The sequence below is a fragment of the Panthera pardus genome, unplaced genomic scaffold (genome assembly GCF_024362965.1).
Source record: "Panthera pardus isolate Hobbes unplaced genomic scaffold, ASM2436296v1 HiC_scaffold_8, whole genome shotgun sequence".
Lineage (NCBI taxonomy): Eukaryota > Metazoa > Chordata > Mammalia > Carnivora > Felidae > Panthera > Panthera pardus.
This window is the reverse complement of record NW_026527013.1, coordinates 18,058,733-18,179,634: the sequence shown is the minus strand read 5'-3', so window position 1 is coordinate 18,179,634 and position 120,902 is coordinate 18,058,733. Positions and strand designations below refer to the sequence as shown.

General features: G+C 40.7%; 1 protein-coding gene and 1 pseudogene across 1 annotated transcript; one reads left to right on the top strand and one right to left on the bottom strand.

Moving 5' to 3' along the window:
* The first annotated feature begins 3,151 nt into the window (after window positions 1-3,151).
* On the top strand, window positions 3,152-114,818 carry PRKAR2A (protein kinase cAMP-dependent type II regulatory subunit alpha). The gene is made up of 11 exons (XM_019416755.2): window positions 3,152-3,683; window positions 62,377-62,412; window positions 74,366-74,418; window positions 77,084-77,167; window positions 83,004-83,110; window positions 84,792-84,945; window positions 94,345-94,446; window positions 94,615-94,689; window positions 106,982-107,047; window positions 110,059-110,200; window positions 110,899-114,818. The coding sequence occupies exons 1-11, from the start codon at window positions 3,431-3,433 to the stop codon at window positions 111,030-111,032; spliced, it is 1,206 nt and encodes a 401-aa protein (XP_019272300.1). The 5' UTR covers window positions 3,152-3,430; the 3' UTR covers window positions 111,033-114,818.
* Window positions 11,491-11,815, bottom strand: LOC128775525 (40S ribosomal protein S20-like; annotated as a pseudogene).
* Window positions 114,819-120,902: the final 6,084 nt, after the last annotated feature.

The following is a 120,902-nucleotide window of genomic DNA, read 5'->3' as shown; positions in this document are numbered from 1 at the left end:
CTTGGGTGATGACAGAGAAAACATAACCTATTTCCCCAATTATTCCTGTCAACAAGGATCATAAACACTTTTAAGGCAAAATAGAAACTGATGGTGGTAGATACTAAATGAGCTGGTATGACTGACTGGACCAGTGGGGCTGGTGTGCAGAGGTGATCAGGTGACCAATGGGTCCCTGGAGACAAGTAGGGGAGTGGAGTGGCTTAGAGATCCCCTTTGGGCAGAGAAGAGGGAGGTGTTGTTGCTGGGGCTGAGTCTCCTCCCCCACCCCCAGTGGGCAGAAGGTATCAGAGGGCAGAGGAGTATAAGCTGGGAGGTCTGAGCCAAGAGCAGCCTTCCAGAGGAGTCTGGGAGAGTTTGGGTATATCCCTTCTTCCTGGAAAGAGAAAAAAAAAAAAAAAACAACCAAACTTTAAAATAACAAACCTATCAGGGCACCTGGGTGGCTCAGTTGGTTAAGCATCTGACTCTTGATCTCAGCTCGGGTCTTGATCACACGGTTGTGAGTTCAATCAAGATTACATGAAATCCACTGTTTTGTTGGACGTAATAGTTGGTGCCCTACCCATGTTCATTTTCACCAGACCCACTACTATGGGGCTAACCATGTACCCCACCTGTATTACTGTGTATCCATAGTTGTAAAATCTCTGATAATTGGCCCCATTGTGTTCATGTCTGCCTGTGGTTGGTGGTGTGGCAGTCTGCAAGATTTGACTGCCTGCTGGGTAGTGACTCCTAGGACTGGCTTGGAGCTGAGTGCCTGTCATGTCAGTGCTCTGGGAACTCCTCTTCTCTACCACAGTCTCTGTATTTCTCTTACTCTTGAGAGTCTCTGTTTTTGGTCTTTTCACCCACCATCACATGGTTGGCAGCTGTTTCCCGGTTACTGGCTGCCTGTGGGTCTGGTTGCCACAGTAACGTCCAATGGTGCAGCTGGACAGGCTTGAACAAAGGCAGTCCTAGGAGGGTAAGGGTAGAAGATGTGGGATTCAGGGCCCTAGTATTCTTTCTCTAGGGTACCCTTCTTTGGCCAGCTCAGCTAGGCATTCATGAAGGCCCTTGAGACTCCACTTACTACAGAAGGGCTTCTTGGAAGGTGCGGGGATGGATCCCTGCTCTTGGACCAGGTGTTAGGGGAGGGGAGCCAAGTAGGGCCTCGAGGCTGGCTGGCTGTCCTTCCTCTCTCTCAGGCTGGTTTGGAACAGCTATGGGTTTCCTGCTTTCTGTTGCTGTCATTCCTTCCAGTTCCAAAGATGCCCTTTGAATGTCCCGTTTGCTGGATAGATGGTGAAGCTTTGGTGCATCTGAGAGCAAACCGACCTGCTCCTGGCAGAGGCTGATGGAAGTTCCTTGGTGTGACTGGGAGAGCCTACCCACACCCAGCTCTGTCATCAGCCCTGGAGTAGCCTTCCTCTATCTTATTTTGTAATTGAGGTCAGAGTCCTAACTGTACAGGCACCTGTCCCCCTGTAAAACATATAAAACCTGAAGAATGAGCAAACTAGGGAGTGGAGTTATGAATTCGCCTTTCCAAAGGGTTGGTTGTAGGATTGTTTGAAGCAGGCAGATCCTCAGGCGTAGTGGTGCAGTGGGAGTCACACCCAGGTTTTCTGGGTATGTTCTGACTCCTGGAAAACTTGGAAGGGTCGGTTTACTCAAGAGCAGAGAAGAGTTGGGGAACCCTGCCCCTTTAGCTTCTTACTGCCTATCCTTAGTGCAGTGTTCATATGCTGAGATCAGAAACACAGCTTTGAAGAAAAGTATCCTAGTTCTGAGACGGGTCAGGAGAACAGTTTCACTGGCTTTGCTTGGTGTGTGGAAACCATTCATTCATTCATTCATTCATTCAGTAAATCTTCTCTAAAGAGTGTGCAGTAAGGACCAGCAGGAAACAAGTTGGATACTATCCCTCCTCTCACAAAGTAGAGGACCCAAGACTCTTTCTAGGGGTCCAGGAACATGACCAGGGAGACACTGCTGTTTGGAATCACAGGCCTACCTGGCCTAGAGCGTGGGTGGCTTCTGTACCAGTGGGGATCGGTTGCTCTTATTTCCAGAAACTCAGTTCCCAGCAGCACTGAGCTCCTGGGTGTGTGCCAAGCCAATATGAGAGGTCTTAGTGCTGATTTTAATTAATACTAGGTAATTACCAGGTGGAGCTTAACCATCCTAAATGCCTTTGAGGTTCCCAAGCCTACAGCTTGTCACTTTCTGGCTGGGCCCAGCAACGAGAGGCAGGACTCTGTCCTATGCCTACCCAGCCTTTTGTCAGCATTGTGACCCAGGGCAGTCACTTTTCTCTATTCCCTTCCAATCTCGTGTGGGTGAAGGGGGCAACTTGGGAAATAGCCTAGCCTCTCCAATTCACCTATGCCCCCTCCCTAGGGGCAAAGGATAACAGTGCCTTGTGGTCTGCTCAACACCATCAGTGTGAGTCCAGGGTGGAGTGTGGGAAGAGAAGAGGTGCGCAGGCCTAGTCCTGGGAATCCTGGTGGGAATGCTCAAGAGGAGGAACAGGCATAGAGGTTGTTCCTGCCCTGGGCCTTATTCCAGTTTCTCCAAGTTTGTCTTAGTGACTCTTCCAGGCTTATTTCTCTGCCTGTGGCTCCCAAATTACTGTATCACTGAAACTCCTACTCCTATCACTGAAACTCCTACTGGGCCTCTACAAGGCCTTCGCCGTTTGACATTTTGCAGATCTCTTGCCAGACTTCCGAGGGTCTTGTGGTCATGCCACCATTCCACCCAGTGACCAGGGTGGTCCTAACTTTTTACCAGGCCTCCGAGTCAGCTTGAACGTCACCTCCTAAAGTGGGCCCTCTTGCTCTCCACCACAACTGGAACCACACTGAGGTTTTAATGTATGTGCCTGCGTCTGGCTATCTGGCTGTAGGCTGTGTCCGTGGAGCCTACCAGGTGTTGGCAAACAGGAGGCTCTTAGCGAGTGTTGAAACAATACATGAAAGGTCTTAGGGACTAGGTGAAAAGCACTGACGACTCCCTTTGGCGGGTAGACCACTCATTACCGCGACTCGATCTCGACCTCGGACGGCTCTGAGCCAGCGGGCTGCCCAGCGGCGCACGCGCACTGAGGGCCGGCGGGCGGCGGGGGCGCGCACGCCCGCGGCCGCGTGCGTCACAACCCGGGCTCCTGCCCCGCCCGTCCCGCCTGCCCGCCTGTCGGTCCCTGAGGCGGCGGCGGCTGCCCAGTGACAGCGGCGGCGGCGCCAGGCCAGCCGTAGTAGCGTAGGGTCGTGCGGCCTGGAGACGCACACCCGGCAGAAGGGCGGCGCGGCGCGAGGAAGGCCGGAGCCGGGTCGCGCGGGAGGAGACCTTGCGGGCACCAGGCGAGAGGCCGGCGTGAGGGAGCGCGGAGCTAGTGGCCGCCGGCGGCCCGGACCCGCCTGTCCTCGCGGCCGCCGCCGGCATGAGCCACATCCAGATCCCGCCGGGGCTCACGGAGCTGCTGCAGGGCTACACGGTGGAGGTGCTGCGGCAGCAGCCGCCCGACCTCGTCGACTTCGCGGTGGACTACTTCACCCGCCTGCGCGAGGCCCGCTTGCAAGCCGCCAGCCCGCCCGCTGCCCCTCCTTCCGGCTCCCAGGCTCTAGAGCCCGGCCCTGGCCTGGTCACCGACGCGAAGGCGGAGAGCGAGTCGGAGGACGACGAGGACTTGGATGGTAGGCGGCGGGCTGGGCCGACGTTCGCGGTGGGGGGACGGAGGGGGCGGTGCAGGGGTCTCCAGCGATCTAGAGGGGCCGCGGGGGCCGAGCACACTGGGCCGGGACCTTGGAGCTCTCCAGCAGAGTTTGCCCGGGTTTCCCGAGCCGCGGGCGTGAGCCCCGCGTGCTCCACTTCCCAGCTGCGCTCCACGGTGCTCTGAGCCCCGAGCGCACCGAGTGAGTTGTCAGATTCAGCCTCGGAGCAAATGTGCGCGCCTTCGGCCCGCGTGGTGGCGCGGAGCCCACGTCGGCCTCGCCTCTACTGGGGGACACTTCGCCCGGTTTCGTGCCGAAGACAAGGACGCTCACATCCACCGACTCGCTCGTGTTCAATAACCGGGATGGTAACTTTGGAAATCATTCGTTTTGTGAAAAGTTATGGTGAAAACTAAGCATAGACAAAAGTAGACAAAGGGTGAAATGAACCCCTGTATGCCACTATCCACATTCAACAGTTTAAATATCTGTCACAAATGTTTCATTTCTACTTTTTTTTTTTTCTTTGCTGAAGTATTTTCAAGCAAATACCAGTCGGGTCATTTCGCCTCTGCATAACTGGACATGCATTTCTTAAAATATTCTTAGTATTTCTTAAAATTTCTGAAAATATTTATTAAAATATATGTAGTATATATTTAAACTTGACTAAAACGATTGGATCACATTTGGTGAGGGTAAACGATAATTATCTTGTTTAGCATATAGGGTGTAGGAAAAAAGACAACTCTTTTCTATATCTGGTTTAAGCAAGGCTGTCAAAAAGCAATTCCGTGTTCCGTGGTTGCTTTAACCTAAGCTTGGTCAGTTTAACAGTAGAATAATCCTAGTTTTGAACCGCCAAAATTTAACAAAACAATGAAAACAGAGACCGAGTTAGAGACTTTAGTGTTATTAGAGCATACTGGAAAAAAACAAAACAAAACTAGTTCTGAGTTGAATCCACATTCAGGTGACACTAACAAGGAGTTAATTATCGGTCATTGCTGTTGGAGGTCGTAAGCTTCAGTGTTGTGGACAACTGCCCGTAGTTCATTCACCATTAAGAGTAGAAATGGTTCTTCTGTGTTTCTTTGACATTGCATATTAAGTTATGAGGTTTTTGCCTAAAGTCTTGAAATCAAGTTGTTATTTTCCAAATCTCCTGCACAGATTTGCTTTGTGGTCTAAGAGAAGTGGTCAGACCTGTTTGATTTCAGATTCACTTTAAAATGGGGACAGTGACAGTGATCTCCCAGGGATAAATGTGTCTTTAAAAGTTTTATTTCAGGAGTGTCTGCTATGTTTGTTTCATTGACACATCTATGAATCACAAAGCTGTAACCTGTTTTGTGAAATTTTTATGTATACACGTTAGTATTTTAGAAATTAGTCCCAGATGAGTGAAAGTTTACAAGTTTTGTGTTATCTTTGTCATCTTTGATATCTTTTTAAAAATTGAGTTGACTTAAATCTTTGTAACTCTGTGCTTTATTTTACTAACATGTAAATATTTGTTATTTATATTTCTAAAGTGGCTGTGCTACGTATAATTATAGAAATCAACACAAGGTGAACTTTTATTTACAGATAATAGACTAAAAATACATTGCACACAATGAGATACCACTTCACACCCATGAGGATGGGTATTATGAAAAAAAATAGCAAGTGTTGATGAGAATGTAGAGAAGTGGGAGCCCTTGTTCATTACTGGTGGGAATGTAAAATGGTCTGGGGTTGTGGAAAACAGTTTGGTGGTTCCGCAAAAAGTTAAACATAGAATTACCATATGATCGAGCAATTTCACTGCTCTGTATATATCCCAGGAAATTGAAAGCAGGGAGCCAAACATATAGTTACAGCCAGTGTTCACTGCAGCATTATTCACAATATCCAAAAGGTAGAAACAACCCCTGTCCTATTAGAAGATGAATGGATAAGTAAATTGTGGTATATACATACAATGAAATACTATTCATCCTTTAATAAGAATGAAATTCTGATACATGCTACAACATGGATGAACCTTGGAAACATTATGCTACTGCAATATGCAAGACACAAAAAGACAAATATTTTATGATTCCACTTATATGAGGTACCTAAAATAGGTAAATTCAGAGAGATATAAAGTAGAATACAGGTTAACTGGCAGCTGGAGGTTGCTGGTAATGGGGTGTTATTGTTTAATGGGTGTTGAGTTTCTGTTCAGGATGATAAAGTTCTGAAATTGGATAGGGGTGATGGTTGCACAACACTGTGAATCTACTTAATGCTGTGAGTTGTGCACTTAAATGTGTAAAATGGTAAATTTTATGCTATGTATATTTTACCACAATTTTTTAAATGTTTATTTTGAGAGAGAGTGAGCTAGCAGGGGAGGGGCAGAGAGAGAGAGGGAGAGAGAGAGAATCCTGAGCAGGCTCCGCACTGTCAGTGCAGAGCCCTACTTGGGGCTCTGTCTCACCAACTGTGAGCTCATGACTTGAGCCAAAATCAAGAGCCAGATTTTTAACCGACTGAGCCACCCAGGCACCCCTGCCACAATTTTTAAAAAGACAAGAAAAGAAATACATATCCAGTGATTAGGAACATTAGGGCAATAAGCCTATATAATACTTAAAATAAGAAATAGGATATGTAGTGTTAGATATGTATATAACAAAGAGATTTTGTTTAGTATGGCTAACCACCAATTCAGTTTATAAAATTATATGCTATTTGAAACACTCTTTTAATAACAGTTTTGATATCAAATAGCACATTAAGTATGAAGTATTATAATGAATATTTAACTCTTGGGAAAACCTGAAGAGTTCGGATTTATTTTTTAATTTTTTTAAAATTTATTTATTTATTTTGAGACAGAGAGAGAGAGAGAGAGCAAGCGCATGCGTGTGCGTGCCTGGGGGAGGGGCAGAGAAAGAAGAAGAGAGAATCCCAAGCAGGCTCCAGTGCTACCAGCGCAGAGCCTGATGTGGGGCCTGAACCCACAAAACTGTGAGATCATGACCTGAACAGAAACCAAGAGTTGGATGTTTAATCGACTGAGCCCGCCAGGCGCCCCAAGAGTTTAGATTTATTAATATGTTTCCGTAACTGCATCCTCATGAGGACAATAATTGGTATCCAGACTTGATTCACTTCTATAATTATCATAAAACATACACCTGTGGGTCTCCCAGCATATATATATGTATATATATATATATATATTTATATATATACATATATATATATATACACACACACACACATATTAATATTATATTGTATTATATCATATCATATCATATTAGTAGTATATTTATGTGTTATATATATATTTGGTAACAGCTTTGTGGAACATAATTCACATACTATATAATTCACCCATTTAAAGTGTATAGTTCAGTGGTTTTATTATATTCAGAGATATGTGCAACCATCACCACAGTTAGTTTTAGAAGTTTTTGTCACCGCAAAAAGAACCCCATACCCTTTAGCCATCAACTGCCAACACCTCCATTCCCCTCTCATCTGCTTTCTGTCTCTATAGATTTGCCTATCCTGGACACTTCATATTAATGGAATCATGCAGTATATGGTCTTTTGCCATTAATATGAAATGTCCAGGATAGGCAAATCTATAGAGACAGAAAGCAGATGAGAGGGGAATGGAGGTGTTGGCAGTTGATGGCTAAAAGGTATGGGGTTCTTTTTGCGGTGACAAAAACTGTTCTAAGACTTCTTTCACATGGCATAATGTTTTTAAAGTTCATCAGTGTTGTTGCATAAATTAATGTGTCACTCCTTTTTATTACTGAATATTCTATTGTATGGATATACCACATTATTTTATCCATCAGTTGATGGGCATTTAGGTTGTTTTCACTTTTTAGCTTTTATGAATAATGTTGCTATGAATATTTCATGTGTACAAGTTTTCGTGTGGACGCATGTTTTTCTCTTTGATTGTATACCTTGGAGTAGAATTGTTTGATCATACGGTAACTCTTTGTTTAACCTTTTGAAGAACTGCCAGAGTGTTTTCCAAAGTGGCTGCACCATTTTACATTCTAACCAGCAGTGTATTAAGGGTTCTAATTCCTTCATGTCCTTGTTAACACTTATAGTCTTCTTTATAATTAAAAAAAATTTTTTGTGTGTTTATTTACTTTTCAGAGACAGAGTGTGAGCAGGGGAGGGTCAGAGAGAGAGGGAGACACAGAATCCAAAGCAGGCTTCAGGCTCTGAGCTGTCTGCACGGAGCCCGACATGGGGCTCGAACCCATGAACTGTGAGATCATGACCTGAGCCGAAGTCAGGCCTAACTGACTGAGCCACCCAGGTGCCCCTACAGTCTTCTTTATAACAGCCATCCACATGGATGGAAAGTAGTACCTCATTGTAGTTTTGCTTTGCAGTTCCTTAAGTGATGTTGAGCATCTTTTCAAATGGTTCTTGGTCATTTGTGTATCTTTTTTTTGAGAAATGTCTATTCAGGTCCTTTGTCCATTTTTTAATTGGGTTGTTTTTTTAATTTTTGAGTCGTGAGAGGTCTTTATGTATTGTAAACAAGTCCTTTATCAGATGTACAACTTACAAATATTTTCTCTCATTTAGTGAGTTGTTTTTTCAATTTTTGATATTGTTTTGAAGCAGAAAAGTTTTTTATTTTGATGAAGTCTAATGTATCATTTTCTTTTTTGTTTGTGATTTAGGTGTCATATTTAAGAAACCATGACCAAAAGCAAGATCATGAAAATTAACCTCTGTTTTCTTTTAAGAGTTTTATAGTTTTAGCTCTTGCATTTAGGTATTGGTACATTTTGAGTAATTTTTTGTGGACAGTGTCAGGTACTTCATTCTTTTGCATGTGGTTATCCAGGTGTTCCAACACAATTCATTAAAAGATGGTTTTTTCCCCCATTTAATTGTCTTGGTATTTTTGTTGAAAGTCAATTGACTGTGGTATGTCATTGTTTCTAACTCCATTCTGTTCTACTGATCTGTGTATCTGTCATATCCCACTACTACACTGTCTTGATTAGTAAGATTTGTAGTAATTTTGGAATCAGCAAGTGTTAGTTCTCCAACTCTGCTCTTTTTCAAAATTGTTTTGGCTTTTGTAGTTCCTTGAATTTCTATATGAATTTTAGAATTAGCCTGTCAATTTCTGTAAGGAAAGCAACTGGGATTTTGATAGAGATTGCATTGAATTTGTAGATTAATTTGGAAAGTATTGCCATCTTAACATTATTAGGTCATCTAAATCTATGAATATGGGATGTCTTTCCATTTGTTTAGACCCTCTTTAATTTTTAAAGATAACAATATTTTGTAGTTTTCAGAGTATAGGTTTTGCACTTCTTTTGTTAAATTTATTCCTAAGTAATTCATTCCTTTTGATGTTATTGTAAATGGAATTGTTTTCTAAATTTCATTTTCACATTGCTCATTGCAAGTGTGTACAAATAGTTAATTTTTAAAAATAGTGACTTTGTTTCTTGCAACCTTGCTGGGCTTGTTTACTAGTTCTAGTAGTTTTTTTAGTGGATTTTTTAGGATTTTTCCCCAGCATTTTTACTGTACAGCATAGACCACATAACATAGGAGTTGGTCCAAACAACATTAGCAGAACTTTTTTGGAATTGCTTAATAATAATATTCCCGCAGTTCACATATCTGGATCTCTCAGCAAGATTTTGACACTGTTGAACCACCTTCTCTTGAAATTCTCTTCCTCTTGGCAGCTGTGTCTTCATTCACCCGGCTCTCCGTCCACCACTTGGCCTCTCTGCCCTTTAAATGATGGCTTATGATCTCCAGAATTTAGTTTGTTAACTTTTTTGCCTCAGTGAACAATTCTTTTCCTGAGCATTTTTACTGCCTTGAACCTGGATCTTCAAAATCAAAACTTTTCTGCTCATACACATACCTATTTATGCTTTTTTTTTTTTGAGCGGGGGTGTGGGGGTGGTGGAGGGTAGGAGGTGGGGGTGGGGGGAGGGCACAGGGACAGAGAGAGGGGCAACACGGAATCCAAAGCACACTCCAGGCTCTGAACTGTAAGCACAGAGCCTGATGAGGGGCCCAAACTCACAAACCATGAGATCATGACCTCAGCCGAAGTCGGACACCTAACTGACTGAGCCACCTAGGCACCCCTTTCTTGTCTTATTCTTTATTTTTAATAGAAAAGGTTATAGGCATTTAAAAATTTCTCTACTGTGTTGTCATAATGACTTTTTTTATTGTGATAGACTATACATAAAATTTATTATTTTACCATTTTAAAGTATAAAATTCAGGGGCATTGAATACATTCATTATTTTGTGCAACCAACACCACTATTTTGTTTTTCTTTTTAAAGGTTGTTTTTGACGAGGCTTCTGGGTGGCTCAGTTGGTTAAGCTAAATCCGACTTTGGCTCATGTCATGATCTCATGGTCTGTGAGTTCAAGTCCCATGTCAGGCTCTGTGCTGACAGCTCAGAGCCTGGAGCCTGCTTCAGATTCTGTGTCTCCCTCTCTCTCTGACCCTCCCCTGCTCATGCTCTGTCTCCCTCTTTCTCTCAAAAAATAAACATTAAAAAATAATAATAAGTAAAAGTGTTTTGGGGGAGCACCTGGGTGGCTCAGTTGGTGCCAACTCTTGATGTTAGCTCAGGTGTTGGTCTCCGAGTTGTGAGTTAAAGTCTCATGTTGGGCTCCATGGTGGGTGGAAACCTACTTAAAAAAAAAAAAAAAAAAAAGATTATTTTAGGTTTTTGAGGCTCCTGGCAATTCAATATGAATTTTGTGATCAGTTTTTCCATTTCTGCCAAAAAGCCTATTTTCTGGGGCACCTGGTGGCTAAGTTCAGTTAAGCATCCAGCTCTTGATTTTAGCTCAGGTTATGATCCCAAGGTCATGGGATTGAGCCCTATGTTGGATTCCATGCTGAGCATGGAGCCTACTTGGGATTCCCTCTCTCTCTCTCTCTCTGCCCCTCCCCACCCCCTTTTGCAAAATAAATAAACGTTTTTTAAAAAGAGGCCTGTTTTTTTATTTAATCATCAGAATGTTGATTGTTAGTATATACAGCTACAGCTGTTTTTTTGTGTGTTGTCTTGTACCCTGAAACCTGTGGATTTTTTAGAGTTTTCTGTATACAAGGTCATGTAATCTGTGAATAGTTTTGTTCCCTTTCATTTTGATTGCCTTTTATTTATTTTTCTTGCCTAATTGCTCTGGCTAGGACTTTCAGTACTATGCTGAATAGACGTGAATCAACAAGGCATCCTTGTCTTCTTCCTGATTTAGCGGGAAATTTTTCAGTCTTTTACCATTGAGTAAGATGTTAGTTGTGTTTTTTTGTTTGTTTGTTTTTGTTTTTAATAAATGCTGTTCACCATGTTGAGGAAATTCCCTTTAATTCCTGGTTGTTGAGTGATTTTATCATGAAAAGGTATTGAATTTTGTTAGATGTTTTTTGTGCTTCAGTTGAGATGATGTAGCTTTTTCCTTTCATCTTTTAATGTGGTATACTACACTGATTGATTTTTGTATGTTGAACCACCCTTGCATTGCATTTTTGGGATAAATCCCACTGGGTCACATTTTAAGGTATAATCGTTTTGATATACTGCTGGATGTAGTTTGCTGGTATTTTGTTGTCCTAATGATTTCTTGCTGCATTTTGTAAATTAAGTGAATATATTATACTCTACTTAATTATTCTCCTTTTAGGTTGCCTCCAGATGTTTGTTTGCATGAACTTTTTTATGTATATGGGTTTTGATAATTTATTAAAGTAATTAATTTAAGCATTGGCATTGATGACTTCATCCTCAGTTCCTGGCTCAGATGGAAGTAATCTGTTTAACAATCTCAGAAGGACCGTGCAGGTCAGTGAGTTGCTTGTGGATCCTCATCTGAAAAATATCCCAAGTCTTACTACCATCACCACAAGGAGTTTTCTAAGTAGTGATTCTCAGGGTCTTGTTAGGCATCTGAACTGGTCCATCCATTTTGAGGTTCTTTTCTTTTGCTTCAAGTCAACACATAACTTTTTTTTACATTGGTTTTACATTGTGGCTGGTTAGGGTAACTGTAGTTTGGTGAATCACTACCTCTGGTTCCTGGGGTGATTATTCTGTTATATTTAAGAGCCAGGGCTGCAGCTGAGCTTCCTGACAGAATTGTTCCTCTGGGAGAGCCAACAGCAGTGAGTCAAGAGCAGGAGCCAGCACCCCAAGCTCCACTGCAGCTGTGACCATGTCTTCCTCAAAGATTGCATAAGCCTTTTTAAAATTTTTGGCTTATTCCCCTAGAACAGATTGATAGAAATATAATTATTAGGTCAAAATGTACTTTTTTTGGTCATTTAATAAGTATAGTCATATGCTTTTCAGAAGGATTGTTCCGATCAGTATACACAGTCATCAGCAACATATGTGAATACCAAATTTGCTGTGCCATTGATAGCACAAGGTATTAAAATTCTTTAAAAAGTACTAATTTGGGGAAATTTTTTCTCAATGTTTTAATTTCAGTTTTATTCATTGTAGGAAGGTTGAATGTTCATCTTCATCTAATGTTTGCTCACGTTTCATGTAGGGCTGTATACTTCAGATACTTTAACTGAATTGGTAAGAATTACTCCTTGCTTTTGTTTTAGTTTTTTTTTTTTTTTTTTTTTTTTAATTTAATTTAAGTAATCTCTACCCCCAATGTGGAGCTCAAACTCAGGACCCCAAGATCAAGGGTCACACACTCTGCTCTACTGACTGAGCCAGCCAGGTGCCCTGACTCATAGCTTTTGGAAGGTGAGAGAGAGAGGAGAGTCAAGATTTACTCCTCCTCACACCATATCTGGGGTGAACCTGGTATTACTTTGGAATACCAGAGGGATGGTGCTGTTAATAAAGATACTAGATAAAGAAAAGCTGTTGTTTCTGTTCTTAAAGCACTTCTGACACTACCTGGAGTTAGTGCAGACCTCACAAGTTAAAGGCTCAGTCCCACAAGATGGCCTCCCTACTTCAGATGCTAATCACAAGTCCTGGCCTCCTATATTTCTAACAGACCATCTATAAATTTAGGGGTTTCCATAACCCCCTCCTGGAGTTTGATAATTTGCTAGATTGGCTCACACAACTTAGGAAAATGCTTTACTTACTGTTACCAGTTTATTATAAAGGATACAAGTCAGGAACAACCAAATGGAAGAGATACATAAGGCAGGGTATATGGGAAGGGGCACAGAGCTTCTGTGCCCTCTCTGAGCATACCACCCTTCCAGCACCTCAGTGTGTTCAACCTGGAAGCTCTGAACCCATTTATTTAGGTTTTCTGGAAGTTCTTTTATGTAGGCATGGTTGATTAAATCGTTGGTCATTGGTGATGAGCTCAATTCAAAGCCCTTCTCCCCTCCCTCTTGGTCTAGGGACTGAAAGTTCCAATCACCTGGTTGGTTCCTCTAGTAACTAGTCATCTCATTAGCATAAGCTTAGGTGTGGTTGAAAGGGCCTTATTATGAATAACAAAAGACATTCCTCTCAATCACTTAGGAAATTCCAAGGGTTTTAGGGGCTCTGTGCAAGGAACCAGGGCCAAAGACCAAGTAAATATTATATCACAGTATCACACTGGAAAATTTCAAAATTAATCTTTCTCCCTCCCCTCTTCTCTCTCCTGTCCTCTTCCTTCCTTTCCTCTCAAGGGGAAGACAGAGTTGGACCTATTGCATGAATTTGAAAGGCTTACAGGATGGCCTGGTAGAAATAGCCAGCAGGCCTGAATCCCTGGGTGGCTCAGTCAGTTGAGCATCGACTCTTGATCTTGGCTCAGATCATGATCTTCAGTTTGTGAGTTGGAGCGCCCATCGGGCTCTTCACTGACAGTGTGGAGCCTGCTTGGAATTCTCTCCCTCTCTCTCTGCTGCTACCCCACTCGTGCTCTCTCTTAAAATAAATGAATAAACTTAAAAAAAAAAAGAAAAGAAATAGCCAGCAGGCCATGGTAATCACAGGCCTGGAACTGGAAGACAGGTCAAGGCTAGATGAGAGGTGTGAGGAGCCATCAGTGTGATATGGGAGTGGATGAGGCTGTCCTATCCAGTTTGAAGAGAATAAGGCCATGACGGTGATGAAGTTTTGGAGGTGATGATGGGGTTCATGGGGTCTGGAGCAGACTGCCAAGAAAGAATTTTCAAAGACATCTTTGGTGCCAAAAGGTAATCTTATTAAAGCATGGGGACAGGACCATGGGCAGGAAGAGCTGCACTGTAAGTGGGGGGTGGTGGTGACTGTTTTATGGAGTCTGGGGAGATTAAGTCAAGAGGGAGTTTCCAAAGAGACTTTCACATGCCAAAGACTTACTGGATCCAGGCTCAGCTATTGTCAAGTTAAGGTTGTTTTTCCCTCTAGCAAAGCATTGACATTAAGACAGTAGGGAGTTCCTGGACTTTAGGCTGTTGATGGGATTGCCTTTTTTGGGTAAACTGGTGGAGTCCCTTATCAGTTTAACCATTTGTTTTTTGTCCTTTCTTGTTTTGGGGTAGCTGGGAGTGTCCAAAGAATATGACACCTGTCCCACCTGGGAGGGGGGTGGTGCTAGCTTGTGTTTTGCCCTCAGCCTGCCTCATCAAATGCTCCCTCATCCACACTGATCCTGGGACCTCTGACAGACATTCTGGTTTTTCGTTTGTTTTTTGAGAGAGAGGGCACAAGTGAGAGAGGGAGAGAAGGAGAATCCCACCAGGGGCAGAGAGGGAGAGAGAGAGAGAAGCAGGGCTCACCTGGGGCTCGTGTTTTGTGCTCATCACCCGAAGTGGGGCTGTGCTCATCCAAAGTGGGGCTCATGCTCACCCGATGTGGGACTCGTGACCTAAGCCGAAGTTGATGCTTAGTGACTGAGCCACTCAGGCACCCCTAACATTCTGTGTTTAAAAAGTATGGGTAAATGCCAAGATTTAAGACAAGATTTAGTCAGGGTGAGAATGAGACCCTCATGTGGATGTAGTTTCTCCACATCCTCTTATTTATTTATTTATTTGTTTGTTTGTTTATTTGTTTATAAGTTTTTAAATGTTTATTTTTGAAAGAGAGAGAGAGAGAGTGAATGAGCACGAGCGGGAGAGGGGCAGAGAGAAAGGGAGACACAGAATCCAAAGCAGGCTCCAGGCTCTGAGCTGTCAGCACAGAACCTGATGCAGGGCTGGAACTCACAAACTGAGCCACCCAGGGGCCCCATTATTGTCTTTTTAAAAAAATAATTTGAGGGGCTCCTGGGTGGCTCAGTGGGTTGAGTATCCGACTTTGGCTCAGGTCATGACCTCATGGTTCGTGAGTTCGAGCCTTGCGTGGGGCTCTGCGCTGACAGCTCAGGGCCTGGAGCCTGCTTCTGATTCTGTGTCTCCCTCCCCTCAGCTCCTCCCCTGCTCACACTCTGTCTCTCTCTCAAAATAAATAAAGATTAAAAAAATAATTAAAATAATTTGAGTGAAATTCATGTAACATAAAATTCATCATTTATTTATTTTTTAAATATTTATTTAGTTTTGGGGGAGCGCAAGCAGGGAGGGGCAGAGAGAGGGGGGCAGAGGATCCAAAGTGGGCTCTGTGCTGACAGGCGAACAGCAGTGAGCCTGATACGGGGCTTGAACTCAGAACCGCAAGATCATGACCTGAGCCGAAGTCAAGACACTCAACTGACTGAGTCATCCAGGTGGCCCCCTTATTTATTTATTTTTAAATGTTTATTTATTCTGAAAGAGAGAGAGAGAGAGGACGAGTAGGAGAGGGGCAGAGAAGGAGAGAGAGAGAATCCCAAGTAGGCTCTGAGCTGTCAGCACAGAGCCCAATGCGGGGCTCACTCTTACAAACTAGGAGATTATGACCTGAGCTGAAATCAAGAACCAGATGATTAACCACCTGAGCCACCCAAATGCCCCAAAGTTCATCAATTTACAGTGAACAATTCATTAGCATTAAATACACTTAACTATATTGTGTAATAACCATCTCTGTCTTGTTCTGAAACATTTCTATCACTCCCAAGTAAGTGATAATCCTCCATTAAACAGTTTGTACCCATTTCCTCCTCCTGCCTCCTCCCACCCCTGACAGCCACCAGTCTGCATTCTGTTTCTGTAGGTTTGCCTGTTTTGGACATTTCATATAAATGGAGTCATACAATATGTGATCTTTCGTGTCTGCCCCTTCCTCTTGGCATTGTGTTTTCAAGCTTCATCTGTATTGTAGCCTGTATCAATCAATACTTCATTCTTTTTTTATTGCTGAATAGTATTCCATTATATGTATGTACTGTAATTCGTTTATCTGTTAATCGGTTGATGGACATTTGGGCATTTTCTACCATTTGGCTATTGTGAATAGTGCTGCTATTGCATACCTGTGCATTTCCTTGTTTGAGTACCTGTTTTTAGTTCTTTTGGGTATACACCCATGAGTGGAATTGTGGGCTCATATAACAATCTGTGTTTAGCTTTTGGAGGAGATGCCAAACTCTCTTCTACAGTGGCTTAACCATTTTACCTTCTTACCAGTGTACTTGGATTTCAATTTCTCCATGTCATTGCCACACTTGTCTTTTTGATTATTGTCATCCTAGTGGGTGTGAAATGTATCTTATGGTTTTCATTTGGATTTCCCTAATGACTAAAAATGTTGAACATCTTTTATGTGCTTGTCCATTTGTATATTTTCTTTGGAAAAATGTCTATTCAGCTCCTTTGTCCATTTTTAAATTGGGTTGTCTTTGTTGTTGAGATGTACGAGTTTTTTACATATTTCAGATACCAGTGTCTTACCCAATATGTAATTTGCAAATGTTTTTCCCTATTTTGTGAGTTGTCTTTTTACATTCTTGAAGAACACAAGTTTTAAATTCTGATGAAGTTCAATTTGTCTATTTTTTTTCCTTTGTTGCTATGCTTTGAGTGTCATACCCAGTCTGCTTTTTATGGATCCCTACCCCAAAAGAGCACCTTGTCCTCTCTAGTCCATTTTCCAGCTAGTAGCCAGATACTTTTTTTTAATGGAGATCAGATCATATCATTCTTCAGTTTAAATCCCCTCATTGCAAATGGAATGAAATCTGCATATCTTCCCTGGTCTACACAATCCTGCAGGATTTTGTCCCAGTCTTTCTCTCTACCTTTTCTCTCTAGCCCTACCCATCCTTGCTTGCTAAGCTTATTTCTACATTTGCCTCACTCTCCCTAATTACTGTATGATTGCTGCAGGCCCTTCCTGAATCTTTCTTTCCTGGCTCTGACAAGCTGGCTCCTCTTCTCTTAGGATTCAGCTTCAGAGAGGCTTTTCAAATTGTCCTGCTTAGAGTGGGTCCTTTTGTTGTTGAGATTAATAGCACCCCAGGTAGTTACATTAGAACTCTAGTAATGATCTAGAATTCTCCTTTGCTTTTTGTTGTTTCTCTATCAGTAGAACAGAAGCTCCTTGAGGATGGGAAGCTGTCTTATTCTTTGTCTCCAGTGCTTAGCTTACACTTGGTCCATAATGGATACTTAGTGAGTGAGTTTCTGACAGCTGATTTTGGAGACTGGCATCATAGAGTACACTGGGGGAGCACAGATATGGGAGCAGCAGAAGGGACTGGTCAGTCGGTGGTGTTGGAAGCAATGGAGAGGTCAGCAGAGGTAAGGCTGGTGTTGAAGTGGTTGCGCTCAGCTGTAATTCTCAGGGTGTTATGTGCTGGTCACAGCCTGTGCTGTGGTTGGACTGGCCCTTGTGCTTATTATAATTGCAAGACACCCTTCAGCAATAACCATCAGGAAACTTTGAAGAAATTAAGGTTTATTATTTACAGGATGTGGAAATTACACAGCACACGTGGAGCCACACAGCGAGGACGTTGAGGGTGGTTAGCCGGGGAGGGGTGGGGGGAGAGTGCACATGCCTGGGAGTGAGAGCAGGAGCACACACAGGCCCAGGGTTCTGCTTTTATATTGGGAGTTGAGGGTAGGGGCCTAGGGTTTTCCGGCTCACTCTTTATTGGGGAATTTAAAACATAGGAGAAAAAACAAGTGTTCCAAATCATTTATCAGAATCAACCAAGATCTCTAAAACAAAGGAGGCTCAGTGAGGGAAGGCAGCCTGGCTTTTTATCTAATTAAGTGGCTGGCAATGTGTTTATTCAAGATAGCCCTCTAGAAGTAGATGCCTCTTTGAAGTGAATGCCTAATCATTGTTTAAGTCAGTCGCTTGCGTTACAAAAAAGAACAAAAAACTGCATACACTGCACAGGGATAGAGGCTCCAAGTGGAGTTGTGGTGGAAGAGGTCTGGTGGCAGCAGCACTGGGAGTGTGTGTGACAGCAGATGGCTGCAGAAGGTGCACATAAGGAATGGGGAGTCCATTTTGAAGAAGTGAAGAAAAAACCAGTGATAACTTGAAAGAGAGGTGGGTGTGAAGGAAGGTTTTTGTTATTGGTAAGACATAGTCCCCCCTAGCACGTTCCTGTCAGAGGAAAGGAGCCAGTGAAGGCAGCTGATGCAAGAAGGCCTTAAGGCTGGGTGGGTGAGAACAGAAAGAAAGTGGGGACATCTTTTCAGAGAGTGGAAAGGAATGTTATTTGCCTTTATTTTAAAAGATAATTTAAGGTTTTACTTAAAGGCCTTGTCTTTTACTAGTTGAATCTCATAGAGGTGAATGTTTAAGAAGGGAAAATTATCTCTTGAAACGTGTTGTTATTGATTTTTCTAAGCTTATCTGTCTGTTGGCTATTTTTAATACCATGGATCCATGAAAGAGAAATAAATGCATTTTTAAAAAAATGTTTATATATTTTGAGAGAGCTTGTACCGCTCGTGCACGAGAGTGAGCAGGGGAGGGGCAGAGAGAAAGAGAGGTAGAAGGATCCCAAGCAGGTGCTGCACTTCCAGTACAGAGCCTGATGTGGGGCTCAAACTCAAGAACCGTGAGATCATGACCTGAGCCAAAATCAAGAGCTGGACGCTTAACTGACCGAGGTCAGTTAACTACCCAGGTGCTTCTGCATTTTTTTTTTTTTTTTTTTAAGATTGCTATAATGTAGACTTTATTTGGGGGAAGGTTCTTTTTAAAAAATAACAACTTCTTCATACAAAATCTTTTAACTAGAAATTAATGAAAAGACAGCTTATTGGAACTTCGTTCTTTTTGGGTTTTTTTAATAAAATTAAAAAAAAATTTTAATGTTTATTTACTCTTTGAAAGAGAGACAGAGTGCCAGCGGGAGAGAGGCAGAGAGACATAGAATCCAAAGCAGGCTCCAGGCTCTGAGATGTCAGCACAGAGCCCAACGTGGGGCTCCAACTCACGAACCATGAGATCATGACCTGAGCTGAAGTCAGACACTTAACTGACTGAGCCACCCAGGTGCCCTTATAAATTAAAAAAAAAAAAAAAATTTAATGTTTATTTATTTTGAGGGAGAGAGAGACAGAGTGCGAGCAGGGGAGGGGCAGAGAGAGAGGGAGAGAGGGAGAATCTGAAGCAGGCTCCAGGTTCTGAGCTGTCAGCACAGAGCCCGATGCAGGACTTGAACTAGACAACCGCGAAATCATGACCTGAGCTGAAGTTGAACGCTCAACTGACTGAGCCACCCAGGAGCCCCGTAAATTTTTTTTTTTTTAATGTTTATTTACTTTTAGACAGGGAGAGACAGAGCATGAGTGGAGAAGGGGCAAAGAAAGAGGGAGACACAGAATCCAAAGCAGGCTCCAGCCTCCGAGCCGTCAGCACAGAGCCTGTTGCGTGGCTGGAACCCACAAGCCGTGAGATCATGACTTGAGTCGAAGTTGGACGCTTAACCAACTGAGCCACCTAGGCGCCCTTTGAACTTCTTTCAAGTCTCACAACTTTTCACTATCTGATGAGAAATGATGAGCTATTGGGAATTTTCCATATGTTGCTCTTATAAACTTCTTACTCTGTTAAAAAAATGAAAGAAACTAAAAGGTCACTATTATAATGAAAATACTTAGGAAGCAATTATGATAATGAGGAAATCACTAACTTTCACATTGTGGTTTCTGGAAATAGCCAGATATTTTAAATCCACAGTGAGGTGATTGAATTATCCTTGGATTAGTTTTTTTAATGGAGATACTTGAGAATACTGAATTTTAAGTGCTTTTTTTTTAAGCCCTGCTTCTAATACTTACTGTTAAAATATTGTCAGTTTTAGAAAAAGAATGATGTCCCTCAGTGATCTGCTCACACACTGTTTTTATTATAGAAAAGAATAGAATAGTCTCCAGTTAGAGAAGTGAGCTACACAGTACTATGAATCACACACTGCTCCTCTGCCTAGTTTTCCTCTTTGAGAGATACGTTAAGTCCTGTTTTTATCACATGGTAATGAACATATCTGTGACTCTGGTGAGGCTCCTGTGGCCTGTATTCCCTGTGAGGCAGGTGAGGGTGGGGCGTGGCACTCAGCAGCTTCCTGGGTGTGAGAATGTGGGGTTACTGCTCCTTAGGAACCCACTTCATTTGTGCGTCTAAAAGATGTGTGGCCTTCTTTTTTCTTCCAAGCTTTTAGTCAAACTGAGAACCCTACTGCTCTTTTTGAAAGCAGCTATGAGAAAGGTGTGGAAGAAATAATTTTCAAATACCGTACAAGAGAAAAAGCAACCTCTTTTTGCATGGTGGCCCTTACTAAGGAAATAGGATTATTAAAAAAATAATTAGAGGACACTTATTCACAGAACACAAAAGATTTACGCTAGCATTAATACAAAAAACTGAGCCTGGGTGGCTCAGTCGGTTATGCGTCCGACTTCGACTCAGGTCATGATCTCATGGTTCGTGAGTTCGAGCCCCATGTGGCACTCAGTGCTGACAGCTCGGAGCCTGTAGCCTGCTTTGGATTCTGTGTCTCCTCTCTCTCTGCCCTTACGCGCGCGCTCTCTCTCTCTCCCTCTCTCTCTCAAAAATAAATAAATAAACATTAAATTAAAAAACCTCAGCTTTAAAGCATTTTTAGTAATCTACGGGCAGCTTTGAAATGTCCTCATTGGAAGAACCAAATGCATTTGAGGACACCAGTGTGTAATATGTAGGTAAGGACAGGTTGGGCATATGTGCCCATTCTGGAGACTGTGAGGAGCTTGTTTTCATCACCTGTAGCACAGAATAGCTTTAGTTTACAGTTCTGGTGAAGGATGAGATATTATTTCAAGATTAAATGTTTCCTCAGTAAAAATGGATCAAGGCTTCCCCTTCAAATAAAAAGCAACTTGAGGGAAATAATAGGGGAAACATTTTGCTCATTAAATCTTTTTGTAATAATTTTGGATGATGTGGCTCCAGACTAAAATAGGTGTTGGCACAGCTATTTTGTCTCTAGAAATATGTGGTCGGCTAGGACTGTTCTTGTATATCGTATCTTCAAAATAAGTTTTTCTCATGTCATTTTTCCTCTTAGGTGTAAAACTTAGTTTATGATTCTTTGGAGTTAAAAAAAAAAGGGGGGGGAGTGTTCACAGCCCAGTAACTAAAACTTTTAACTTCTATTATTTATTTTGCATTTAAGGTTCCACTTAAATGAATTAAAATAAAAAAATAGATGCCTTGAGTTTTTCTCAGTCCAAGTCCTAATACCTGCCTGGGAGGTTGTTAGAAAGAGTTTTAAGATGTGATACCCCCACAAGATACTATGTGTGAAGACAATGATTAATGATGTTGAAATTTGGACAAAAAGTTTTTGGCTAAGCCAGTGGCTGGAGAATTACTGTTCAGTTTGCAATGTTACAATTAAAGCATTTCCGTTTTTTGAGACATCAGTATTTTTATTTTTATTAAAAAATCTTTTTTAATGTTTATCTTTGAGAGAGAGAGAGAGAGAGAGTGCATGAGCATGAGCTGGTGAGGGGCAGAGAGAGAGGGAGACACAGACACAGAATCCCAAGCAGTCTCCAGGCTCTGAGCTGTCAGCACAAAGCCCGATGCGGGGCTCGAACTCACGAACTGCACGATCATGATCTGAGCCGAAATCGGACGCTTAACCGACTAATCCACCCAGGTGCCCCAAGACATCCAGTATTTTTAAAGAAAAGTAAAATTATTATTAGAGGAAGATTTGTTTCATACCATAAATAGGCATACTTGTCACCTTTTGCCATAGTCTTGATGGCTCCTTTGGGAAAAATTATTGAGGCTCTTTTGTTTGGTGATTCCATTATTATTAACAAGGAGGTGATTTGTCTTGCCATTACCAGGCCAACTCTCAACTACACAAAAGAGAAAGAGAAGCCCAATCTGGTTGGTGATGTTACAGAGTTTTGTTGCAATCACTAGATAACTCTTGGAATGTAGTTAAATTTAATGTATAAAAAATTTTTTTTAATGGTGTGTAGTCTACTAGATGAGTGGTATCTGAAAGGCTAATAAATGAGAATGGGATTAATGCTCCTAAAATGAGTGAGCATCTGTGGTCTTAGATATCTTTACATTTGTCTATTTTTGTAACTTGGCGAGAGAATTTTAGCAGTTTGTTTTTGTTGTATAATAAAGAATGTGCTCGGTCTTTGTGCCTTCCAAAATTCTTAGACTTTCCCAAGGGATGGAGTGTCTTTCTTATTCATGAGTCCCTTGGATCACAGTTGAGTTAATGTTAATGCGATAATTCAGAATGGGGCCTGGTTACCAGAAGGACCAGCCATATAGTTAGAGGATTGGGACTTTGAGCCAGTCTGACCTCTGGGGAAAAGTGGGGCTGGGGATTGAGTTTAAAATCATGTGGCCCAGGATTCAATCATGAATATGGAATAAAACCCTGAAAAAAACCTTTGAACTCTAAAGCTTAGTGGAGCTTCCTTTTTGGTGAACACGTTTATATTCTAGGAGGGTGATGTGCCCTGATTCCAGAGGGCATGGAAAACTTTGTGTTCAGGACTCTTCCAGATCTTATCCTGTATGTTTCTTCATTTGGCTAGCCCTGATTTGTATCCTTTATAATAAAATTGTAAGTATAGTGCTTTCTGGGGTCCTGTGAGTTGTTCTAACAAATCATACCTGAGTTGTGGGAACCTCTGAATTTGTAGCCAGTAGGTCAGAAATATGATTGGCCTGGCGACTCCCAAAGTGTAGTTGCATCTGAGGCAGGGGCAGTCTTGTTAGGGACCATGTTCTTTAACTGTGGATTATGATGCTACTCTGGGTGGTTAACATCAGAATTGTATTGAAATCCACCAATTGGTGTCAGAATAGTTTTATATTCCTTTTACAATTCTACTTAAATTGGTGGCCATATGTGAGTTGGTGCGAGGATATATACATCAGAAAGGAGATTTGGCTTTTAGTCCTTTTCAGCCTGGATGATAGGAATAATTCATTCAGTCCATTTATATTTAGTGTCTATGTGTGCCAAGGTTGTGCTAGACAAAAGGTGGCAGGGAAGTCCCTGTCTCCACTCTTAGGAGATTTTAGTGTGATGTAGTAGACATATGGGGTTTTTGTGTGTTATGATAGAGAAGGAGTGCTCAGCCCTTGAAATGGAGCTGTCTTCTTTGAGTCTTGGACAATGGCATTGGGTTAAAGATGGATCTTTTTAGTCAGTAGGCACTTTAGGAGCAGAGAGATATCACATCTACTAGTATACGTGGGGCAGGGGTTGTGTTTGGCAATGGTTATTTCAGAATAAGTGACTGTGTTTAGTGGCTGAATGTGTTAGGGCAGTGTTTTGTAAACTGTGTAAGTGAACCATCTGTATCAGAATCACCCTGCCCACAGAACTGCTGATTTTCTTTTTTTTTTTTTTTTTATGATGGAAAATGTTAATAATTGACAATAGCAAGAAGAATAGTGTAATAAACCCATCTACTCATCACCCAACTTCATGGTACTGATACCATGGCAACCAGCTCTGATTTATAATGCTTGCTAGTTTCCCTCGGGGAATATTTACCCACGTATTTACCGTGCCAATTTCAAGCTCCCGACACAATTTCATTGAACAAAGAGTTGGGGAAAGATTCTTTTTTCCTTCTTTCTTTCTTTTTTTTTTTTTTTTTCAAATTTTTAAATGTTTATTTATTTTTGAGAGACAGAGAGAGGCAGAGTGCAAGGAGGGGAGGGGCAGAGAGAGAGGGAGACACAGAATCCAAAGCAGGCTCCAGGCTCTGAGCTGTCAGCACAGAGCCCGATGCAGGGCTCAAACTCACGAACCGTGAAATTATGACCTGAGCTGAAGCTGGACGCTTAACCAGCTGAGCCACTCAGGAGCCCCTAGCTGAGGAAAGATTCTTGGAAGCAGTTCTCCTGATCTGGTGTGAGCTTGCACCAGTTTTGAGTCATTCCTACTCAAACCACCTTCCTCCCAGATAATTAAATAAAATTATAGGAATAATCGTATCCATAAATATTTAACCTTATATCTTTAAGGACTAGTTTTAAAAATATACCCATAAAATTTTTATTACCTCTAAAATAATGAACAATATTTCCTTAGTATCAAATAGTCAATCTGCATTCAAACTAAAGTCTCCAAATGAGGTCCATAGGTTACATTTGGCTGCATTATCTCTTAAGTCTCTTTTAAACTATAGGATCTCTCTTTCTCCACTCCCCCATTCTCACTCTCTTTTTTTTTTTTTTTTCTTTTGAAGCTTATTTGTACAAGGAAGTTTATTTTGTAGATATTTTTCAGTCTGGTGTTTACTGATTGCATCCCCATGATGTTTGCATTACAGTTCCTCTCTCCCATTTTTTTCTCTAAATTCATAATTAGTACTAGAGCAGTGGTTCTAAAAGTGAGGTTCTAGGATCAGCAACATCAGCTTCAACTGGGAAACTTGTTAGAAATACAGATTCTTGGTCTTACTCTGTTGAATCAGAAACCCTGAGAATGGGGGCCTGCAATCTGTATTTTAACAAGATCTTCATAATGATTTTGATGTACCCTAAAGTTTGAGAGCCATTGTTGTGTAGGCTTGATCAGATTCAGGTTTGTTCCCCACCTGCTACCTCCCACCACCTCCACCAACTATTTCATAGCTTCTGATGTGTTTTCCATTAGAAGGCACATAAGGCAGGGTGCCTGGGTGGCTTAGTCAGGTAAGTTTCTTGACTTTTGTTTTTGGCTTGGGTCATGATCTTACAGTTTATGGGTTCGAGCCCTGCATCAGCCTCTGCACTGACAGTGCAGAGCCTGCTTGGGATTCTCTCTCTCTCTCCCCCCTCTCTCTACCCCTACTCTACTTAGTCTCTCTCAACATAAATACATAAACTTTAAAAAAAAATAAAGAAAAAAAAAAGAAGGGACATATGGCTAACTGGTCTCTCATTTATGATGCTGATAAGCATGTTGACCATTGCCTGGATTGTATCCATTAATTCACTCAAGTTTCAGATGGCATTAATTCTGTCATTCTTTCTTCACTGCATACTGGAATGTTTCTGTAAAGAAAAACTTCCTCTCATTAACTTTGATCACTCTGCAGAATAGTTTGTTCAGGAAAGACCGGATAAATGCAGAGTCTTTTCTTCTATTTACCTGTTTTCAGAATAATAAATTGATTCTCTGGCATCCTCCAAAGATGACCAATGAAGTCTTTGACAAAATACCATATAAACTCAATTATTTTAATTGTATTTGGTGTTTTAGTCCATTGCTATATGTTCTTATTTGATGCTCATCCCATTTTTTGTGTAGTGGAAACCTCTTTAAGTATAATTGTTTTGGGGGTTGGGGGGGTGGGAGGGCACGTGTGCACTAGCACACAAGCAGAGGAGGGGCAGAGAGAGAGGGAGAGAGAGAATCCCAAGCAGGGTCCAAGCTGCCAGCGCAGAGCCCAATGTGGGGCTCAAACTCACGAACTGCTAGATCATGACCTGAGCCCAAACCAGGAGTCGGGTGCTTAACCAACTGAGCCACCCAGGTGCCCCAATCTTAGCAGTTTTTTATAGCATCTGTGATTTCTGGTAGAAAATTTCCCAGTCTTGTTACATGTTTAGCTCCAGACCAGCAATCAGCAATTTCTTCAAGGAGCCTTGTTTCCTTTTAGGCAAAAATGGTGGAGACCATAATCTGGATGGTAGAGATACTCATTGCTACTGGGTTTAGTTATATTTCCAATTCAAATTCAGGACTATACTGCTTTTACTTAACCTAATGTATATCCTTTCTCTAATGCCAGAAAATTCCCGTGTTCAGTAACATAATTACTCATTTTCTTAATCCCATAATGCACATGAAACAGTCTCAGAATCATAAGGCTGGAAGTAACGATGTTTGAAACAAACTGTTGAAGATTTTCTTGAGTTCTTATTATCTTTAGGATATATCCCACTAGGGTATCCAGTTCAAGTCTCTTGAAATAGTTATTTTTATGGTTTTTCTCTCAATTCAATACACAGTTTGCTTTATGTTTTGGGGATTGCTTTTTCAAATTCAAAGTTAAATCTACAAAAAAAGGTATATTCAGAGAAGTCTGGCTTCTACCCTTAAAGCCTCCACTTGATTCCCTCCCTCCTCTGTAGTAATGGTTTTCAACCTTGGGAGGTTTTTTTGTTTGTTTTTGTTTTTGTTTTTTTTGGTGTTTATTTATTTTGAGAGAGAAGGCAAATGTGCGAGCGGGGGACGGCAGTGAGTTTAGAGTGAGAGAATCCCAAACAGGCTCTGTGCTGTCAGCCCAATATGGGGCTCAGTCTCACAAACCATGAGATCATGACCTGAGCTTCAATCAAGAGCTGAACACTTAACCTGAGCCATTCAGGGTGCCTCAAGCTTGGGTGCAATCAATTCATTATTTGGCGAGAGGAATTGAAGGAGAGTGAGACCAAGCATCAGTAATTTTTATATGATTCCAGGTGATTCTCATGGATAGCCAAAGTTAAGAGCTACTGACATTTAATTTTTTTAATGATATATTGTTCCATTAAAATGTGTGTGTGTGCGTGCACACACATGTGCACATATGAAAATAGATCTATTTTGATTCCTTCTTTTTCTTTCTTTTTTTACTTTGAGTATAGTTGGCATACAGTGTTACATTAGTTTCAGGTATGCAACAGTGCTTCCATAAGGTTATGTATTATGCTGTGCTCACAAGTAAAGCTACCATCTGTCCCCATAAAATGCTATTACAGTATCATTGACTATATTTCTTATGCTATCTATGCCCTTTATTCCCATGACTTAGTCATGCCATGTCTGGAAGCCTCTATCCCTTCACCCATTTTGCCCTTCCCTCCCCTCTGGCAACCATCAGTTTGTTCTCTATATTTATAGGTCTGGTTTTGCTTTTTGTTTGTTTATTCACTCGTATTTTTGGATTCCACATATGAATGAAATCATATGGCATTTACCTTTATCAATCTGGTTTATTTCGCGGGACACCTGGGTGGCTCAGTTGATTAAGCGTCCGTCTCTTGGTTTTGGCTCAGGCCATGATCACATAGTTTTGTGAGTTTGAGCCCTGTGTTGGGTTCTGTGCTGGCAGTGTGGAGCCTGCTTGGGATTCTGTCTCTCTCTCTCTCTCTCTCTCTCTCTGACCCTCACCAGCTTGTGGTGTCTTTGTCTCTCTCAAAATAAATAAACTTAAAAAAATCTGACTTATTTTGCTTAGCATAATATTGTTTAGGTCCATCTGTATTGCTACAAATGGCACAATCTCATCCTTTTTATGGCTGCATAATATTCCATTATGTATATTTATACACACACCCCACATCTTCCTTATCCATTCATCTATTAATGGACACTTAGGTTGCTTTTATATCTTGGCTATTGTATATAATTTTGCAGTAAACATAGCATTGCACAGATCTTTTTTGGGGGGGAAGGGGGTGGTAGGTAGGCTTCACATCTAGCATAGAGCCCATCATGGAGCTGGAACTTATGACCCTGAGATCAAGACCTGAGCTGAGATTGAGTCAGATGCTTAACCGACTGAGCCTCCCATGTGCCCCACATATATCTTTTTGAATTAGTGTTTCCTTTTTTTTTTTTTTTTTTTTTTTTTGGTAAACACTCAGGAGTGGAATTATTGGATCATATGGTATTTTTATTTTGAATTTTTTGAGAAACTTCCATACCTTTTTCCCTTCTTTCTGAAACACAGGGAAGTATACTGCTGTACTCTTCACTGAACAACATGACCCAAAGGGAAGTTGTGACACACTGTGCAGTTTAACAAGCTCCTGGGTTATCTTGCCACCTGCTAAAGCTGGAGGGAGAATGCCCGTGTAATAGATGTTATAGGACTTAAAAAAAGAAAAGTGACAATTGAGTAATTTTTATTCTAAAATGTATTTTTAAAGTACAAAACTAGAAATTCTAAACACATTTATATAATTATAAAAGTTAAGAATACTGGGACATCATGAACACATACATGTGTGACTTGGAATCTACAGCTTACATTGCATGATTAAGATTTACTAACTAGCATGATATGTGATTTCCATTCAATGGCTAGTCTGTGACATTTGTTTTGTGTTCTTATAACTTGTGAAATTTTGTTTATAAGAAAATTAAAATGGCTTAATTTTTAATGTTTTTTAAATTGATTTATTATTTTTTTGAAGTAGACCTCATGCCTAGTTGTAGGGCTTGAACTCATGACCCTGAAATCAAGAGTTGTGTGCCCTACCAACTGAGCCAGCCAGGGGTCCCAATTTGTTTTTTATTTGACCATAAAGTTTGTTTGTTTGTTTGTTTTTAAATATTTTTGAGAGAGACACACAGCACAAGCTAGGAGGGGCAGAGAGAGAGGGAGACACAGAATCCGAAGCAGGACCCAGGCTCTGAGCTGTCGGCACAGAGCCTGACATGGGGCTCGAACTCACAAACCGTGAGATCATGACCTGAGCCGAAGTCGGACGCTTAACCAACTGGTCCACCCAGGCGCCCCATTCATTTATTTTTGCCTCAGTTACTGAGGCCATGTTTTCCTCTCTATTCCAGTCCAAGAACTCAGTAGATATTGTGAGTGCCAAGTGATGTTCTTTTAGTTTGAAACAGTCTTTGGCCACACAAGTTTGGAAAATGCTGCTGTGGTTTGGTGACCCACTAGTAAAGCTTTGTAGGGGCGCCTGGGTGGCTCAGTCAGTTAAGTGGCCAACTCGATTTCAGCTCAGATTGTGATCTCAAGGTTTGTGAGTTCGAACCCCACATTGGGCTCTGTGCTGACAGTGCAGTGCCTGCTTGAGATTCTCTCTCTGCTCCTCCTCTGCACTCTCTCTCTCAAAAAATAAATAAACTTAAAAAAAAAAAAAGCTTTATAAATGGGAGGGACACCATCATGTTTGTACCCTAGGCAAGCAGTGTGAAGAGCTGGTTTGAAGCAGAGCCAGAGTGGATGCTGGGAGACCCCCTTATAATCCATTATAATGATACAAATGAATAGTGATTAGGGCCTGAACTGAGCCAAGTGAAAGAGAGTTAGTGTTACGGGTTAGCAGGAATGTTATAAAAAAAAAAAAAAAAAAAAAAGGATGTTTTCCTTAGTTGAGTCACCACTTCTAAAATTTGTTATTCTGTTTTTCAGGTCCAGAAAATAGATGCTTTAAATATGCCCATATATGATCAGTCCCTTGATGACTGACTCATGTTAATTAAATTCACTGGAAACTGACTTACACTAAATCAGGCAGACCTTGGTTTATACCCTTGCTGTGTCACAGCACTGACCTTTAGTATTTTCATTCTTTTTTTTTTTCTTAAGTTTATTTATTTTGAGAGAGAGGGAAAGTACAAGCTGGGGAGGGACAGAGAGAGACAGAGGGAGACAATCCCAAGCAGGCTCCACGCTGTCAGTATGAAGCCCAACGTGGGGCTGGATTTCACAAACTGTGAGATCATGACCTGAGCCAAAATCAAAAGGCAGACGCTTACCAACTGAGCCACCCAGGTGCTCCTTCAGTATTTTCATTCTTAAGAAGGGAATCCTTGACTATCAATCGTGGTGAACATTAAAGATAATGTATACTATATAATTATCATAGTGACTAGTATGATAACTATAATTGGTTGGGCAATCTTTTCTGTTGATCTTAGAACTCATATCCTTGAAAACCAGGGAATGTGCACATATTAAAATCTTTGGTTGGACGATCAATAAGAACTTTTTAAAAAATATTTATTTATTTTTGAGAGGGGAGGAGGGGCAGAGAGAGAGGGAGACAGAGAATCCCAAGCAGGCTCTGCATTGACAGTGGGGCTCGAGCTCACGAACCATGCGATCATGACCTGAGCTGAAATCAAGAGTTGGATGCTTAACTGACTGAGCCACCCAGATGCCCCACTACTAGCCTTTTATCAGCCAGTTCAAGGGTTTCCTTTTCTGCACACCAGCAACCCTATAAGGTAGGTTCTATTACTATCCTGATCTTTTAAAATTTTTTTTAATGTTTATTTATTTTTGAGACAGAGAGAGACAGAGCATGAACGGGGGAGGGGCAGAGAGAGAGGGAGACACAGAATCGGAAGCAGGCTCCAGGCTCTGAGCCATGAGCCCAGAGCCCGACACGGGGCTCGAACTCACGGACTGCGAGATCGTGAACTGAGCTGAAGTCGGCCGCTTAACCGACTGAGCCACCCAGGCGCCTCTATCCTGATCTTTTAGATGAGGAAATTGAGGCACAAGGGTTAAGTAATTCATCCAAGGTCACGCTGCCAGTAAGTGACATAACACCGGGATTTGAACTCAAGCAGCAAGACTCAGACTTTATGCTCATAACCTCTTCATCTTACTGCTTTCTAGGAACTCAGTTAAGTACTTCCTACATGAATCAGGTGTTCACAATGCTCATCTCTACCTGTGGGGTTCAAAGAAAACAGGTTTTTCCTTTTAGGAAAGGAAATTGCTTCCAGCAATTTCCAGCAAGGTAGAAAGCAATTTCAAAGTGTTAACTTTTCTCTATTCCTGTTACCATTGTCTTGGTTTCAGCCTTCCTCTCTTGTCAGGACTATTATTGTAGGCCCATTGCTGGTCTTCCCACTGTGTGTCTTATTCCCTTGGTGTCTTGTTCCTTGGTTATTACTGGAATCATCTTTCTAAGATGCATATATGACCCTGTTACTCCCCTGCAGAAGACCCTCCTTTGGCTGTCCAGTGCCTATAATCAGTCAGAGAATGAGCAATTTAAAAAAGCATGAGCAGTTTTTCTGTCCTTGCTCCACTTGGCTTGGGACAGGTTCCCATTCTGGAATAAGTCATTGTGCTTCGGCAGTGGAAACACTATGATTTTCCCAGCTTGGATCATCTACCCTGTCCTGTGGCCTATTTGGAAATGAGAGTGGGGGGCAGGGTTGATGTGAAGCCCCACAAGGACTTGAAATATTGGCGAGGCCACTCCTAAGTGGTAAGTCCAGATACCTAGATAGAAAGAGGAAGGGGTACTAAGTGATGCCATGGGGGTGAAGGTGGGCTTACAGTTAAACCCTGTTGCAGCCTTCAACTCCTCCTCTGCGTTCTGGCTTTAGTTGGGCACATGCTCATTTTGCTGGGCAATGGGCTACAGAAGAGAAGAGCATTCATGCCTGCAGGAGCTTATCATGGGATGGGGGTAGCAAACAGGCAATGTGATGCGATGATCCCTTTCCAGGTGAAAGCTGGGGAATTCTAATATACGGTATATTGCTGTGGTTCCATAATTAAACAATGGTGGATTTTTTCCCAAAAAAATATAAACAGGCATTGTATTTAATGACAGCTCTGCTTTTAGTGAGTTGTCCAATTTAGATAAGTTATATCCTGGCTTAACCACTTCCTAGCTGTGTGACTTTCTGTTTGAGGGCACTTCTCTTAGTCTCAATCTCCTCAGCTACAAAATGGAATGGTAATAGGGTTGTTGAGACAATTACATTCGCTGATGCATTTCAGATTCTTGGCACAGTACTTGCACATAGTGGAACTAAAAAAAATTGTAACTAAAAAAAAAATGTATGAACAGGGTACACACGGTGAAATAGTAGCTGTGAAAAATGTGAAACTGAGTTCCAGTTTTTAAAAGATCTACAATTTTGAAAAAATACAAAACAAAACTATGATATCCCTAGCATTTTACCGTCATAGCACCTTCATACATAGGGTCATTGAGTCCCTTCTCAGGTCATTTGTGGTGAGTAAATACTGTTCTCATTGAATTTGTGAGGATACCAAGGCCTCAGAGAGGTTAAGTTCTGAACTTTAGAATGCAGACCTGTTTTTGACTTCAAATCTTATTATGACTCTTATATTTGTCTTGTTCTGCAAAGTCTTGTTAAATATTAAGAATAGGGGCGCCTGGGTGGCGCAGTTGGTTAAGCGTCTGATTTCAGCTCAGGTCACGATCTCGCGGTCCGTGAGTTCGAGCCCCGCGTCGGGCTCTGGGCTGATGGCTCAGAGCCTGGAGCCTGCTTCCGATTCTGTGTCTCCCTCTCTCTCTGCCCCTCCCCCGTTCATGCTCTGTCTCTCTCTGTCTCAAAAATAAATAAACGTTAAAAAAAAATTAAAAAAAATATTAAGAATAAATGACTGATATTGCAAAATGACAGATTAAAGGATGGTGGTACAGCTTTTGTCATGAAAATATGGCAGATATTCCTTGTGTAAAGAATTTGATAGGCTTAGATCTTTGGCTTTCACTTTTCTTAACAGGTTAGGCTGATATCTGTTGGAAAGGATGCCTGGGGTGTGGTAAAGGTGGAAATGAATGTTGGCATATGAAGGAAAATAAATAAAGAACCCTGACTTGCATCTTTACACCTTTGCATTGGGGCTGAGGGTAGACAAGACAGAGTCTGTGTTCGGTGGTACCTCTTGGATGCAGTGTGTGTTAATGTTTATGGAATAATCAGTGCCTTTGGGAGTGGAAAATGATTTGCTCCCCCTCTTCTAAACTGCAACATTTATGTACTTGGAGGATTAAGAATCTTCCAGTTTCAAGGTACCTGGGTGGCTTAGTCGGTTAAACATCCACCTTCAGCTCAGGTCACGATCTTGTGGTTCGTGAGTTCGAGCCCCACATTGGGCTGTTTACTGTCAGCTCAGAGCCCGCTTTGTCTCCCTCTCTCTCTGCTGCCCCCGCCCCACAATAAGTAAACATTAAAAAAAAAAAAAGAATCTTCTAGTTTCTTAGTAGCATACCATCTCTAAATACCAGTGCTTTCAAAAGAAACAAAAATCTGAAATGGAATATATAATATTCAATCTTTCATGTAAATATGCCAACATTTCTGAATATCAAAAGGCTTTAGAACTGGAGAGTCGAAACCACCCATTTTATTCATATCCTAAAAGACATGTTGAAATTCATGATTAAATATTTACAAAACTCAAAGCTTGAAATTAGAAAATAAAAATGGACTAGCTGTTTGCTGTTAGAGAGAGCTATGCTTTGAATTGCTGGAGAGCTACTCTGATTTAAGGGCTTCATAAGCTTTGAACTACTCTGATTCTATGATATGTTATCAATTTTTAGCAATGGTTTTCCACTTTGGTGCACATCAGATTTATCTCCTAGAACTTTATGGAAATACAAATAGAATAAGGCATTGAAGAATGTTTAAAATTAGCAAAAAGCTCAAACTTAGTTCAAAATTCAAAATACATCTTTTTTCTTAAAGGTCTTTGTGGGTGACGGACCTTCTGCTGTTTTTGTTTGTTTAAATTTTTTTTTTTTTATTTTTGAAAGAGAGAGAGAGCATAAGCAGGGAGGGGCAGAGAGAGAGGGAGACACAGAATCCGAAGCAGGCTCCAGGCTCCAAGCTGAGAGACAGCACAGAGCCCGATGTGGGGCTTGAACTTGTGAACCATGAGATCGTGACCTGAGCCGAAGTCGGACACTTAACTGACTGAACCACCCAGGTGCCCCCTGAATTTTTTTTTTTTTTTTTTTTTTTAAGAGAGAGAAAGTATGCACACACAAGTAGAGGAGAGACACAGGGAGAGGGAGAGAGAGAATCCCAACCAGGAGCAGGGCTTGATCCCAGGAATCTTGAGATTATGACCTGAGCCGAAATCAAGAGTCAGATGCTCAACTGACTGAACCACCCAGGTGCCCCCAAAATACATCTTTCTTTTCTTTTCTTTCTTTCTTTTTTTTTAAAGCTTATTTATTTATTTTGAGAGACAGAGATAGTGTGTGTCGGGGAGGGGCAGAGAGGGAGAGAGAGAATCCGAAGCAGGCTCCACACTGACAGTGCATGACGGCCGATGTGGGGCTGGAACTGAAACTCAGGAACCGTGAGAGGATGACCTGGACTAAAGTCAGACGCTTAACCAACTGAGCCACTCAGGTACCCGAAAATACATCTTTCTTAAGAGAAGCTGAAAACTACAAACTTGTTAACTTTTTAGGTGGATAGAAAGGATTATAAAGCCCATTGAATATCCTATTCAGTGACCTTTCACTGTTAAAATTCTTGATAACTTCCCTCCTTTGCCTTATCTGGGTTTACTTAGAACATTTAACGTGGCTCACAGCAGCTACCTAAGTCACATAAAACTTTCTGGAAATTGCAGTTTTGTCAATCCCAAGGAAGAACTCAGGCTCTGTTGCCCAAATCTCTACTCAAGTGGACTCTGTCTTCTATATCCAAAAGCTGGAAGAGGTATCTCCTATCCTCTCCAATGAGTATCACACCCCAGTCTTTGTCTCTTATTTTTAGTTCTTTGTGTTTTAATATGTACCGAGTGTTATGTCTAAGTTGATTACTGTGCTAACACAAGATTAGACTAGGTTTTTTCTGTCTGTAGAAATCAGTTGTGTTCACAAGTTCTCAGAATCTAAAAAATCTGAGCATATTTCAGAGCTAAATTTTCAGTTTTTCACTTTTATTATTTTTAAATGTTTATTCATTTTTGAGAGAGAGAGCATGAGCGGGGGAGGGCAGAGAGAGAGCCAGAGACATAGAATTCAAAGCAGGCTCCCCGTTCTGAGCTGTCAGCACAGAGCCCCATGTTGGGCTCAAGCTCACAAACTGTGAGATCATGACCTGAGCCAAAGTGAGACACTTAACTGACTGAGCCACCCATGCTAAATTTTTAAAAGTTTAAACAGAGCACAAGTCTTCAAGTAAAATAGTAAAACCTTTTTCTGTTCATAGTTCCAGTAATGCCAAATGAGAAAAGGGTATGATAAATTATTTTTTTTCCTATTAATATACCTCAGAACCTACTGAGTCCGTGCCTTATTTATTGTATGACAGGATGTGTTTGTTTGTCACCACAGCTAGATTATAAACTCCACGAGGACAGGTGATTTGTTTGGCTCTCCACCCTAATCCCAGTGCCTAGTGTAAGTAGGACTCCATAAATATTTATTGAATGAAAAAGGATGATTTTTTTTCCTGCTTTTCTCTGGACTCTTTCATTTCCTCCCCATGTTCCTTGTATTTAATATTAATATGATTCAATTTTTTTAATGAGTTTTATTGATAACATATGCTGTAAAAGTCATTCATTTTAAGCACACAATTCAACTATTTTTAGTAAATTCACAGAGTTGTACAGTCATTACCACAATTTTAGAACTTTTTATTATCCCAAAAGTCCCTTGTGCCCATTTGCAGTCACTTCCCTTTCCCACCCTAGTCCCAGGCAATCAGTAATGTACTTCTGTCCTTCTGGTTTTACCCTTTTTGGGCATTTCATATAAATAGAATCATACAGTATGTGGTCTTTTGAGCCTGGCTTCCTTTACTTAGCATACTTTTTAAAAATCAAGAATTTCACATAACATGTAGTTAACTATTTTAAAGTGTATACACTTCAGTGGCATTTAGCATATAGTACATTCACAGTGTTAATGCAACCACCATTCCTCTGGTTTCAAAATTTTTCTGTTGCCCCAAAAGAACGCCCTGTACCTAGTAATCACTCCTCAGGTTCCCCTTCTCCCATTCCCTGGCAACCATCAGTCTGCTTTTCTTCTCCATGGACATATGGATTTACCTTTTTTGAATAATTTGTATTCAGAATATGAATCATACAATATTGGAGCCTTTGTGTCTGTCTCCTTTCACGATGTTCTCAAGGTTCATCCAAGTTGTACCATGTGTCACTACTTTATTCCTTTTTATGGCTGATTAATATTCCACTGCATATTCTACTGCAGTTTATCTGTTTATCTGTTGATGGACATTGGGTTATTTCTACCTTTTGGCTATTGTGAATAGTACTTCTGTGAACATTTATAAACAAATATCTGTTTGAGTACCTGTTTTCAATTCCTTTTGAGTATATACCTAAGAGTGGAAATGCTGGGTCGTTTGATTATTCAAATACACCTTTTTGAGGAACCACCAGTTTGCCACAGTGACCACACCATTTTACATTCCCATCAGGGGTGTTCAAAGGTTTCTGTTTCTCTGCATCCTTGCCAACATTCATTTACCAGTTTTTGTTTTTGTTTTTTTAATTTTTTTTAAACGTTTTTATTTATTTTTGAGACAGAGAGAGAGCATGAACGGGGGAGGGGCAGAGAGAGAGGGAGACACAGAATCTGAAACAGGCTCCAGGCTCTGAGCTGTCAGCACAGAGCCCGACGCGGGGCTCGAACTCACGGACTGTGAGATCATGACCTGAGCCGAAGTCGGACACTCTACCGACCAAGCCACCCAGGCGCCCCATTTTTACCAGTTTTTGGATTAAAGCCATCTTGGTGGGTGTGAGGTGGTGTCTCATTGTGGTTTGATTGGCATTTCATTAATGACCAGTAATGTTGTTGAACATCTTTTCATGTGCTTGTTGCCTCTTTGTCTTTTTTTTTTTTTTTGAGAATAATCTATTCAAGTCCTTTGCCCATTAAAAAAAAATTGTTGTTGCAGTATGTAGTTGACATATAGTATATAGTTCTACTATAGTATGGTATAGTAATTTGACAATTCTACATAATGTGCAGTATGTAGTTGCCATCTGTCACCATACAAAGTTATTACAATATTATTGATTATATTCCCTATACTGTACTTTCCTCCCTGTGACTTATTTTATAACTAGAAGTTCTTGCCTTTTAATTCCCTTCACCTATTTCAGTCATCCTCCTACCTGTCCCTCCTCTGGCAACCACCAGTTTGTTCTCTGTATGAGTCTGTTTCTGTTTTTGTTTTTGTTATTATTTCTTTGTTTGTTCACTTCAGTTGGGTTGTTTGTCTTTTGTTGTTGAGTCATGAAAGTTCTATGTATATTCTGGATATTAAAACCTTACTAGATATATGATTAGCAAATATTTTCTCCCATTCTATATGTTGTCTTTTCACTCTGATGTCTTTTGATGCACAAAGTTTTGGTGTCAAATACAAGAATCTGTTGGCAAATCCAAGATCATGAATATTTACTCCTATTTTTTTCTATTTATAGTTTTAGCTCTTATATTTAGGTCATTGATCCATTTTGAATTAAACATTTTTTTTTAATTTTTAAAATTTATTTTAAAGAGAGCCCCCAGGGGTCAGGGGTTGAAGAGCAGGCTCCACGCTCAGTGCAAAGCCTAACATGGGCCTTGATCCCACAACTCTGGGATAATGACATGAGCCAAAGTCAAGAGTTGAATGCTCAACTAACTGACCTACCAGGCACCCCCATTCTGAGTTAATTTTTGTATGTGGAGTTAGGTAGGGTTCTAGTTTCATTCTTTGGATATCCTGTTGTCTCAGCACTATTTGCTGAAGAGACTGTTTTTCCCATTGAATGTTGTTGGCACTGTGGTTGAAAATCATTTGGCCATAGATGTTTGAATTTATTGCTGGACTCTAAATTCTATTCCATGGGTCTATATGTCTGTCCTCATGCTTGTAGTACAGTGTTTTGATTACTGTAGCTTTGTAGTAAGTTTTTTTTAAAATTTTTTTTAATGTTCATTTTTGAGCGAGAGAGTGTGAGCGGGAGAGGGGCAGAGAGAGAGGGAGACACAGAATCTGAAGCAGGCTCCAGGCTCCAAGCTGTCAGCACAGAGCCCGACGCAGGGCTCGAACTCACAAACTGTGAGATCATGACCTGAGCCGAAGTCGGACGCCCAACCGACTGAGCCACCCAGGTGCCCCTGTAGTAAATTTCGAAACTGGAAAGTCTGAGTGTTCCTTTGTTTTTCTTTTTCAATATTATTTTGGCTATTTGGACCCTTTACAGTTCCATGTGAATTTGAGAATCACCTCTTCCATTTCTACAAAAGAGGCCATCGGAATTTTGATAGAGATTGTGTTGAATCTGTAGATCACTTTAGAGAGTATTGCCATCTTAACAATATTAAGTCTTTTAATCTATGAACATGGGATGTCTTCCATTTAGTTAGGTTTACTTTAATTTTTATGGGGTTTGTTTGTTTTGTTTTGTTTCTGTCTTGTATATTTCTGTAACATTAGGGTTGCTTAAATGAATCTGTATTTCTTTTGTAGGTAGAAAGAAACAAAGGGGTTACATGGGTGGCTCAGTCAGTTGAGCATCCGACTCTTGATTTCAGCTCAGGTCATGATCCCAGTGTTAGGGGATTGGGCCCTGTGTCAGACTCCATGCTGAGCATAGATAGCCTGCTTAAGATTCGTTCCCTCTCTCTCTCTCTCTCTCCCTGCCCCTCTCCCCTGCTTGTGCTCACTCTCTCTAAAAAAGGAAAACATTTAATTAAAAAAAAAGAGAAAACCAAAGATAATTAAAAAGTTAAATCCAGTGTAGTTAGCATATAGTATTATATTAGTTTCAGGTATATTTCTTTCAGTGATGTTTTGTAGTTCTCAGTGTATACATCTTTCATTTCCTCTGTTACATTTATTCCTAGGTATTCTTTTTGGTGCTATTTATTTTTAAATGTTTATTTATTTTGAGAGGGAGGAGGGGAAGAGAGGGAGGGAGAGAGAGAATCCTAAGCAGGCTCCGTACTGTCAGCACAAAGCCCCACATAGGGCTCAGTCTCGCCACCTCAGGATCAAGAGTTGCATACTCTACTGATTAAGCCTGCCAGGTGCCCCAGAATTGTTTTCTTAATATCCTTTTTGGATTGTTCATTACTAATATATAGAAACACACTTGATTTTTGTTTGTCGATCTTATACCCTGTAACTTTGCTGAATTCATTTGTTAGTAGTTTTTAAATGGATTCTTTGGAATTTTTCTGTACATAGAATCACATTATCTACAATAGAGACATCGCTAAATAGCAGTGGCGAAAGTAGGCATCCTTGTCTTGATCTGGATCTTAGAAGAAGAGCTTTCAGTTTTGCACCATTGAGTATGATGTTAGCTGTGGATTTTTTTTATAAATACTCTTTTTCATGTTAATGAATTTCCATTCCTATTTTCTGACTTTTTTTTTATCATGAACAACTGCTGAACTTAATTAAATGTTTTTTGCATCTGTTAAGATGAGCGGGCAGTTTTTTCCTTCATTCTATTAATGTGGCACATTACATTTATAGTCTTATGATGAACTACTCTTGCACTCCTTTTTTTTTTTTTTTTTTTTTTTTTTTTTTTTTTTTTACTCTTGCACTCCTGCAATAGATCCTACTTGGTCATGGTGTATAATCTTTTTAATATGTTGTTGGATTCAGTTGGATTTGCTAGTTTGGGGTTACTTTTTTTTTTTTTTTTTTTTTTTAGGATTTTTCATCTATATGCATAAGTGTTACTGTGGTATCTTTGTCTTGTGGTATCTTTTCTTGTGGTATCTTTGTCTAGCTTTGGTATCAGGACATTGCTGGCATGATAATTTTGTATTAGGAAATGTTCCCTCCTCTGCAATTTTTGGAAGAGTTTCAGAAGAATCAGTCCATGTTCTAAGTGAATGAAAGTATGACAAATGACATTCAATTTTGTTTTTTACTGTCATTATTGAGCTTGCATATGAGTTTTTAATTTTTCTGGCATTTATAACTAAGTTTTATTTTGAATTTTGTGGTTAAAAAAATTTTTTTTTGTTTACTTAAGTAATCTCTATATCCATTGTGGGGCCCGAACTCATGACCCCAAGATCAGGAGCTGCACGTTTTCTGACTGAGCTAGCCAGGCGCCCTGAATTTTGTGACCTTTTGTACTCTCTGCATAGACGTTTACTTCATATTTCTTACCTGTTTAAATCACTGCCCTGAACTTCCTTTGCATTTCTATAAACCTTGATTTTAGTAATCATTTTATGTAATTGATTTTTGATTACTGCTTAATAAGTTACTTTTTTTCTTGAGAAAGAGAGAGCACATGCACTCACTCTCCCACAAGCAGAAGAGGGGCAGAGAGAAAGGGAGAGAGAGACTCTTAAGCAGGCTCCATGCCCAGCACAGAGCCCCAGGCTCTATCTTACGACTCTGAGATCATGCCTGAGCTGAAATCAAGAGTTGGACTCTTGGAGCACCTGGGTGGCTCAGTCAGTTAGGTGTCTGACTCTTGATTTCAGCTCAGGTCATGATCTCGGTCGTGAGGTGGAGCCCCACATCAGGTTCCATGGTGGGGGTGGAGCCTGCTTAAGATTTTCTCTTTCCCACTGCCCCTCCCCCCCAAATAAATCAATAAATAAAAAATTAAAAAAAAAAGTAGTTGGATGCTTAACTGATTGAGCCACGCAGGCACCCCTCCGTTACATTTTTAATACTAATTCCTTACTAAATGTTTAGGCCATCTTTCAGTATGTTAACAAACACAAATATAAAGTTAGCAGTAAATGAGCTCATTGTATATTCTTTTGAGAGGGTCACATATCTCAGCTAGGAAAAAAAAAAAGTATTTTTTTTTTAAGTTTATTTCTTTATTTTGGGGGGGAGGGTAGAGAAGGAGAGAGATCCCAAGCAGGCTCTGCATTGGCAGTACAGAGCCTGATGTGGGGCTTGAACTCACAAATCGTGAGATCATGACCTGAACTAAAACCAAGAGTTGTACACTTAACCAACTGAGCCACCCAGGTGCCCCTATGAAATTTTTTTAAGAGATACTATGCTAAGTTCTGATTCTCAATACTGTTTTCGTTGTTCACTAACAAAGAGCTCGTGGTTCATAGTTCTGTTTCGTTTCATACTTTACATTAAAAGAATCTATTTCTTCTAGCAGTATATATTGTTATTTTTAAACTTAGAAATCATATAAAAGCATAAACAAAATGTAGATTGTCCCTGATTCTACCACCCAAAGAAAGCCATCATTAATATTTTGGTGGTTTTATTTTTTATTTATGCATAGGTAAAAACATGCATGTAAAAGCTGACATCATATAGCATATTCAGGCAGCTTTTACTCTTTTCCGCCTATAATGAGCATTTTTTCCTTGTTATTAAATTGTCTCCAAAAGCATGATTTTTTAAAAAGTAATTTCTACACCTAACGTGGGGTTTGAATTCACAACCCAAGATCAAGAGTCACATGCTCTACTGACTGAGCCAGCCAGGTACCCCTCCAAAAACATGATTTTTGAAAGCTCTGTAATCAGTCATGGATCTGCTTAACCATTCTTTTGCCAATAAACATATTTTCTAATATTCCAGATATCCACGTTTTCATTCAGAACTCATTTTGTAACTTCTTTTGAAATAATTTCAGAAAAGTTGCAAATAGAAGACAGAATTCTCATATTCACATCCCCCAAATGTTAACATTTTACCACATTTGCTTTGTCATATTATTTCTGTTACACACACACATTGTTTTATTGTTTTTGGTTTTTGAATTATAATAGTAGGGCTGGGACTAGCATGAGGAGAATGAGGCATTTACCTTGGGCACAAAATTTGAATAGGTGCCAAAAAACTCAGGAATCAAGATAGATTTAAAAAAAAAAATTTTTTTAACATTTTATTTATTTTTGAGACAGGGAGAGACAGAGCATGAACAGGGGAGCGTCAGAGAGAGGGAGACACAGAATCTGAAACAGGCTCCAGGCTCCCAGCCGTCAGCACAGAGCCCGACGCGGGGCTCGAGCTCACGGACCGCGAGATCATGACCTGAGCCGAAGTCCGCCGCTCAACCAACTGAGCCACCCAGGCGCCCCTCAAGATAGATATTTTAATATAATATTGAAATAAACATTAAGAGGGGCGCCTGGGCAGCTCAGTAGGTTAAGCGTCTGACTTTGGCTCAGGTAATGATCTCATGGTTTGTGAGTTTGAGCCCCATGTCGGGCTCTGTGCTGACAGCTCGGAGCCTAGAGCCTCCTTCAGTTTCTGTGTCTCGCTCTCTCTCTGCCCCTCTCCTGCTCATGTTCTATCTCTCAGAAATAAACATTAAAAAAAAACTAAAATAAAAACGAAGAGGTGGTATTCTCTTGCATAATCACAATACAATGATCAAAATCTAGGAAATAACTTTGATATAATGCTAGTACCTAATATCTCATCTATAGATATTCAGTTTTTATCAGCTGTCCCCATAGTGTTCTCTATAACAAAAAAAAAAAAAAAATACTTTTTTCTGATTCAGGATCCTATTATCCAAAATCAAATGTTGTCATGTCTCCTTAATCTCCTTTGAACTAAACAGTCTTTATCTTTCATGACTTCTGAAGAGTGTTGGCCACATATTTTTTAGAATATCCTTTGATTTGGGTTTATCTGTCATTTCTTCTTGATTAAATTCAGGTTATACATTTTTAGTAAGAATACTACAGAGGTACTGCTGTGTCCTCAGTGCATTACATCAGGAGACACAAGGTGTCTCTTTTGTCCTATTACTGGTGTTGTCAGCTTTAATCACTTGGCTAAGGATGTATCTGGCCAGGTTACTCCATCATAAAGTTACCATTTTTTTCTAATTAGTTGATATCTTGTGGGGAGATGCTTTGAAACTATAAAGATCCTATTTCTCCTGGTACTTTTTACCAACTAGTTTTAGTATCTATTGATGATTCTTGCCTCAGTTATTTATTATGATGCTTGACAAATGGTAATTAAAAAAATTTTCCATCACTCCTTTCTCATTTACTGGTTAGAATTTTACTCTAAGAAAGAATTTTCCCTTCTTACTTATGTATTTATTTATTGTATTATTAATATATATCAGTATGGACTCATGGATTCTTCTATGAGTTATATTCCATTACTATCATTATTTATCTTATTAAATACCGGGTTTTGTTTTGTTCTCTTGCTCAGGTCATAGTCTACTGTACATTGGCAGGTCTGGGTCTCTGCTCCCCACACATTCAGAGACCCAGGCTCCTTAATCCTCTAGAATATCTGGGGAATTAATTAAGCCCTAATGCCCTAAGACATCTATTGCATGTCATGAGTTAATCTCTCTGTGATTCTGGAAATGGTACTAATGCTATGCCATCCTTGGGAGAACTGAGGAATTAGTCACTCAAATCATTGTATGAAGGGCTTAATTCTCTCAGGAAACTCTGGTTGGGAGGGGCTTCTCTGGAGATTGAGTCTTCTGCTGACTCCTCTGCAACTAGTTGAAATAGAAAGAGAATGTAGAGGTTCCCATGGGAGGATTTTGAGGGGTCAAGCTGGAGTTGGTGACATCAATCACCAGTGTTAACTTGGCCAGAACAGTTCAATATTGTCCCTAACTGCCAGAGAGGCCAAGAAACGTAGTCTAGCTGTGTGTCCAATAGGAAAAGAAGACAGGATTTGGTGAACCCAGAGTAATCTCTGATATGCTTCCTTTGACTCTGCTTCCCATTTCTTTTTTTTTTTTTTTTTTTAATTTTTTTTTCAACGTTTTTTATTTATTTTTGGGACAGAGAGAGACAGAGCATGAACGGGGGAGGGGCAGAGAGAGAGAGACACACAGAATGGGAAACAGGCTCCAGGCTCCGAGCCATCAGCCCAGAGCCATCAGCCCAGAGCCATCAGCCCAGAGCCTGACGCGGGGCTCGAACTCACGGACCGCGAGATCGTGACCTGGCTGAAGTCGGACGCTTAACCGACTGCGCCACCCAGGCGCCCCTGCTTCCCATTTCTATAGTTTATAGTAATCTGACGCCACATGTCTATTTCTTGCTTGTTTCTCCCATTAGAATGTAAATTCTATTGATTAAGGAATTTGTTTTATTTATATACCTCCTGATACAGTAGCTGGCACATAATAGGCAACATCTTGAATTAATTATCTCAAATACTACTGTATAATGTTCCAACATTAGAGTGTTCTTGCTATCTTTAGTCCAGCAAAACAGAAGGAAAGGATATCTTGGGAAGGCTCATAATAGCAGAGGCAATGAGATATTTATCCCTGCTTTGTTGACGTGAGAAAAGTTGCAGTGCATTCCAGAGCAGTGATATTTAGCCTGTGGGTTGTAATTCATTACTGAGTTTTGAAATCAATTTAGAATGCAGTGACCATCATTGGGTGTTTTGTTTTTGTTTTTGTTTTTAATTTTTTTTAATGTTTATTTATTTTTGAGAGAGAGAGAGAGAGAGAGAGAGAGAGAGAGAGAGAGTGAGTGGGGAGGGCAGAGAGTGAAGGAGACAGAATCCGAAGCAGGCTCCAGGCTCAGAGCCCGATGCCGGGCCTGAACCCAGGAACTGCAAGATCATGACCTGAGCTGAAGTCGTACGCTCAACCAACTGAGCCACCCAGGCGCCCCGGGTTTTTGTTTTGTGTTGTTTTTTTGTTTTTAATGTTTATTTATTTATTTTGAGAGAGAGAGATCCACATGTGTGCAAGAAGGGGAGGGGAAGAGAGAAAGAGGGAGAGAGAGAATCCCAAGCAGGCTCAATGCTGTCAGCACAGAGCCCGATGCCAGGTTCAGTCTCATGACCCAAAGAAATCATGATCTCAGCCAAAATCAAGAGTCAGACGCTTAACTGATTCAGCCATCCAGGCGCCCCACCAGCATTGTTTAAAAAAACAAAAAAAATCAAATAGAAAATATTAGAGTTTATTGCATGTAATAAAATTACTTTTTTTTTTTTTTTTTTTTTTTTTTTGAGAGAGAGAGCATGTGCAGGGAAGGGGCAGAGGGAGAGGGAGAGAGAATCTTAAGTAGGCTCCACACTGAGCATGGAGCCAATCACAAGGCTTAGTCTCATGACCATGAGATCATGACCTGAGCCAAAAATCAAGAGTCAGATGCTTAACCGACTGAGCCACCCAGGGCACCCCTAAGGTTACCTATTTTCAGTTATTATTGTACGTATATATGAATAGTGGGTTGCCATATTAAATGGCATTAAATGTATTAAATGTGTTTTTTAATTGTGGTAAAAATACATAGAATGTATAATTTATTATTTTAAATATTTTTAAGCATACAGTTCAGTAGTGTTAAGTATATTCACATTGTTTTGAAACAGATCTCCAGAACTTTTTCATGTTACAAATCTCAAACTCTGTGCCCATTAAACAACTCCCTTTCCCACCTTCCCTGCTCTCCCAGTTCCAGGTAACCACCATTATCCTATCTGTTATCATATATTAGATGTGTTTTTTACTATCCAAAATATGTTTGAGAAATATTGGTCTAGGACATCAGCTACATAGTGTCTACTCCAGCTCAAACAGCTGTGTGTCTATTGTATGTCAGGCCACTGTGCTAAGTGCTGGAGATTCCAAGATGAGGTAGACATGGCCTCTGCTTTTGAGACACTCCCATTCTACCTGGGGACAAAGACCAACAAAGCAAGCATTGTTTGCCAGGCAGAGAAGACAGTAATATTTTATAGGCCAAGTTAAAGGAGAAACAAAGCCACAGAAACCTCAGAATACAAAACCTGTAGCTTGGTGAGGCAGAAAGTGGCAGGCATTAAGATCAGGGAAGTGAAATAGAAGATTGTGAAAAGTCCTTGAAAGAAATATTTTGGATGATTTTCAAAGAGGCAAGTTATCAGAGATTTTATTTATTGAGGGAATGATGTGGTTAGTAGTCTGTATTTGGAAGATTGGAGCTGTATGGAAGTTCTCTGGGGTACTCTCTGGGGGTATTTTTTTTTTTTTTAATGTTTATTTTTAAGAGACAGTGCAAGCAGGGGAGGGCAGAAAGAGAGGGAGACAAAGAATCCAAAGCAAGCTCCATGCTCTGAGCTGTTAGCATAGAGCCCAATGAAGGGCTGGAATTCATGAATGGTGAGATCATGGCCTAAGTCAAAGGCTTAACTGACTGAGCCGCCCAGGCACCCCTGGGGTATTTTTTTAAAGTTGAGGCTAGAGGAAGCATAAAGAGTGGACACAAATTTCAGGAGCAGACTAAATCTTGAAGCCCAAGATTGAATGTGTGTGGGGTGGGGGAAGGGTGATGTGGTGAGGCAGAGGGAGGAGGTACAGATAGGCTTCAATGGTGATGGTGACCAGGAGACCTAGTACAGATTTGGCCTTGGTTATTCAAGTGCAAACCTCCAGAGTCAATGAGAAATAGGTCTGGAGCTCAGGAACAAAGCAGGAATATACAAATGGATTTGAGACATGTATGAGGAGGGGGAGGAGGAGATCACCATTCTACTGAGATTGGTGATGTAGAATCAGATCTGATTCCGTTGGGCTTCAGGTTTATCAGGTGTGTTTTAAAAGTTGTCTTTGCCGTTTTGCTCTGGAGTTTTAAATAGCGTGCATAGTAATTCTAGCCATCGAGGAATGGAAAGAAACGGTAGCAGGACATAAACTATGAACCAATTGACAATTGAACAACTACTGATTTTTATCATGGCGAGTTATGTTTACTTGTTAGGTGGTGGGTTTTGTCACATCTTCTCATCCTGCTGGATATGTAATGACATTTTTCAAGGCAAATGAATATGTCCAGGACAAGCCTTTGTGATGATGAATATGCCTATGCAGATGTCTTCACTCATAAACATAAATTTTAAGTTATTCTCTATGATTAAAGCCACTTTCTGCTTGTTGACAGATAATCTTTTGAAAAACAGAGATCTAAGACCAGCAAGAGAACAATGATTGTGAAGTCCAGACTGGCTTTTACTGATCATGGACTTGAGAATTGATTGTGACATCAGGTCACAGAGGAGCAGAGATTATTTTCTAAAGTTGTTAGTGAATGCAATCCTGTTAGCTCTTCAAAAATAAGGATTTTTAGCAGTAGTAAAAGTTTACATCAGCCATTAAGAATCATATCAGAGCCGTGATGAGATACTTTATACCCACTTGTTATTATAATAAAACATACATAGTAACAAGTGTTGGCTAGGATGTAGAAAAATTGGAACCCTCATGCACTGCTAGTGGGAATGTCGAATGGTGCAGCAGCTTTGGAAATAGTCTAGCAGGTTCTCAAAAGGTTAAACATAGAGTTACCATATGACCCAGCAATTCTACTCCTATGTATATACCCAAGAGAAATGAAAACATATATCCACATAAACATGTACACACGAACCATGAGATCACGACCTGAGCCAAAGTCAGATGCTTAACAGACTGAGCCACCCAGGCGCCCTGACAAAGAGAACAGTTTTAAAAAGAACTGTGCATGCTGGTCTTAGAAAAGTACTCAATTTTTTCGACCTGGTTTGTCAATAAATTTCGATTAGTTTGAAAGTATTATTTTTTGATAAACTGAGGTATTCTCAGAAATTATTCAATTAGGTAAAAAAATTATTCAATTAGGACTCTAGATACACATTTTTAAAAATTAATTTATTTATTTTGAGAGAGAGAGAGAGATAGGGAGGGAGGAGCAGAGAGAGAGGGAGAGAAAGAATTCCAAGCAGGCTCCACACTGTCTGCGCAGAGCCCAGTGCAGGTCTCCATCCCATGAACTGTGAGATCACAGCCTGAGCCAAAATCAAGAGTCAAGACACTTAACTGACTGAGCCACCCAGGCGCTCCAGGACTCCAGATACACATTTCTGTTTTTTAATTAAAAAAAAAAAATAATAATGTTTATTTATTTTTGAGAGGGGGGAGAGAAAGAGAGCATGAGTTGAGGAGTGGCAGTGAGAGAGAAACACAGAGAATCTGAAGCAGACTCCAGACTCTGAGCTGTCTGCACAGAGCCCGATGCAGGGCTAAAACTCCTGAACCATGAGATCATGACCTGAGCCAAAGTCGGACACTTAACTGACTGAGCCATCCAGGCATCCCTAGATACACATTTCTAATGGTGGCTTTTAACTTCATTTGAAGACATTTTAGGCATTTCAAGAAAGAAGGTACTTTCACAAAGTTGCATGGATGTGAGTGTTAGCCAGTTATCCTGCTAGCATCCTCTGGGTGATTCTTGATGTTAACCTTCTATAGTTAGTTGTGTGGCAGGCTGAGAGCATGGGCTGTGAAGCTGAGACTGTCTGCCACCAAGCCTGGTTCCACCTTTGTTAGTAGAGTGAGTTATTTAGCCATTCTGGTCTTTGATTCTTTATCTTTTAAGCATGACCTTGTAAGGTTTGTGTGAGAATTAAGTGACTTTGTACCTATAAAGCATTTAGGCCAGAGCCTGGCTCATATATATTAGAAACTGTTACTTCATCTTCACGATTTCCAGCATTCTTTGTCATCTTGATGGGCCGAATTTGCTTTTGTTTCTGTATTTATTAGGAGGATTAGGTTTGTAAGTGACAGAAAATCTGAACTAATAGCACTTAAAGAAAGCCTGAGGTGTAGCAGCCCAGGGCCAGTAGGACAGGAAGCTTTAAGAAGTTGCCAGGAATCCAGATCATCCTATCTTGCTACTCTGGGAGCCTATTCCTACTCTTCCAGAGTTAAAAGTCAAAAGATAATTAAAACTGAAATTGGATGAGCAAGGCAATTGTTATTTGGAAATTTAAAGTAAATCTCAGGAGAAATACCCAAAAAGTTGATGTGGTTGCCTCTGAGGAGCAGGAATTAGGAGTAGGGAGAGATGGATTGGAGGATGGCTGTGTTTGCTGATGTTGTTTTCTTAGTTATAGCTTATAGTACTATTTGTCTTTTAAATTTGTGGTATGTAATAGTTTGAAGACAAAATTGTTAGAAAATTAGAATCATATACTGTGCTTATGCAGCTTTTTTTCACGTAACAGTGTCTCTTGAAGGTCTCCCTGTCAGCTCATATAGGTCTCTTGCATCCATTTTAATGGCTACACAGAGGTGCATACTCTTGCTATACCAACATTTCATTTCCTTCATTTCTTTTTTTAGACCATTTCTTTCTTTCTTTTTTTTTTTCCTCCTGGCTGCTACATACAATACTAATTCCTAGAAGTGGAATTGTTGTTAACTCAAAGGCAGTTCGCATTTAGAATTTTGACAGAAACTGCCAAATTGCCTTCCAAAATTCTAAGATCACTCTGATAACTGTGTGGGGAATAGATTGAAGTGGAGCAGGATTGGCAGTCAGAAGATAAGTTCGGAGGCCTGTTGCAGGTCATCCAGGCAAGAAATGGTATACTTCAGGCTAGGGTAACGGTGGAGCTGCAGCAAAGTAGATTGATATAAGAAATAAAGTGAGAGGGAAAACAGATGGAGTTGTTAATGCGGTAGATGTGAGTAATGAAAGAAGGGAAAGAGTCAGTGATGATTCAGGTGGAGCAGTAACATCAGTTAGAGTCGCTATCAATGTGAGATGAATCCTGTTTGTCACGGCCAGACCAGAGGACTTCATAGATACTGTACCACTCTGACGTTTTATGATTGGGGGATCTTTGACAGCACCCTTATTTATGGATCGAATGATATCCATATTGAATGGAGAAATAGAGAAAAAGTGAAGGAAGAATAACAGCATTCTTCCCTTTCCCTGATCCACAGAGAAAGCAGAATGAATTTGTGAGTGTGAAATCATGGTGGATTTTTTTCTGTCTTCTCTTTTCCTTCTTCCATGTATGTATGTAAGTAAATCATTTCTGTACCCAACGTGGGGCTCAAATTCATAACCCTAGGAAAATAGTGCTCTTTCTGAGCCAGCCAGGCACCCCTCCTTCTTTACCTTTAAAAATATATATATTGTTACTATTATGTTTTTTAGTGTAAGCCAACAATGAGCTCTCTAGTTTATTGATTGATTGGGTCTCAGAACCCTAAGCAGATTGCCCAACACTTTCCTTGCCTTACTCCCCTGATACCCTGCTTCTCCCTCATCTGTGTTTCTAGTCATCCTGGGACAGTCACACTCCGCTGAAAACTTTCTTGCCTTTGGAGCTTTCCTCAGGCTGTTTCATCTGCTCAGAGGTGCACTTTGATCCCCTGGCCTATGAGGGCCTGGCACAACTGCCACCCGTTGGTGGCAGTCCTTCCTGGCACTCCCCTTTTTGTGATTCACCACTCTTATTGGCCTGCTCTCACAGCTGCTTTGCATGCCACTTTTGAGTTTTACTCTGCTGTGCTGTTATACTGGTCCCCCAAACACAAGGCCCTCATTAATATCCTACTCTCATCGCCTACCTCTGTACACAGTTGGTGCTGCTAACATCCTGCCAGCCCAGCTTTTAGGTTCAGTGTACCTGCTGTTTGCCTTTCCAACAGTCGTAGAATGTTGTGTCCTTCTGAGCTTTGCCCTGCCTTAGTTGTGCTGATTATGTTCTCCAGGTTTTTATGCTCTTCCCTGCTACATTTATAGTGAAAAGTCTTTTATCTTGTTGAATCACATGTTTGAATTTATTTTTTAAAATTATTTTAATGTTTTTTCTTTTTTTTTTTTTTGAGAGAGAGAGAGAGAGAGAGAGAGAGAGAGAGAGCGCAACCACGCAAGCAGGGGAGGGGCAGAGAGAGAAGGAGACACAGAATTTGAAGCAGGCTCCAGGCTCTGAGCTGTCAGCACAGAACTTGATGCAGGGCTAGAACCCACAAACCATTATATCATGACCTGAGCTGAAGTAGGTGGCTTAACTGACTGAGCCACCCAGGAAGCTCCACGTTTGAATTTAAAACAGGAGAGACTTTTGGAAATGTTTTCAATTTCTCTAGCATATTCTTAATGTTATTCTTCACATATAATAGTCTACCTGTTCCAGGAGAACCATGTTTTAATTTTCAAGGCATGTCAACATTTAGTAGTTCCTTTCATCAGGAATGATGAACTTTAACTTCCACCAAGGTAGCATTTTTAATGTTTTTGAGGCCATGTTTTCAGACCAGGTAATCTACATTTTAAGTCTTTTTATCCCCTATCAGTATGTGTTTTTAATGAAAATTGAAGAACATTTTAGGCAGTGTTTTCCGTTGGAGGATTTTCTTATACCTGCTATGCTAGTTGAATATTCATCTGATCCACATAAAGTCTGATGGGCTGTTTTGAGCTAAGTAGTGGTGAAATTAGAACAAGGTGGTCTCTTTGACTGCTATAGTTATTAACATTCTCTGGATGCCTTGGCAGTGTATCTTGCTCCAACAGCAGCTGTTTCTTCTGGTCCTATAAAACCTTGGAAGACATGTACTAATTTAAAAATAAATTGTACATCGGTTTATCAGGCAGCATGTTCATCCACTCATTCATTCAAGCTAAATGCCTTAAGACTCTTGTTTTTAATTACATTTTCCACTACAAGTCAACTTTTCCTTTTTTATACTTTTGTACTCTTTTGTAGCAACAGAATGCTTCAGAAATTTAAAAAATCGTTTTGTCTTTTTTGCATGATTTATGAAAATAGTGATTTTAAGTCTGCATTTAAAACTTTTAGGGGTGCCTGGATGGCTCAGTCAGTTAAACGTCCAACTTTGGCTCAGTTCATGATCTCACGGTTTGTGAGTTTGAGCCCCACATTGGGCTCTCTGCTGCCAGTGCAAAACCTGCTTCAGGTCCTCTGTCTTCTTCTCTTTCTGCCTGTTCCCCGCTTGTTCTCTCTCTCACTCTCTCTCCCAAAAATAAATAAACATTCAAAAAAAAAATTAAAATTTTAGTTCCATATATTATGAAACGCAATGAATTTCAGCACATTATTTAATTTACTTTAAAAAACTATGCATGCCCTTTTGATTTTAGCCGTTCTGACAAGTATAAGGTGATATTTCATTGTGGCTTTTATTTGCATTTCCCTGACAGTGTTGATGAGCATCTTTTCATGTATCTTGGCTATCTGTATGTCTTTGGAAAAACATCTATTCAAGTCCTCTGCCCATTTAAAATTTTTTATTTTAATTTTAGTTTTTATTCAAATATAATTAACATAGTATTACATTAGTTTCAAGTTTACATTATAATGATACAACCATTCTATAAATTACTCAGTGTTCATCACAATAAGTGTACTTTTTTTTTTAATGTTATTTTTGAGGGAGGCACACACACAGCGTGAGCTGGAGACGGGCAGAAAGAAAGGGAGACGCAGAGTCCAAAGCAGGCTCCAGGCTCTGAGCTGTCAGCACAGAGCCCAATGTGGGGCTCAAATTCATGAACCATGAGATTATGACCTGAGTCGAAGTCGGACACTTAACCGACTGAGCCCCCAGGCACCCCACAGTCAGTGTACTCTTAATCCACTTCACCTATTTTACTCATCCCCCTTCCTACTTCCCCTCTGGCCACCACCAATTTGTTCTCTGTATATGAGTGTTTTTTGGTCTGTTTTTTCCTTTGTTCATTTTTCTTATTTCCTAAATTCCACATATGAGTGAAATCATACAGTAATTGTCTCTCATTTTTTTTTAAAGATTGTATTTTTAAGTAATCGCTACACCTCCCATGGGGCTCAAACCCACAACCCCGAGATCAAGAGTTGCACTCTTCACCGACTGAGCCAGCCAGGTGTCCTGTCTTAATTTGGGTTTTTGGTTTTGGTTTTTTTGTTTTGTTTTGGGTTGGGTTGGGTTGGGTTTTTTTGGTGTTGAATTGTGTAAGTTCTTTATATTTTGAATATTTAAAAAAAAATTTTTGGGGGCGCCTGGGTGGCTCAGTTGGTTAAGTGTCCGACTTCGGCTCAGGTCATGATCTCGCGGTCCGTGAGTTCGAGCCCCGCGTCGGGCTCTGTGCTGACAGCTCAGAGCCTGGAGCCTGCTTCAGATTCTGTGTCTCCCTCTCTCTCTGCCCCTCCCCTGTTCATGCTCTGTCTCTCTCTGTCTCAAAAATAAATAAAACATTTTTAAAAATTAAAAAAAAAAAAAAAATTTTGTAACATTTATTTATTATTGAGAGACAGAGACAGAGCATGAGCATGGGAGGGGCAGAGAGGAGGAGACACAGAATTTGAAGCAGGCTCCAGGCTTTGAGCTGTCAGCACAGAGCCCGGTGCGGGGCTCAAACTCACAAACCGCGAGATCATGGCCTGAGCCGAAGTCGGACGCTTAACCAACTGAGCCACCCAGGCTCCCCTATGTTTTGATATATTAGATATATCATTTGCAAATATCTTCTCCTATTCAGTAGGTTGCTGTTTTGTTTTGTTGATGGTTTCCTTTGCTGTGTAGGAGATTTTATTTTGATGTAGTCTCAATAATATATTTTTGCTTTTTTTCCCTTGTCTCAAGAGATATATCTAGAAAAATGTTGCCATGGCTGATGTCAGAAATTACTGCCTTTGTTCTCTTCGAAGATTTTTACGGTTTCACATCTCACATTTAGATCTTTAATCTATTTTGGCTTTATTTTTTTGTATGGTGTTAGAAAGTAGTCCAGCTTCACTCTTTTGCATGTAGCTGTCTAGTTTTCTCAGCACCATTTATTAAAGAGAAGCTGTCTTTTCCCCATTATGTATTATTGCCTTCTTTGTCATAGATGAATTGGCCATTTAAGCGAGGGTTTATTTCTGGGCTCTCTCTTCTGTTCAGTTGATCTATGTATCTCTTTTTGTGCTAGTAGCATACTGTTTTGAGTGCTACAGCCTTGTAGTATATCTTGAGAACTGGTATTGTGATACCTCCAGCTTTGTTTTTCTTCCTCAAGATTGCTTTGGCTATTTGGGGCCATAAAAGATGAGATCTTGCCATTTGTGACTACATGGATGGACCTAGGGTATTATCTAAGTGAAAAAAGTCAGACTGAGAAAGACAATACCATATGATTTCATTCATATGTGGAATCTAAAAAACAAATGAATAAACAAAAAGCAGAATTAGACCTATAAATCCAGAGACAGTTGCCAGAAGTGGGATGAGGAGATGGACAAAGTGGTGAAGCGGAGGGGGAGATACAGGCTTCCACTTATGGAATGAATAAGTCATAGTAATAAAAAGCACAGCATAGGGAATATACTCAATGATATTCTAATAGCATTGAATGGTGACAGATGGTAGGCTACACTTATGAGCATAGCATAATGTATACAGAAGTTGAATTACTATGTTGTACATCTGAAACTAATGTAACAGGTCAACAATATTCAAATAAAAAAAATTAAGGGGTGCCTGGGTGGCTTAGTTAAGCATCTGACTCTTGGTTTCGGTTTAGGTCATGATCTCATGGTTTATGAGATCAAGCCCCACATCAGGCTCCACACAGCACAGAACCTGGTTGGGATTCTCTCTCCCTCTCTCTGTCCCTCCCCCACTCATGCTCATGCTCTCTCAAAATAAATAAACATTGGACAAAATAAAATAAGTACACGTACAGATAAACTGTAAACATAAGTTTTATATAAATTTAACATAAATATACATATACTTTAATAAAGATGATAGAAATTTAAAAATTCAAAAGAAAAAAAGACTATGCATGCATTTAATTTACTTTGAATTGGTTATACAGAAACATGATTTGACAACAGAATAAAAATGAAATGATAAAAAATGAAAGTCTATCATGTTTGATTTGAGGGGCTACATTGAGATTAATTTTTAAATATTTATTAGAAAAAATTGCAACCCTACTGAAAAATTGAAAGAGCAAGTGAACTCCTAGATTGACTGCTTGTTAATGTTTTGCCATGCTTTGCTTTCTCTCTTACTTCCTCTTTATATACACATGCACATGTGTACACACACATATACATTATAATGTCATTTTTTGCTTTACACGTATTTACATTTTTAAAAATTGTAGACAGATACACAGAACCTAAATTTACCTTTTTTTTTTTTTTTTTTTTTTTTTTTAATTTGAGAGAGAGGGGCAAGTGCAAGCAGGGGAGAGGGACAGAAAAAGAGAGAATCTTAAGCAGGTTCCACACTCAGCACAGAGCCTGACACGGGGATCAACCCTGGTACCACAACCCTGGTACCATAACCCAAGCCAAAATCCAGAGTCAGTCGCTCAAATGACTGAGCCACCCAGGTGCCCCCAAATTTACCATTTTAAAGTAATTCACTGCCATTAAGTACATTCATAACAATCACCACCATCTATCTCTAGACATCTTTGGGTATTGCAAAACTGAAACTCTGTACCCATTAAATAATAACTCCTCCCTCTCCCCTCCCCCTTAGCAACTGCTATTCTCGCTATTTCTATGAATTTGACTATTCTAGGTACCTCATATAAGTGGAATCATACAAGATTTGTCTTTTTTGTAACTGACTTTATTTGGCATAATGTCTTCAAGATTCATTCGTAGAATCTTATAGCAAGTTTCAGAATTTCCTTCCTTTTAAAGGCTGAATAATATCCCATTGTATGTATACCACATTTTGTTTATCTTTTCATCCATTGATGGATACTTGGGTTGCTTCCACCTTTTGGCTATGTATGTGGGTGTACTATAATATCTCTTTGAGACCTTGCTTTCAGTTCTTTTGGATATATACCCAGAAGTAGAATTGCTAGATCGTATGGTAATTCGTTTTTAATCTTTGAGGAGCTGCCATACTGTTTTACACAACAGCTGCACCATTTCACATTGTGGCCAAGAATGCAAAAGGACTCCAATTTCTTCACATTCTTGCCGCCCTTATTATCTGTTCTTGTTTTGTTTTGTTTTTTAATGTTTGTTTATTTTTGAGAGAGACAGAGCATGAGCAGGAAAGGGGCAGAGGGAGAGGGAAAACAGAATCTGAAGCAGGCTCCAGGCTCCAAGCTCTGAGTTGTGAGCACAGAGCCTGGGACACTGGCCTCAAACTCCCAAACCACGAGATCATGACCTGAGCGGAAGTCAGACTCTTAGCCGACCGAGCCACCCAGGCACCCCTGCTCTTGGTTTTTTTTGTTTGTTTGCTTTTTTTTTTTTAAATAGTAGCCATCTTTAGGGGTGCCTGGGTTCCAGCCTTCCCCTCGGGCTCTGTGCTGACAGCTCAGACCCTGGAGCCTGCTTCAGATTCAGTGTCTCTCTCTCTCTCTCTCTCCCCCCACACCTTCCCCACTTTCTCTCTCTCTCTCTCTCTCTCTCTCTCAAAATTAAATAAGTATTTTTAAAAAAGTGTTTAATAGTAGCCATCTTTAAAAGGTGTGAATTGGTATCTCATTGTGTTTTTCATTTGCATTTCTCTGTTGATTAGTAGTATTGAGTATCTTTTCATGTGGTTATCTGTCATTTGTACATATTGGTTTTTGTTGTTTTTGTTGAGTGGTAGGAATTCTTTATTCTGGATGTAATAGATACATTATTTGAAAATACTTTCTCCCATTCCATGGGTTGCCATTTCACTTCGTTGTGTCTTTTTTTTAAGTTTATTTATTTTGGGAGAGAGCATGCAAGCTCGAGAGCTGGGGTGGGGAGGGTCAGAGAGAGAAAATCCCAAGCAGGCTCTACACTCTGTCAGCACAGAGTCTGAAGCAGGGCTTGAACTCAAAAACCATGAAATGAGCTGAAATCAAGAGACGCTTAACTGACTGAACCACCCATGTACTCCTGTTGTATCTTTTGATACACAGAAGTTTTTCATTTTGAAGTAGTCCAGTTTATCAATTTCTTTTTTTTTTACCTATGCTTTTGATGTTATATCCAAGAAAACATCGCCAAATCCAGTGTCATAAAGATTTTCCTGTGTTTTCATCTAAGAGTTTTATAATTTTAATTTTATGTCTTTGGTCCATTTTGACTTCATTTTTATATATGGTGAAAAAGGTAAGAGTCCAGCTTCATTTTTTTTGCAGGTAGAGATCCAGTTTTCCCAACACCATTTGTTGAAAAGACTATCCTTTCCCCCTTGGGTGATTTTGGCACTTTTATTGAAAATCAATTCACCACATATATGAAGGGTTTAGTTCTGGGTTCTCTATTCCATGGGTCTGGTCTATATGTCTATCCCTATGACAATACCATATTGTTTTGATTACTGTAGCTTTGTAGTAAGTTTTGAAATCAAGTATGAGTCCTCCAACTTTATCTTTTTCAAGAATAGTTGGGCACTTGGGATCCTTTGAGATTCTACATGAATTTTAGGATGGATTTTATCATTCTTATAAAAAAAAAGCCACCATTGGAATTTTAATAGAGATTGCATTGAATCCGTAGATTACTTTGGATAGTATTGTCATCTTAACAATATTATGTCTTTTAGTCCTTTAATATGGGATGGGTTTCCATTTATTTCTGTCTTTTTTTCTCAAGCTTCATTTAGGTACAATTGACAAGTATTTAAAGATATTTAGGGGCGCCTGGGTGGCTCAGTCAGTTAAGCGTCTGACTTCGGCTCAGGCCATGACCTCGTGGTCTGTGGGTTCGAGCCCCGCGTCAGGCTCTGTGCTGACCGCTCAGAGCCTGGAGCCTGTTTCGGGTTCTGTGTCTCCTTCTGTCTCTGACCCTCCCCCATTCATGCTCTGTCTCTCTCTGTCTCAAAAATAAATAAACGTTAAAAAAAAAATTTAAAGATATTTAAAGTGTACAACATGATGATTTGATATATAATGCAAAAGGTTTATTTATGTCTCCTTTAATTTCTTTTAGTAATGTTTTGTAGTTTTCAGTGTACAAATCTTTCACCTCCTTGGTTAAATTCATTCCTAAATATTTTATTCTTTTTGATGCTGTTATGAATGGAGTTTTAAAAATATTTTCTTTTTGGATTGTTCATTGCAGTTGTATAGAAATACAATTTTGGGTGTTGATTTTTCTTAACATTTATTTTTGGGAGAGAGAAAAAAAGAGAGAGGGGCAGAGCATGGACATGTGTGACCAGGGGAGGGACAGAGAGGGAGAGGGAGGATCTGAAGTGGGCTCTGTGTGGACAGCAGAGAGCCTGATGTGGGCCTTGAACTCACGAACTGTGAGATCATGACCTGAGCCAGTGGGAGGTTTAACCAACTGAGTCACCCAAGCACCTCTTGCATGTTGATTTTATATCCTGCAACTTTGCTGTATTCATTTATTAAGTCTAACTTTTTTTGTGTGTGTGGATTCTTTAAGGTTTTCTACATAGAAGATCATGTCATTCCACAAGCAGATAATTTTACTGTTTCCTTTCTAATTTGGATGCCTTTTATTTCTTCTTATTTCCTAATTGCTATGGCCAGAGCTTTCAGTAATATGTTGAATAGAAATGGCAAAAGCAGGCATCCTGTCTTGTTCCTGATCTTAGGGAGAAACCTTCAGTCTTTTACCATTGAGTTGGTGATAGCTGTGGGTTTTTCATATGTGCCTTTTTCATGTTGAGGAAATTCCCTTATATTCTCACTTTATTTTTTACATGAAAGAGTGTCATTTTGTCAAATGCTTGTTCTGCATCATTGAGATGCTGATGTAGTTGCCCCTCCCCACCTCTTCATTCTATTAATGTGGTGTATTTTGCTTGACATTCTTTATTTTGAGCCACCCTTGCATTCCTGGGATAAATCCCACTTGGTCATGGTGTATAATCACTTTAATATGTTGCTAGGTACTATTTTTTTTGAGGATTTTGAGGATTTTTTATGTCTATATTCATAATGAATATTTTGTTTGCTTGCAATGCCTTTGTCTGTCTTTAGTATCAGGGTAATGCTGGCCTTACAAAGTGAGTTAAGGGGGCACCTGGGTGGCTCAGTTGGTTGAGCGTCCGACTCTTGATTTCAGCTCAGGTCATGATCTCAGGGTTGTGAGATTGAGCCCTTTGTCAGGCTCTGTGCTGAGCTTGGAGCCTGCTTAGGATTCTCTCTCTCTCTCTCTCTCTCTCTCCCTCTCTCTCCCTCTCTCTCCCTCCCTCCCTCCCTCCCTCCCTCCCCCTCTCCGCACCATGTGTGTTCTTTCTCTATATAAAATAAAATAAAAAATAAGATGAAAAGTTTTTTAAAAACTGAAAAAAATAAAATAAGTTAGGAAGTATTCCTTTATCTTTGATTTTTTTGGATGAGTATAACAGGGGTTGATGTTAATTCTTTAAATGTTTAGTAGAATGTACAATGAAGACATCTAGTCTTGGGCTTTTCTCTGTTCAGGGATTTTTTTTTTTTTTTTTTTTAGAGAAGGAGAACAAGTGAGCAGGGGAAGGAACAGAGGGAGAGGGAGGGAGGGAAGGAGGGAGAGACAGAGACAGAGACAGAGAATCTTAAGTAGGTTCCACACTCCGAGCCCCATACAGGGCTTGAACTCATGAATTCATGACCTGAGCCGAACGAAATTAAGAGTCTGATCCTCAACCAACTGAGTCATCCAGGCATCCCTGTCAGGAGATTTTTGATTACCAGTTTCATCCCCCTATTTGTTACAGATTGTTGGGATTTTTCTATTCCTTTTGTGTAAGTTTTGGAAGTTTGTGTATTTCTAGAAATTTGTCTATTTCCTCTATTTCATCTAGGTTATTCAGTTTGTTGGCATACTATTTTCAGAGTATCATAATCCTTTTTATTTCTGTGTATTCCATTGTAGTATCCCCACTTTAATTTTAGTAATTTAACTCTTCTTTTTTCTTAGCCAGTCTAAGTCAATCAGCAGCTTATTGATTTTGTTGATCTTTTCAAAGAATCAACTTTCAGTTTCACTGATTTTTTTTCCCTATGCTTTATTTTAGTTTCTCTCCACTCTGAATTTCCTTATTTCTGCTGCTTTAGGGTTCAGTTTGCCCTTTTTTCCCCTACTTCCTTAAGGTATACAATTAGCTTATTAATTTGAGATTTTTCTTCTTTTTCTTTTTTTCTTTTTTAAAATTTTAAAAAAATGTTTATTTATTTTTGAGAGAGAGAGAGAGGGAGACAGAGTGCAAGCGGGGGAGGGCAGAGAGAGAGGGAGACACAGAATCCGAAGCAGGCTCCAGGCTCCGAGCTGTCAGCACAGAGCCCGACGCAGGGCTCGAACCCACAAACCGTGAGATCATGACCTGAGCTGAAGTTGGACACTCAACCGACTGAGCCACCCAGGCACTCCTCTTCTTTTTGAACATAAGCATTTGTAGCTACAAATTTCCCTCTTTGCACTTTTAGTACACCCTTAAGTTTTAGTATATTGTTTTTGTTTTCATTTATCTCCAGATATTTTCTGATTTTCCTTGTGATTTATATCTGTACATTTACATCAGTATTATTGTAGTAAGTTGTTGGTAGTGATGTTTTACAATTTCCAGCACTTTTAGATGTTATGTACCCAGAGAAGTTACCTCACATCATAGTTTTTAAAAATTTCAATGTGTTATTTTTTTTCCTAGAAATTCCAAATTTTTTTCAATCCTCCTTGCTTTGTTTTGGTTGTATCTTATTCCTTTATTTATGCTTTGATTCCCATTTTTGTCTTTGTTTTAAACATTCTGTTCTGATTATAGTTCCATAATTTTAATATCTAATCCTTTTTTGATATACTCCCTGATAGCACCCATGCTAAATTGTTTCATTGTATGTTTTATAATTTTAGGTTATATACTGATGTTTAGTGGGGTTTTAATTATGGAAGTCCCATGAGGCCTGGATTGAGAGTGTAAGCTCTTACACATTTCATCTAATCTATTTGAGTGACAGGAACGTGTGTTTTAAGTGATTGAAGGAAACTCTCCCACACAACTCAAGCTAGAGTGCATGTTTCATGAAACCAGGAGTCTTTGTTTTAATCTACTACTGTCTCCCAAATTGTCTACTAACAGTGCTTGTCATGTACTAGGTACCCTACCTATATCTGTTGAACTGAATTTACCATCTTTCTTTGCTGGTGGGTGCATTAATTTTGACAAATCCACAGTTTCACTGAGGAAGTGGGAAAGGACTATCATAGGTACTTTCTATCAATAATGGCTCGGGTTTTCTTTTGAAATTTTACCTGTTTGTTCCAATAACATAACTTTTACCCCAAGCTATACAAAAAGATAATTCTTGTTCTGTTGTGGTGAATAAGCATTTGTCTCCTTCCTGAGTCTATTTTTGTTGAGGCCTCATATTAGTTGAGTTTGGCTCTCTGAGCCACCTTCAATTTATTTTTCACTAATCTTCAAATTTCTCCTTTTATGGAGGGTGAGAAGGGATATTTACATAATTTTTTAAATTACGATAATCAGATTAAGCTCTGAAAGTTAAAAAAAAAACAAAACAACCCACCTTGGGGAACTTGGGTGGCTCGGTTGGTAAAGCATGTGACTCTTGATCTTGGGGTCATGAGTTCTAGCCCCACATTGGGTGGAGTTTCCTTTAAAAAAAATCTTTAAAAAAAAACCCTACATTATTCAAATGATATAGTTTAGTACTGAGAATTTAGATAACCACCAAACATAAGGAATGATAGGTAAAAAACAGGAAAAATTAGCAAAGAGAAAATTTATGTTTATTTTTCAACCTAAAGACATGTGGTACATTTTTCTGATTAATACACTGACCATGGGCAGGAGAAAACCTACCCGTATTGAATGAGAATATAACTTAACAGCTAATTTCTTTTTCACTTTAGTGTAAAACTTATTAAATTGTTTTAAAATGAAATTTATGTCCATCAACTGATGAATGGATAAAGAAATCGTGGTTTATATACACAATGGAATACTACGTGGCAATGAGAAAAAATGAAATATGGCCTTTTGTAGCAACGTGGATGGAACTGGAGAGTGTGATGCTAAGTGAAATAAGCCATACAGAGAAAGACAGATACCATATGGTTTCACTCTTATGTGGATCCTGAGAAACATAACAGAAACCCATGGGGGAGGGGAAGGAAAAAAAAAAAAAAGGTTAGAGAGGGAGAGAGCCAAAGCATAAGAGGCTGTTAAAAACTGAGAACAAACTGAGGGTTGATGGGGGGTGGGAGGGAGGGTAGGGTGGGTGATGGGTATTGAGGAGGGCACCTTTTGGGATGAGCACTGGGTGTTGTATGGAAACCAATTTGACAGTAAATTTCATATATTAAAACAAATAAATAAATAAATAAATAAACATTAAAAAAATAAATAAATAAAAAGTAAAATGAAATTTAAATGCTATTATCTGGCAGTCTTGGTATTATCTTTGAAGAATATTAAAGAAGAAAATTTAACTTTTTAATATCATTACCAATAAATTTAATAGACTTTTTAAAATTTTTAACATTTTATTTATTTTTGTGAGACAGAGAGAGAGCATGAGCAGGGGAGGGACAGAGAGAGAGGGAGACACAGAGTCCAAAGCAGGATCCAGGCTCTGAGCTGTCAGCACAGAGCCCGACACGGGGCTTGAACTGATGAACTATGAGATCATGACCTGAGCTGAAGTCAGATGTTTAACCGACTGAGCCACCCAGGTGCCCCAGTAGACTTCTTATTCATTTGATATGATACAAATTATTATTTTTAAGAAAATTTTAAGTTTACTTATTTACTTTGAAAGAGAGAGAGGGAGAGAGAGACAATCCCAAGCCGTCTCCACACGGCCAGTGTGGAGCCAGATGTGGGACTCGAATTCATGAACCATGAGATCATGGCCTGAGCTGAAATCCAGAGTTGGATGCTTAACCGACTGAGCCACCCAGGTGTCCCAATATGATACAAATTAGATGAACATGAATGTAAACAAGTAAATTTGCCACCTTGAGTACATTGAAGTTATAATGAGCTTGTTTTCAAAAAGATAAATTCTTCTTTATATTGCCTTTATATGATCATGTTGAACTACTCTCTGTGGTTGATTATAGAAGAGTATGAATTGACCCAACATTTGGTATTAAAGTGCTTTTAGTTCTATTGTTAAAGGTGGGGTCATGTGACATAATGATGCCTGAATGTTGCTTCTTCTTTGTTTTGCAGTCCCAATTCCTGGCAGATTTGATCGGCGAGTATCAGGTATGTATTCTCTTTCATAACATACTGCCAAAATGCTGTTTTAAGATGGGATTATTTTAAATAAAAATAAACTGATCTTGTAAATAAAAAGATAAGTTAGCAGCATTACAGAACATTATAAAAATTACCTGCAATTCCTCCATTCTGTTTCAAGTTCTGAGTATATATGTACATATTAGTTTGTCTCATTTATGTCATTAGTATTTTTCCATGTTCATAATTATGACTTCTGAAAACTACTTTTTTTGTCAACACTTGCATATAGCTCATTGCAACAAGTGTACTTCTTAGTCCGTATCACCTGTTTAACCCATCCCCCCACCCACTTACCCTCTGGTAATCATAAGTTTGTTCTCTATGGTTAAGAGTCTGTTTCTTGGTTTGCCTCCCTCTTTCTCTCTCTTTTTTTTTTTTTTAACAACGCTTTGCTCATTTGTTTTGTTAAATTCCACATGTTAAATTCCAATGTAAGTGAATTCATATGCTTCTTAGTCTTTCTGTGACTGACTTATTTCACTTAGCTCCATCCATGTCATTGCAAATGGGAAGATTCCATTCTTTTTTATGGTTGAGTAATATTCCATTGTATATAAACACCTCATCTTCTTTATCCATTCATCAATTGATGGACACTTGGGCCATTCACATAATTTCGCTATTGTAGATAATGCTGCTATAAACATTGGGGTGCATGTATCCCTATGAATTAGTATTTTTTTAAAAAAAATTTTTAACACTTATTTGAGAGGCAGAGCACAAGTGGGGCGGAGGAAGAGAGATGAATTAGTATTTTTGTATTCTTTGGGTAAATACCTAGTGGTGTGGTTGCTGGATTCTAGGGTAGTCCTGTTTTTAATTTATTTTTTTATTTTTTTATTTAAAAAAAATTTTTTTTAACGTTTATTTATTTTTGAGACAGAGAGAGACAGAGCATGAACGGGGGAGGGGCAGAGAGAGAGGGAGACACAGAATCGGAAACAGGCTCCAGGCTCTGAGCCATCAGCCCAGGGCCCGACACGGGGCTCGAACTCACGGACCGCGAGATCGTGACCTGAGCTGAAGTCGGACGCTTAACCGACTGAGCCACCCAGGCGCCCCAATTTTTTTTTTTTTAATGTTTATTTTTGAGAGAGAGAGAGAGAGAGAGACAGAGTGTGATCTGGGGAGGAACAGAGAGCAAAAGGGAGACAAAGAGTATGAAGCAGGCTCCAGGCTTTGAGCTGTCAGCACAGACTCATGGACCTCAAGATCATCATGACCTGAGCTGAAGTCGGGCGCCTAACCAACTGAGCCACCCAGGCGCGCCTATTTTTAACTTTTTGAGGAACTTCCATACTGTGTTCCAGAGTGGCTGCACCATTCTCATTCCCATCAACAATGCAAGAGGGCTCCCCTTTCTCTATATCCTTGCCAACGCCTTTTGTTTCTTGTGTTGTTGATTTTAGCCATTCTGACAGGTGTGAGGTGATACATCATTGTAGTTTTGATTTGTATTTCCCTGATGATAAACGATATTGAGCATCTTTTCATGTGTCTGTTGGCCATCTGGATGTCTTCTTTGGGAAAATGTCTATTCATAAAAACTACTTTCTGTATTGCTATTTCTCTGGTATTCTAGATTATGCTGTATTAACTTCTTGCATACACTGTTGAACCACTAAAATTATTTCCTCAGTTATAGTGCTGAGTAGCACTCTCTGGTCGGAGACTTGAGCATTGCCTGGATTTTTCTGTGTATTGCTTTCCAGAGGCATTCTACAGAATAGACTGCAGGGAGAAAGAACACCCTACAAAGGCCTCTCTTCTGCCACTGTCTCACTGATATAGGTGGTGCCTACTACTTTAATTTAGATGTAAAATAGTACCTCAGATTGTTTTATTTGGCACTCCTTTGATTATTAACAAAAATGAGTGTTTTCCAAATATGAGAAATGTTTTATTTTCTCCTATGGGACTAGTTTGGTAGTATTTTTCTCTTTTATCTATTATGATCGCGATTATTTTTTTGTAAGTTTGAGCAAATTTCTGTCATCATTTTTAACCTTTTGAAAGTTTCAATGCAACGTTTTCCAAGTTGGTTGTGCTGCTTATTTTAATTTTGCTATTTTTTATTGACTTGAATTTTAATATGTGACTGGTACCATGAACACTGCCTAGCACATAGCAAGCACTCACTAAATATTTATTGAATATATATATCTTCTTTTTTTTTCGTGATTTCTCTGAAGCTAAGAAGAGTCCTCCTTTTTTTTACAGAACTGATAAATATATTTTCTGCAAGTTTCCTCATAAGTAAAATGTTTGAGTTTTGGATACATTTAGAGTTTCTATGATTGTATAGTAGGGAGGTTAATGTGTTTTAGAATTACTATGTGAGCTGTATGTATCACATCATTTTTTTTTTTTAATGTTTATTTTTGAGAGAGAGACAGAGTGCAAGTTGGGGGAAGGGCAGAGAGAGAGAGACAGAGAGAGAGAGATGCAGAATCTGAAGCAGGCTCCAGGCTCTGAGATGTCTACACAGAGCCTGACACAGGGCTCCAACTCCTGAACTGTGGGATTATGACCTGAGCCAAAGGCGGATGCTTAACTGACTGAGCCACCTAGGTGTTCCTCATTCTTTTTTTTTTTTTAATGTTTATTTATTTATTTTGAGAAAGAAAGAGAGTGTGTATGCTCACATTTGAGCGGGGCAGGGCAGAGAAAGAAAGAGAGAGAGAGAGAGAGTTAGAGAGAATCCCAAGCAGGTTCTGTGCTGTCAGCACAGAGCCTGACTTGGGGCTCATTTTCACAGACCCTGAGATCATGACCTGAGCCTAAGTCAAGAGTCAGACGCTCAACCAACTGAGCCCCCCAGGCACCCCTCACATCATTCTTTTATATCTCTTCATTCTTGGGAAGGTTTCTTGATTTTAAACTATCATATGACCTAATTTCTAGTAACACTTGGAATCCCTTTTCTATCCCTCCATCCTTTTCTTTGAGAAAATCTGCTCATTTATGTTTCAGAAAGCCTTTGGTAAGTTGTACACCAAAGTCTGTTGAAAGGAGATAGAAAAAAATATGTTCTTATGTGTAGAGAGACAGCTACAGAGAAGAAATAGAGTGGCAGTTAAGGTTGGTGTGAGATCTATATGCACTATTATCTCCCATTTCTGTTTATCCTTGCCCTATACCCCTTTTTCCCCAGACAATTAGTGACATCTCTTGACATGTGTAAGACAGATCTCGGAGATGAGAGAGTACAGTGACATCTTCTGCAGAGGTCACAGGTGGTGTTAGTTCATGAATTGCTGCTTGGGCTTTCTGTCAGTGTTGTTTAGGCCTTGAACTCTGTGGAGAACTCAGACAAGTACATGATATCATCCCTCCTCCGTAGAGGTTACAGTCTTATTGAAGATTTAAAACTTTTAATTTTTTTATTTTTTTATTTTTATTTTTTTAATGTTTATTTATTTTTGAGACAGAGAGAGACAGAGCATGAACGGGGGAGGGTCAGAGAGAAAGAGACACAGAATCTGAAGCAGGCTCCAGGCTCTGAGCTGTCAGCACAGAGCCCGACACGGGGCTCAAACTCACGGACCGCGAGATCATGACCTGAGCCAAAGTCGGCCGCTTAACCGACTGAGCCACCCAGGCGCCCCTAAAACTTTTTAATATTGGGGCACCTGGGTGGCTCAGTTGGTTAAGCGACCAACTTCAGCTCGGGTCATGTTCTCGCAGTTTGTGAGTTCGAGCCCCGCATCGGGCTCTGTGCTGACAGCTCAGAGCCTGGAGCCTACTTCAGATTCTGTGTTTCCCCCTCCCTCTACCCCTCCCCTGCTCATGCTCTGTGTCTCTCTGTGTCTCAATAATAAATAAACGTTAAAAAAAAATTAAAAAAACTTTTTAATATTATTCAAATGTTAAGTGAAAGTAAAAGATTCTTAGAAGAATCAAAATGATTATGCAGGGAGAGAAAATAGCCTGTAGGAATAACTAACATTTTTTTAGTGCAGACTGTGTGGTAGGTGCACATTTTAAGATCTCTCTAATTGCCTTCCTTATGTCCTTGAACATAATCCTCATATTAGTACTATGAGGTACACGCCATGATTATCCCCAGTGGACAGATGCAGAAACTGAGGACAAAGCAGAGGTTAAGTCACTCGAACAGCCAAGGTGATAATGTGCCCAAAGGTAGCACTGTCCTGAGTACTTTCTATCTCTAAGAACCCTTCCTTGTACCCTCTGACCCTCTCAGTCAGTTTTCTTCTAAATCCCCTAAAATCTCAGCCTGTTTTTGGAGTGTATTATTTTCCTGATCTAGCTGAAGCTTGGCTTGCCCTACAGGCTTCTCAGATGATGGTTCTTCTCTTCCATTTTCCTTGTAACATTGATGATAGATGGGTGAATGTTTCTGTTGTTCCTTATTGCTTCCAAACCATTCTCTCTCCCTCCTCCCTAAAACCCTCGCCTTCAAACCTCACGTTATTATATTCTGTCAGTCACTTCTCTTCCTTGTTTTAGTTATCTAATAATCCACGGGCTGTTTCTTCTTATTTCCATCTAGATAATTCTTCAAATCTTGCCCTCCATTTCTTCACCTCTTGTCTTCCACCCTACTTCAACCACTCACCCCCGTGGTCATACTCTGGAACGACAGGCATCACAACTCATACTCAGCGATCCCAGTCTCCCGCTGCCTGATGTTGCCTGGGCTCTTTTGCTGCCCTGCTCCACCGCTGACAACTTGATCTTGCTTCATTTTTACTGTTCCTCACTTCCTCTTTTACTAACCTTAAATTCCTTGCTCAGTGATTATAACCACTCTGTGGCACATATCCTCAGTTTCCTTTTTCTTTTTTCCTTGCTTGTCTAAAACACATTCTGGTTAATCCCAACTGTCCTCTTAGGCTGTATGTGCACCACAGCTGTACTTGATTGAGGGAAAATACACAGGCCCGTTGGCTGACCTTACTTTGAGCACCTGATCATTAACTTCTAGTAGGCTTTAGATGCCAGCATTCATACTGTGTCTCCATACTTCTTTCACTCTGCTCTCCTAGATAAGCGTTTCTTACCTTCTCTCTCCCCAAACCGGTACCTCGTCCCAAATTCTCATTCCTGGCAGATGATTTTGTTCTCTTAACCAAGGAAATAAAAGCAACAGAAGATAGTTTCCATAGACTCCTACCACATCTATCCTTCCTTACTTGCATTTGAGTCCAGTGTCCACCTATACATTAGATCTCATCCCTTCATCCTTCCAGCAGTTACTGCCTTTCTCCTGCATAATCTGCATCCTTCAACTGGATTATTATTCTCAGCAAAAAAATGTAGCATTGACTTCCCTTTCGTAAAAAATAAAATACGACTTTTTTAAACCACTCTTTACTCTCCAGCCACCACTTTTTTTGTCTCTCTATCTTTATAGCAGATTCCTTGAAGGAGTTGTCCATATTTGCTGTATCTAGTTTTTCTTCTTCTATTCTCTCTTGAGGCCAGTCTAATCAGACTTTTGCTCCCAAATCTCCTCAAAACCATCTTTGTGGATTATTTATATCCTTTAGACTGTCACTTGAAAGACTTCTTCTCACTTAGGTCTTTAGTAAGGTTCAGTACACACACACACACACACACCCTATCTCCCTTACTTTATTTTCTCCTTACTGTTCCTCTCCTTCTCTCTCTCTCTCTCTCTCTCTCTCTCTCTCATTTATCCTCTTATCTAGCTCCCTATGCCAGAAGGTAAGCTCCAATCAGAGAATTTTTGTCTGTTTTGTTCATTGATGCATATAGTTAACACTTAGAACAATGTCAGTAAATGTGGATGGATGGATAGAAGGAAGGAACAAAAGAACAGGTTAGAAATCCAGAGGAGAGGGGCACCTGGGTGGCTCAGTCGGTTGGGCGTCTGACTTCGGCTCAGGTCATGATCTCACAGCTGTGGGTTTGAGCCCCACGTCGGGCTCTGTGCTGACAGCTCAGAGCCTGGAGCCTGCTTCACATTCTGTGTCTCCATCCCTCTCTGGCCCTCCCCTGCTCACACTCTGTCTCTCTCTTTCTCTCTCAAAAAGTAAATAAACATAAAAAATTAAAAAAAAAAAAAAAAAAAAAAAAGGAAAAAAGAAATCCGGAGGAGAAATTACTGTGGGCAGAAAAAAAATCAAGAGACACTTCTTTGAAGGAGGCAGAAATTGCACTGGAAGTTGTAAAACATGGCTACTGTGTGGCTAGTACCAAGAAGGATGCATTCTAGGTAAAAGGATGTCTTAAGACTCAAAGGGGGATGAACTAGCTCTTGCTGCTCTGGCTGTAGGTGAGGAGATAAAAGAAGTTTGGCAAGAGAGGTAGGGAATGGGGCTCCTTATGTGATCCATAGAGTTTAGCAATAACTAGTTGTGTGAAGACATGTGCTGTGTCAGAGATTGCAGAAGACTTCCAACGATAACTCAGTGTGTCTGACCGAATAATAATTTGGAATGTAAAGCAGCATAAAGAGACCTAGCAGTTATTGAGTATGTCCTGTGAGCCCAGCCCTGTGTTTTAAATATCTCCTCCTATTATTAACCTTTTACATGGTTTTAGTATCATTATCCCATCTCCTCTTACCACTGAAGAGACAGACCAAAGATCTAGGATATAGGGAAATAGTGAATAGTGGTGGGTAGGGCCAAGCTCAGACCCCAGTTCATGTTCAGAGGTGAGCTCTTTCCCTGCTTGACGCTGCCTCTCCATTGCAAAGCATTTGGGATTGAAAGCTATGCCTTCCAAGTTTAAGTTCTAGCAGTCCTTTTACATCATGTGATAAATTCATCAAATGAAAAGAGTTCATAAATTCTTTAAAAGCGGCTTTCTTGAAATAGTCCTAAAGTAGTATTAACTGTCTTTGAGTTTGAAATGTTAGTCTGATTCTGTTAATTAAAATATGTCATCCCCAGAAAACCCTTTCATTTATTAAACACATGTTGAAGCTTCCAAGCATTTTAATCAGAAATTTGTGTGTTGGCATCATGCCACGTTTAGGCAGGGAGCATCTGATGAACGTGCCCAGTCAGTAGAGTCTGCTGAGAATCTGGTGCCATGGTAGTCACTCATGTCTGTGTGATAGGTGCTTTTCCTTCACCAGGTGTCTCTGCCTTTTCAGGCTTACGTACTTACAGTGGAATACTGATTTTTGTCTTAATATCCTTTCACAGTATTCAGGATTTTTTCCACCAATAGCTATCTTCAGCTGAAATATCACCAAGCATTACTTAAGATAACTTACAAATCCAGTGTTAAGTACTGAATTGTGTCCCCCTCAAATTCTTATGTTGAAGCCTAACCCCCCAGTATGACTGTATGTGGAAATAGGGCCTTTGAAAAAAAAGAGGCAGTTAAGGTTAAGTAAGGTGTTAAGGGTGGAGTCCTAATCCAGTAGGACTGATTTCCTTATAAGAAGAGGAAGTAGGGTGGCTATTTTTGGTTACGCATCTGACTCTTGATCTTAGCTCATGTCTTGATCTCAGGGTCTGAGTTGGAGCCCTTAGTTGGGCATGGAGCCTACTTAAAAAAAAAAAAAAGAGAGAGAGAGAGAGAGAGAGAGAGAGAGAGGAAAAGACACCATGAGTGCACCATAGAGTCAAAGGACCATGTGAGGACTCAGCAAGAAGGCAGCCATCCACAAGCCAAGTGAAGAGGCCCCAGGAGAAAAACAATGTGCCAATACCTTGATCTTGAACTTCCATCCTTCATAACTGTGAGGAAATAGATTTCTGTTCTTTAAGCCACTCAGACTGGTATTTTGTAATGGCAGCCCAAGCTGACTAATACGCACAGGCTGAATTAATTCTTCATGGGAGCTCGCAGGACAGCATAGGGTCTCAGGCTGTGACCAGGATCCGGCTCATTTCTTTGTAGAAATGAAAGGGTTTTCTTTCACCAGCACATTTAATGATTCACCTTTCTGGAGGCACCTGGCTAGCTCAGTCAGTAGAGCGTGTGACTTTTTGATCTCAGGGTCATAAGTCCAAGCCCCACAGTGGGACTAGAGATTACTTAAAAGTAAAATATTTTAAAAAATGATTCACATTCTGGATGAAGGAAGCATCAGTTAAAATTTGGAAGAAGAAATTGTGCTGGATAGTCTCTGGTCACTTTGTACAGTTTCATGTTGCTAACCAGTGACATCTGCTGGAGAACTGTGGCAAAACAAATTCCCGTGAACAAGGGATTGTAGTACTCTTTCAGTCTTCATTTTCAGTAGGTCTTGAGCATCTCATGACACTCAGTGTAGTTCTTGAGGCTTCAGAGGGGATCACACAGACTCTGGGCTTCTCCCAGGTCACTTGTGCACTGAAACAAGCTCCCTGATGTGTATAAACACAAGGGGCAACAATCACATAGACACTTAAAAATGGATTCTTTATATAGAAGATGAGAAAAATGATCTGGGATCAAGACCAGGAAGAAGTAGAGAGGTTGGGTGGAAACAGGGAAAAGGCAAAGGGAGGTAAGTCTGAAGTTCAAAAGAAAAGGGAAAAAATTCAAAACCAGTTTTGAAAAATAAAAGCATAATACTTTTCCACAAATTGAAACATTAATAATTTTACTGGGAATAACTACTTTTGTTTAAATCATACTTCTGTACCTTAAGACTTTAAAACTGTAACATTTGCTGCATCACTTACGTTAATGTCTAAAAATATAAAAGTAAGCTAAGTTGCTGAAGTACTTCCCTTCAAAATCAGAGGAAAAGCAAGCCTGGAAATAGGCTAGTCCAAGACTGTATCATTATCAGTAAAATGCTGCCAGTCTCCTCATTGAAGGCTTACTATTTTAAACTTTTTAAATGAAAATTTTCATACATATGCAGAAATAGAGAAAGTTTGTATAGTAATACCTATGTACCCATCTGTCTCCAAATTGAAAGTTTTTAAATGCATTTTTCTAAGAAGACATTTTGAGTTCCCGGACCAAGGAATTGGAATAGATCGAATAAAGATCAGATATGAGAATATTTCTGAAGTAGAATTTGATATATTCATTGGATAAAAGGTGAACGAAGGAAGCCCTGATAAGTTACAGATTTCTAGTTTAGAAAACTGAGCTGTTAATGACAACATTAATCAAGAGCACAGAGAACCAAGAGGCTTGCAGTTTAACATGGTGTCTGCCCTCAGTGCAGCTTCCTCAGATTTCCTACTGAGATACCTGTGAAGAAGCAAAAAGTGGCAGCAGTAGCATCTAGGAACTCAGGAAGCTGTGTGTCTTAATCTTTAGGACAGATCTGAGATAGATGTACACACTGACCTCATCTTGTGGAATCAGGAATGGCTGGGAAAAGGCATTTATCTACCTCCCATTGTCGCTTACCTGGCTCAGCTACCCAAAGCCTCTGCCAGCTAGGAACTCAGGAGACCTCCCTGCAGAGCATCACTTGATGCTGTTTTAGGGACTAGAATGGTATTTGTCCTCTTACTCCCTTCTAACTCCCTGATTTTTCTCTGTGTAAGGATATTGGGTCCCTGTTGGACAGGCAGAATATTGATGGCATTACAGTACAAGAGGTGTGGTCCACACTAGAGTACTATAGGCCAGGCAGGGAAGGGAGTCCTGTCTATTGGACATACCATTTCTCAGGTATTCCATGAGTTCAGAGAATCAATGGGAAGGGAAAGCTGGGATGCAGCTAGACCAAGGCTGCAGTGAGTAAATGTGTTTAAGAAACCACGAGTTAAATTTAGAGCAGTGTCACTTTGTCCCCTAGTTGTTAGCATTGAGTATAGGGACCAAGAACCATTTGGATTCCTTGCATGCTAATTTCCTGGTTTGTTCTTCTCTTGTTTCCCTTTGGAAAAATAGATAAGTAAAAAAACATTTTGTGTATATATTCATATTTACATATTTATTTCTCCCCATTCTTAGCTCTCCTTTCTCATAGAAGTCCTTTCTTATGGAAGGCATAGCATACTATATATATTCCTCACCTTGCTTTTTTCCCCTAGAACTCATTATTAGCCCATGGAGATCTTCCTTATTCTTTCTTTTTTCTTTTCTTTTTTTTTCTCCTTTTTTTCTTTTCTTTTCTTTTCTTTTCCTTTTCTTTTCTTTTCTTTTCTTTTCTTTTCTTTTCTTTTCTTTTCTTTCTTTTTCTTTCAGAGAGAGAGAGAGAGAGAGAGAGCCATTAGGTGTGGGGAGGAGGGGGAGAGGGAGAGAGAGAGAGAATCTGAAGCAGACTCCACACCCAGCAGAGAGCCCAACAGAGAGCCAGACGATGTGCGGGCTTGACTCAGGACCCTGAGATCATGACCTGAGCTGAAATCAAGAGTTGGATGCTTAACTGACTGAGCCACCCAGGTGCCCCCCTCATTCTTCCTTATAGCTGTATTATTCAAATAGGTAGTTATACCATTTCTGATATTTTGCTATTATAAACAAATGTTCAGTGAATATTTTCTAAATCTTTGAATTGCAATAAAGACAAGTCTTGCAGGAAGCCGGCACAAACACAGGTTACCTATTAAAAAAAATCAAGTTGGGGGGCGCCTGGGTGGCTTAGTCGGTTGAGCGTCCAACTTCGGCTCAGGTCATGATCTCACGGTCTATGAGTTCAAGCCCTGCGTTGGGCTCTGTGCTGACAGCTCAGAGCCTGGAGCCTGCTTTGGATTCTGTGTCTCCCTCTCTCTCTGCCCCTCCCCTGCTCATGCTCTGTCTCTCTCTCTCTGTCAAAAATAAATAAACATTAAAAAAAATTAAAAAACAAAATCAAGTTGGTTTTTAGATAATATTGTACCCGGAATAGAGACTGATACATAGTATCATGTTTTGTTTGAAATTCATTCTTATTTTTAAAGTCATTCATGTACATGATGATGCTGAGCAATTTTTTTTAATGTTTATTTTTGAGAGAGAGAGTGTGTGCAAGGCAGGGGAGGGGCAAAGAAAGAGGAAGACAGAGGATCTGAAGTGGGCTCTGTGCTGACAGCAGAGAGCCATCGTCAGGTTCCAACTCAACAAACGGTGAGATTATGACCTGAGCTAAAGTCGGACGCTCAACCGACTGAGCCATCCAGGCGCCCCAGTGATGTTGAGCAATTTTAATTGATTCTTTTTGTAATTTATCCGTGTGTGTGTGTGTGTGTGTGTGTGTGTGTGTGTGTGTGTGTGTGTGTGTTTCACAGGTCCTTTATTTTATTTTTTAATTAAAACAATTTTTTTTTATGTTTATTTAGTTTTTGAGAGAGACAGAGCATGAGTGGCTGAGGGGCAGAGAGAAAGGGAGACACAGAGTTGGAAGCAGGTTCCAGGCTCTGAGCTGTTAGCACAGAGTCCAACGTGGGGCTTATTTTTTAATTTAAATCCGAGTTAGTTAACATATGGTGTAATAATGGTTTCAGGAATATAATTTAGTGATTCATCACTTACATATAACACCCAGTGCTCATCCCAACAAGTGCCCTCCTTAGTACCCATCATCCATTTAGGTTTGCCTCCCTCTCTGTTTTTATCTTATTTTTCCTTCCCTTCCCTTATGTTCATCTGTTTTGTTTCTTAAATTCCACATATGAGGGAAATCATATAGTATTTGTGTGTGATAATTCCATAGTATCACATGGATGGATATGTGTTTATGTTGCATATATTGTACTTTGTGGTTTTCCACCCTTGCTTTAAAATTCAGTAAAGATAGCACCTCCTTACTTGTCCTTGCCATTACCATAGGATTTAGTATGTGATACATTTTATCAACTCTCTTCTATTTGGGGCTACCAATCCCTAGGAAGCTGGCATTTTAGCACCTGATAGAATGCCTGGCATTAGTAGGTACTTAATATATTTGTTAATTGAAGAAAAGGCTTTTAAAAATTACTACAGCTTTAGAAAACAGTGAATGAAAGGAAACTATGTTCACCTTCTATTTTTCCCGTAAAAGCTTACATCTGTTTTATTCATTTTTCTCTTTATTTTTTTTCCTCTCCAAATTTAGTCTGTGCTGAGACCTATAACCCTGATGAGGAAGAGGAAGATACTGATCCAAGGGTAAGATACTAATGTAAAGGTATTAGGTAGAATTGTTTTATTCCCCACTCACTCTTCTCCTCCTCTATATGCCAAATCTAATCATACTGATAATTAAAATAAGTACAAATTAAAATCTCAACAAGATGCTATTTTTTTTATTTACCAGATTGGAAAATATTAAGAAGAATGAAAACAAGAGTAGTTGGGGTTGTGGTTAAGAAGGGGTGCCTAGCTGTAGCTGTCAGAGCCTTAACTATAGTCAAGCCAACTGACTCAGCAGTTACCTGAAGGAGAACTCATCCTTAACAAACAGCTGGATCCTTCCTGAGATCCTTCCTGAGGATGTACAAACAGGGATCATTGAGGTGTTGTCATAGTAAAAAATGGAAACAACTTAAATGACCCAAACTAGAGGATTACGAGGGGCTAAATTATGGTACTCAAATCAAGAGATTCTTCAGCCATTGGAAATGATGGTACAGGACCAAGTTTAATGGCATGGAATGTTGTTTATATGAGGTATATTTTCTAAAATAAAAAAATAACTTAAAAAAATATATTTATCTGGGGCCCTTGGTTGGTTCAGTCAGAAGAGAATGCAACTCTTGATCTCGGGGTTGTGAGTTTGAGCCCCGTGTTGGGTGTAGAGATTAGTAAAAAAAGTAAATAAACTTTAAAATACATATGTATACACACACATATATATTTATTTATCTATCCATCTATCCATCTTTGTATTTATTAATACAAAGAATTATCTCTGGAAGGATATATCCCAAATGTTAACAGTGGTTATGGCAGGACTATGGTATACTTTTGGTCTTTTCTTAAAAACTCAGATTTTTAAACTTTTATATAATTACAAAATTATTTTTATAAAATCAAATATGAACCACCATTTTTCAAAGATTGATGTTATAAAATAAGCTTTAATGATCTTTCAAGTGTACCTTAAAATGAGCAGTCCATGAAAGATTTCTGCAGTATTCTAATAATAAAACGCTATTCCCATTGTATGACTATAATAGATATGTAGATTTTGAAAAAATTTATTCTGGCTATTGTAAAAATTTTTGATGACTTTTAAAAGTTAAAACAGTTTTTTTTACTAACTTTTTAATATCACAAATTTAAAATACTTAATACTTTTGACATTTTGTTATTTCTCGTCAGATTAAGCAACATAGTTTTTTTTAGGGTGAAGACAGGACTTAGGTCTCTGAATTATAACAGCTATACTAGGCACTGATTATTTCTTTTTGGTTAAATAAACATTTATTGACTATCAGTAATAATGATAAAAGTTTTTGAGCACCTACTAAATGCCAGGTACTGTTTTAAATACTGCATGTATGAACTTGTTTAATCCTTCCAACAACACTGATTTAGTAGATAACACCACCACCACTACTAAATTGTTGATGTTTGAACTGCAGCATTTATAGCCATTGTTTATTTGCCGTCTCCACTTAGATTTCAGTAGGCAACTCAGACTTAAGGTGAGCTCCTGATCATTTCCCTTTAAACATTTTTCTCCACCCACAGTCTTCCCCCAGCTCAATTTATGGCAGCTCCATCCTCCCAAGAAGGCTCAGGCCCAAAACTTGAGGGTCACCCTCAGCTCCTCTTATTTTTTCATACCTACATTCAGTTTTTCAGAAAATCCAATGGGCTCAGGCTTCAAAACATGTCCAGAATTCCACTACTTCTCAACACCTCCATGGTTACCACCTTGGTCCTAACCACTGCATCTTGGCACTGAAATAATTGCACTAGTTTCCTGGCTTCCACTCTTCCCTCAAGGCTGTTCTGCAGTCAGTAGCCGGTATGAACCTTTAAAAACATGAGTCAGATCTCTTTCACCTCTCAGTCAGAAGCTTCAAATTGCCTCCATTTGGCTAGGGAAGAGTTCTGGTTCTGTGACTTATAATGCCCTCTGTGATTTGGGCATCACTCTCACCCAGCCCCCCAACTTGGTCTCTTCCTGATCTTTCCCCCTCGCTCTGCATCAGTCACACCCATCTCCTGGTTATTTCTCATACATGCTCTTTACCTGCCACAAGGCCTTGTTTTCATTTACTGTTCCTCTGCTTGCAGTGCTCTTCCCACAGAGATGTCCACATGGCTCACTCCCTGAAGTTATCCTCATTTCCTTGAGATCTTTACACAGATGCTACCTTCTCAGTGAGGCCTTATCTGCCTCCTCCACACACACACTTTTTATCACCCTTCTCTACCTTGTTTTTCTCCTTAGCTCTCTTATTTTTCTCCTGTCACTCTCTAACATGTTTTACATATTTATTGGATGAGAGCTGGTGTTTTTATCTGTGTGTTGGCTGTGTCCCCAGAAGTGGAACAGTGCCTGGCACCCAGTAGATGCTTAATATTTGTTGAATGAACAAGTCTATAGCCCTCTGCTTTACAGATGAGGACACTGAGGCTCCCGGGGGGTAACTGACTTGCTGCCAGTTACACAGTCAGTGAGTGGCTCCAGGGTGAGTGCTCTTCACCCCCATCACATTGCCCCTCCATGATCAGGATCCCGCTTGGTATTTGTATAGAATTAAAGTTACAGTAAATGTGCTCTTAATTTTTCCCACTTAAAGAAATGTACTGATGTGTGAATAAAGTCAGATTTTAAATTGGAATAAAAATATTTCCCTGGTTTTATTTGGATTGGCAGGTGATTCATCCTAAAACTGATCAACAGAGATGCAGACTTCAGGAAGCTTGCAAAGATATTCTCCTTTTCAAAAATCTTGATCAGGTAACATTGGTTTTTAAAAATATTTTTGTATTTTGGCTTTTCTCCTATTTGTCATTTAAACAGTTTTTCTGTGGGGGTGCTTGGGTGGCTCAACCAGTTAGGCATCTGACGCTTGATCTCAGGTTGGGTCTTGACCTCAGGGTTGTAAGTTTTGTGCTGGGTGTGGAACCTACTTAAAAAAAAAGTTTTTGTAATCTTAGCCTCAGCCATATGAGGTATAAAACTTTAGATTCATCCTCCTTACAATGTTTGCATTGTGTTGACTTCCATAACTCATCATAAAGAGCTTTTCAGATGACTTCTAGTATTTCTCTGAATTGCTTTGGTACTTCCTCAAAGACAGTATCCTTCAAGGACCATGCTCTTTGGCCATGTTGAAAGGAAATGCTCAGGTTTATATGACCCTGGCTGAAAGCATTTGGAGGGTCTGAATTTATGCTGCAGAGTAATTTATCCAAAGTTGCTAGTATGGAGTTCTCTTCTCTGGTAGCAATTAACCCACTGGAAGTGTGTGACTTCTTCTCAGACCTTGAATATGGGGCACCTCTTGTGATTACTTCTCAGCAAAGAACTCAGGCATGGGGAGTGGTGTGTGTCCTCAGGGCTCTGGCGTAGGACCTATGCTTGAACCTGTCTTCCCTCCCTTGATGGAGATAGAGAGCAGGAGCTTTATTAGTCTCAGGCGGAATAAAACAAGGCCCATGACCTCAAGGAAAGGCTGGTTGTGAGAAATACTGGTCTGTGTCACTTATTTTCCCTAGAAGATCCATCTGTATCAAGGGAAAGAGGACTTGCTTCTTTATCTACTGAACAAAATCCCTTTTAATGTTCTAAGGGAAGTTGCTGTGTCAGTCTAATATTCAGAGTTTTCTTAGTGTTGAAGAATACCATTATACCATTTTATTTTACCATTTTAATGTTGAAAAATGGTAATGAAAATTTCAGATTTAGTTATATTTTTCTGGCATTTTTGTCATGAAAATATTCAAATACAAGTTGAAAGACTTTTATGGAACACACATTTATCTACTGCTTTGATTCTAACATTAACATTTTACTATGCTTGCTGCATTGTATACCATATACCCATCTTTCAGCAAAGGGGTCAGTAAACTTTTTCTTAAAGAACTAGGTAGTAAATATGTCTGTCATAACTACTCAACTCTGTTATTATAGCAGGAAAGCAGCCATAGACGATACATAAATGAAAGGATGTGGCTGTGTTCCAATAAAACAGTATTCACAAAAACAGTCACCTGGGTGGTTCAGTCCATTAAGTATCCGACTTCAGCTCAGGTCATGATCTTGCAGTTTGTGAGTTTGAGCCCCATGTTGGGCTCTGTGCTGACAGTGCAGAGCCTGCTTGGAATTCTCTCTCTCTCCCTGTGTCTCTCTGCCCCTCCTCAGCTTGTGCTCTCTCTCTCTCTCAAAATAAATAAATGAATTTAAAAAAACCCACACACATTATTTACAAAAACAGGCAGCTGTTTGCTGGCCCCTGCATTAACCCATCTTACTTTTTTGGGTTAATTTCATAGTAAGTTGCAGATATCATTGTACCTTCCTTTAAACACTTTGGCATGAACTAGAGTTCAATATTTGTTTGTAAGTTTTTTATATACAGTTTGCATACAATGAAATGCTTAAGTTTTGGGGCCCCTGGTGGCTTGGTTGGTTGAGCGTCCAACTCTTGATGTTGACTCAGGTCATGATCTCACAGTTCATGGGATCGAGCCCTGTGTGAGGCTCTGCACTGACAGCACAAAGCCTGCTTGAGGTTCTATCTCTCCCTCTCTTTCTGTCCTTCCCCTGATACCATGTACGAGCACATGTGCATGCTCTCTCGCTTTCAAATACAACATTTTTTTTTAAATGCATGAGTTTTGGGGCGCCTGGGTGGCTCAGTTGGTTGGGCTTCTGACTTCAGCTCAGGTCATGATCTCGTGGGTTTGAGCCCCATGTCAGGCTCTGTGCTGACAGCTTGGAGCCTGGAGCCTTCTTTGGATTCTGTGTCTCCCTCTCTCTCTGCCCCTTCCCCCTCACACTCTTTCTCTCTCTCTCTCTCTCTCTCTCTCTCTCTCTCAAAAATAAAGATTAAAAAATTTTTTTTAAGTGCATGAATTTTGGGGTGCCTAGGTGGCTCAGTGGGTTAAGCATCTGACTTCGGCTCAGGTCATGATCTCATGGTTTGTGAATTGGAGCCCCGTGTTGGGCTCTGTGCTGACAGCTCAGAGCCTGGAGCCTGCTTCAGATTCTGTGTCTCCCTCTCTCTCTGCCCCTCCCCTACTCACCCGCTGTCTCTCTCTCAAAAATAAATAAACATTAAAAAAAATTTTTTTTTAAAGCAGGAGTTTTATGTACATTCTCTGAAGTTTGATAAATGTTGTACACTTAGGTAACCCAAACTCCCTAACAAGTTATGGAAGATGGCTACGACCCCAAAAGATTCCCTCATGCCCCCTCATGATCAATTCTTGCCCCTTCCTTTCAGAGGCAACTACTATTTTGATTTATTCTACAGTAAATTAATTTTGTCTCTCATAGGATTTCATATGAATGGAAGCCTACAGTATTGTGTGTGAGACTTCTTTCACTCAGTTTTCAAAGTTCATTCCTGTTGCATAGATCAATAGTTCATTCCTTTTCCTTCTTCACCTTTTATTTTGAACTAGTTTTAGATTGACAAAAAAGTTGCAAAGATAGTACCGAGTTCCATATACCAGATTTCATCCAGATTCCCCCAGTATTAACATCTTACATCCCCATAGGACAACTATCAAAACCAGGAAATTAACATTCTTACAATACTCTTCGTTAAACTAGAAACCTTATTCAGATTTCACCAATTTGTTTTTTTCTGGTTAAGGATCCAATCCAGAAAATCACATTGCATTTAGTTCTTAACTTCTCTTCAGTCTGCCATGGTTTTCAGTCCTTTCTGGTGTTTCATGATCTGGACACTTTGAAGACTACTGGTTTGTTATTTTATAGAATGTACCTCAAATTTGGATTTCTCTGATGTTTCCTCATGACTAGAGTAGGTACACACATTCTTAGCCAGCCTGCAACAGAAATTATATTGTGTTCTTCCCTGAACATCATATCAGGGGGTCACTGATATCAGTATGTGTTATTGCTGGTGATGTTAGTTCATTCCTTGTTTGTTGCTGAGTAGTATTCCACTATATGAAAATACTAGTTTGCTTATCCATTTTTCTGTTGATGGATACCTAGTCTCTTTTATTGTTGTTGTTTTGTTTTGTTTTTAAGTCTCTTTCTTGTTGTTAGCTCTTATGAATAATGCTATGGATATTTTGTACAAGTCTTTTTTTGAATGTTTTTCCCCCCCATCTCTCTTCAGTAAAATACCTGAGGGAAAAATTGCTGAGTCATAGGGTAGATATGTTTGATTTTATAAAAACCTGCCATAACTTTTTCAAAGTGGTTGTACCATTTTGTATTCCTTCAGCAATATAGGAGATTCCTGATTATTCTGTATTCTTACCAACACTTGTTACTGTCTATCTTTCAAAATTATAGCCATTGTGGTGAGTATATTTGTTTCAGTTTTTTTTTTTAAGTTTATTTATTTATTTCGAAAGAGTGGTAGGAGCAGAGAGAGGAAGGAGAGAACCCCAAGCTGACAGCACAGAGCCCCATGTGGGGCTCAGTCTCACAAACTGAGATCATGACCTGAGCTGAAATCAAGAGTTGGACACTTAAACAATCGAGCCACCCAGGCACCCTTATTTCAGTTTTTAAAAATTTATTTCCTGGGGCTCCTGGCTGGCTCAGTCAATAGAGCATGCGACTCTTGATCTCAGGGTCGTGAGTCCAAGCCCCGTATCGGATATAAAGCATTCTTTAAAAAATAAAAATAAAAATAAATAAATAAAATAAAAATTTATTTCCTGGGGCGCCTGGGTGGCTCAGTCAGTTAAGCATCTGACTCTTGATTTTGGCTTGGGTCATGATCTCACAGTTTATGAGTTTGAGCCCCATGTTGGGCTCTGTGCTGACAGCAGAGTCTGCTTGGGATTCTCTGTCTCCCTCTCTCTCTGCCCCTCCCTGGCTTGTTCTTTCCCCTCCCTCCCTCCCTCTCTCTCTCCCTCCCCAAAATAAATAAACATTAAAAAAAATTATTTACCAAATTTCTTGTTTGAAATTTTCAAATTTATAGGAAAGTCAAAAGAATAGCTCCATGAACACTCATGTACCCTTCCCCAGTTGTTAACATTTTGCCACATTTCTTGCTTTTGTATATGTACACACATGTAAATACATATGAGCTGCTTTTTTTTGTTCAGCGCTATTTATGAATATATTTAAGACGTCTTGACTCTTAGCCACTAAATACTTTATAAGATGTATTTTCTAAGAACAAGGATATTTTCCTGCATTAGCACAGTACCACTATTACCATTGGTTCAGTATTGTTATTTAACATCCAGGCCATATTCTGATTTTCCCAGTAAAATTTTCTATAGCTTTTTTGTTTTATTTTTCAATCCTGAATCACATGTTGCTTTTGGTTGCCCTGGTGTCATTTTAGTCATCTCTAACCTAGAATTCTCCCCTTACACCTTATTGTCATGACACTGATGTTTTTGAAGAGTCCAGGCCAGAGTAAAGTTACTCAGACTGAGAGGCTGCCAGTGGACAGCCCACAGGCCAGTTACAGCTAGGTGTGTTTGGTCCGTATTATACAGGAAAATTTGAATTGTTACCTGTATCTAAACTTGAGACTTCTGGCAACACTGGGCTCACATTCCACGTGAATGTGGAATGTACAGGAATAGCACTTCCTTTTTAGTATTTGTCAGCTTTTACAGTATTCAACACACATGGGACTGTGGAACTAAAGACATGCTTTTAGTGATACTCAGTTATTTTAGGCAGCACAGTCACACTGACAGAACACTAAATGACACGGAATTCTGCAGCCGTACAATTTTTCCTTGTCAGGTCTTCAGTCTACATTCCTCCAAAGATAAAGTCTTTCTTTGAGCTGAAACTGATATTCTTTAGTGCCCACTGACAGTCACTGATCTCCCTCCCTGACAAAGGGATGCTGCCCCTAGACTGAGACCACTGTTTTGTTAGAATTTAATAGCCGTGTTTTGTTGTCATTATATCAGTATAGTTACCTTCTGGTTATAGTTATTGGTAAGTAAGCAATTGTACGTGTTGTATATAAATGAAGCAATAATAGCTGTCCAAGAACAGATGTCAATTTTGGAGTACCTGTTGTGCGATAAATAGTTCCTTTAGGTTTTTCTTTTTTAGTCATAAAAATCAATGAGCTAGAAACTATTAAACCCTTTTTAAAATATGGATTAACTGAGGCTTGGAGAGGTTAAGTGATGTGTGTGGCTAGTCAGAGCACTTGTGCTGCTCTGTGAGGTAATTTCTAAGTCCATCTCAGCCCTTTAGATTTGATGATCCTGTTAAGATCAACACCTACAGGAAGATGGCATCACATGGCTTTACAGATGACATAGTAGAGCTATCAAGGCACCTGACAGTCATGTGGGCATGGCTGGGAGAATGGACACCAATGATTTATATACCTGTTTTTGCATAAATTATGAAATGTTTTTTCAAAGCAGTACTGCCTCAGAAAACTTGGCAACTGTGCTGTGTTCATGGAGATACAAAGCTGAATGGTCACAGGAAAAATACTTGTTTCAGACAGCTTTTAGGTTTTTGCTTGAATATGGGAGCAGTCTGATATGTGTACTTCCACTGTGTAGTCACAAACTGAGATGAGCATAGTCATTTTTTTGCCCTAGCAAACGTAAAAGCCATATTTTCTCTTTGTGTGTATCCCCTGCAGGAACAACTTTCTCAAGTCCTTGATGCCATGTTTGAAAGGACAGTCAAAGTTGATGAGCATGTCATTGACCAAGGAGATGATGGAGACAACTTTTATGTCATAGAACGGTAGGAGATAGAGCTTTGCAGTCGTGTGGCTACAGTTATTAAGATTCATGATTCAGGGCAAGTGCTTTACCCTATGCTTTTTTGTTCATCCCAGAGAGGAGTTAGGAGCAGGTGTACAAGCTTCTCAAAGCTTGTGCCTCTTGTCCACAGCCTGCCCCCTCTATCTACTGCTGTCCTTAGTCCTCAGTACAACCCATATTTGGGTTGCCATTATCAACATTAGAAAGTCTCTTTTACAATTAAGCAAGATGTTCTCTATAAACATGTTATTTGCCAGTGTTCAAGTGAATTGATTTCATAAAGAAGCCATTTTGCGGGGCGCCTGGGTGGCTCGGTCGGTTGAGCGGCCGACTTCGGCTCAGGTCATGATCTCGCGGTCCGTGAGTTCGAGCCCCGCGTCGGGCTCTGTGCTGACAGCTCAGAGCCTGGAGCCTGTTTCAGATTCTGTGTCTCCCTCTCTCTGACCCTCCCCCGTTCATGCTCTGTCTCTTTCTGTCTCAAAAATAAATGTTAAAAAAAACTTTTTTTTAAAAGTCAACACGTATTTAAAAAAAAAAAAAAGAAGAAGAAGCCATTTTGCTATATTGTCACTTGGATCTTTCAGTCCCAGCCTAATTTTATACATGAATACACTGCCTCACCCTTCATGTCCCTGGCCCCTTCTGGCTCTGTTCCATGTATAAGACATATTGGGAGACATGAAATATATGGATTTGATCTGCTGGCCTTAGTGTGTCATAAGCTCTTGAGCTGTTAATACCATCTCAGCAGCTCCTTCTGACCCCCTCTCAGACCTGACAGGAACCACCCTCTTCAGATTATCTCCTATAGAATCCCTAGAAATGGTTATCACCAGGTAAAAGGGTCTCTTTAAGGAATTTGCTATATGTTGTTACTTATCTTGCAGAAACATTGATACGTTTAAGTTTGCCTCAGTGATGTATTGAGAGCACCTGTTTGTCTAAATGTTTGTCAGTTCTGAGTATTATTCTCGAGCAGTCATTAGTAGTCAATAGATAGAAAATTGTACCTTTTGGTTTCTTTATTTTAATCAATTCTATATCCTGGTTTTCAACAGACTACAAAAGGAATCCCATATAATCATTTTGATCCCTTTAGCAAAAGCATTTGACAAAATGCAACACGTTTTCATGATAAAAACTCTCAGCAAACTAGGAATAGATGTGGTTTTTCATCAGTCAGATTAAAGGAATTTATTTTAAAGCCTATAGCCAACATCATTGTTAATGGTGAAAGATCGACTGTGTTCCCCTTAAGATCAAGAACGGGACAGGGATATCTGCTCTTATTTCTATTCAGTATTATACTGTAGGTTCTAGCCAATGCAATAAGACAATGAAAAAGAAGAAAAAGAGGGAGGAAGGGAAGGCATATAGATTGGAAAAGGAAAAGTAAAGCTGTCTTTGTTTGCTGATATCATGATCCTCCCTAGAAAATCCCAAGCTACAAAAAAGCTACTAGAACTGATAAGTGAGTTTATCAAGGTCACAGAATACAAAGTCAAAATGCAAAACTCTTTTGTATTTCTGTATACTAGTAAAAATCTGTTGGAAATCTCCTGTCTTATATCATTTGTACCTTCTATTCATGTGCCACCTGCCAGGTTCTTAAGTTTATTATTAGAAGTAATAAATGAAATTATTTCTTGTTATGCTTCCAGGGGAACCTATGATATTTTAGTAACAAAAGATAATCAAACTCGCTCAGTTGGTCAGTATGACAACCGTGGCAGTTTTGGAGAACTTGCTCTGATGTACAACACCCCGAGAGCTGCTACCATCGTTGCCACTTCAGAAGGCTCCCTTTGGGGACTGGTGAGTTAGCGAAGTGATTCCTCTTGTATGGCACAGTATTGATTCCCCTTACTTCTGGTTTTCTGTCCTTGGGCTGTTGGTTCACACTATATTTTATAGCCAGTTCTCTAAAGGACATTATGAAAGGTCTTGCACCAATGTGTTTTTCCATTTCTCCAAAGTGATTTGTCAACAAACCATTTACTCCAGATTACAGGGAAAAGACAGTCTTATGACCTTGCAGTCATGTCAGCTCTTATTACACTTTCTGTTCATGGTTTTATTAGGAAGAGAGCGAGGGGAGAGATAACTCTCTATACAAGAGGCAGCCTAGAAAAAGAATTGTCATGGAAAGCTCTGCCAACAGTGTTTTCCATCTCTAGGAGTCACTTTTCTCTATGGCCCGCCACCCACTTGTGCATTGGTCTATGCAATATCCAATAGGTTTAGGTGACTAGAAAGGCTGGCTGCCATATTCTGGGAAAGAGAACTCTCCTAGAATGTCTACGGCACAGCCCTGCTATGATCCCTGTCCTGTATTGTCCATAGTCCACCTTGCTTCCTTCAGCATCATCAAGCCTTCAAAACCTATAACTCACTTCCTTCTTTTTTTTTTTTTTGAATGTCTGTTTATTTATTTTGAGAGAGAGAGAGAGCATGCACAAGCAAGTGGGAGAGGGGCAGAGAGAGAGAGAGAGGGAGAGAGAATCCCAAGCAGGCTCTGCACTGTCAGTGCAGAGCCCCACACAGGGCTTAATCTCACGAACTGTGAGATCGTGATCTGAGCCGAAATCAAGAGTCAGATGTTCAGCCAACTGAGCCACCCAGGCACTCCATAACTCACTACCTCCTTAAACATAATAATTACTCTCTTGTATAAATTCCAAATTTTAAATATCACTTTTAAGGTATTGACATCTGTGATAATTTGTTTACGTTTACTTTACAACCAGAATTAAATGTATACCATAGCATTATCAACATAGTTTTCAAATGAAATCGCCTATTAAAGACATAATAGAGCACCTTTCTGTGATATACTGATGTAGAACTAAGGATGTTCTGAGAGGAGTGTCTGGGTGGCTTGGTCAGTTGAGTGTCTGACTTTGGATCAGATGGTTCGTGGGTTTAAGCCCCATGTTGGGCTCTGTGCTGACAGCCTAGAGCCTGGAGCTTGCTTTGGGTTCTTTGTCTCCTTCTCTCTCTGCCCCTCCCTGTCTCGTGCTCTATCTCTCTCTGTCTCTCAAAGGTGAATACATGTTTAAAAAAAAAAAAAAGAATGTTCTGAGAGATGAAAGATAAAACAGCTTCAGAAGAGATCACACACTCGGGGGCCCAGTGATTGAAAAATCCAAGGGTAAATCATAGATCAATAAGTAATGGGGGAAAATAAACTGAGTTTTAAAATGCATTGATGTCCAAGCCAAGTACTGGTCCAGGCCAAGGTGGAATAGTCCCATTCCTCAGTAGTCTTCTCTCTTAAAACTAAAAAAAAGTCCAGATATCATATAACAAACAAACTTAGGAAGACCCTGGAAGATGGAAAGAAGGTAGAATGGCTAGAGATCGTGGGATTTAAGAACAAGAGAGTGAGTTTCTTGGGTTTTCTTTATTGCTTCCCATATATATCCCAGGTGGCGTTGTGGAAAAGCCTTCAACCTAGATCCACCAACAAGTACATACAAAAACAACCCCAAGAAAAGCCTGATCGCTTTAGCTAAAGGAGCAGGAAAAGAGCAGCCTAGCAGAACAGATAATACCACCCTGCTCCAGCCAAATACCAAATACTGGTATTTGGAAAAACTGCTTCTACCTCTCCACAGTGTCACTGGGGCCAGCAGCAAGCTGAACTTACAGGCTTACCCATCAGCAGAGAGGCAAAATGAGGTGATATGTGGTGTCACTAGTTGGCACTCCACTTTCCCTTCCAGGGTGTATCAATGGGACCCAGAGGGGAGATGAACATTCACTCCCACATGTACATGCACACTGTACCTAAACAGTGCTGCAAAATAAGATTAAATCAGATACATAGCTTCACAGCATAGTACACCAAATGTCCAGGATATAATAGAAAATCACTTGTTATACAAAGAACAAGGAAATTCTCAACCTGAATGAGAAAAGACAATCAACAGATGCCAGCACCAAGATGACAAAAATATTGGAATTAGCTGATGATAATTTTAAAGCAGTTGTCATATAACCAATTATATAAGCTATCAACAAGCAATTATGAACACACTTGAAAAAAAATAGAACACACTTGAAAAAAATTAGAAGTTGTCAGGGTGCCTGGGTGGCTCATTTGCTTAAGCATCCAACTCTTGATTTTGGCTCAGGTCATGATCTCGCAGTTCGTGGGTTTGAGCCCTGCATCTACAATGACAGCTCAGAGCCTGCTTGGGATTTTCTCTCTCTCCTTCTCTCTTTCCCTTCCTCTCTCTCTCTCTCTCTCTCTCTGTAAATAAATAAACTTAAAAAAATAAAATGTCTCAGTGGAGAAATAGAAGATAGAAAGAAAATCCAAAAGGGAAACTTTAGAACTAGAAAATACATTAACCAAAATAAAAACTCACTGGATGGGCTCAATAACAGAATGAATATGGGGGAGGAAAGTATCCATGAACTTGAAGATAGAAAAATAGAAATCACCCAGTCTGGACAACAGAAAGAAAATAGACTTAAATGAAATGAACAGAGTGTGTGGGATAGTAACAAAAGATACAATGTTTGAATTAATACAATCCCTGAAGGAGAGGAGAAAGAGTATGGAACTAAACAATTATTCAACGAAATAATAATTGAAAACTTCCCAAATTTGGTGAAAGATAATAAACCTGCAAATTCAAGAAAATGAGTGAATTCCAAATTGTATAAACCCAAAGAAATCTATACCAAGACACAACTTAATCAAACTTCAGAAAACTAGACAAAAAAATTTCTTAATCTTTATTTATTTTTGAGAAAGAGAGAGAGATTGGGAGGGGTGGAGAGGGAGGGAGATAGACCATCTGAAGTGGGCTCTGTGTTGACAGCAGAAAGCCTGATGCAGGACTTGAACTCACGAACCATGAGATCATGACCCAGATGCTCAACCAACTGAGCCACCCAGGCGCCCCTAGACAGAAAAAATTTTGAAAGAGAGAAAAAATTCATTAACTATAAGGGAACAACAATTTGAATGATACCAGATTTCCTAGCCACGAAGGCCAGAAGGGAGTGGCAGAGCATTTTTCAAGTGCTGAAAAAAAGAGAACTGTCAACTCAGAATGCTGTACCTAGCGAGAATATTCTTCAGGAAGGAAGATATCCTTGGGTAGAAGGAAACTAAGACTTTGTCACCAGCAGGCCTACCTTAAAAAAAATGGCTAAAGGTGGGGCGCCTGGGTGGCTCAGTTGGTTAAGCATCGGACTCTTGTTTTTGGCACATGTCATGATCTCACAGTTCATGAGTTCAAGCCCTGTGTTGGGTTCTGTGCTGACAGTGCAGAGCCTGCTTGGGATTCTCTCTCTCTCCCTCTCTCTCTGCCCCTCCCCTGCTTGTGTTTGCTTTCTCTCTCTCTCTCAAAATAAATAAATAAACTTTAAAAAAGGGGGGGGGAGCTAAAGGAAGTTATTCATAGAGAAGGGAAGTGATACAAGAAGGAAATTTGGAACATGAAGAAAGAACAACAGAAGAAGTAGACTATGGGGAGATATAAAAGACTGTCCTTCCCTTGAGTTTTCTAAATTATCTTAGATGCTTAAAGCAAAGTTTTTGTCTGATGTGGTTCTCTGTGTACGTAAAGGAAATATTTAAGACAATTATACTCAAAAGGAGGGGGGAGGGTAAAGAGATCCAAATGGAAGTAAAGCTTCTACACTTTACTCAAACTACTAAAATGTTGACATAAGTAAACCGTAATAAGTTACATATATAAGTATAATGCCTAGAGCAACTGCTAAAATACTATGTGCAAACAGATGTACTCAAAAGCTCTATAAATCGTACCACCTTACACCTGTCAGAATGGCTAACATTAACAACTCAGGCAACAACAGATGTTGGCGAGGATGCGGAGAAAGAGGATCTCTTTTGCATTGTTGGTGGCAATGCAAGGTGGTGCTGCCACTCTGGAAAACAGTATGGAGGTTCCTCAAAAAACTAAAAATAGAACTACCCTACGACCACTACTAGGTATTTACCCACGGGATACAGGTGTGCTGTTCCGAAGGGACACATGCATCCCCATGTTTATAGCAGCACTATCAACAATAGCCAAAGTATGGAAAGAGCCCAGATGTCCATCGATGGATGAATGGATAAAGAAGATGTGGTATATATATACAATGGAGTATTACTCGGCAATCAAAAAGAATGAAATCTTGCCATTTGCAACTACGTGGATGGAACTGGAGGGTATTATGCTAAGTGAAATTAGTCATTCAGAGAAAGACAAAAATCATATGACTTCACTCATATGAGGACTTTCAGAGAGAAAACAGATGAACATAATGGAAGGGAAACAAAAATAATATAAAAGTGGAGGGGGACAAAACAGAAGAGACTCATAAACATGGAGAACAAACTGAGGGTTACTGGAGTGGTTGTGGGAGGGGGGATGGGCTAAATGGGTAAGGGGCATTAAGGAAGCAACCCCTGAAATCATTGTTGCACTATATGCTAACTAATGTGGATGTAAATTTTAAAAAATAAAAAATAAGATAAAAAGTTCTATAAATCAAATTCTAAAAAGTGTTCAGGTAACCCACAAGAATAACAGGAAAATGATACAGAGGAACAAAAAACAAAAACAAAACAGGGGAACAGCAGAAAACATATAGTAAAGTGGTAGACTTAAGCCCTAATATATGAATAATTACTGTAAATATAATGATCTAAGTATATCAGTTAAATGACAGAGACAAGTCTGCATGAAACTCACTCAAATAAATGATGTAAGTATATTGAAAGTAAAAGGATAGAAATATATATATACACACACACCATGCAAACATTAACCAGAATAAAGCAGGAGTAATTATATTAATATCAGATAAAATAGACCTCACGGCAAAGAAAGTTACTGGGGACAAAGATTACATAAACATTACATAATAATGAAAGGTTTAATCTGCCAAGAAGACATAGCAATCCTAACTATGTATACACCAAACAACAGAGCTTCAAAATACATGAAGCAAAACCTGAAGTAAGAATTGAAAGAAGAGGGGCCTCTGGGTGGCTCAGTCGGTTAAGCGTCCGACTTCAGCTCAGGTCACGATCTCACACTCCGTGAGTTCGAGCCCCGCGTTGGGCTCTGGGCTGATGGCTCAGAGCCTGGAGCCTGCTTCCGATTCTGTGTCTCCCTCTCTCTCTGACCCTCCCCCATTCATGCTCTGTCTCAAAAATAAATAAACATTAAAAAAAATTTAAAAAAAGTAATTGAAAGAAGAAATAGGCAAATTCACAATTAGTCTGCTGAAGTGCAGACTTCAACACCTCTGTCTCCAAAGGTGGTGGAACAACTAGACAGAAAATCAGGAAGGATGTGGAAGAACTTAACAGTATCGTCAACCAAAAAGATCTAATTGAAATCTATAGGACACTCCATACAACAACAGTAGAATACACATTCTTTTCAATCAAGCCTATGGAACATTCACCAAGACAGACCATATCCTGGCATATATAATAAAACTTGACAAATTTAAAAGTTGAAATCAGACAGCATATTCTCTAACCACACTGGAAGAAATCCAGGAATTAATAACAGATAACCAGAAAATCTCCAAACACTTGGAAATTAAATAACACATTCCCAAATAACCTCTGGGTCAAAGAGAAAGTCTCAATAGAAAAAAAAAATATTTTTTAACAAATTGAACTGTAAAAGCACCTACCTCATGGTTGGGGTATGAGAATTCAGCAGGGGCATAAGACAGGCAGCCTTGGTGCCACACAAGGTAGGGGCTACAGAATGGGGACACCTGCTCACCATGATCGTGGTGCTGCTTATCACCATTCTCGTCCAGAAGCTTCCTCTCCTGACATCTCTGCCTTGTCTTTCTACTTTCTAGCCTTATCCTTTGCAGTCTTTTCTTCCTTTCGCTTCTGTCTTAAGTGGCCTAACAATATGCCCTTCTGAACCTGGGTGGCTCAGTTGGTTAAGCATCTGACTTATCTCAGGTCGTGATCTCATGGTTCATGAGTTTGAGCCCAGCTTCCCGCTGTCTGCTGTCAGCGTGGAGCCTGCTTCAGATCCTCTGTCCCCCTCTCTGTCTGCCCCTCCCTCCCCTGCTGGTTCTCCCTCTTTCTCTCTCTCTCTCTCAAAAATAAACTTAAATATATATATATGCCCTTCTGGCCTCTGCTTTTCTCCTTCTTTGTTCACGTACTTAATAGCCCAAGCCCTCTCAAAAGCTTTAGAACCACCTCCAGGATAGTGACTCCCAGAACGTCCTCTACAGCCTGACTTCTTACTTGTAACTTGTAAGGTCTTGGAAATGCCTTCTGAGGCCAAAGCAGGGGGGTATTCTCAAGTTGGATTCTACTTTCTTTCCCTTACTGGGGGCAGCTGCCACCATGACCACTACACTTAGTCCCGGCTCCCACTTTGTTTTGCTAGAGTAAAAGTCGATAGAAACCGTCTTAGGGAACACTTGCAGTCACAGGAGAGGGCGGCATTCCTTCTCTTTTTTAAACTTCAGGCTCTTTGCTGGACTCTGAACACTTGCTGCCTGCTGGAGCCACTATTTCACGGTTCAAGTTTCCTCTTCACAGCTCCATTGGAAGTTCCCAGAAAGCTGGCTTGGTGTCTGGTGCTTTTTCATGCCCTCTGCAGCCACGGGAGCTGGCCTTGCACAGCAGAAGGAGGGAAGTAGGGGCGCCTGGGTGGCGCAGTTGGTTAAGCGTCCGACTTCAGCCAGGTCACGATCTCGCGGTCCGTGAGTTCGAGCCCCGCGTCGGGCTCTGGGCTGATGGCTCAGAGCCTGGAGCCTGTTTCCGATTCTGTGTCTCCCTCTCTCTCTGCCCCTCCCCCGTTCATGCTCTGTCTCTCTCTGTCCCAAAAATAAATAAAAAACGTTGAAAAAAAAATTAAAAAAAAAAAAGAAGGAGGGAAGTACACGTAGAAAGGGTTGGAACACAAATAAGTCACTGTGAGAGCTATCAGTTGTTTTCTCTTCAGCTAGAAAGAGTTTGCTATTGCAATTGTAGCAATCTTTGTGACTTTATAGGTGGGTGTTTTAAATACTGGATTTTTCTGACAATGCCTACTCAAAGAGAAGGAAGAGAATTTTATAATTTCCATTTTCTTACTTCTGATTGCTTGTCCTCTTTCCATAGCACTCATGCCTAGATTGGCCCAGAAAACATGTAGAAACTGAAGTCTAAAGATAGTAGAGTAATATTCCACAGTATGACAGTAATATTTTAAATGATACATCCCTAACCTTGGACTTTAAAAAAGTAGTGGCAAATGATGCAACCCATTAGAACAATCCAAGATTGAATGGCTCTTTTCAAGCAGACAGATGGAGAAGAAATGGAACAGAATTTGGCTATATACTGGAGAGCAGACATGACTTGTACAGCAGTTGAGAGGGAGGGTTGCAGTCCGCCATAGCTCATGCTAGGAGTATAAGGCCTGTCTGTGCCCTCAGAGGTGCGTATTATTTCCATTTTAGGATATGGCAGTCCTAGCCAGGGAAGCCATGGGGCTGGGGTTAGAGGTTTGCAGGGCTTGGGCACCAGGTTGAACAGAGTTTCAACTCTCAGGGAGCTGCATGCCTCTAACACTTGGGGGGGATGTAAGGGAGGGGGTGTCATGCCTGTGACTGTGTGATCCCCAACATGGCTGTATCTGGTTGGTGTACTTCAGTCTGACTGCGCATCAGAAACCCTAGGGTCTGTTGTGACCCAGCATCTTTCCAGGGGAGCCTTCCCTCTCCTTCCCACTCCACCCCAGCCCAGGAGACACATGAGTCCAGCCTGGCCAGGCACAGTGCAAACTGCCCAGCCATATGATTAGTTAGTTCATCTAGGGCAGGGGACGCAGCGTGAGCCAAGGAGAGTCAGGCCAAAATCTGATTGAAACCTCTAGGGAAGAGAAATGCCTGCATTCCCCAGGCCTGGGAGTTGGGGGGTGTGGGTCTAGAACTCCTGGGGGCTGTGTGGTCAGCACCTTCTGCACAATGGGTCCATGAGGAAGAAAGCAGGCAGGCAGCAAGAGATGCAGGACTTTTTAATTAGTTCTGTGCACAAGTATGTTCCCTCTAATCTGAGCCAGTTTTACGGTGACAATGGCCTGATACTCACAGATAGACAATGTCCTGAGCAGCAAAGCTGTGAACTCATGTGTAGGCCCTGCAGAGGGAGAGGAGAATCATAAAGCAGCAGATCTAGGGTGGACCTGGGCATCTATATTTTTAAAAGGCTCCTGGGTGATCTCAACTCAGTTGTCTTCTGTGTGGTGTCTCCACCCCACTACCACCCCATCATAGAGAATACTAAAATAGAAAACCTACAGTTAAACATCTCCTAACCCCCTTGCTGTGTTTCATTCTGCTGGCCTTTAGGATTTCATTATGTACTCTGAAAGAAAAAAAAAAATCTTTCCACTCCCGACAGCCTGAGGTGGACAAAAGGTACAATTAACTTAGATACAAGAAACCTAAAACTAAGCAATTAACCTTCTCCTGACTGTGTGTCCCTCCCTACACACATATACACGTATCTGAGAGGAGCCTGGCTATAGCTCTGGTTAGCCTTGCCTCCATGACTTGCTGGGGTCGAATGACCTTTCACATTCCTGCCTCCCCTCTCTCTCCATTAATTTAAATCCTCCCCTTACTCTAGGTCTCCCCAAAATTTATATTTTTGCAACAAGACTATCTTTGATTACTCCAGCCTAACTGTGATTAGGGACACTCTCTCCCTCCTGAGAATTCTCATGACACTAACTCTTGTCTTTACAGTTCACCTAGCACATTTCATATGCTGTCTTGGACTATAGCTTTTTTATTCCCACATATTTTATATTGTCTCCCCATTGAGATTGTAACGTCTTTCAGGGCAAGAGCCCTCAGATTGTTTTATCTCCTTTTTCTAAAGGTGCATCTTTTCACATTGAACAATGACTGTGAGCTTACAAGTATTCGATTGGGAGTTTTGTATTTTGTATTCTATTTATGACCCATAGGTGGCACTCATGGAGTACCAGATAGCAAGCAATGATGTGTGGGACATCTGTCTGACACAACAAGCTACAAGTCTTTTTCTTCCAGCGATGACTCAGATTAAAATGTCATCAAACACTCAGTTGGCCCGGTACATTCCATGGTCCTCTGATATTTGCTGTCACCCAGTTAATTAAACCATCCATAGATGTTCTCTTACAGAGGCATTTACCAGAATTTTCATGTTCTTTCTTGTAGGACCGTGTGACTTTTAGAAGAATCATAGTGAAAAACAATGCAAAAAAGAGAAGGATGTTTGAGTCATTTATTGAATCTGTGCCTCTCCTTAAATCACTAGAGGTAAAGTGTATGAATAAGAGTCTGTTTATGGAGATTTAAGATTTAAAACTAATCTATTAAGCTTTCAAATTGTACTATTCTAACCCATTTCTGTGTTGTATAGATATCATTTGTGACTTTCAGTTGAGGTCTTTTCCTTAGAGTCTGTGGGTATGTCCATTGTTTCAGGTGTCAGAACGAATGAAGATTGTGGATGTAATAGGAGAGAAGGTCTATAAGGACGGAGAGCGCATAATCACACAGGTGAGTGGGGCCCTGTGCAGCTCCTTTCCTGAGAGAGTCAACCCTCCTGAAGGACTAGTGCAACCCTTGTCCTCTCACTTTGGGAGCTCATGTTGCCAGCTACTAGGGCACACTTCCTGCAGAGTCCTCTGAAGCCCGTTGATGTTCCTCTCACGGACATATGCACATCTCTTGCCTCCATTCACCTTTCTGTGGCTTCTGGTGTTTGTTCTTTTGGACATAGTTCTCTTTTGACCCTGAGTAAACTTCATCCATTGGTGTTAAAGTCTGGAGAAAGTTGAAGGGTTGTGCCCTTTACCTTCTATGTTTGGCACAAAGGTGCCCTCTTAGTCAATCCAACACAAGCCAGCCTTCAGTCCTCAGTAATTGATCAGATTTGTAAGTTGTCTTTAATGTTTCCTTTGTGCCTTTCTCTCTTGTGACTTTTGGATGCTGTGAGGATCATCACACAGTGACCTGGATCGTTGTGATGAATACTGTGTAATAATTTTCCTTGTCTGCTCTGATGATGTTTTTAATTATGTGTAAAGACTTCTCCAGGTGTAACTTCTGCCTGTGGTTTGGTAAGAGCACTGGGAAGATACCTGGTTGGCCTGGGTTGGGTAGTGTTCCCCATTATGAAGCCAGAGCTGGGGCTAGGAGGAGGAAAGACAGATTGGTGAAGCCTAAATCCTGAGCCCACCCCTGTACCAGGCTTATTAATCACAGCAGGCGAGAGAGAAACTCCCAGAGAAAAAGGACTAACAAAAAAACTATATGGCCTTTTGAAATGCCTTTGTTTTCTAGGACTCCTGCTGTTAATAATTCCTTCAATTAGAAATTAGTTTGATTCTCTAAACACTTATTACAATATACAAGTAGGACCAGATATAAACACTATAATGAAGGAATGTGTAAATGACAGTGAGAATGTAGGAAAGGAAGTATTCTGTAATGTTTTGTAGGGGAAATGCCATTTGGGCTGGGCTTAAAGAATAAGTGCAGCTTCAGCAGTTGAGGTCAGGGAAAGGTCTTTCAGGGCAAGAGAACAATATGAACAAGGCCTGTGGGTGTGAGCTGTGTTCCAGGACAGGTGTCCTGGTATGGTAAGAATGTAGCACTGAGTTGCAGGAATGGGACCTGTTGACTAGTCACATTTGCTTCTGAACCTGAGATGCTTTAATTTACTCCCAAAGGGCCTTCATGTCATCCTGAAAGCCCCAGGCCTTCAGGAGGTATGTCAGCAGGTTTTTAGAAGGTATGTCAAGAGGTATGAGAAGCTACAGTGTTTTCTGGAGTGTCTGTGCTCTTGAAGATGAGAGTGCTAGATGGTGCTGAATGGGCACAAATTAAGATGACCTCAGCTTATTATAGACCCCTTTTGACAGTGTCCCTAGACAGAGGTTTCCAGGTGAGGTCCCAAGAACAGCAGCATCAGTGTCATCTGGGAACTTGATAGGAATCATTAGAAATGAAGTTCTTGGGCCCCACCCCAGACCTACTGAATTAGAAACTGTGCTTTATGTTGTTCTGTTTGTTTTGGCAGCTTTGTTACAGTGTATTTTATATACAATAAAATCACCAAATTTAAGTGTACAATTCTAGAGTTTGGTAGCCATCCCTGCAATCATAGTACAGGGCATTTCCGTCACCCCAAGAAGTTTCCTCACTTGTATTTGTAGTCGATCCCCTGCTCCACCCTCTTATTCCTGGAAGCTACTGATTTGCTTTTCAACACTACAGAAGTTCCTTTTCTAGAATTTCATATAAATGCAATCATAATGTGGTCTTTTGTGTCTGATTTCTTAGCACAACGTTTTTGAGACTTTTTTTTCATGTTGTATGTGTCAGCAGATAGTTTATTTTTATTGCTAAGTAGTATTCCACTGTACGGATATACCATAATTTATCTTTCCATTCACCAGTTGAGGGAATTGGAGGTCTTTCCAGTTTGGGGCAATCATGAATAGAGCTGCAGTGGACACTTTTATACAAGTCTTTGTGTGGATATATGTTTTTATGGAATTGCTAAGCCATATGGTAAAAGCATATTTAACAACCTGCCAAACCGTTTTTTTTTTAATTTTTATTTATTTTATTTTATTTTATTTTATTTTTTTATTTTAACGTTTATTTATTTTTGAGACAGAGAGAGACAGAGCATGAATGGGGGAGGGTCAGAGAGAGGGAGACACAGAATCTGAAACAGGCTCCGGGCTCTGAGGTGTCAGCACAGGGGCCCGATGCGGGGCTCAAACTCACGGACCGCGAGATCGTGACCTGAGCCGAAGCCGGCGCTCAACCGACTGAGCCACCCAGGCGCCCCCCAAACCGTTTTTAAAATGCCTCTACCACTTTGCATCCTCCCAGCACTGTACCAGAATTCCAGTTGCTATGCATCCTCATCAACATTTAGTATCAACAGTCTTTTTACTTTTAGCCATTCTAGTGGGTATGAAGTGGTGTCTCATTTTGGTTTTAATTTGCATTTGCCGCATCTTTTCCTGTGACTGCTTGCCATCCTTATGTTTTCTTTGGTGAAGTTTTTGTAAATCTTTTGCCCTGTTTACAATTAGGTGATTTGGCTTCTTATTATTAAGTCGTAAGAGTTCTTTATGTGTTCTAAGCACAAATCGTTTATCAGGCAGATGATTGGCAAATATTTCTTCCAAGCTGTGGCAGTGCCTTGTCTCTTAATTTTCTTAATGGCAGTTTTTAAAAAGCAAAAGTTTTTAATTTTGAAGAGTCTAGTTTGTAGTTTTTTTTTTCTCTTGCAGTTCATTCTTCTTGTGTCCTATTTTAAAAGAATCTTTGCAAGGTCAATAAAATTTTCTCATAATGTTTGCCTTTAGGCCACCATTCAATAAATATCATGTGAGACAGATGTAATTTAGAATTTTTTTAGCAGCCAAGTTTTTTTCAAAAGGTGAACTTAATTTTAATAATATGACATATTTAACTTAATATCTTTAAATAATACCATTTCAGCATCTAAGTGATATAAAAATTTAATGATGAAATATTTTATATTCTTTTTTTTTCCTCAGTCTTCAAAATTCAATGTATATTTTGTACTTACAGCACACCTAAATCTATAGAAGCCATATTTCAAGTGCTCCATAGCCACATGCTACTATGTTGAGCAGAGTGGTTATAGATATCTCCTAGTTTTAACTCCTACATTTAGATCTGTGATCCATTTTGAGTTAATTTTTATGCTGTTGTAAGGTTTTTACAAGGTTTTGCATGTGGATGTCCAATTGTTCCAGTACCATTTGTTGGAAAGATTATCCTATCTTGTTGCCTTGACACTTGTACTGAAAACTATTTGGCCGTATATTTTTGGGTCTATTTCTGGTCTCTGTTCCATGGATCTACATGTCTGTCTCTGTGCCAATACTGCACTGTCTTGATTATAAAAACTTTTTATACTAAGTCTTAAAATCAGATAGTTTAAGCCCTCCAAAATTTTTGTTCTTTTTCATAATTATTTTGGCTCCTCAATGCTCTTTGCATTTCTGTGTATATTTTAGAACCAGCTTTATACTTTCTACCAATGAGATTTTTCAGGGGGGATTATGTTGAAACTATAGATCAATTTGGGGAGAAATTGACATTGTAACAATAGTGAGTGTTTTGTGTCAGTCTCAGGCCATCAGTAGTGATGCTGTCAGCTAGGAATGCCTGGGGCACTCACCTCGTCCTGTACCACTTCTCAAAAGTCCCCACAGACATTTCTCCAGAGCCAGTGTTGTGTCTGGACTGGCCCTTGTGGTTCTTGTTATGACTGCAAGGCTTAGCAACAACCATGAAGGAACTTTGAAAAAACAAAGTTTATTACTCACAGATCCTGGAGGGTATATGGCACACCCAGGGCCACACAGTGAGGTCACAGGGTGGGGGTGGGGACCTGGAATTCTGTCTTTATTGGGGATGAGGGTGGGCTGCCCAGGGTTTGGCAGGTTCTCTCTTTATTGGCAAATTTAAAACGTAAGAGCAGGAATTAGGGTTGTGGGAAGAGAAAAGTGGGGTCACTCAAGTGGTCAGTTTTCTGCATTTCTCAGGGCTTTCTAAAAGAGAAACTTCATGGGGCACCTGGATGGTTCAGTCAGTTAAGCGTCCAACTGTTTATTTCAGCACAGGTCATGATCTCATGGTTTGTGAGTTCAAGCCCTGCATCAGGTTCTGTGCTGACAGCACAGAGCCTGCTTGGGATTCTCTCTGCCCCTCCCCCACTCGCGTGCGCGCTCACGCGGGCTCTCTCTCTCTGTCTCTCTGTCTCTCTCTCAAAATAAATAAATAAACATTTAAAATAAAAGGGAGACTTCATAGGTGGGGCAGCCTGGCTCTTTATTTAGTGTGGCTGGCAATATGTTTATTCAAGGTAGGTGTCTTTGAAATGGTTGCCTCAATAATCAAAAGCTTGATGTCAGTCACTTACATTCTAATCAAAAAAGCTTACTGTCAGTGGTTCATGAACTTAGTATATCTCTATGTAGGTCATTTTTTTTTTTTTAATGTCTATTTTTGAAAGAGAGAGCAAGCACAAGGGAGCGGCAGAGAGAGAGGGAGACAGAGGATCCTCTGTGAGCTCTGTGCTGACAGCAGAGAGCCCAATGTGGGGCTTGAATCCATGAACTATAAGATCATAACCTAGCTGAAGTCGGACGCTTAACCGACTGAGCCACCCAGGTGCCCCTAGGTTACCTTTTACTTTTTCTCTGTAGTATTTTATACTTTTCAAGTCGTACACATCTTTGTTAAATTTATACCTGGATATTTTACATTTTTTACGATATTGTAAGTGGTTTTCCTTTCTTCAGTTTCTAATTATTTATTGCTAGTATATAAAAATACACTTCAAGGGGAGCCTGGGTGGCTCAGTCGGTTAAGTGACCAACTCTTAACTTCAGCTCAGGTAATGATCTCATGGTTCATGAGTTTGAGCCCCCATCAGGATTCATGCTGTTAGTGCAGAGCCTGCTTGGGATTCTCTCCCTCTCTGCCCCTCCCCTGCTTTCTCTCTCTCTCTCAAAAATAAGTAAATAAACTTAAAGAAATTAAAAAAAAAAACTTGGTGAAATGTTTGAAAAGCATTTTCAAAGGTTTTTGAGAGAGAGGAAGGATATCACTATGAGAATTGTGTTCTCAGAGTATAGTTCTGGCATCAGTGAAAAATGAATTGGCTTCAGTTTCATTGAGTAATCAAGGAAATGCAAATTAAAAGCCACAATGAGAACTATTTTCTTTTTTTATTTTTTTTGATGTTTATTTATTTTTGAGAGAGAGAGATAGAATGAGAGCAGGGGAGGGGCAGAGAGAGAGGGAGACACAGAATCTAAAGCAGGCTCTAGGCTCTAAGCTATCAGCACAGAGCCCGATATGGGGCTCAAACTCACAAACGGTAACATCATGACCTGAGCCAAAGTTGGATGCTTAACCAACTGAGCCACCCAGGCTCCCCAGTGAGAACTATTTTCATACCTATTAGTTTGGCAAAAGGTAAGAATCTGATAATTCCAAGATGTAGCAGGAAGTTTTATTCACAGTGAATAGGAGAATAACTTAGCTGAACCCCTTTTGAGAGAAGTTTATCCTTATTCTATAAAGCTGAATTTACTCTATAATCCAGAAATGTACTTTTTAGATGTTTTCAGAGAAATACCCTCACACCTCAGAAGCTGCTCTGCCCTTCCTAGTCACAGACCTCTACTATGTCTCTATGCTGACTTTTATCATAGTCATATATTTACTTTGCTTTATAATTTTTACCACCTGTGTATAAACAATATGGCTAAGTCTTGCTGTCTTTTTCTTTAATTTCTAAATTGGAATTAGAATGTATGTATTCTTTTATTTGTACCTTCTTTTGCTCAACATTTCACCCACATTGTTGTGTGCAGCTGTAGTTTGTTGGTTTTCATTGCTGTATAGTATTCCAGCATGTAAATAAACTATTTGTCTTCCCACTGCTGATGGAGATTAAGTGTGTTTCTAGTTTTTAGCTGTTATTAACAAGACTTCAGTGATTACATTGATTTGATTTTCAAATCTTAAAGCAGCCTTGTGTTGCTGAGATAAGATAAACTGACTTGGCCATTGTGTAGTATCCATTTCATATGTTGATGAATCCAATTTGTTAATATTTTGTTTAAGATTTTCTGGCTGTGTTCCCAAGTGAGGCTGATATGTAATTTTCCTTTCTTATAGCAGCCTCGTCAGATTTTGATATCAGGGTGTTAGAATCGTAATGGGATTCTATTCTCTTACTATTATCTGAGGAGTTTGCATAAGACTAGAATTCCTTGGATATCTTAAGGAACTTAGTGATGTTTCTTTTGTGGGAAGATTTTTTTTAACTTATTTCAGAGAGAGAGAGAGAGAGAGAGAGGCAGAGAGAGAGGGAGAGTGATAATCCCAAGTGGGCTCCATACTGATGGTGTGGAGCCCAGTACAGGGCTTGAACTCACAGAACCGTGAGATCGTGACCTGAGCCAAAACCAAGAGTCAGACGCTTAACCAACTGAGCCACCCAGGTGCCCCTGTGGGAAGATTTTGACCACAAATTAAGTTATTAATTGTTAAACTATTTAGGTTTTCTATTCTTCAGTGTGTTTTGGTAAGATCTATTTTGCTAGGGATTTATTCATTTTATCTAAAATTCAATGTTTTTGGCACAAAGTAGGTCAGAATGTTCCTGTAACACCTTTTAAATATCTACAACATCTAGAATGATCCCATCTTAATTCCTGATATTGTCGTTTTGTACCTTCTCTTTTTTTTTATTGTTCAATCTTGCAAGGGGCTTACTAATTCTTTCAGTCTGTTTTAAGAACCACTTTTTTGCCTTTTATTAATCTGGTTGAATGTTTTCTATTTCATTACTTTCTGTCTTTATCTCATTTCCTTTCTTCGACTTCGTTTTGCTATTTTTTCCCCAGTTTTCTTGAATTGGTTGCTTAGCTTTTCACTTTCTAGCCTGTCTTCTTTTTCCAATATGGGCATTTTAGTATTTTTTAAGTTTATTTATTTATTTTGAGAGAGAGAGCACAGGAGGGGCAGAGAGAAAGGGAGAGAGAGAGAATCCCAGGCAGGCTCCAGGCGGCCAGCACAGAGCCCAATGCAGGTTCTCGAACCCACAAACCATAAGATCATGACCTGAGCTGAAACCAAGAGAAGTTTCCCTACATCCCTGAAGATCAGTGATGGCCATCAGCATTTAGAGATTGCTGCCCTAAGCCCCCTTGGACAGTTGTGCTTGGATGCTGTGACTCTTCAGCACCAGCATGCCAGCAGCTTCTTCCTACAGCCCAGCTTTCTTCACAGGTCATTATGTCTGAGGATGGGTGCCTTGCTAATGCAGGTGTCCAGCAAGGACCCAGATACTGTGGAAAGAACAGAAGCCACTGCTTATTGAAGGGGTTGGTGGGAGGCTAGTGTGCATCTCTGCCTGTCTCTAGTTGTTCTCTAGACCACATATGCTGTCAGGGAGGCCCCTGGCCAGCTGCCCACTTCAGAGTTTTCTTTTATTTCATCCTTTCAAGTTCATCAACACAAATTTTTATCTCTGGGTTTTTTTTTTTAATGTTATGCTTATATACTTTGTAGTGTTTTCATAATTTGCTCATTTATCCTAATTGATGGAATGTTTTACCTGTTCTCTGGATGATATGGACAGAAGTTGGTTTGTACTTTATAAAAAGTATGTTTCGGGTGCCTGAGTGGCTCAGTCGGTTGAGCGGCCGACTTCAGCTCAGGTCATGATCTCGCGGTCCGTGAGTTCGAGCCCCGCGTCAGGCTCTGTGCTGACAGCTCAGAGCCTGGAGCCTGTTTCAGATTCTGTGTCTCCCTCTCTCTCTGCCCCTCCCCTGTTCATGCTCTGTCTCTCTCTGTCTCAAAAATAAAAATAAGTGTTAAAAAAAAAAATTAAAAAAAAAAAAGTATGTTTCATGTATTCAGCATTGAAGTACCATTTTGTTGGGGTGCCTGGGTGGCTCAGTCGGTTAAGCGTCTGACTTCGGCTCAGGTCATGATCTGGAGGTTCGTGGATTAGAGCCCTGCATTGGGCTCTGTGCTGACAGCTCAGAGCCTGGAGCCTGCTTTGGATCCTGTGTCTCCCTCTCTCTCTGCCATTTCCCAGCTTGTGCTCACTCTCTCTCTCTCTCTCAAAAATAAATAAACATTAAAAAAAAAAAAAAAAGGAAGTACCATACCATGTCCTGAATTAGAGTTTCGGTCATTCTTAGGATGGGATATGGATCCTATATCATCATTTGTGAAAAAAAGACATTTATTTAATATAAAGCCCAGTGAATTTTAGCATATGGTTGGTAACATAGTGCCTGCCGCATAGACATTCAGAAGCTGTTTATTGAAACACCTGATATGTTCACAAAAAATATAAAATAGGAGGGCACCTGGGTGGCTCAGTTGGTTGAGCGTCTGACTTCGTCTCAGGTCATGATCTCGCCATTTTCGAGTTCAAGTCCCACATTAGGCTCTCTGCTGACAGCTCAGAATCCAAAGGCTGTTTCAGATTCTGTGTCTTCCTCTCTTTCTCTGCCCCTCCCCCGTCGCACTGTGTGTGTGTGTGTGTGTGTGTGTGTGTGTGTGTGTGTGTGTCTCTCTCAAAAATAAATGAACGTTAAGAAGAAAATGTTTTAATAAAAAAATTATAAAAATGTAAAATAGCAGTACCTGGATGGCTCAGTCAGTTAAGTGTCCGACTTTGGCTCAAGTCATGATCTTGCAGTTCATGAGTTTGAGCCCCACATTGGCCTCTGTGCTGACAGTGAGGACCCTGCTTGGGATTATGTCTCTCTCCCTGTCTCTCTTGTGGTCCCCCTCTCTCTCAAAATAAATAAATAAACTTTTTAAAAAATGTAAAATATAGTCTGGCTTCTTTACTCCTAAATATAGAATGGAATGTTCTTTCTGTGAGATGTATACTCAGATGCTATTAGCAGACAACAATTTGAAAAGCAGGAACATTCTTCCATTGAGCTCCTGTTTTTTGCTGCTGGGGTAGTCATCTCATTCTGCTCTGTCTCCCCTAAAAACTGAGAGGCATCCTGCAAAGTCTGAACAGCCAGCTTGCATGCACTATCTATCACTGGACCTGAGGGAGGCAGGAAATATCTCTCCTGGCCCATCTCTGTCTCAGCCTAACCAGGCTGTTTCATGAGGCTGGAAATGCAAACAGTACCCCTCAGATGCCTCAAAAATAGACCATTTTCAGTTGATCATATCATTATTCATGGTTTCATTTTTAATTTTTTCTTCTTTTTTTTTAAATTTTTTTTTAACGTTTATTTATTTTTGAGACAGAGAGAGACAGAGCATGAACAGGGGAGGGGCAGAGAGAGAGGGAGACACAGAATCTGAAACAGGCTCCAGGCTCTGAGCTGTCAGCACAGAGCCCAACGCAGGGCTTGAACTCACGGACTGTGAGATCATGACCTGGGCTGAAGTCGGACGCATAACCGACCAAGCCACCCAGGCGCCCCTTAATTTTTTCTTCTTAAATTGTTTGTGAACTATGATAATCCTTTCAAGTGATGTATTAGCAAATTAGTAAAATTAAAAGGCTCAGGGGTGCCTTGGTGGCTCAGTTGGTTAAGCATCCGACTTCGGCTCGGCTCATGTTCTCATGGTTCGTGGGTTCGAGCCCCGCTTTGGGCTCTGTACTGACAACTCAGAGCCTGGAGCCTGCTTCAGATTCTGTGTCTCCCTCTCTCTGCCCCTCCCCTGCTTGCTCTCCCTCTGTCTCTCAAAAATAATAAACATTAAAAAAAAAAAACATTAAAAAAAGAGGATCAGAGATGGTCCTTCCTCTGGTCCAGAGAAAGAGAAGAGCTTTTACCTAGGCAAGCCTCATTGTTCCTCGTGGTCTGGATAATATTTCTTCCCATTTCCTCTCAACCTTGAATCCACCAGCTATTCCTCTACCTCCTATGACAGTTATTTATCTTCTGAGCTTCTGAGGAAACTCTTCTGTAAAATGGGGTAGTGATAGTACCAATTGTATTGACTTCTTGGGCAATTGCATGAAGCAGTCAGTGCACATGTGGTACTCACCAGAGTGCCTGCTGGGAGTGAGCTCTGTTAGCAGAGCACAGCATTGTTAGCAGATTCTCTTTTATTTGAGCTCCCCTGTTCATCAGGCTCATTCTTCACACCCTGTAGACATGCCTGAGTCTTTCTTCAGAATACACTCACGTTCCTCCACTCACTGTTTTCGCTCCAGCTACCAGCTTCTCATCCCTTTCACAGCCAGGCATATTAGAAGTGTGGTCTCACAGTGTGGACCAGAGGAAGCCAGACATGATAGGCCATGTAGGATTCCATTTATATGAAGTTCAGGAACAGCCTTACTTTCCTTAACAGGAATTAAGGAAAACTGCAAGGAGAGAAGTCAGATACGGTCACCTAATAGTCGGAGCAATGGTAGTTTTGACTCGATAAGGACCCTTTTGGAGGCCAGAAAGGTTTTCTGTTTTGATCCAGGAGGTGGTCACACAGGTGCATAAATGTGTAAAAATTCATCAGGCTGAAGCCTTGAAAAATTAGCACTGTAAATTATGGCTGTTACACATCTATCTAAACAAAAAGAGCTCAGGTACCACCCTTCACCACCTGTCACTTTTGTGGCTCATCCCTACCACTCACCACCCTCTTCTTGGTCACCAGAATGTTTTTGCACACTTGAATCTTTTCTTTTTAATTTTTTTTTAACCTTTATTTATTTTTGAGACAGAGACAGAGCATGAACGGGGGAGGGTCAGAGAGAGGGAGACACAGAATCTGAAACAGGCTCCAGGCTCTGAGCTGTCAGCACAGAGCCCGACGCGGGGCTCGAACTCAAGGACCGTGAGATCACGGACGCTTAACTGACTGAGCCACCCAGGCGCCCCGCACACATTTGAATCTTTATCTTGACCTCCAACAGCACTGAACACTGATAATCCCATCTTCCTTTGTGAAACTCCCTTCTTGGACCTAGAAGCAACCTCCTGGTGACCCAACCTCTGGCTTCCCCTTAGTTTCCTTCATCAACTCTCAGGGAGCTATTTGGGTAACACTAGAACTTCATGTTGATTTAGCTCTGCTGGGCACAGGGTACCTACCCAACATGGCAGCACAGAAACCCACAGACAGCCCTTTTTAAAGCTGTGCTTTTTACTCACATAAAGCAATGATTATTATCTAATGAACTGGGACTAGATTAACTACTTAAGAATGGCAGCCTCAGCTGTAAGATGTCCACTTGGAGATCTGTGCAGTGGCCAACGACACTTAAGTCTTAGGAAAATTCAGAAGTATAGACTCTACTGAAGACATAAGACCCACATGGAATGAGAACACAGGACTAGTATTGAATTATCCAGTGTAGATGGTTGTTGCCCCACACGTTAAGAGGAAGGGGTCAGATACTGAAGTTGGCCTGCAATCCTCTTCTCAGTGTCTGCTTGCCTCTCTCCCCTCATTCCAGCCTTTGCTCAGATCTCACCCTCAGATGAAACTCTGCTGTATACTGTAGCCATCTCCTTCCCTAGCACTCCAGATCCCACATTGCTCCCTCACTGTAGTACTTAATTGCCTTCCAACACAACAGTATAATTTGCTGATTCATTATGTTGATTGTTTACAGTTTGTTTACCATATTAGACTGTAATTTCCACAAGGGTAGGGATATTTGTTTTGCCCACTGATATGTCTCACATGCCTAGAACAGTGCCTTGGCACATAGTAAGTACTTAATTACTTGTTGAATTACCTGAATGACTGGTTCAGCCAAGTGGTTTAAAATCCAAACAAGTGAAAGAAAAGCCTGAGGCTTATAAGGTTGACATCAACCCACATCACAGTACCTCCCTCCCCAAGGCAGGGCTTTCTTCAGATCCACACTGTCCTCTGGAGGGCTGCATTATCCTTGAGCCCCATGCCCAGAGGTAGCCAGGAGTCACCTTGATATTGTCTGTGGCAGCCTTGGCGACTGGTCCCAGTCACAGGTTTCAATAGCAGACTAACATGAGCAGCAAAGATAGTGATGCTGTGCGCAGTTGGCAGCCTGGGCATATTTGTGGAGAGAAATGTGAATATTCCATGTTAGGAAGTGAGAGATGTGTCAGTCATAGTTGGACTGAAGTCCCTGGTGACCAGGATCCTCTCATTTTGTTCTGAATTTGTTAGGCACTGATTACTTTGTAGAGTTGAAAAATAAATACAAATTGGAGTTTGAGCAATGAGAAAATTATCTATTTCTGTGTCCTGTGCCAATATATAGCTCTGATGACCTCCTCTCCCTTTCCAGGGTGAAAAGGCTGATAGCTTCTATATTATAGAGTCCGGCGAGGTGAGCATCCTGATCAGAAGCAAGGTGAGTCTGTGTGTGACGAGGCAAGTTATACCAGGTGCATGCACAGAAAGTAGCTGTTTGCTGTAAATGGGAAGTGTGTCTAGTATCTAGTGTCATTGTTATATGAGGCATGTGACTGGCAAAGACCCATGTTTAAGTCCCTCCAGTGATAGGGATTTAGTATATTTCTCTTTGTTCCTATTGCCTTTGCATCTGTTACATAATTAATAATATGAGAAATAATGGCTACAAATCCATAAGAAAAAGATAAATACCCCTAGTAGAAAGTGGGGGGAATACATGATAAAGACATACATGTGGGTGTTGAATATGAAAAAAACTTCCTTTCTAGAGCACTGGAAGGGGAGGTCTGTAGGACCATTGTTATCATACCATTTCATGGATAGGAAGACCTAAAATGACCAATAGATAGGAGGAGTAATCCTTATCATAAATCCGTCCTCACCAGATTTCTCTGTTCAAATTTTTTTTAAGAATATGGAATATTTAGGGGCACCTGGGTGTGGTTCACTTGGTTAAATATCCAACTCTTGATTTTGGCTCAGGTCATGATCTCACAGTTTGTGAGATCAAGCCACGCGTCAGGCTCTCAGCACCAAGCCTGCTTGGGATTCTCTCTCTCGCTGCCCCTCCACAGCTTACACTCTTTCTCTCATAAAAAATAAACATTTTTTAAAAGAATATAGAATTTGTTAAAATAGTTAAATATAATACTGACCTAATATGAAGTCTCTTATAGAATATCTTTAGTAAAGGTTATATAGAGAAGGATAAATATGATTACTCCCTGTAAGGTGGCTTGATTTGTGATTAAAAATGGATCTGCTGTTTCACATGAAACAATAGGTTGAAACATCTATGTTCTTTTACTTATTGTTTTTGGACTAGTGATACATGTTTGCATATTTCTCAAATACTCATTGACACCTCCTGATCACAGCCTAGTGGTGTTGGGTGTGTGGGACCAGCAGCACTGTGGCCCTGGGGGTTGGGAGAGCTTGTCAGGAATGCAATCTTAGACTCTGCCCCAGACCTACTGAATCAGAATCTGCATTATAACAAAACCCTCAGGGGGCTGGTGTTCACATGACCATGTGGTAAATGCTACTCTGGAGAAGGGACTAGGTGGGCACATAAGTGTCTGCAGCCCCAGAGAATGCTACAGAAATTGGAAGTGGAGTGTTGGCTCCAATGGAGCAGATCAACTGCAGAGCAAACAGGTCAGGGCAGTAGTGTGCAAGGAAGGTTATTTGCCTATAACTTAAAGTAGCTCTTAAAGATTGAGACTAATTCTTTTTTATTTATTTATTTATTTTTTTAAATTTTTTTTTTTAACGTTTTATTTATTTTTGAGACAGAGAGAGACAGAGCATGAACGGGGTGGGGTGGGGGCAGAGAAAGAGGGAGACACAGAATCGCAAGCAGGCTCCAGGCTCTGAGCCGTCAGCCCAGAGCCCGACGCGGGGCTCGAACTCACGGACCGCGAGATCGTGACCTGAGCTGAAGTCGGACGCTTAACCGACTGAGCCACCCAGACGCCCCGAGACTAATTCTTATAAATAAACTCTAAATAATCTTTTTACTTAAACAAATTATTGCTTAGCTTGGCAAATGGATTTGTAAAAAAAAAAAAAAAAGCAAAACCAAACAAAAAACCTCTAGATATTAAATATAATATAGTACATTATTTTCAGTAATTTGATAAGCATAAATTACAACCTGCTCGATTTCTTAATACAAAGTTAAACCACTAAATTTCCAGGTTGAACATTATAAAAAATTGTTTTTAGTTACTCAGCTCTTCTAAAAAAATGTGTGGTGGTAGGGGGGGAAACCACTAACTTAAACTGTTTTTTTTTTTTAATTTATTTTTTTAAATTTACATCCAAGTCTTTAAACTATTTTTTTTTAAATTTTTCTTAATCTTTATTCACTTTTGAGAGAGACAGAGCATGAGCGGGGGAGGGGCAGAGAGCGAGGGGGGCACAGAATCCGAAGCAGGCTCCAGGCTCTGAGCGCTCAGCACAGAGCCCGACACGGGGCTCGAACCCACGAACCATGAGATTATGACCTGAGCCAAAGTCAGATGCTCACCCGACTGAGCCACCTAGGCGCCCCTAAACTATTTTTAAGTTTGTTTTTGAGAAAGAGAGTGTGCATGTGTGCATGAGGGAGGAGCAGAGAGAGAGAGGAGAGAGAGAATCCCAGGCAGGCTTGTTAGTGCTGAGTCCAGTGCCAGGCTGTACATGAACCTCAACTTGGGGCGTGAACTCAGGAACCAAACCCATGAGATCATGACCTGAGCTGAAATCAAGAGCTGGACACTTAACTGACTGAGCCACCCAGGTGCCTTGGGAACCACTAACTTAAGATGCAGACAGTACCTAAAAAGAAAATTTGTCACTGTGAAGTATTGGCCAAGAAAGACATGATCTCAAATCAAGAAGTAGCCTAGGATTGTGACTTTACCTAAGAGAAACATTGACATCATTTAGAAGGAATTTGCAAATGACCTGTCTTTTCCCCTGTGCCTCAGAAGTCAGCATCTACCAAAAAGAGAGCATTCATATACATATATGTATGTATAATAAATAAAAATACATAATAAATATATTTATGTTAATATATAATATACTGATGTTATATAATCGTGTAGTATATATTAATATTATATTATATATATATATAATTTTATATATATATATAAAAATCTTCCAAAGAAAATGGTCTGCTCTTTACCTCTTGATATTTATCCATTACCTCTAAAAGGTTGTTAGGAATTGGATGAAGCCCGAGGTAAAAGCCAGCTCCTCTAATTAAACCAGAGACTAATTAGCCCATGCAGTTTACATGGTGCAGTAATTAGCCCATGCAGTTTACATGGTCTCTGCAGAGTGAATGTCTAAATAATTGTGTTAAGTGTACTGAGACGGGACTGCAAGTGTGTGTGACTGGACATGTCCAGCTGTGATTCTGGAATCAGTCTAGGTCATGTTTTCCACCTGCCCTAGACTAAAGCAAACAAGGATGGTGGGAACCAGGAGGTCGAGATTGCCCGTTGCCATAAGGGGCAGTACTTTGGAGAGCTTGCACTGGTCACCAACAAACCCAGAGCTGCTTCAGCTTATGCAGTGGGAGACGTCAAATGCTTAGGTAAGAAAAATAAATTCTTTATGCATAATACTTTTTTTTTCTAACATGCAGTATTTTTTTCCCAGCAGCAAGCCTTGACTCCACCAGTTCTCTCACACACCCAGGCATGAACAGCTTGTGGGACCAACTAGAAATGGGTATATATCCTTTAGCAATACAGCAGTATAGCCTGTGAAAAGAGCAGAAATGGAGGCAGGTGTCCAGGATTCTGTAGGGATCAAGAGAAAGGTGCTGCCAGGCTCTGCAAAGTCACAAACCGAGATGACACAGTCAGGCTGTACTCACGTAGAAACATCCCTCCTTTTTCCAGGTGCCCAGGATCCCACAGTCTTATCCCCTGTAACGTGAATGGGTATACTTAAGAAAAAGTTTGCGGGGCGCCTGGGTGGCTCAGTGGGTTAAGCATCCGACTTCGGCTCAGGTCACAATCTCGCGGTCCGTGAGTTTGAGCCCCGCGTCAGGCTCTGGGCTGACGGCTCAGAGCCTGGAGCCTGTTTCCGATTCTGTGTCTCCCTCTCTCTGCCCCTCCCCCGTTCATGCTCTGTCTCTCTCTGTCTCAAAAATAAATAAACGTTAAAAAAAAAATTAAAAAAAAAATTTTTTTTTAATTAAAAAGAAAAAGTTTGCATGTGGGAAATGACTTTGAATTAATGATGTAGAGAATTCATTCTCTCGTGCACCTCTTTTTAACAATGCAGTTATGGATGTGCAAGCATTTGAGAGGCTTCTGGGGCCGTGTATGGACATCATGAAGAGAAACATCTCACACTACGAGGAACAACTGGTGAAGATGTTTGGCTCCAGCATGGATTTGATCGATCCCGGGCAGTAGGTGTGCCACACCACAGAGCCTTCTCAGTGTGACACCAAAACCTTCTGGTCAGCCACAGAACATACATGGAAGACAGACACAACAGAACTGTTCCTGCTGTTGCCACCGCCACTGCCATTGCTATGGCCGTGGGCATTTAGAAAACTTGAAAGTCAGCACTAAAAGATGGGCAGAGGTTCGACCCATACCTCCTCCACTTTGCTTCTGAAAGCCCATTATTAGACCACTTGTAATGATTATTCCAACCCAGTTGTCACATCTTTCATTCAAAACGGCATGTCTCTCCAACAATTTAAGTGCCTGATACAAAGTCCAAAGTGTAATCATCTTCCTTTCCTCTCTGGCTGCTACTGTTGCTGTTGGAAGTCACCACAGGTCTGCACAAACCTGTGTATAACTGTAGACACCCACCCCCGACCTTTCTCAAGGGAGGAAATGTTGTAGCCCTCGATCTTCTCCTTTGTCCTTTGAGAAAGTCCACACGTTTGTTCACAATTGTAGCCTTTGGTTTTACAGTAGAAAATGGCAGCTGGTAGGACCGAGGTCTGTGGTCCTGTGGCATTGTACTGTCTGCTGACAGCTATACCCATGACAGCTGTCTCCAAACTCACAGTGCTGTTTAGGAAAGGGCCCTGCCCAGGGCCCAGCAGGTCAGTGCGCCAAGGCACACCAATTGGTCATGAGGACCTGTGTTAGAGCAGAAAATTTGGGTTCAGCACATTCTTCACGTAGCAGAGAGCCAGGGAAGGTTTTCTGGGTTGGGGTGTTTTGTTCTGTTTTAGTAGGTTTTGTTTTGTTTTATTTATCTCTGTGCAGTTTGCATGAGTGAATCACTATGCATTTCTAAGGAGCCAGGGTCTGGACGTGCCATCACTTTATCTGACCCAAATACTTCCCTGGGCGACTCCTGCCATCTTGTTCCCAGTTGTCCCTACCAGCTAATGGCGGTGTGCCAGCAAGAGGTTGTACTACTACAAAGAGAGCCCTTTCCTTCTACTCCGGTGTTATCACATAGCTTTGCTGTTGAACTATCAATTTTAAACTCTTTAAAGAAGAAGCAGCTATTTTTTTTTTTTTTGAAATAAAAAAAAAAATTATTTCTGTGTTTAGGGAATTCTTATTAGACCTATTCGCGTGTATCGTTTGTCAGCTGACTCAGGCATTCATCCTGAAGATCAACGCTTTGTTTTTAAAAATCAGAACTACTCACAATTTCATAGAATTACTGTAAAAACCTTTCTAATTAAGGTGTTGGGATATTTGGGGTTCCAATTATTAACCCCAGAGGAAAGTAATTTAGCTTATTTTAAAACTTTTTTAGCCTTTTAATTCTATCAGGTAGAATGCTGATGAATTATCCTAATTAAATATATTTCAGAATGGATTTTTTTTTCCTTCACAATGACTTAGAATCAAGAAACTACAAGAGATCCTAAGAGTAGTGTGAAGGCTGCATAGAGATAATTTGAATGTTGTAGCCAAGTTTATATTAAATCAAGAGGCCCTTCCCAATATGATTTATTTTTTAAATTTGTGTAACTCAATAGATCCCTAAGAGATCACATGCTGGGGCTTGAGTCATTCCTGTTATAGATAGTGATGGAGCCCACATGTCACTTCCATTGTCCACATAAGCCAGGCTCTCTGCTTTTGCCATGGACAGTGTGGTGGAGAGATTTCCGGAAGGGTGACCTACCACAACTTTGGTCAATTCTCCCTTTTTCTTGCGTTCTGTGATGTGAAAGCAGAAGGACTCTTTTCACACTGCCCTAGGTAGCCTGCATCGCAGGTCTCAGAATCGTGAGAGGTTGTAACTAATACCCCAAAACAGGCAGCTAGCACTGGGAAAGCCCATGTGGTTTTTCCCACGATTTTCCAAGGTTGTTCTTCTCCAGGGTGTTGCTTTATTATCAAGTAAGTTAGGAAAGCAGATCTTGCACTTTAGCAGACAGGAATCACCCCTGTTTATTCCAAAAGTGGCAGGTACATTGAGCTTTAGGAGCGTCACAGAGGTCTGGCCCCAACTATGTGAGGACACTGTTTAGATACTGAGCAGATGCCCTCTTTGTACCCCCCATGCCAGCTTTAGTTAGGGCTGGCTGTGAGCTTAGTGCCAGAGTCACTCCTGCAGGCTGCTAGGCATGGGCCTTTTCAGCCTGCCTCCTTGCACATCCCAGTTCAGTCTTCCTCTTCACAGAAGCCTCTTTGATACCCCCAACTCACTGATGGTTGCTGTTTTACAGCGTAAAATCCATCAGTCTTAAGTCCTCCTGCTCTAACTACAGATTGATACATAGATCATGAGTCCAAACCGTCACTGCATACAGGGCCCTTTGGGGGTTTGGCTTGAGGAAGACCTTAAAAGGACCAGGGTGAGTGAAACAGGATACAACCATTACCAAGGTGCCAGGAGTCTGACAGTGTCCCAGTTCTCTTTGCAGCATGGAGATTCAAAGGTGGCAGACCAAGCTCAGCTGAGGGCTCTAGTGTCCACATTATGTCAGGCAAGCCCTGAACTGTTGGGTGAGCCTCAAGGGGAGGAGCATATTAGGAAGAGATCCCTGTGTTAATTGTTTTACATTGTTCTCTTCCATGGGTTAGAGCTTCATGCCCTCTTTCCTGGATTTTAGCTATTGTTTGGAATGGTAAAGAATATTCCTGAGAGCCTTGAGGTCCAACCTACAGTATTATCCTTCCTTCTGGCCCCAGTTTATCACACCCACTGTCTTCTTTTGGCTGTATTCTCTGAAGAAAGGGTTGAAGTGGGCTATCCTCTTAGTTGATAGTCTTTATATATAAGTGCTATAGATTCTCAAGTGAGAGTGCAGTTTTTCTTTGAGCAGTTTAATGAGTGAATTCAGCAGCAAAGTGGCAAGAAATGGCTCTGTAGCCAGGAAGGGGTCATGTTCATCCTCTTATTGCCCAGATTCTCTGCTCACAATGGTAGTCAGTGAGAAGTGCCGCTGGTGCCCAGCAGCACCCTGGGCACACAAAATTTCCATGTCATGTTGCAGTGTAGAAACAATCTTCTCTCATTTCAAAAAAGTGAAAACACTTTTGCACAGAGAAGAAGGGAAAAGACCCATGAACGTCATCTTTTAATTTTTGTTTTCAGTGGGCTAATGTTGAAATTTTTGTTCTTGACATGTACTTGTAAACCATTCTTGACAAGATACAAGTTGTTTGGTTTTTCACTACAATTACCTCTTGTTCCTCCTGTCTTGACTGCTGACGTTCCTCAATGATTCTAATGTCTATTTTATGGGAAGCAGCCTTCCCCTGTGGGTTTCCTTTTACACACTGCAGGGCTATCTTTATACGTAAAAAAAAAAAAAAAAGAAAAAGAAAAAGAAAAAAGAAAACTGTCACTAACCTCATGGGGGATTTGCAGAAAACCATTTAGCCCACCTTGAGCAAAAGGTAGATTCCTCATTGTTTTCTTAAGCTCATTGTAATAAAAGAAATCTAATTCAGCATTATTGTGCTACCTCAAAGGTAAAATGTTTTAAGGTCTTTTTTTTGGTCCTGAGTTCTACACATAGTGTTTGAAATGTCTGTCAATTGGAATTGTTTTTAAATCGTTGGGGACAATCTTATTTTAACTGTTTTACACTTACATTTTAATCTCAGAAGAATGAGTGATTAGAAAGTGATCAATTCTTGCTCTGTAGTATTGAACATATAATTAAATCATTGTTTGCCATAAACAAGGTTGGGTTTTTTTAAAAGGAAACTCTAGGGCTCGGCTTTGCTCTTGGTTAATAAAGGCTGACAAATCATGTCTGACTTTCTGGTGCAGCCCTGTGTTGTTTGTCCTCTCATTTCAGGGTTCCAGGCCATAATAGTACCCATCTGGCAGATACATTGTTGGGATTGGGATGTGAGCTCTTGAAAATTAGAGAGGAGACCTAGGAATATGTATTAGGGTTCTCCAACAAGAACCAATAAGGATTGTGTGTGTGTGTGTGTGTGTGTGTGTGTGTGTGTGTGTGTGTGTAAAGAGATTTATTATAAGGAATTGACTCATGCAATTATGGAGGCAGGCAGGTCTCATGATCTGTATGATGAGCTGGCAAACTATAGACCAAGGAGAGCTGATGATTAAATTCTAGTCTGAATCTGAAAGGTTAAGAACCATAAGAGTTGATAGTGTAGTTCCTTTCCAGAGGCTGGCAGGCTCAAGATTCAGGAAGAGCTAATGCCCCAGTTTGAAGGCAGTCAGGCAGGAAAATTCTCTTACTTGAGCGTCAGTCCTTGTGTTATATTTGGGCCTTCAACTAATTTGATGAGGCCCACCCACATTGGGGAGGGCAATGTGTGTTACTTAATCTACTGATTTAAATGTTAATTTCATCCCAAAACACCCTTACAGAAACTCCCAGAACAATGGTTGACCAAATATCTAGGCACCCCATGGCCCAGTCAACTTGACACATGAAATTAACTATGACAGCATGGTATTTGAGTTGTTGAAGATGGTGTGGAAGGGCATCCAGTATATCCCTTGCAGGGAAGATAAACTCACCAATGAAGCTCAGCGGAAAACTCCTGTCTGGCAGTGTTACTTCTACCATTTCCTTCTCGGTAACGTGGCTGTAACAAGAACTAGCAATGATTCTGTGATAACTCAGTGTGCCTGCAGTTTCTTTCCAAGTGACCAAAAGAAGCTGTTCTACGATAAAATCGTGTTCCAGTTTGATCTTGCCTTGACCTGGTGGTACACAAGCGTCAAGTAGTGGGTGAACATACAAAATATCCCCTAGGGGCTCAAGAAACTAGTAGTTGAACTCTCTCAAAGCCAAAATGGCCTTTAAAATTAAATGGTTTGGCCTTTGTGGTTTTAGTGGTGGTGTTGCTATGAACAGTTATTAAGCGCCAGGACAATGTTAAGATCATATTGTTCACAGTCTCAGAGTACATGTCACTTGAGGACTTTGCTTTCTTGAATGTTCTAACATGAAGCTCTGAATTTGCCCCATCAAAGGTACCTGAATATATCCTCGGTGATCTTAGTGCATTCATTTTATAACAGAATTAAAACAGTTTACTTATATTGTGATTAAGGAATCTGTGGTTGTCTCATAAGGCATCATGTTAAGTATAAATTTCGCTTCCTTTACCCATCTCCTCTACAGACAAATGCTCCGTCACAGATGACGGCACAGATACTGTTACCTGGTTATATGGGGGATATGCAGATAAAATGCAGGGTGTTGACCAGGAACATACTGAATAATAACCACTTGTGAATTTAGATGAGTATTACCCAAGTTCTAAATGAGAGTGTTAGAAATTCGGTCTGAACTCAGTTTATTTATTCATTGAGCACATTTTGGTGACCTGCTGTGGCCATTCCTGACACTGTGTTTAAACTCCAGGAATTAGCAAGAACAATGATAGTAAGATTCGCCAAGGCATTCTGGACCTTTCTTCCACTGATGATGGAGCCCATGTTTCCAGACTCACAGGCAGCAGCCCGGATCTCCTATTTCAAGGATGATCATGTTCCCAATACCTTATTGCTTCCCTTGGTCGTGCTGTTTTTCTCCTTCGGGGCTGCCATTGCCTCTTCGTAAAGTGAGTGCCAAGCATGCACTATCCCTCACTGCTCTAGCCCACATCACACCATTCTGGTTACATAAGCATCTGAGGCACTGTAAAAGGAGAAAGACTAGATTTGAGATTTGAAGGAGACTCCCTCCAGGTAGGGACTCCTCAGAAATTGTCACCGTCATCCTAGTCATCCTAAACATCATGGCGAAACTTGGCCAGAGATGCCTTTTGGGTCTAGGTTGCATTTTGTAATGTCATGTGCTAAAAAATCAAACTTTTCTGAAATTTGTTTCTACTGGGTGACATTTCTACCCCTTTTTCTTTGAGTTCTTCCCAACCAGAATCCTTGCTCCTGTGAGCACTTCTTTCTCTTCTATCAAACCAGTTATCTGGCTTGTCTTTAAGTGCATAAGTCAAGCAGTGCCCAACCCATTTGTAGACTAGAGGGCAGGAGGCTGCCCAGGCTGGAGTGTGAAACGAAAGGAGCTACCCACAGACACTAGGAAAGCCAGGACCTGACCCCACCAATCAGTCCATCCTGATAGGCAGAAGGATGGGCATTTGCCGGTCAGCTGTTGGGGAAGGAGGTCTAAGTAGTACCAGCCAAATCTCCATGGCCTTCTTGGCCATCGCCCTACCACTTCCTCCCTGTGCAGAATTGCACTGAGCCAAGGGTCAAAAGTCACTGTGTACTCTGAGGAAAGCCAGATCCAGCAATCTCCTTTCTGGCCAGGTCCTCAGGCCCCCAGAATGAGGAAGCAGGGATTTGCAGTTGGTTATTTTTCTGGCAAACTGGTAAAAAGGAAAAGCTTAAGTCTAGACCCACCAGACAAGCAAACCAGCACTTTCCAGCATAACATCCAAGCATAGCTAGCCTGGACATTTTCATTTTGAAAGTGAAAGGCCTAGGCTCGAGGGGACATCTGCAGCACACTCTCCCATGCCTGCCATGAGCCCAGCCTGGGCAGCTGGAGGAGTGGGGGACCTGATGCCGAGGCTTGGATCTGTAGGACAATCAGGGCAGAGGCCTTTGGGGCAGATGTGCATCAATCCCAAGCAAGATGGAATAGCACATGAGCCACGTTGGACTCCTGGCGTCCTGTCCCAGAGCTGGCCCACAGCCCCATGCCCACGATGCAAAATGAGGCCACATACAGACTCATATGACCCCAGATGAGGGGCTGTTGAAGCTTCCAGCTCTGGAAGCCAGAGTGCTCTCCTAACCAGGACAGAGCTGAGAGACAGAAAGCACATGACCCCCAGCCCCCCAACTCAGGGCACTGACCCTTCAGAACTCAAGATGGCTCCACTGGACTGGCAGCTCCAGGCTAAGGCTGGTCAGATGAGGAGTTGGAGACCCTCCAGCACCTTGGCTTCCTCTTCTGTAAAGAAGGAAGCAGGCTATTGGAGGGCATCCACTCCACTGCCCTTGGCTTTGCCTACATGCCTTGGCCCAGTGGAATTCCAGTCCGGCCCCTCCCTGCCTGTGCTGGGCCTAGGCCCAACCACAGTAGGGGGCTGGGGTTCAGTGGCTGGTATGGTCTCTCCCTTGTGATCACTTTAAGCTGGGCATCTCTGGCTCACAGCAAAAAGCAGGCCCACCCCCTGACAGAGAACTGGCCTCACAACTGAAAACCTATGTGAGTTATTCTCATACCTGAAAAATGGATAAAGCTAGTTTTATATCCCAGGAGGGCTAGCCTTGCACCTGGGAACTGGTCATAGGCCAGGTTTACAAAGTGAAGGCAAAGGTACATTAAGAGTGCCAGAGTAGGGCTCGCTGAGACCAGGTGGCCTTCCAGCACAATGGGAATTTCCAGTGTCCTTTGTGGCTCTTTGCAGCCTGGACATGGTGAGGACGAGGTGTGTGTCCAGGACAATGTGCTAGGAGCCGCCTCCATCTTGGTCCTGTGGGAGCCTTTTCTTGGTAATTTTCCTGCCTTTTGTTCCATAACAACAACAACAAAATCGGGAGTGATTTGCAGCCAGCCCCTCCCCAACTGGCATACTTCCCAGGGCTATGGATGCAGGGGAGGAGGTAGGGTTGTGGGGGACCTGAGTCCCGCCCCTGCCCTGGTGGGAACATCATGTTCTGAACTGGGCTCGGAGCTGCCTGTACAACCCTCTGACACTGGGGACCTCGGGAGCCCTGGGCCCCGGGGGGTTGAGTTGATAGAGAATGGCCAGCTTGATTTAAGGAACAGGCAGGGAAGGGTTTCTGATAGATAACTGACCCCAGAACAGCTCTACCCACACACTCCCTCCCGACCCTTTCCCTTTCCCTGGCCCTGGCCCTGGCCCCAGCAGAGAGGAGCCCTCCCTTCCTCAATCCCAGGCCAGGGCTGTGTGGGAAGAACAAAGTGGTCCCCAACTGGGATCTCTAGCACAGAAAGGCTGCCTCCATCTTCTGGTCCAACTCTCACTCCTCCACTTTTGGACTTCTTTCGCCCTGGCAGATCCCTGCCTGGGGCCCAGCTACTTGCACCCCAGAGACAAGGTCTCTGCTTAGCAACCTCTGCCACGCTTCATCTCCAGGCCCCTTGCAGTGCTCGCTGTCTGGCCCTTGGCTCATCCTCTAACCTTTTGTACCCCTGCCCCCCTCGGCAATGGCCTCACCTCATCTTTAAAGAACACAGAAACGATGGGTCAGAAGCCCCGGGCTCCTCCTCCGTTCCCCATGTGCCCCCCTAGCTCCTGCCCCACTGTTCTCTTTTCATGGCAAAAGCCTTGAGACTTCCCTATAGTCGCCTCCTCACCTCCTGTTCTGGCCACAGTACAGCACCGCGGTCCCCAGAGATTTACAAGAGCGGAGCCAAAGCACATGCTGGCTCCCCAGAGTCTTAGCTGAAGTCACCACAATGGACTCCTCCCTCGTGCTTCAAGGACCGACCACCTTCTCAGGAACATCCAGTTCTCCTGGTTTTCTTCTCACCTCTGTTGCCAGCTTTAACTCAGACTACAGTTAAATGTTGAGTGTCCCAGGGGCGCCTGGGTGGCTCAGTCGGTTAAGTGTCCGACTTCGGCTCAGGTCATGAACTCACGGTTCGTGGGTTTAAGCCCTGCGTCGGGCTCTGTGCTGACAGCTCGGAGCCTGGAGCCTGCTTTGGATTCTGTGTCTCCTTCTCTCTCTGTGCCTCCCCTCTGTCTCTCTGTCTCTCACTCTGTCACTCTCTCAAAAATAAAGATTAAAAAAAAAATTTTTTTTTTTTAAATGTTGAGTGTCCCAGGGAGGGCTCCACTCCACTCCCCACCTTGGGACCCTTCAGCATTTTGTTAGAAGCAGTGTGGCTTTGGGTGTTATCTCCATGCTGCTCAACCCCAGGTTTATACCTCCACCTGGGACACTGTGCCGAGCTGAGTGTCCAGTGGTCTGGGCTGGGATCCCTCCCCTGGGCTCCTCACTCTCCACCCACTGGGAACCTTCTGCAGTGTTTGCTTTGCTTTGCCTTTTTTTTTTTTTTTAATTAAAAAAATTTTCACAGTGTGGAATATAACTAATACCGAAAGGTGCATAAAACAAAGACATTCCGCTCAATGATTTCTCACAGGCCAAACACTCCTGGCGCCCTGCAGTGTCCCTGCGGCTCTTCAGTCATTCCTCCCTGCTCTGTCTTGGCTTAATATAAGGTGGTCATTACCTCGATTTTCTTGATCGTTAACCACTTAAACATGCCTCTCTAAAAAAACACTTTCTTGGGGCACCTGGCTGGCTCAGTCACTGGAGCATGTGACTTTTGATTTCCAGGTGGGGGGTTCAAGCCCCACATTGGGTGTAGAGCTTACTTAAAAAACAACAACAAATAAATAGCCACTTTCTTCATATGGTGATATAAACACCTATAATTAAATGCATAAGGGAGAACCCATCCTAACTGCTGGGTCTTAGCACAGTCTTTATCTTTTATCCCTTGAACAACACGGAGGTTAGGGGGCACCAACCCTCTGCACAGTCAAAAAAAACCCATGTATAACTTTTGACTCCTCAAAAATTTAATTGCCTACTCTGTGCTGACAGCTCAGAGCCCAGAGCCTGCTTTGGATTCTGTGTCTCCTTCTCTCTGCCCCTTCCCCGCTTGTGTTTTCTCTCTCTCTCTCTCTCTCTCTCTCTCTCTCTCTCTCTCAAAAATAAACATTAAAAATGTTTTTTTTAATTTAATAGCCTACTGTTGACTAGAAGCTTACCAATAACATGAACAGTTGATTGACACATTTTGTATGTTATATGTATTATGTACTCCATTCTTACAATAAAGTAAGCTAGAGGAAAGAAAATCATAAGAGAAAATACATATGCAGTACTGTACTGTATTTATGGGA

Coding starts and splice junctions, on each gene's coding strand:
- PRKAR2A (XM_019416755.2), top strand. CDS start 3,431: ATGAGCCACATCCAGATCCCGCCGGGGCTCACGGAGCTGCTGCAGGGC. Junction 74,419..77,083: donor AGGAAGATACTGATCCAAGG/GTAAGATACTAA, acceptor TTGGATTGGCAG/GTGATTCATCCTAAAACTGA. Junction 107,048..110,058: donor GCATCCTGATCAGAAGCAAG/GTGAGTCTGTGT, acceptor CACCTGCCCTAG/ACTAAAGCAAACAAGGATGG.